Source organism: Micrasema longulum, unplaced genomic scaffold, assembly GCF_059751315.1.
Source record: "Micrasema longulum isolate JH-2025_06_02 unplaced genomic scaffold, ASM5975131v1 h1tg001907l, whole genome shotgun sequence".
NCBI classification, from domain to species: Eukaryota; Metazoa; Arthropoda; class Insecta; order Trichoptera; family Brachycentridae; genus Micrasema; species Micrasema longulum.
Genome location: NW_028279081.1, coordinates 37,546 through 181,724, shown reverse-complemented (window position 1 = coordinate 181,724; position 144,179 = coordinate 37,546). Strand labels below are relative to the sequence as shown.

The window sequence follows — 144,179 nt, the reverse complement described above, 5'->3', positions numbered from 1 at the left end:
CAAGGGTGAAATTTTCCTGAGATAATGCCCGCTAATATACCACGTCAGTTCAAGCACTGCCCGGTAAACTCACTAAACGGAAAACGTTCATTCTCAATTTATAAAAATATTTTTACTGACAGAAGGCACAACCGCACAACCGAAAATTTAGAAAAATACATTATTGTTAACATTGATAAAAATGAAGATTTTTCGTAATAAATAAAGAATTACCGTATTTAAAAAATGTTTCAACTTACAAATTTGCATGCCTCTTTATATTGCATATATGGGGATTATTTTACTTTATTTTATTTTATTTTATTTGGGAAATCAACAGTTCTACATACATATGTATAGTAAACAAACATATATGGTGTATAAACTCAGAACTAATAACAGATTTCCACATAGTATACAAAGTTAGTAAAGAAAATATATTACATATCAAATAAATACATATAAAAATGTTATTTTCATGTACTCAATAATCAGAGAATTTTTTTATACTTATTTTAAGAACATTAAGTTACTGTCAATTGGGCGGGATTAGGACAAGAATGCTTGAAGAGAGGATAAGGAGGGGAAGGGAGATATACATATTTATTATTATAATGTCTACTAAGTTACATAATGCATTTTTGGTGTAAATTTTAAATCTGACAGAGTGATGTTTGTGTAATCTATATTTGTAAATTTTGTATTGTACACTGAAAAAGTCCTACGAAAAAAAGCATTTTTAACATACGATGTTTTACTTATTGGTACATGAAACAGGTAGTACCGTCTACAAATCCTGGCTGGCACATGTGTTGTTATTAAACCAAGCAGCTCTGTACAGTCAACCATTCCTGTCATAATTTTGTAAAGCATTAGTTGGTCCGCACACACTCTGCGGTATTGTAGATAAATGATTCCATGGAAGGTGGAGGCAGTGAGAGTAGATACATAAGAAATACCGGTTTTGTATTTAAGGTACTTTATAAATTTGTTTTGAAATTTTTTTTTCTACTTATACATATGGTATACTGGGGATTCCATATCTGAGATTCCAAATGGCTTCTGACAAATGTACAATATAATGAAATTAGGGCCTTTGGATAATAATCCAACAACAACAACAACAACAAACCATCACACCGTTTCCCCGTAAGGGTAGGCAGAGAGGATAGAACGCCACATCACTCTATCTTTGCATAGAGATCTCATGCACGCGCGCCGATTATTCCGACTTTTGACATGTCCATCTTCAAGTATTCGTTGGATTTGGTCATGCCATGTCTTTCTCGGTCTACCTCTATTTCTGCATCCATCAACATTCGCATTGTAAATATTCTTAGCCGTTCTTTCGCTGTCCATATGTTCTGCATGTCCAAACCAGCGCAGAGCTCCTTTCTTGATTTTGTCGATAATGCTTGTCTCAGCCTTACATAAGGTACGGATCTCAACATTTGTGCATCTATCGATCTAATCCGATAAAATCCAATCTCTAATAATCACAAAACATGAGAATCGTTAAATCAATACGTGTCTTTCAGCTATCCAGAATTTATTTATGATATCTGACGTAATGCCAGATATGTTGACGAACCTTTTAAAAAAATAAATATATATATATATATTTATTTTATTTATTTATTAATTACATTATTCATACATTTGTTAAGGACAGAGACACAGTTTATAGCGACACAATCAGGAACGACCCATGTCTGTGAACTTGCTCCGACTCGCTAGAAAATCCGTGTTGAGTCGGGGCACTCGTAATGCATTCATAACCATACATTCACACATATACATACATATATATATTTATTAATTTATTTATATACGGCATTTCTGTCATTTACATATATGTGGTATAAATAGTGCTTAAAAATAAAAATATTTAAAAAATTGAGTATGGAATATTAATACACTCGTACTGTACACATTATTAATTACTTGAAATACATATATATTTTAAAGAAATTATACAATAACAAAATACATTAATCAATCAAATTATAACTATTCCAACCCAATCTTCTGAAGATGATTTGCTCTTTTTGATAATAATATGTTGGTCACTTTATTCTTTAAGTTAGGCAGAGATAAACTAAATATATCAAAATGTGATGCATATTCGTTCCCGGTATTCTGTAATCTAACAATAGGTGAGTTATATTGAGCTACCGTTCGAGAATTTTGACAATAAAATATTGTAGATGTTCTGCCTTACCTAGGTGATACATAGAATGAAATCAGTTTCAGTAGATCAGGGGTATCAAACATTGATTTAATTATTTTATATAAAGCGCACATACATATTTATATTATATTTTATACATACAAATACATACATATTAATTTTATACACATCATTGATACTTTATACATTATTACATTTTACATTTATAAATACATATTAATCATTTACCAGTTAGTCCACATTTGATCGCAGAAATCCATTCCCTAAGCTATAGTAACACAAAAACATTAGTCTTTAAATTTATTTGTACATTGATGCATATCACAAATATTTTTAATGTTAATTTCACTGACACAGAACAGTGGGATAGGCATTTCTACCATTCATAAATGAGAACATAACAGAAATTCTTCTTGTCTATAAATTAACTTTTAAACAATGAATCCTATATTTTCCCATAGAAACGGCTATCCTCATTCCCGAGCTATCTCTATTCAGTATCTTCTTCTGTCGGATGAAGACATAACTCCTCCGAGTCCTGCATTAGTCATATTATTTGTTTTTTGTTATCCTAATATGTATCCATAGCGGCGATCTCAAGGCACCAGCGACGGCGCGGGAGGCCGCTTCTCGGAAAATCATTTTTATACGTAAATAAATTAGACGAATGACCTGTGTTACGGAGCATGCCATGAATTTTTAGTGTTCTTCCAAAACACCGTAAGCATTTTTAATAACTATTTCAGCTAAGAAATAACGCGTAATACACGAAGTAAAAATATTGTAATCCAATAATTTTTCATAATTTACAATTTAAATGAATAACAGATGTAAAAATGTGTATTATTTTTTTTTTAAAAACCACCGTGTCTAATATATTTTATTCATAAATCAGTATGAAGCACAGTAAAATAGTAAATATATAAAAAAACATCCATAACCAGAAAAAACAATTGCTAATAATTAGGAGAAAATTAGTCACGAAATTCAATTTATAAAGATTCTGAATAATGTATTTATTTATTTTGTTCTTTAACGCTCAAAAAACATTTACAAAAAATAAAAATAAAATACTTGCTAACATACTAAATAATAAACACAGTATATACAGAAAAAATATGTGAAATGAGTTATGAGTTATGCAATGAAATTTAAAAAATAGAATGCTTATTAATCCTCAAAATGTGTTTTTGATAAAAGGAAAATAAGTAGAAAGGTGGTTTTATGTGATATATCCTTTTCGCTCCTGAGATATTTTTCAAAATTTTCTTTACTTTCCTTTTTTTGGACCTCGGATACTGGAGCTAACATATAAACATATTTTATGTTCTAAGTGGCCAGTAACACGAACAATTGTTGTGGCCAGGATCTAACAAAATATGAAAGGCAATTTGAATTTTTGTTTGTACCCACACAAACGTGTTAGCCAGGACTGAAAGGGAGGTGTTATTTATAATAGAAATATAAAAAGGGTCATAATTAAATGCAGAAATTTGGAACAGCCAGTCACCGGTTTAACATTTTTGTGGCATCTTCAAGACTGGATTGTGCATTAAAGGATTGTTCGTCCTTTATTTATGTTCTTAAATTATTTTTTATTAAACGAAATATTTGGGTTCTTATGATTTACATAAATATTGAAATTTGGTCGCCATTTTCAACAAGATGAATAACTTACTCTTTGAAAATGGGAATTAAGTTGAGAAAGAGTTGGGTTCGATCCTCAGACCTCCGCCACAACCCAAATCAATTCGAATTATGTTATCTAATAATTACAATTAACATTCATCAAGTATTTAAACTAACAAAAATAATATAATTAATTATAATTGTTTGTTTAATGTACTTGGTTGTTTTATTGGTGATCATTACGCGTAAACTCATAAAGTATATAATATGTAGGTTTCTGTTTAAATATGATATTTCATTATTGTTTTATACGGACTCTTTTAATAACATGTTATGTAAGTAGCAGAAATGCCAATAAATAATATTATTCATGTATGTTTGGATGCTCAACCAAATACATATCTACCTGCTTGTTCTTCTTCTCCACGCGCACTCCACGTAACAATAATTTTACGTGTGAGTGCCGGAAACAACATTTTCTTTACATTTATTTTTTTGCACCACAACAGGCCAGGAGGCCTAATTACAGTGGTGAATTACATCACAGAGCACCCAGGCTTGAGAAAAATCACTTTTTAATTTTTGTGTTCTCACCGGGAATCGAACCCGGAACCTCCCGCGCGTGAGTCAAGCGTCTTTACCACTACACCACGGAGGCCTTTAAATAAATCATTAAATCTTTAGTACTGATCTAACATCAGACAAATAAAGTTCTTCCAACAAATTATTCAACAAGTGAGCTGTGCTAGCGTCCAGCTTGACCGCCATCTCCATATAAGCTGTGCCAGCGTCTCACGACCGCCAGCTTCACCAGCAAGGTTCCATCACACGTCACGCCTCATAATCAACACGTCAGTGGAGTGGCGTAACCTTTCTTTCCCAACAATACAGTCCGCTATCTAAATTATTCTCCTCCTAGGACGAGGTACTCTTCACACCTCGTCCACTCCTCAACAATGTGACTAAGTAAACTGAATATCCTTAAGCTTCTCATAAGCTAACTTGATAAAACATGATCCCTTAATTACGAGTGAACGATTAACAAATTACAACAGGGATGAAGAATAGTTAAAGAGCTTAAACCTTTATTGCTGTGAAGAGATTCACATACTAGGCAACAATAATTTCACATACTAGGCAACGCCTGAAAACAATTATCCAATTTTTAAACTTCTTCTTGGACCAGTTGGTTTTATTACAATATTTGAGTTTGGCTAAATGTTTGTAGACAAAAGACTGGATTTCACCCCCTCGGGAGTCATTAAGATTAACAAATTACCACAGGGATGCAGAATACCTTAGAAAAGGGAATATGGAAGTCTAGGAATTTACAGGGCTTATGACCTGTCATTGGCTGGTTTAAGTGGACACTTTACACATTGTGTAACATTCACCATTTTGCCTATGTTTGAACATCCATATTTCTTCATTTCTTCCATTTGAGTTGTCCGTACGAGTTGAATTGTTATTAATTATTTTGTTGGTGAGACATTTAAGGTAATTTTAGTTTGGAGCTTACGGTACTTTGGTGGGGCGGTGTTATACTATGAGTAAAGTATGAGTAAAGTTGATACTCGGCCTCGTGAGCTGCTTCAGCCGCAGCCGGCCTATCCTAAAGTAAATATGTCAAAGTCCTAATGGATAGTTAGGACAACATTTACGTCAGCGGTCGCTTATTAATAATAATGATTAATTTCATATTTGTTTAGTTCTGTTGGGATTTATGGACTATTTTAGGATCATCGATGCCCCCATATAGTAAAGGGTTACTCATTATTACGTGTTGATGTTCAATTTATTATACTTGTAAGTTATATGTATATAAATCGTCACTTAACCATTTCTTACCTGCGAGATTAATCGTCCACGATTCTATGAAAATAACCATTCCATCACTTTATTTTATCACAACGATAGGTACTAATAAAAACGATTGATCTACTTCTTAAATTCTCCTTTGATGGTGCAAAACGCAATTCATTAATAGGAACAAGGAATGCAGAATTACTTTACACTTTGTATCCCGGAGCCGTGTAAACACGTGATTATATAACCATGCGTTGTTTTCCGGTCCCGTGTTTTATCAGCTGACTAAAACAGTGCATTTTATTGACATCCAGTGACTTTTATTAGTACTTTTTCGCTGCTTGTAAACCACTTGAAAACACGGGACCGGGACACAACGCATGGTTATTATAATCAGGTGTTTGCACGGCTCCGAGATACAAAGCACAAAAAAAGGAGTAAGGCCCTGTATATGTGCGAACATTGCAATGCGCAGTGTGGCTCTCCATAAAGGCCAACGTTGGCACAATTATCATACAAAAAATACTTATTTAATTATTTCAAATAAATATGCGAAGTTTTAATTTATTTAACCCAGCATTTTTATAATTATGACACTTTTAAGAAACCCTTCACAAAGCATGAAATTTCACAAAAATGGGCCGGGCACAGGGTAAATTCAATGTGTATTCGGCTGGTATTCAAAGTGTTAAGATCGTTAATTATATGAGAGGTAACTTAATTTTAGCAAAGATTTGCCTTTGATCTAATAAAACTCAGCCGAAATCAAGAGAGGGTTATCACTAAAGATAGGGCACTGCAGATAAAACAAACGCCTTGCTAGAATGAACCTTTCCGAAACTTCTAGATATAGGTTCTGCAGTGCAGATTAGGAAGCACCTATACACACTCTATGTGAATGTGATGCTTGACATCATAAAAAGAGCCTCATCCTCGAGACACAACTGGTTAAACCTGAGGATTTTTAATAGCTCACCCCCTACCTAATAACCCGATACTTTACGGATCTGGGTTTGGAGGGGGAGATTTAGCGAAATGTAAACTCTTGCCTTTCAGGCAGTAGCCAGTAGACCTGAGGTCTATAAAAAGCCTTGAGGGGAAGATTTAGCTAGAGCTAGATTTAGTTAGAGCTTGGAGGGGAAGATTTAGCAAAATGTAAAATCTAGCCAGGCTCTTTTTAGACCTGGGCTTGGAGGGCGAGAACTATTCACGGCGACCCGTCACAAAAGATCTTCACAGGTCGCAGTGTTGTCAACATTTTAAATTGCACTGACCTCCACCTCTAAAAATAAGAATAAGAACTTAATTTTAGGTTATTTATTCTATTGTAATGAATATTTTTTTTATTTTATGGTAAATATAAGATTTTTTGGACCCTTACAAAAAAGGTCTTAATACAGCGTCATATTTCGGGGTACTTCCGGAAAGGCAATTAGTTCCTTAAACATTGTTTTAATTAAAAATAAAGTACTTTGAAAATAAATAAAAAAATATTATTTTTTTATTTGAGTTCGGTTAATAATTTCCGATGTTTTTTATTTATGTCAGAAACACGGAATTAGACTTTTTATTTATTACTAGTTTGGCGCGATGTAGGTTTTGTTTACTTTTGTATATAAATTGTATGGGTTCGATCCCAACAAATCAAACAAACAAACAAACCATCCCGCCGTTTCCCCGTAGGGGTAAGCAGAGAGGATAGAACGCCATAACACTATATCTTAGCATACAGACCTCGCTTCCTCTACATTCATACATCTTCTCATGCACGCACGCCGATTATTCCTACTTTTGACATGTCCATCTTCAAGTATTTGATGGACTTGATTGTGCCATGTCTTTCTCGGTCTTTCTCGTTTTCTGCATCCATCAACATTTGCATCGTAGATCCTTTTAGCCGTTCTTTCGATGTCCATTCGCTCTATATGTCCAAACCAACGCAGCACCCCTTTCTTGATTCTGTCGATAATGCACGCCACAGCCTTACACACTTCACGGATCTCGACATTTGTGCACCTACCATACATCGTTTTACCACATATTCGCCTGAGGGATCGCATTTTGACAGCATTTAACCTACTTTCATCATCATTTTTCAAATGTGTATTTTCTCAATCCTGGGTTTTCTGTGCTGTACTTCATCACGTAATTGGGCCTCCTGGCCTCCTGGCCTGTTGTGGTGCAATTTTTAAACATACACACAAAGCACCCTAACACCCCGGCTAGGGTAATATTGAATTAATTTACACTTCAGAAATGTATTGCTAATCTTCCATCGTATTTTTTTTTTTTTAAATGATTATACGCGGCTTTCTTACGGCGTTTTCTAGAACAAAGTACAAAGTAACACAAAATGAAATATTAATACTAACTCAACGTAAATATTACCATATTACAATTGAGATGAAGAATATTTTAGAGGAATCTAGGCATTTATGGGGCTTATTTCTTGCCGTTTTCTGGTTTAAGTGGCCACATTACACACTGTGTAACATTCCGAATTCTATCTATATTTGAACATTTATATTTCTTTAATTAAACTGTTGACTTTTGTGACGTTAAAGAGCTGAAACCTTTATTTATGCGGGTGAGATTTATCTGGCGGAATTATTTCACCTACATATTATGCAACGCCTGAAAATATTTTTTATACTTTTTAGTATTACGTATTTAGACCATAGGTTTCTAAACTTATTTCACCCATGGCCCCTCTTTCAGACACAAAATTTACCTTTTTAAAATGAAATAGAACAGAAAAATGTTGTGAATTATACTTATAGTGTTATAAATAAGATACGCCGATACTTAAATTGTTGAGTAATTAATTGATGTACTGTCAATTACAAACCTGATGTAAAAATATCAAAAAATATATTCAACTACCAGAGTATTTTTTTATTTTCAAAAGGGTATTTTGAAAATAGAACAATTTGAAAAAATTAATTATAAAGGTAATTATTATTAGTGAACAAAATCAGAAAAAATGTAAAATTAAATAAATTTCTAAAGAAAAAGGCAAGCCTGGTGTTTTTCAGTTATTTTTTCCAAATTTGGCTCTATTTTTGCCAGTAGCATCCGCAAATTAATAAAATATTAATTGCCAATTATTTTGTTTCGGGTTTCGTATGCAACTGTGCGTTTAAATACTTGTTTACCTCGGTCAAGCGTCACTTATTTTTCGACTCCTATCAAAACAGACGTAAACCTTATAAATTTTCACTCAGTCATTTGAGAACATTATACAGCTTAATGTCTTACAATTTATTTTAAAACTGTGAAAAAAAATTAACGAACTTTAATTATTTTATCAAATGTCAAATTTTGTATTTCATAATATGAAGTTCACAAAGGAGAATGCACAAGATCGGACGATAAATATTTATTTATAATAAACAAGTTAGGATTGAGTCCACCACAAAGGCGCTGTGGATGTGTGGGTACCTGTATATTGTATACGTGTAAGGTATAACACAAGTGTTCCATCCTATCTATTGTGCCCCAAAGTGCCGCTTTGTTCCCTTTTGTGATCCGAATAAAGCTCGAGCACAACTTGTTGAGACCACTTGACTTGTAATTTATGAGGTGGGTGCAAAAAACAACATCGAGCCTTTTACTATTAAGGGCACTTTGCGATGTTTCCTTTCGGTAGGTAGTGAATAAAGACTTTAAACATAACATTTGTTTTATAATTTTAATATAAATAAATAAAAATTTGAAGAACTCATTTCTTAAAACGTATCTAAAATTGGTCTACAAAGGTTTAACAATGAGTAATTTACATAAATCAACTGGTATTTAAAGAAGTACCCTAACAATGTTTTTATTTTTTTTAATCAACAGTCATAGTAATAAACAATACATTCAGAATAACAACAAATAACAAGACCAATTGCGGGTTTCATATAGGGATAAAAATATAAAAAACAAAACGTAAGTTCGCTAGGGGTGAAAGGAAGTAGGGCGGGAAAATAGGGAAGGAAGATAAATAAGAAGAAGAAGTCGTAAGTAAATATATAACAATTAAAAATAAATAAAAATGAATATAAATGTACACACACATACATATCAGAGGCGGTTCCTTAGTATGTGCATAAGTGCAGTGCAATGCCAAGTAAAAATATGTGGAAATAAATTAGTAATTTTATTGATAGTAAAAATATGTTACAAATATGTTACAAATATGTTATATAGGTACAAAGAAACAGGGATTCGTTGCAATATTATACTCGTAAACATCATTATATTTAATACTAGCGCCATAAGATTTAGCGAGATCGACTCTAGCGGACGATTTTCTCATCTTGTCTACGCATGCGCAATCGTCCCTGTGCATGTTCTGTTTTGCACAATTCTTTACCCTGAATTTGTATGAAATATGTGATTTCTCCGGAGATCGTCATTTTAGCGAGATAGACAACGCTTTATACCGGTGAATCGTGCGTTAGAAGGAGAAGATAATATACATACTCCGGGCATTGCCAACGCATGCGCAGATTTGAAGTTTGAAGTTCGTTTGCAATGTCACTTTGAACATGCGTAATGACATGATATTATTACTAATTTAGTTGATTTAGTATCCTATAACGTGCGTATAATGTTAAGCGAATTTATCGTTCCTGGTTCCGATGCGCGGGCTGTCATCTGTCATACAATTGCCCGTTTATCACGTCAGACCTGTCATATTGTATAATATTATTGAACTTAATATACAAATTGACAAAATGTAAATAAATGCACTGCCTATGTTTTCGGTCAAACATCCATATACGAGTATATATATATACGAGTATACACATATACATACATAATACATATTATGCACTATACATACATGAACGTGTATATATTATATACACATACACACATGAACATATATGCATACAAAAATGTACATACATACGCGCACATACATATCATTGAAAATAAAAGAATGAAAACTAATAAATAAAACGAAAAAAAATAGAAACTACAAATTTGAATCTTGTTACGTCGTAGTGTGAGAAATAATTTGAGTGAATACACTTGCATAGTAAATAAAGACATCAGCCCCATTATTTATCATAATCAGTGGCACTACAGCTTGCTGTGAGCCCTGGCCTCCTCCAGAATCTGTCTCCATTCCTCCCTGCACCCTGCGGCTCTTCTTCAGTTCATCAGGCCAATTGCTCTAATGTCACTTTCCACATTATTCATTATTACCTATTCAAATTAAACAAAAAGTGCTTATAAATTTCAACAACAGTGCTTATTGGATTGGGAAATGCTTGTAGAAAGTTCAGACATGGGCAGAATTATACATAGATATTATAACGCTACGCATTTTTCAAAATTATCTCTCGATAACGGGTCTGTAAATGCTTAAATTTTTATTAAACAATTTTAAGAAATTTATTTGTCTTTGTTGGAATATATTTCTATCAAATCTAAAATATTTTAAACAGTTTTTATGTCACGGCTGTGTACATTTCATCATCATTCCATACCCGTTCTCCAGTTAGAGCATGTGGTGTCCACAAGCAGCCCCCAGGCCACTCTTTCGGGTGCCAACTTCTGCGCATTCTGTCAGGTCAGGTTCTCACATGAACTGTCTACAAACTGTAAGTGGTGAATCTCTTCGAGGTCGAGAGCTTGATGTTTCATAATCTGTAAAGTAACCGAGCGTGGTTAAGGTAATAACCTATTTTATTTCAATTTAACAAAACTCGAAGTTGCAAATGCGATTTTACAATACTCGTATAACGAACTGGCCAAACTAGTCTCGAGCAAATATGATAAATGAAGAATACCTAAGGCAGCGTAAAAGTGACTAGATTGGCAACAAAATATTCAGAGTACTATGTACTCAATAGTGTAGTATGGAGTCAAGTGTGAACAGTTTCCCATGGGAAGGTTTCCGAGGAATTTAAATGCTAACATTGGATAAATAAGTGTCAAACTTCCAAGTGTCCACCTCAGGAGCGACACGTGAACAACTAACGTTTGTACTTAAATATTGAAAAAAAAATCAATCTTAATCTAATCACAACATCATCATTCTCCTTTTTCGCACCTAATGGTGCATCGGGCACTACATTTGTACACCAATCGTAGCTTATCTTGATATTTTTGTTACATGAAGGAAAGATGATCAGTCTTATGCTTCAGGAGCCAGTCCAGGTACTCTAAAATGTACTATTGTAAACAGTGGCGGATTTTCCTAATATCCATTGGGTCAATGAACCCCCAAAATTTGCCACTAATTAAAAAAAAATACTTAAAATACATTAGAAAGATAGTATATATATAATGCAATTAGTGGATCATAAAGATAAATCTTCATGTTTTTATAGATCTTATCTAGAATACTATTAAGCACGTGCGCCACCAAATTAATATTCCTGTTATGTCATTTCTGTAACTGTCCCAAAGCTAATGTCTTTTCTCTAGATTTTCTTATGAGAAAGAAAGATATGAAATGTCTCGTGCGTATATGAACATCGTAACATTTCTCCCAAAATTAGTCCGATCGCGGGCATTGTCCCGGGAGATAATAATATGAAACAAGGAAGATAAGAAAAAGATTGATAATAATAATATGATATTGGCATCGGTCTAGATTGGAAGAGATACGATGATAAATGAATTCCTATGTATTTTACATACCTTCACTTAAAGAACGAATTCTTAATGGAAAGGATAAACATAAGCTTGTACTTTCTGGTCCTTTTTTACAAGATTGAAATGAGCTTTGTGAATTGATAATAGTATAATATATTGTTTCTTGCACGTGTTAAAGTACTTAGTGTTTGTTAGGGTCCCGTTTCGTATGCACTTAACTCATATTGACTGGTAAAATTTAAATCTTGTATATTTTTAGTAATTTGTTTGTGTTTTCAAAGTTAAATGTACTAGTAATTTTTATTTGTGAAATTACGATGACGGCAGTTGAGAGTGAAGGATGTTTTTCGACGCTAAAGCGAATTAAGACCCTTTCAAGAAACTCTATGAGCCAAGATAAAGTGCACTCGCTATGTTAGGTATTTTGTTAATTTGTGTATCATATTGGAAAAATCTATTAAAACATAGATATATTAATATATTTTTACAAAAAAAAATGAGTGAAAATTATTGTAAAATATACATGTACCTATTTTGTAAAAGAAATGACTCTTCCATTTTTAACCCCTTCAGCCGCCACTGATTGATTTCGAGTGACTCGAAACAATATATATATATTTTTAATGATTGGAATTCTGATAACAAATGTGATAATTCACAACTGTAATTGGGCCTCCTGGCCTGTAGTGGTGCAAAAAAAAAAAAGAAAAATGAAATTAAAAAATAATTGTGTAATTCTTTTTTATTTATGATTTATTTATTTATGACAGAATAAAAGGTTTATAAAGTTAACGTATATCATTACATTACATGACATATTTAATTTGTACGAAATATTTCCTATCAGCAAAAGTGCTGGTATGAGGGGATATTGTATGTAATAACACAATAGTTTAAATAAAAAGTCGATGAAATAACATCACATATCACTTGTCACACGGGCTGTTAGAACTGTTTTCTTTAGGTATTTTTTAAGTACGTATATGTTTTGTATATTTTTTAGGTCATTAGAAAGTGAATTGTAAAAATTTATTGGTGTATACAAAAAACTGTTATTGTTTCTTTTCTTTTTTAGTTGGTCCTAAGTTCGCAAGTTAAATAATTTTTTGCTCTTGTATTTATTTCATGTATACTGTAGTTAAAATTAAATTTAATATTTGTCTTTATTTCATGCTTTTTCATCTTAAATATATTTTTTTGTGTAGATTAATTCCTCTACATTGAGCATTTTCGTTATTCTATATAAATAACTGGTTCTAGTATATTTATTAAAATTAAATGTTACTTTAAGTGCTTTATTCATTGCTTTTTATATTGAATCTAACATTTGTTTACTACATTGCGACCATATTATTAATCTATATACAAAGTGTGAAAGTATAAAAGCGTTGTATATCATTAATCTTTTATTGTGAAGTTACTACCATTTTCTAAACACGAACAAATATTTATCTGTTTGTGTAGATGCTCGTGGATCATACAATAATACTCATGATATTATTGTCATTCCTAGATAAAATGGAGTTAATATTATTAAGGTGGTGGTCAAGGCTTCGTAAGAATCTCCCCACGTCACTTACCTGTGCATCAGAGATATTGTGACAAATTTACTTTAAGTAAGCGCCCTCGATTTATTTATGAACTATTGTGGTATCTTACAATCCGAATAAAAAGTTGTCATGTACATATTATTTTATTAACATGGACCGTCACTGCAAAGCGGTCAGTAGCAATGTCAGAAGTTCGGAAGGCAAATATTTGCCGCCCATTCGCTTTGGCCGCACCAAACACCACCTGTGTTTATTTACAAACATCACCATTCATGCCTCGAGAGGTGAACATTACCACGAAACCGTTGAGCGTGCTTATATAACTTATGTTTGATTTATTTTTGTAACAATAACAAATTCACAAAGACACATAAAACAAAATGAAATTGGGTCCACAGCACACGAGTTACAAAAATCATAAAGAACTTTAAAAAATGAAGCAAAAAGTCAAATAAAATTCAAATATTAAGAAATAAACATAAATATACAAACAAAAAAGCAAATAGCAAATATTTATTTATTTAAATACTTTATATTCATTTCCAGTTTACATAATATGCATAAGAGCGAGCATATTACCTTAGGGCAATTTCTTCCTACCTACCCAAACCGTTCAATTCGAGAAAATCAGTGGAATATGAATATTTTGTTGGTAGGTATATTATAATATTTGCTTTATAAAACAAAACATTGAAATGCATGATTATTTTTTAAGAAATAAAAATCAATTAAATTTCTACATGAAGAGTGGGGGAGTAGCGAGGGAAGGAAAGAGGGGGAGAAAGTAAAAACTTGAATATTCAGGAAGTGTAATTTCATACGTGTTTTGAATGTAAATAAAGAAGGGGCGTCATTGACATTAATGGGTTCCATAATCGAGCAGCTACTGCCGTAAAGAGGAGGCAAATTAGAGTGAATGAGTATTGAAAATTGAAAGGGTTATTTTATTATTAGAATGAAGAGATGTATAACAAAATATTTATTTATTTTGCAGCAATAATTGGAAAACCCTTCTCTTGAAAACGCCTGACGAATCTCAAAATATCAATGTTTATCGCAGCGTCTTTGTTTGTCTTGTTATTCAACACATGCGAGTTATAGGATTCTAATATCCTGTAGTAAAAGAAAAATGTATAATTCTGAATGTATCTTGACCTCTATTACAATGAAAAGTTGACAGAATTATCTACAATAGTTGTCAATAAGGTAAAATCGAGATTTATGTACGTAAATGCGTGTATTTGTTTAAAAAATTAAGTATCTTCGCCGGTAACCTGCAACTAAATATGTTTTTAAATACATTTTTTTTATAAAGTTTATATTTGAAGCACTAACTTTGTGGTTATTCATTATAATAAAATAAATAAAACAACTTTGTTTTTAACCACTAATTAGTGGTTATAAACAAAGTTGTTTTATTAGTGGTTAAAAACAAAGTTGTTTTATTTATTTTATTATAATGAATAACCACAAAGTTAGTGCTTCAAATATAAACTTTATATTAGATGCGAGTACGGCCAATTAGTGGTTAAAAACAAAGTTGTTTTATTTACATTTTTTTTATTCCAGTAAAATGGCTAAATTTCCGCCAGTTGTGGAAAAATTCTATAAAGGTTTTTTCTCAATTGGTCTAGGTGTTGTGGTGTATTATTCATAACTTTATTTTATATTTTTCTTTCCTACCTGCCGACAAACCTCTAAAATAGAGACTTAACGGGTCATTCCTTTTAACACAAACAAACTAACAAGCATATAATATCTTATCTAATTTAAACTTACACACAAATAATTTCTGATACCCTTAGTAGGTACTGGTGAATTTTTATAAGCTGGCGCGTGCTTTATTACACATACGCATTGCGTAGTATCCGTGAATAAGCCTATGGTATGACATCACACGGCATACGCATTATGAAAATAATCTCTGTCTCTCTCGCGCTCAGACGCGCTTATGAGCGTGACATAGACAACTATTGCTTTATTAGCTGCTAATGATATGGTAATACAATATACACAGGATGTTTCTGGGTTCGTCTGAATTTCGCTGCAATTCTTAATAGTAAAAATATGTTAATATGTACGAGTATAAAGTTATAGATTAAAAACACTGGTTTATAAATATGTAGGTATTTTCATTTAATTAAACCATGAATAGGTTGATTGTGTAGTGATGGCGCTTTTATAAAACTTACACAAAAACATTTTTAATGAACTAAATACTGATCTTGAATTTTGATATTATATATTGTTTTATTAAATATTTTTGAAAATCCCCTTTTGGACAAGAGCGAAAAAAGACAATTACTTAAGAAAATGTCATATATTTACGAGTGTTCATTTTTAAACAAGCATGTTTTTTATTTAATATTTTGTGTTCACCATAATGATAATTAATAGAGTGTTATTAAAATGCACAGTACAAATTATATCGGAAAAAATATGTAAACACACTTATTGATAAACAATAAATCTTTTTATTTATATACTTTAAACAATCTACACAACTTCTAGTTTTTAGAGTCATTGACTATAAAAAATTACATTTATCAAATTTAAATTGTCCCTTGTTCTTGGAAGAACTATAATTAGTATAATGCAACATTTAAAAAAAATATTTGAAAAATATAAAATAGTGAAACAAAGTATTTTAGTAAATCAATATTACATTTTCTTAACACATTGTATTTTTTTTTATTTACACAACCTTCTAATCCAACACAAAATTTTTAAAAAAGATAGCACATTCGATTAAAATTTAATACAACGTTTTTTTAAAATCAACATCCTGTAGAATTTAAATGTGTTAGTGTGAGTTTTCTGAACGCGCCGGCTTAAATTAAACTACCAGTACATGTAATATATGAATCTCAGTGATGCAAAATCAGGAAAATGCATTCTGGTTGAGGAAAACCGCCAGCTTTATAAGAACTGATTAATAACTACTTACTGGAATCGATACAACGGAGAATGACTCACGATAAGGTCGTTCAAAGTTGATGACCCTTTTCTGATTCAGAATACAGGTATTCACTTAATGTTTGGTATGTGATAACACCACATTTTATACTGGAAATGTAAATTAAAGCCTGTTTTTTACTATTGTAGCAGATTTCACAATATATTGTCAGTTATAAAAATAATAATAAATAAGGAGAAATCCGTTTATCTGAACGCCAGCCATCCGGATTGCCAAAAAAGAGATGTTTTGATAACAAATGACAATTTTTTCTACAAAGCAATTAACTTTTAGGACATGTCTGTAAGTTTTTAATGTGATTCCAATAGGGAAATTGCACTTTTTTTTAGTTTTGAATAAATAAGGGTCCATGAAATACTGCCGAGTAAAAAAATCTTTTTTTGTACTTATTAGTAGCATACAATAAATTTTTAGATTCATTTATTATTTGTCAATAAAAAAAAAATATATTTCATTTATCAAATTTGTTTTGTTGCACTCCATCCTCGCGTCTAAACGTGAATTTTCAGGATTTCCAAGTAAGGTTTTATTTCCGATAATTCAATTCCGATTCCAGAAATATACCGAGAAGAGAACGATTTATAGAGCAATAATTATCCACTTACCGGTAAAGGAGGATTCAGCTTTAGATTTGAGATGAGATTAAATCGATTTACTCAGAATTTATTCAATGGAGGCGTATAATAAATTGGAGATAAAAACCAATTCTCAACCCTTAAATCTCGCGGAATATAAAAAACTATACCAAACCGTATATATGCGGTGCTAAAAAATCTACACTCTAATAAAAAGTTATAAGCTTGCCCAGACTATCGATTTGCTCCTGTCCAACAGAAGGTTCTATGTCGCCCTCCAAGGCATAAACATCAGATGGAGAATAAAAAAAAATGGACTCTCTCAGGCGCGTGTTATTGCATATATTCTTTAAAATATTTATACACACCACTACCCTTAAAAATCAAACAATTCATTAATGCCACAGCCGTGACTGCTAAGTTTCTGATTAACCCACTATAGAATATCTCTCCTGATCTCAACACTAAAAGAAAAATTAGAAGCTTCTTAAAAGCAGAAAAAACCTACTTAAAAAAATATAAACCTTTTAAATAATAAGCAAGTTACATAATAAATGCAACATCTAAAAAAAATAAAAAAAGAAGATTTGGCTGCCCAGGACACATTCCAGATAAAAATTGTCCGAGTCCCTTCCGGCAGATGCTAGGAGACTACTATATGGAAAATAGCCTACAATTAAACCTAGAAAAACGGAAATTTCTGTATTTCATTTAAAAAATAAGGAAACTGGCAGATAGCTGAATGTAGAATGGATGGGAGAAAAGATAGAACACTGCAAAACATCGAAATACCTTGGAGTGGTATTAAGCAAAAGGTATATGCGAGAAAAAATATAATACGGTAACAGGGACCACATGGGAGGCAACGCCATCCCCTGGCTCAAAACTTTGGCGCAAGGCTTGTGTATATCTGCAGCAGAGAATGTGTTAAACATAGCATTTAACGAAATGGCGCGAATAGAAGCAGGACGCCTTAAACCGACACCGACTGATAAACTATACCAAATCATCTAAATCGCGCCATCACACATTCGATGAAGGACAGCCGCAGAAGCAGAGAGGTACACACAAACCCGCGATCTTAGACATCCCTTGTACCATCACTAACCAACGACCTCGTATCTGAGATCTAAAACAGTTTTATCAAAGCAACTTTCCCAATTGAATTTTCAGCAACGGAGAGAAGAACTGTTGCAACAGGATATTAGAGTAAACCGCGGGTGGATCCACACAAGAGTACCCAAATAAGTGAACATCTACCTTTCTCTCTATGGATTGCCAAACTAAGGATGGGTGTAAGACGATCTAAAAATAATATCCAAACCTCTCTGATGATGATGGCCTGTGTGACTGCAGCGCAACTTAAGACGACAGCTACTTACTGATGAAAGAAGGCTGGAGATATATATATATATAGTTGGATAATTTATATAGCGCCATTTTTGTGAAAATCGCCTCAAGGGCGCTGTACAATTAAAAAATATCCCAGTACGTCTTGCAGCTACAGAGCGCATGGACGGTTGGGATTCTAGTTCCTCGTTTTCAATTAAGATCAATCAAAAATTATAACAGATAGGAGCTAGATTACAGGACAACCTGCAGCTACAGAGCGCATAGATAGTTAGAAATTTAGCCCCCATTTACACATTTTAAAAATTGACAAATAAATTTAGTGTATTAATGATACTAAAAAAATAATAATATGAAAAATAAAAAGGAATAAGATCACAACACGTCTTGCAGCTACTAAACGCATGGACGATTGGAATTCCAGACCCCATTTACAAAATTTAGGTATTTTAAAGTTGATATGTGAAAGCTAGATAACCAATCATCGTGCAGCTACAAAGCGCATGAACGAGTAGAATTCTAGCAAAGTTAAAATGATATCAATAAATTTACAAAAAATAGAGCATAGTAGTAAGTTTGTCAAGTGTTCATGCCAAGAAGTAAGCAATAAAAAACTAAATAAATAAATCACTGTATCAACTTCATGGTTAACAAAGGGAGATAGATGACGGAAGAAAATCATTTATAGACAGTATGTAGATACCGTCACCATGTGGCCCACTGGCTGCTTGATAATTTCTGGAAACGCACTGGGGGATTATGCCTATTGTTCCAACGACTTGGTGCCCATTTTGGTCCGTATTATTTCATTTTATGAGACGCAACATTCCTGTTCAATTCACTTTTTTACATGAATATTACACAAACGAATGTATGAGCGGTTTGATTTATTATTTTGTATGTTATTAGAAGGCAGATATTTGAAATATTATGTATTTATCAATAAATGTCAGTTCACTTTCTTATTGTGGCAAATGACAAGGCGAGACCTGTCGCCGCATATTAGAGTGGCAGAGTTTAATCTGCCCGAACAAGTATGTAAGTATATGGTATTAAATAAAACATGTTTGTGCCTATGTATCACCAACAATTTTTTATGAGATTCTGTCAAATTCATTTTGCATGTTTGCTATTAAATTCTTAGATAAGTGCTTTTATTAGAAAATAAAGATATGCTTATTATTTCATAATAGTGTTCAGAAATGGAATAGTAAAAACGTGACATTTTAATAAGTTGCCAATTAAAGCAAAAAATTAAAAAATAAGACATTTTAACAATAAATTTACCACAAATCGGATTAGAGAGGGTGAAAGGGCAAGTTTTAAATCCTACTTACATGAAACGCTTCGTAAAAGATGTGATATCTACTAATTTATTTATTTTTTGTTCGATTGTAAACCAAAAACATGTGTGATAATAAATCTACATGTGTTTTTGTTTTATATTTAATTTATTATATGTTGAATATGTATATTATTACAATGAATTCTTAAATTTACTTATGACATTCAAGTTAGCAATGCCTTTCCAAAAAAATGCATTTTTAAAAATATTAATTGTAAAGTATGCTAAAATTTTATTTATTTACTTAACTTTTTGTACAAAATGTTATTTGTACATTGGTGGGCTTATTGCCAAATGGCAATTTCTTCCAACCAACCAAAAAATAAAAGTTTCATTTTTATAATTCAAGTTACAGAACATATTCAATAGAAAATAAAGATTAAAAATCTAAAGATATATAAAAATAGAAATAAACGTATTTGTTCATAAATTACCTTAAATCAAAACTATTACTCAGTGGGAAAAAGGAAAAAAAGGAGAGATTAAGGAAGAGAAAGGAGATGTTCCTTCAGACGTGATTTAAACAGAGATAATGTAGTAACATCTTTGATGGTGGATGGGAGATGATTCCACAGTCGAGCCGCATGGACAGTATATGAGTAAGAGAAAAAAGAGGAATTGTAGATAAATATTAAGAGAGTGCCTTGAGAATTAGAACGAAGAGGTAAACCATGAACTGATAAGCGTTGAAATTTTTCACGCAGGTATATAGGAGCGTTAGGACTATGAAGTACATTGAACAAATTTTACCCAAATATTTAAGGTTTGAGGGCCATTTTTAACAAGTTGTAAATAATTCACTATTAGAAAATGGAAATCAAGTTGGTCACCACAACCCGATTTGATTTTTTTTTAATGATCGGTAAAAAATTCAGAAATGTCTTATATTTTATAATATGTTTGCCTATTTAAATAGTGCATGCAGCGTGGAATTTTACATTTTACAATGATGATGAACCAAAAAATATGTGAACATTCTCATAATATGTTTTTATGGTAGTATGACTGTATCTACCACCGCTAAGAAGTACAAGAAGGTCCTACCTTCCTGGCGGGCGGCCCCCGTAGAAAGAAGATAACTAAAATAAATATAAAAAATTAACTCCCAGGTCTTTGACGGTGGCTAACCTGTCATTTAGGACATCATAAAAATTTCTCAAATTATACATTTACTCTCTGGATGCACCCAGTCTCATCACAACACATTAGCGTTCAATCATCTCGTAAATTGGTTTGTTTCTGTGTTTAGTAAGCGGTCTCTTGTTATTTTTTATTCTAAGTAATGTGACTTGATTATAAGAAACTCATTTATTTAGTAATTAAAGTATAGAATTTATTACCCAATATGGCGATACTCATATACTGATATGGGCCATCATCACAAAAATAATTACTTACAAATATTATGTTTATCGGTTGTGTATGAAAAAATTAACAAATAATCAAATCAAATACAGTACGTTTGATTGTTTAATAACCCGAACCCCATAAATATGTGTCGGTGAATCAAGTAAGGCTATCAATTTGGTTTGTGGCAGTAAGCATGCTAGAATATTTTATTTTAAAACTTCTGTTATTCACACATAAGCAAAGGTTTATTTAACATTTGAATGGACTGTACATATATATATTTTTTTTTATTTTTTATTTATTTCTTAAGTTAGCTTATATTAAAACTAATATAAACTATTACGTACATTTACATCATCTATATATATTTACATTTCCTTACAGTAACTTATACATTTATTTTTAAATTCTTTCAGACACTTTTCATTATTCATACATTCAGGCATCTCATCATACATTTTTAAACCCTTATACATCAAACAATTTTGCGACTCAGCTCTTTTCAATAATGGTAGTCTTATTTTATCCTTTTGTCTAGTAGCATATTCATGACAATTTTTGTTTAAGACAACTTTATCCTTAAAATATTTTGGTAATTTATCGTGAAAAAATTTATGTATAAATATCAACATATTAAATTTAAGTCTCCTTCTTACAGATAACCATTTTAGTTCATCTCTCATTTTTTTTACATTGCTATATTTATTTTTCTTAAGAACTATTCTCATCGCTTTATTTTGTAAAATTTCTAGTTTATTTAAATTTCCTTCGTTTGCTAAAAATAATATTGTTGAGCAGTAATCTATATGTGGAAGAATGATTGTTTTGTAAATTAGTTCTGCAGTATCTTTATTTAATTTATTTCTCAATCTACTAAGGAAAAATATTTTTTTTGATATTTGAAAAAGTGACAGTTTTTTTAGGTGTAAATAATAATTTTCATTGTATTAATATGACATGAAATTTCTAATAAATAACATAAATTTATAAGTTCCAGTCAATGGAAAAGTTAAGCATATCAAATTAGTTATCTCAATTACCGTCCTATTAATTTGAATGTAAAATAAATAAGTAAATAACATGATGATACTTATTACTTATGAAAAAAAGTTATCGATTTTATTTGCTCTTATTCGTAAATAAAAATCTAAAAATAGGTCATGTGTTTTGTTGGTAACTACTTCGTCATGAACGGGTAATGTTTCAACTTGAACAATATGTTCCCGTATCATCAGGCTATTCTCAAATCTACTTCTTAACAAAGAGTTATTATAATTTGCAAATTATTATGTTTTATAAATTTTAAGGGTCAGACTGATCGCCTTAGTTTAATAAGTAGGTACCATGCGCGGTCCTTCCATAGATTAAATGGAACCAATGCTTCCCTAAATGTTTGGCTTCTAAACAATCAGTATTTAAAAAAATTATAATATAATAAAATCAACTATGAGTTTTGTAATATTTAAAGTAACTAAAACAGTCTTTTTTAATTACGAGTAGTTTGTTTATCGTTGCGATCTGAGATGGATTCGATGTTCATTCATTAAAAATTTCTGAAAAATTGTAACAAGCCTGCGCATTTATTCGCTAATGCTGAAATATGGGTCCACGGTAGTATGTTACTTCCGCGCTCACGCAAATTTATTTCTTACGTGCTTTTTGGAAGCAGTTCTAACAAACCAATCCATGTTTATTTTTTAAATATTGTGAATTTTTTAAAACAAATTTAGCACTTAAATTGGTTGACACAATGCTATTATGTTATGAAACTATGAAATATAACTCTTTTGTGCTAAAATTATAGCGTTGCATTGCTTTTTAGTTTATTTCAAAGCACTTAAGTCGAAGTACTGGGTTGGTAGTAGGTACATGTTTTGATCTCAAAAATCTCACTGCGCGCCCCCAGTAGGTACCTACCTAATAAGATAAGATGGCGCACCTCAATATATGCCTTGCTGTAAAAAAGTGAATAAAAAATCTTAGGTGTTTTCTTAAAATCCCTTAGATCTCTCTAAACTAATTAATGGAACACTCTTCACCTTAGAAATGAAGACCAAACACCCGCGCTACTAATTGAGAGAGCTTGTTAATATAGATTAGGTTCGCCTCGATATGTTACATCGGTCTATCTTTAACAAAGAACTTCTCAGAGCCAAATAACGAAGTTTTCCTCGCAGGTTACAAGCGTCGGAGCCTCCCACATCGCAGGATCATTACGTCACACCACATCCGGCCAAGAGCGCAGAACACAGCACGCATAATGTAATTAATCAATCGGTAAAGAGAAGGAAAGCCCGCCAAAAGCTTCGCCGCTGTCAGCCATCTTGACCACCGCGGGAGAATGGGCGGGCGTTGCCAAGATCCTTTTTACTAGAAATGAGCCTTCGAATTTTGCGCAAGGAAACAAACACGAGTCTTACTTGGCACGTATTTCTTTGGTGGTGTGAGTTTTGCTACCATTCCTGTAATTGCAATATGATCACGAGGAAAAAGGACAATATTCGACATAAGCCCTCCATATAATTATCCAAACTCAGTGAATGGGGCAATGAAAGCGGTAGGGTTAAATTCACGATTTATAGTATTTAAATTTTTGTTTTTTTTATGTTCAAAAATATTTTTTAGTATGAGGGAAACCGATGCAGTCTTTAAAATTTAAAATGGTGTCCAGGTATGTGGATGAAGTGCTTTCACTGGTGGTGTGACAATCTGTATTGCAATGCAATACGCAATTCTTTTACATATGTCTTCCTACTAATCTGGTTTCAGAACGCCTTTGTTTGTGAGATATTTCAACAGAAGAAGAAAACTTTTTAAAAATAGGATGAAATATAAGACTCTAGGTATTTACAAGGCTAAGATATAACTAATGACCTTTCATTAGCTAATTTAAGTGTATCGCGTTACATAGTGTGAAACATTTGCTCATTTTTAGAAAGACATTTTTTTCTTTAGTAGGTAACTAAGTTAAGCGAAAACAAAATGATCAATAAATCGCTTCAGGTGCCAGTCCAGAAATTATGAAATATTTTAGTGTAAAAACCCCTTTTTAATACTTAAATATTTCGAATCAGCCATCTCGGAATTGAACCCGAGACCTTTTACATGGTAGGCTAACACTCTGACCATTAGACTACGAGGTGGACAACTAAAACCTACCTAAATAATATTTCAGTAAAAATGACAAACTTATCAATACTATTTAATACAATAGATTTATCTAATTTGTTGTAAATATTCTGTCTGAACAATGAGAAAAATTCAAAATCATTTGTAAACGAGTGGAGGCGTATAAAAAATACTGTTTTTTTGTAACCTTAATACAGAATATTTAGGCAGGTAAGTAGGTATTATATACATTGAAAATTAATTTTACCCGTGAATATTATGACCGCTGCTTATTTTAGGTTTATATGTTTTCTCACGGACACGCCCCCGAGTTTCTTTCTAAGGTTCTAGAACATGAGAGAACAGAGCTGCCAAGCCGGCATAGTTCTGAGAACATATTCGGCAGATAATTAAACGCTAACTATCACTTGTCAAATATTGGGCGCCTCACACAAACACAATGGACGGTGTAATGGAGACCACACAAGCGAGATAATGGGCCAATTATTATTACACAAAGATTCACGACACTTTTATTTGTTATGGCCATGGCGGATCCATCTCGCATCGTATAAGGGGATTATTTCCCATTATCTTCCTGCTGTTTTATGACTGACATGTCAGAATTAACAGCTAACGGGCCGACCGAATTTCAAACTAAAAATATACGTAAGAATATGTTACTTTCAAGCGGGAAATAAGCTAGAATTCGTTTACCTCTACAAAAATCTTTCAAACTTTGGCTTTTTGAAATGAACATTGATGCAAATTGTTTTTTTTTTACCAACAACGCAACAAAAATTGATAATCTCATTGGGTTTTTTTTTATATTTTTAAATCATAATTTGTAAATACGAGGTTACAAAAAGGTTACAAAATCTACTCAGAAACAAAACAATATTAAAGTCAAAAAGTTTTACTAAAATGTAAACTTTTTTGTATTGCTTTTCACTAATCTATTTTCTTGGTAATTTTTTAAGCTTCCAAACAAACTATGGTATTATTTTCTTTCAAAAGCTTGTTTGAAATGACAAATCGAACCGAAAATTATCTTTGCATAACAGCATTAGGTTCTAAATTGTGTTTGCTGAGAAAATCGTATTTGATAAAGTACAATACTAGGAACAAAAGTAAGACATTTCGGTGTTTTCAAAAGACAATGGTTAAATAAATTCTTCTCTGCTCTCCTGGGGTCCTGGTGGCAAAAAATACTCCGGCAGATTCCCTTGTTATCGGCCGCGCCATAAATACCTGAGCTTGAGATAAAATCGCCACCAGAGGGGATGCAGATTACGGAAAAAGTTGCAGTCATTCCGTCACTTGTATTAACAAAATACCTCACTGATGTAGTCAGCCTCACATTATTATTTCGTTTACCCCAATCATAAAAAAATAATAAGTTAACGAATTTAAGTAGAATTCAAGTAGTCTGTCAAAAAAAATTAACGGAAGAAAAACAGATTGTAATGATGATGGGTAATTTAGAATACCTGAAACTAGTAGTGTTATTATATTAACTCGTGTGTGGTAAAAAATTACTACGTTTTTTATTTTTAAAAAACAACAGATTTCAATGCTAGCAACACCAAATTATAAGTGGATTAATGTATGCTAGGTTACTGCAGGGTCATGATATTTATTTTGCTATTGCTATTTGTAAAGAGTTACCATTTGAGGAAAACCGGAAAAACTCCAGCAAGACCAGTGCCCTTAATTATTTACCTAAAAGTCTATTTGGCAAACTTTACGTCTATACTTACTTTAGGTACATCGTTTTTATTTCGACTGATAAATCAAGCTAATTTTCTTCTAAATAACTAAAAAATAAAAACAAATCTTTCGAAAATGCGCTTGATAAATTTTGATATAATTTTTTTTAATTTTTTTTATTCATAAATTTCATAAAAAGTACATGTTTTTGTAAAATTCTAAACATATCTACTTTTACACATCTAGTAAATGTTATTACTGTAACTCTCCAAAACAAAGAGACTTAACTCTTGTGCTTGAAGAGTGACTTATACCCGTATGCCGAGACAAAACTTAAGGTGAGGAAAGTACATTCTAATCTCAAATGCGGAGAATAACCCGAAGGTGAAGACAATAGAATGTACTTTCCTCACCTCAAGTTTTGTCTCTGCATACGGGTATTAGATTCAGTAGTAAAAATAATTATTCACCAAAGCAATTGTAACAAAACTAACTGCGATCTTACATGTTCAGTACTTGATACAACAGATAAAATTGAATATCGTGGTGTATACATAGACCAAAACTTAAAATGGAAAGACCATATCAGTGAAGTAGTTAAACGAATTAGAAAATGTATATACATATTTATTAGATTAAGGAATATTTTTAAAATCAATCATTTAAAAATAGCTTATTACTTAATTGTACAATCTTTGTTACAATATGGTATTGTAGGATGGGGTGGTGCATATGCCAATATATTAAACCCTCTTAATTACAAAGATTAATTATTAAAGTAATTTTAAAGAAACCCTCAAAATTCAATACGGAAAGTCTATATAAAATATTTAAGGTTCATACAGTAGACACTCTTTATAAAATAAATTCTATTATACAAATATATTTTAAAGAAAAAATAAAAGAATTTGAAATGAATAAGTCACTCAGATACCAACATACTCTTAAAATTCCTAAATTCCAAACAAGTCATGGTCAAAATAGCCTTGTATTCAAAGGTGTAAAAAATTATAATAATCTTCCTAATGAACTAAAAACTATTAAAAATAATATATCAATGAATAAATTTAAAGTTAATCTAAAGAAATTTTTCGAACTCGTGTAAAAACAAAATTAAATTTTAATTAGTATGAATGTATTATTGTTTTATGTTTTTTCTTTATATATCCTATGATTTTCTTTTTCTTTTTTTCTACTTTCCTCACATTAAATTTTGTCTCTGCATACGGGTATAAATTTGTTTTGTTAATAAAAAATTGGATGATGTTTGTCATTTCCGTATTATAGATAATATATTTTTGTCAAGCCATAATTTCAATTTATTTATAACGTCATTAGCTACTAAATTTACCGAGTTCCAGTTAACTCCCTCAACTAAAACAACCGTATCATCGGCATATGGGTTGTTTATATTAGTTTTTAAGATCTTATAAACTTACTTAAAATGCTTAAATATTAATAGTGGCTAAAGAGCAGAAGTAACCTAAAATACCTACTTTTGAGGTTTTAGTATCAATATGGTACATAATCCTAATCATTGTCACATAACAATTTTCAATTATCTCTATATGGTTAATTTACTATTTGAGAAACAATTTTTTCAGTTCTTAACCAAATCCTTAATAAAAACATACCTATGTATAAATATTGTTCATATCACCACATACATATTTGCAAGGTAGGCGAGGCGAGGGCTGATGGTATCACTTTATTTTGTGGTTAGGGTAGATCTCTTTTAGTTAAGTCGATTAGTTCTTTTGTTTGTTTGTGCATTGCTCTGTATGGGCTTTATATATTTATACCTGCAGGAAGTATTTAGCTCATAATACTTCACTGTTGTCGCATTCCTGAGTAGTTATTGTTTATACAAATAATGGATTCTCCAACGGAGGTCTGAACAAACGATGACTTGTATTTTAATAGGACCAAATCAATGACGCCCATGGAGCAAATCGAAAAATAAAAGGAATCTAAAGCATTCAATGGAAATCGAAAAGGGTAAAATCAATTTAACAGGATTATGTATAATAATCATCTGACAGATATTCATATAGAGATGGAAAACCTCTTTAGAAGAAATCTTGGAAGTCATGGTAAAAAGAACTAAGTATAAACGTCGAAGTGGACTAAACTTGCTTGTCTATATGAGATTTAAGCATATTTTTCATATCCAGGAGTTGCTTATTTTTTACTTATATATATACATATAAGGGCGGGCATATTGCCTTAAGGCAATTCCTTCCTACCTACCCAAACCGTTCAGTTTGAGAAAATTATAAATACATGGACTTATTGAATCTTACAATTTTATACAAAAATTAAAAGCAAAATTAAAAGATTAACATACATTAAATTAAATTTTAAAAAATCAACACTATACTATGAAGAGAGGAGAGGGGATGGGAAAGAAAGAAGAAGGATAAAGGAACAATTCAAATATTTATATAATGACATTTCAATCTTGACTTAAATGTAAATAAAGAAGGGGCGTCTCTAACATTAGTGGGTAGATTATTCCACAATCGAGCGGCTACAACTGTGAAAGAGGAGTCGAGAAAATTAGAGCGATGACAGGGTATTAAAAGGGTTCTCTCGTTACTAGAACGAAGAGATAGTCCGTGTTGTGAAAGAGGTTGGATGAGCTCTCTCAGATAAACATTATCATGTACAAGGGTTATATTAACTGCAAAAGGTATGTTCCTTCTAATCTGACTATAGTGTGACAATCTGGTGGTGGAAACTCATACAAGAGAAGCTGGACTATTGACAGGCATCAACAGACCTTCCGTTCCAGTTTGAGAGCGTTCGATGTTTTGTGTCCTATTTTTATTTATTTCAGCAATTACCGTTACTAATTTGACCATGGATGATATCACCTCATGCAATAAGTCCTTATGACTTATTACTGTTACGATATCTTCTAGGTCCTCATTAGACTTTTACATCGCGCCTCTAACTGCATTCGCTCTACGCTGAAAATGGGACAATGGATCAACAAATGAGAGACATCTTGAGGTGTCTTGTCACCATATGGACAGCTATTGATTTCTGAGAGCTTAAAACGGTGAGATAGCTCATAAAACCTCCGTGGCCTGTAAGGATTTGAGTCAGTTCGTTGCCAACTTAGGCATATTAAAAATATTAATAATAATTTGTTTATTTACTATTCGTTTTTAAATCCTTAGATTCATCTTTAATCAAGCTGAACACCTACGTTTAATAGATAATGATGATTTTTTTTTATTATTTCTTTGAGATTAAAAGATCAATCGACTAAAACTAAACATCAAATGATTGGTTATATCACTATGGTGTACGTGGACAACGGACTTCGTAAAGATTTTAAGAACACGTGTTTTTTCAACACATTTAGCTTAAAATCTGCAGATTTAGTTCTCATCCATGCAAAAAATGCATCTTTTTTAAGCTAATCGCTCTCCTAGAATGTAGTGTTTGGCACAGGCTGCCTAATGCAGCGCCCGCGGCAAGGAAGTTCCGCAAAGTTATTATAACCTCGTATTCTATGAATTATTTATACAAATTATTAAGCATTAAGGTCCTTTGGTAACTTGTTTCTCAAAAAAAATTTACTGCGGCGGGTACTTGTTTAAATTCCAACTATATAGTTCTAAAATTGCACCCCCAGAAGGACACTGTAGTATGTCAATGGCCATTTTGCAAGAGAACAAAAATGTTTATTTAAATTGGTTTATGCTCGTAACTAAATGTTTATTGCCATTATAATGCCCAGTATTTTTCCAGCACATGCTTATTTAATTATTGAAATATGACATGAATACTGGAGCATCATAATTACTGCATTGTTCTTCTTAATGTTTTACTCAATTGATTCAATAAAATACTAAAGTTTGTCGAGTATCTAGCTTAAAAAAACCATAGAGGTACGTGGGTGCTTTTAATAAATATACAAAAAATGTGGTTAAACTGCATTCATAACTCAAAACAGCCAAATTTAGACTTACAACAGTGTACTTCTAGGGGTGCGAAATGTTTTCGATCATTAAATATATATTATACACGTATATAAAAATATGTAATACAAAGCAAAAGCAATCATATTATGAGTGGATACATCACTCTTCGACAAAAAATGTACGTAATGGAAGTCCGCCTGCTATCGATCGTAAAATTTGATTACCTACCTCGAATAAAAAATTATAATTAACTCGGAATTATGCATTGATGCACTTAAAAAAAAGATTTAAAAATAATGCGCCGGATCCAATGATACAAAATGCATACATTACAGAAAATATAATAATACCCATATTATTTTGAATGCAGTTAATAAAACATAACCAATAGTATCTAATTTTGGTATGAACCCCAATTTACAAAACATTTTTGAACATTCTTTTCATAATAATATTATTTTAAGGCACCTTCTGTCAATTTATCTTTGCATTAATTTCTTCCCAAGTAGAAGCAGTATCATTTTATAGGCAGTTAACATTTCTGAGTAACTATTTAATGGGGACCCTGGATTTTAGAATGATTATATTTTTATTATTAGCAGTATTATCCCTGTATCGCAATATTAATGAATTAAAGGACGGAAGACCCACCCACAAGGATCTGTGAATGGATATCACTTTGTGTGAGGAATCCTAATAGGTATATCTACATTTTCATTTATCGTCAACCATAGCCGTTTATTAAAAAAAAAATATTAATTATTCTACCTTTCTCCTCAATTTATTCTGTAAAATCCACAAAAACATAATAATTTAATTTATTTTCAGATCATTGGCAAAAAAACAATTATTATTTTTTAAAACATTTACTCATGTACAATGTCTTTTTTTAATAAAATACACTTTAGGAGGTTTATCCAAACAATAAATAAAAAAAACTGACATAACTCAAAGTTTTTATTTTCAGTTGAAAGATTATAAGTTATAAAATATACTTCCTTTTACATTTTTTTTTCATCATGTTTTTCTCATTAATTTTATTTATCGTGGTATAACTAACTTTTTGTTTTATTAACTTAGAAATTTAAGTATTTTTTATTGAAATATTTTGAATCTTGAAGCAGGGCACACAAAAACATATTCTTATATTACAATAATAAAAACACGTAGGTACATAGTTTTATTCCAATTCTATTTATAATTTTTATCAGTGCCGGGTTTCGTCGTGAGTTGTGACTGACGATGTCGGTCGCGACGATCCCGGTCACTTGTAAAAATTATAAATTTATTTATTTATTAATTTACATACATAAGGTTATTGTACATTATTTGAGACAATAAGTCCATGGGACTGAAAGTCCTGTGTTGAGATGGGACGAGCAATTATATGACAGACATATGAGTATATCACCACAAATATAGGATTAGAAACTTAAAAAATAATTATAAAAAATATTCTTAAAAACATATATATGGCACATCAACATGGTAAATGGTAAACTCAAGCATTTGGAAAATCATCAAGGAGTTTCCTACTGAAAACCCTCCTACTGAGGTAAATCCAAAATAAAGGTGGAATGAAACTAAATACGTATTTTAATTATTACAGTTAAAATTCAGTTCCACCAAGAAATGTCAGTAGAAAAACTCAATCTTTATTCTTATGTGTGCTCTAATAATTACGATGTAATTATATTTTTTATTTATATCACTACAGAGATGGGTAGAATTTTTGTTTCAAGATTATGGATATTCGAGCGTTTACAGGGCTTATGACCTGTCATAGGTTGGGTTCAAGTGGCCACTTTTATGTAGATACTACAACATTCCCCATTCCGCTTATTAGCGAATATCCATATCGGTGACATTTTTGGTTTTTGTATATATGTCATGAAACAAGGAAAGCTTTCGCTAGCGCGTTTGGAGCGCCATCTATGTATTTGATATTGAGATTAATATCGAATATCGAATATCCATAATCTTGAAACAAAAATTCTACCCATCTCTGTAGTGATATAAATAAAAAATATACCTACTCCCCCTTGGGATAAAACCCAGAATTGTGTGTGTATAAATATGTAAATATATATATACACATACCAAAAATAATATTGTGTAATTATATTTTATTTAAATCTTGTATAACACAAACGAGTATGTCAGTACCTTCAGTTTAAATTAAGGTTTTTTTTTCTTATTTCAAATTATAACTTTTGTTCACATAACATTAAAATGTGTTTTTAAATAGATAAATCAATGTTAATACATCGATAATGGGAGAACTTTTCGGCGAACAATTCGTTATTATTTTTAATGTATTCGCATTGAAACGGATTTTTTATACATTTATCTTTTTTAGTTAAAATTTGTACTAATAGTGTTAACGTTTTTATTTACATTTAATGTAATAAAATAAATAAAATTGCAATTTTTATTAATGTTCAATGTAATAAATAACTAAACGATCTCTCAGGCGAATGTGTGGTAAAACTATGTACGATAGATGCACAAATGTTGAGATCCGTACCTTATGTAAGGCTGAGACAAGCATTATCGACAAAATCAAGAAAGGAGCTCTGCGCTGGTTTAGACATGTAGAACGAATGGACAGTGAAAGAACGGCTAAGAATATTTACAATGCAAATGCTAATGGCTGCAGAAATAGAGGAAGACCGAGAAAGACATGGCATGACCAAATCCAACAAATACTTGAATATGGTCATGCCAAAAGTCGGAATAATCAGCGCGCGTGCATGAAAAGATGTATGAATGTATACAAAGTAAAAACTCTTTGCCTACCTTTACGGGGAAACGGCGTGATGGTTTGTTGTTGTATAAAAGAACTAAAAATGCAATTTTCATTAATTTTTAATGGATAAAAATATTTTTTATTAATTAGAAATACAATTTTTTTCGTTGTTTTTTAATTAAGTCAAATAAATAATTTTTTTCTTAACCAGCTTTTGTATTTTGAGTTCATAAAAATGGTTTGTGATCTCTTCTAAATTGGGCAAATTTCGTTAACCACAATGGTCACTCAGTTTGTCAATTTCCCCCCGAAACAGTCCTCTTCGGCCCAAATTAATGTGTGGCTATCAATCACTTAGGGCTTGACATCGCCACATATCAAAGCAGCAAAAATGTAATTTCCTACGCACCTAATTACAAGGTACCAAGATCATTCCTACTTTGAAGGATTTTTAAGGATTTTAAAGCGTTTTTATTAGTTTTATTGCCGTGGAATTGCGGTGGCCTGCGGCCATACTGCCTAACCTTACCCGAGACGGACGGGAGGGTTATTTCGTTTCAAACTCTGAAACAAATTACGCCAATTATTTTGTGTACAAAAAACCAAATCTATCAATGATACCCGCTGATGAAAGAGAGACATTTTGATAAATAGCTCTATGTTTAGGGGGTTATTTTAGCCAACTCAGTTGGTAAAATAATTACGTAGGTGTTCTCTTATATTCGGTATTAGACTGATTACTAAAATCATAATTTGTAACAATAATGAATAAGGATTCTATTTATGGAATTTATAGAACATTTTTCAAGGTACTCTCCCTTTTTTTTGCGAATAATCCTTTGGAATAAATCTTGGTTAATAAGTACGCACGTCCAGCTATTTTTTCATTGTATTGTATACTGAATAAGAAATAAAAAAATATGTATTTAAAAAAAAACAACAAATGTAATTCTATCTATTTTGCGTAATTCAATAATTGAAGCTATAAGAGTATGTCCGTGTGAAATTGTATCGATGAATACTTTTAAATCGTATGTTTTCTAGTATGCATCTTTGTTGAATCAGATTATAAAATATATACAAATTTTTCAGCACACAATTTTTGGGCGTTACCTAGTACTCGTATGTAGGTGAAATAATTCAATTAGATGAATCTCACCCGCATAAATAAAGGTTTCAGCTCTTTAACTTCACAAACATCAATAAATGAAAGAATCGAAGGAATATAAGATACTAAAATATAGGCAGAATGGTGAATTTTACACAGTGTGTAAAGTGGCCACTTTTTTTTTGCACAACAACAGGCCAGGAGACCTAATTACAGTTGTGAATTACATCACAGATCACCCAGGCTTGAGAAAAATCATATTTATTTTTTTATGTTCTCACTGGGAATCGAACCCGGAACCTTCCGTGTGTGAGTCAAGCGTCTTGACCACTACACCACGGAGGCCGCCAATGTAGATGCCTAGACTTCTATATTACCATCTCTAAAATGTTCTTTATATCTGTTGTAATATATTAATATTAACAGCTCCCAGGGAGTTGAATCCAGTTCTTGTCTACAGGAATTTGGACAAATTTAAAATATTACAGTTATTTACGATGAACAACACTAGCCTTAAAATTTAAACGTTAGGGTAGTTATGAAATAAAAATCACAGTGAAATGCTTTAAAGGTGACATATTCAAAGTTAGATTTTGTCTAAGGGAAGAGACTATTGCAGGAGACTGCTGCGACACATTGCATAATTTGATAAATTATTCATCAGAATATGGTGCTGAAGCACCACCACATAACCACATAACCACATACTACAGGTGACCACATAACTTAAATGTGTAAACGAGAAATGCCTTAAATATTTATTTGGCTTAACATCGAATATTCAGCCACGCTCTCGGCCGAAACTTCGAATGTTCGGCAAAAGATGTTTCATTTACGAGTAGATCATGTCGTGACATGCGTTATTTGTTCTTTATTACATCATATTGGGTTACTTATAGTTCTTATTAGTAAACAGTTTTTATTTGTTTATTGCACATCATGGCACCATTTAATAAAAAAATATATATATTTAAAAAACATTTTGAGATTTGTAGTGAAGATAATAAAATGGCTGTGTGTTTGCTGTGTAACAACAAGATCTTCGAGGCATTATTTTTATGGGGAATAATGCAATCGTTAGCTACCAACAAATGCTGAAAATATTGTATTTTTTAATTACAACTTACCACTTACCACTGGTTGATTTTAAGTATCAAACCAATAATTTGTGGTTAAAATAGATACGTTTTTAAGTGTTTAAAAATATGTGCGTATTTTTTCTTTCATGATTTGGTATTCGGTATTTGGTCGAATGGAATGCAGTATTCAGCCAAATGCCAAATAATAAAAAAAATAGTTGAATACCGAATAGTAGCAGAATATTCGTGGCAAGTTATTTTTGTGATCATTAATTTAATCTACTGTGTCGTGTAATCACATATCGTCTGAACAACTTGCAAAACTCCAATCTCCAAAAATAAAAAAATTACAGGAGGGTGAAAAAACAGCATAATTTCAACAAATTATACTGTTTTTTCACCCTCCTGTAATTTGTTTTTTTTGGGGATTGAATTTTTGCAAGTTAGTCAGACTATATAATAATCTAGAAATCACGTCAAGTGCCCCTCTTTCTTGACTCCAGGATCTCATCAGGCGTCGTGGCGCAGTTGGTTAGAACGCCGACTGTGAAACTGGCGTCGCGGGTTCAATTTTCGCCAGTTGCAAGAAAAAAATTCATGAAAGATTTTTTTTCTCAATTGGTCTGGGTGTTGTGGTGAATTCTTCACTATCTCCTTCCATATCCTCTCTTTCCCACCTGCTGACAAGCCTCTAAAATAGAGGCTAAGCGGTTATTACTTTATTTTAAAGTTTAGAATAAGGTGCCAGAACCCAGTACAAGGTAGGTAATTGCATTCATTGTATTAGGGTTCGGTGGCAAGGTAAATAAAGGTGCGCATTTCGCGAACAAGACCAATTAGAGCGTTCATCTGCCAACTGGCAAGTGGCGCGATCACCAAATATTTTTTTAAAAGTAGTCAAATAGGCCGAATACCGAATAGTAGCCGAATATTCGTGGCATATCTATTATAAACATTAGTGGAAAACAAAAGTTTTCCTTACTTTCCATTATATTGTATCTCAATTCAACTTTCAACTATGTTGGATCCCAACTCAACTTTCCACTATATTATATCCACAGGGCTTCTGATCTCATGGAGTTTAATATACCTACGGTACTATCTTATGAAATATGTGTACCTTTGTAATAAATAAATAAATCGAGCATGACATTGTCATTATTGTAATACCGTCCTCGCTGGTCAGGCAGACATTTTTCTTCTCTCCCATACTAAAATAAATAAGATTCCTTTTGGGCGTTGATGGCACGTGTGTCTAGTTTTACGAGTTTGACAGTAAATAATGTTTCTTTTTACATAGGTACCGTACATTTTTATTTATTCAACTATTTTTCGATGTTTTTTTTTTCAATCTCTTGATTTCTCTGTTATTTAATTTTATTTTATTTTATTACTGGATTTACATAACTTATATCACTGTGGAAAACGTATAATTTTATTTTTAAATCAAGTTTCTATTGTGAATTATTTTCTATGCATAGTATGTGATTTTACGCTCCTAATTTCCTTCATTCACCCTTTACTACTTCTCATCACTTCCTTTCTTGTCCCTTCCCAGTATATCGTTGTTTTGTCCCTATTTCTTTTATTTTAATTTATATCAAGAACATTATTTCAATTACTTATCATAATATTTTTTCTGCTGTTTTAAACACCGCTTTATCTTATTAAAAACATATAATTGGATAACAGACCCTACCATGTATTCTGTACAAACATTATAATCTGTACATCTATCGGTTTGTATTCGAAATAGATTCTTCATTTGTTGCAATAGATAGGGGTAAAATATTGAGAAATAAAAATGGAAGTCTAGGCATTTACAGGGTTTATGACCTGTCATTGGCTGGTTTAGGTGGCCACTTTACACACTGAGTAACATTCACCGCAACAAATTTGGATCCTGATAACTTCCTAGGGAGAAAATCCAGCATGTCTGCAAACATTTGGACAAACTCAAAACATTGTAAAAAAAATCTTCTTTATTTCCCAAATTATTAGATTTTGAAAATAAATATAAATAATAAAATGTTGATCTATTTTACAGAAACCAACAGTCGACAATGATATAACATAAAAAAATACGGTTTAAAGACAGACCAGCGAAGTTTCTAAATAAAAATCATACAATTCATATTAAATTGTGGTACAACAAAAGGGTGTGTTTATGTGCATTTGTATGAGAGTAAGTGTAGAGGCGTGTATGTGTGTATTTGTGTAGGAGTAAGTGTTCAGGTGTGTATAAGTGTAAGCATCATTAAAAAGTAAGTGGGATCGTATCGCAGCCAGAAAGAATGAGTCTTAACTTTTTTTTTATAAATTAGGGGGCGTGTTAAATATATCAATAGATGAAAAAAAAGCATTATAGTTAGAGCAAAAACGAGAGGAAAGAGTGTTATGAATAGTTAGTGCCACAGACTAGCAGATGGAATAAATACTTATTTCTTGTCACGCGAAAGGGGATATTAAGATTAATTTTGGAGAGTAGGTTAAAAGAGTACTTTGTTATTTAATAATTTATACAAATAGCATAATTCAGATTGTTGTATGCGTTATTTTTAAATCTGTAATTTTCTTTAATTGGGTTTTTAGTTTTTGGAATTTGGACTGTTAGTTGCCATAGGTACACATATTAATTTTAATTTAATTTTATATATTTTTTATCAAATATTTTTTATATTTTTTATTTCCTTTTATTTTATTTTAGTTTTAAATTTTTTAATTTTTTCATAAATGTTTTAAGTATTTTATTTTTATTATTTCTATTTTTTTATTACAATCTGGTACTGTTATTGTTATTATATTAAATATTATTATATAGATTATAAATGTAGCTTTAGAACGAGTATTTTTATATCTAGTGGAGCTGCTGAGGTTATTTTCTTGCAATTCAATTCAATATCTAACACTTATTTTGTTTTATTTTGTATTGCATGTATTTACTTTTATTTTTTGCCAGTAAACGCCGTATTTCGGCACTGAACTTAAACCTTAACCTGAAAAATAATTAAATAAATATATTAAATAAACAACCATCTACGTGTTCTTGTACTAACCATATCTATCTCAAAGCAGTAAATCCGTTTACGACGAAATAAAAATACCAATAATAAAGTGTTGAATAATGGGGCGGAAATTACCCCCTAGGTGGGGTCGGGGGCGGATGTTTCTTATTGGTCGGTTCGGCACTCAAGCCACGCCTACTTAGCGCCGCCCACATGGCAACCATGATTTTCTTACGCATGCTACTGCTGTTGGAAAATTTATCATTTTATTGCACTTTCATTTGTTATTTAATGGTGATACGCATACAATATAAGTTTTCGATATATTTTATTCGTTAAACTTACCTGCAAGTTTTAGCAATTAATAATAATATCAATATTATTATTTTATTTAAATTGTTAATATGGTTTTGAAATCGTATTACTTCTGACTGTGGAATCATCTCCCATTCACCATCAAAGATGTTACGCCAGTATCTCTGTTTAAATCACGTCTGAAAAAACATCTCCCATCCCTTCCTTAATCTCTCCTCCTATCCTCTTTCCTCTTTTTTACTTCTTCCCATTGAGTAATAGTATTGATGTAAGGTAATTTATATGCAAATACAGTTATTTATAAGTTTAGCTTTTTTATTTTCTATTGAATATGTTTTGTTACTTGAATTATAAAAATAAAACTCTTATTTTATGGGTTGGTTGGAAAAAAATGCCGTTTGGCAATAGGCCCGCCAATTTACAATTAATATTATGTACATAAAGTTAAATAAATAAGGAACCTTCATCTGTTGACTTTTGATCCAGCCAGTCTGCAAGCATTTGGACATACTCAAACGTTGTTTAATTACTACCTGGTAAAAGAAGAAGTATAAAAATTAGAAAAATTCAGCCAGATGAATCTCACCCACGTGATAAAGGTTTCAGCTCTTTGACGTCACAAAAGTCAACAGATGGAGAGTTGAGAAAATGTGGATGTTCAAACATGGGCAGAATTGTGAATGTTACACAAAGTGTAAAGTGGCCACTTAAACCAGCCAATGACAGGTCATAAGCCCTGTAAATGCCTAGACTCCCACATTCCCTTCTCAAAAATGTTTTTCCTCTCAGTGGAAATAAATTTAAATATGAACTCCCTAGGGAGGAAATCCAGCCAGTCTGCAAGCATTTGGACATACTCAAACATTGTTGAAAGAAACTTCATTTTTATTTTCAAACTATGGCACACGGTCTTACTTTATAAGTACCTAGGGGCTTTTTTGACTTGCAACATGCAACATGCAGTAGATACAAAGATATTTCGACAGTGTTTTGATTACGTCCAAATGTTTGTAGACAGGCTGGATTTCCTCCCAGAGGAGTCATTAAAATCCAAATTTTTCGCAACAGAGGGGAACAGCCATTTTTCATCAAACGGATATTTTTATATCATGTTAAAAAATATTTGATGTTTTTAAGATAATGTCGGTCAAATGTCCACCACAGAGTTGTTTAATTCGAGGTCCAATTTTCATTAGTTCTCTCATTAGATGAGCAAAGTATGGTAAAAAAGTTAACTGCCCTGGCAACACTAACGAAATTTCCATTTTGTTTCTTCGACAATCTGACAGATGGAACAAAAAATCAATTATTAAGTAATTCATTTGCTACTTAAACATTCATTTGCTAATTACACATGAAATGTGATACCATCCTGTTTCTTTAAGATCCTAGCAGTATTTCTACACTTTAAAAGAACACAACACGGCATAGTTGAATTTAAATCAGGAGTTGCGTACTGAGCGACGTCTACAAAGAAACTACTGTGTCAAAACGTAAACCTACTCATTTATAAGTGGTTTAGTCGCTTTCTGTTTGATGTGCGTATGCGGTTTCTGGACTATTCTTAATTCTATGATTTGAGGATATTTTTTTTTTCCGTGCGACTAATTTTTGCTTCATATATGGCCACACTGATGATTAAACGTCGAAACATACTATGCGACTTTAAGCATTACCCAAAACAGTTTATAAGGTTGAATTGACCAAACCGTATTAATTTATTTTCGTTTTTGAAGCAGTTTTATACACCATTTGACGTTTAATCATTAGTGTGGCCGTTCTACGAAGCAAAGTTTCGTCGCATTAAAAAAATTAAAAATCTTCAAATTAATCACCCTCTAGGGCAGTGGTTCTTAACCGGTGCTCCGCGGACCACTTGTGCTCCACGAGCTTGTTGCAAGTGCTCCACGAAATTACGAAAATCAAAATTTAATGTTTACTCATTCACTGAGCGAGTTGCATCTATAATGGCTAGATGGCAGCACCCTTGCAAAGTGAAATTGTGTGCGCTAACCTCACAACAGCGGTCACGAGAACCGTTGCTCGATTATTAGCTTTTCCTCGCAGGGGATTCCCCTTGCGTTATTGCGTTTAAATAGCTTATAAACAGACCCCGTGATTAAATTATCTTTTAAGTGTTTATTTCGATAGTGTTGTGTGTATGCTGATTATAACATAAGTGCATATTTTTTATTTTTTTTAATACACTTTTCAACCTCATGTTTGTGTGAGCTAGGTTTTTCGACATTAACCAATATTAAAACGAAGAAACACGAAAAACTTAGCAATTTGGATGAAGAAATGTGAGTAGTTATATCCAATTTTAGAACTTATATCGCTGAAATTTGTAAAAGCCGGCAAGCTTAGGTGCCACATTAAATCATTTTCGCCACAAAAAGTTTCATTATTGTATTTATGTTTTTACGTATTTTTTAAATTAATGTAATTTTTTTTTTGTCTGTAGTAAAATAATCAATATTATTTTTAATAAAAGTTATCTCTGTGTGTTTTTTTTTTCTTTAGTTTTGGTGTACCGCGAATTTTTCTTATGATCAAAAGTGCTCCCTGACTTCAAAAAAGGTTCAGAACCACTGCTTTAGGGGGTAGAGAAGGTCCAGAATACCACTACTGAAGCGTGCGCCGGATCATCTTACTTTTACTTATTGATTATGATCGAGATAAACTGCATTCAATATGCTTAGGCAGTGAAATATCACCATTTGGTGCGAATGTGGTATGATGATGATAGTGTTCAAATCTTTCAAGACAATTATCTACATAACTCGTACATTTTATGGTTTTATCTAGGTAGGCGCATAATATGTTAGTAAATCAGCAGACACGAATGAATTGTTAAATACTTGGGATTCACCCGGAAACCAATACCCACCGTTACCTGACCGATTGTCATCATAAGGACAGTGAAGATGGCGAATAATTCATTTCCTGCACGTAAACAAAGAAATAATTTAAACATCGACAATACTGATTACCTAGTCTTATAAAGGAAATAAAAGATGATCTATAAAAATAAATATTTGCGTTCTTATTATTAACCCAAATATTTCATTTTGATGGCCATTTTCAACGAGTTGTAAATAACTCACTATTAGAAAATGGGATCAAGTTGGGGTAGAGTGGGATTCGAACCACGGACCTTTGAGCCGAGCGTCCGAGACACTAGCCACGCGGCCACAACCCGATTCTTATTATAGTTGGATAATTTATATAGCGTTTTTTTTAATCGCGTAAAGGGCGCTGTATAATAAAAAAATATTCCAGCACGTCTTGCAGCTACAGAGCGCATCGACGTAAGAAATCTAGCCCCAATTTCCTTTATTTTTTAATTTAACAATGAAGTTCAGTGATTGAATGATATTAAAATAAAAAAACAAGTCATGCAGCTACTGAGCCCATGGGTTGTTGAAATTCTAGACTCCCTTAACACAATTTAAGTATTTTATGGATAACATTTACATATTGAAGAAGATTACAATTTACATGGACGAATGGGATTCCTGTAAATAAAAATATAATTATAAATTTACAAAAAACAAACATTACGTCCATTTAAGACATGGAGTAGATCAAATCATTTCAATTCACTTATCACCGTTACTTTCGCGTTTCATAACCAAATAACGTATTCTATTCAGCATTTAATAAATGCACATCAAATAATAAAGTCGTTTTCTTCTGTCATCTCCAACTAATGAAGGAACTCCCTGCATCAACAAGCATAAATCCTAAAAACTTTTTGTGATATGGGCTCTAGTTTCCTTTATGAGGAGGACTCTTAAATGAATTTTGTAAACATTTTTTTATGGAGAACAATGTTTTTTTTAATCAATAAATTCGATTGTATGTACAATAAACATTTACATTCTTTTGATTTACCCAAATAATTTAATTTTGAATGGCTATTTTCAACACTTTTAAATAACTTACTATTAGAAAATGGGAATCAAGTTGTGGTAGAACGACACTATCTAAAAGACCACAACCCGATCTCTTCCATTTTTCACAGTTACAATGTAATCTAAGCATTTTTTGATCACACATTATGGCATTTTTCTGCGAAGCGTTACGTCTTATCACAATGAAGGTCCGTCAAAGAATGAAAGCAGGGAATAAAATTGCCAAAGAATGAGAAATTCTAGCCCAACTCGGAATTAAATTTTAAAAATGTTTTCGTGTACACGTGAATATTTAAAAATTTTGGATTAGGATGAAATATCTCAAAAACGCACCCAATAATAAATAAAAAATGTTAAAAATAGTATTAATTTTAAAACCGTAAATAATGACGTCACTCCTTATATCTATGTGTAGTATTTCCGGTTTTCGCATTAAAGCCCCCGCAACGTTTTGACCATAGAAAAAAAAGAGTATAATTTGTATAATTTGACATTTCAACCAGAGACATGTCAACTTTCTAGGTTTTTCTAAATCGAAACGTTCGTAAAAACAACCATAACATAAAAATGAGCAAATTACGATCAACTAAATTAAGTAATTTATTTATTTATTTATTATATATATACGGCCTAAGCCAATTACAACAGTTACATGAAGAAACATAAATGCGAGAAACTGAACAAAAATAACATAAAACTATTTAGCAAAGACAAACAAGGGCAAAACAATAATTGTATAAAATATATTCAAAAAAACGAAAGACCAAAAACTTTGAGCTAAACCATGCCAATCCAACTTCATCCCACACTATTTAGTCGCGAAGAGATCTACGAAAAGCCGGAAGATCTATCCCAAAAAATTCCAAGTCGTGTGATGAATTGACTGATCTACACATTCTGGACATTGGGGCATAGAAACCAAAGTTGTTCTTAGAAGATTTAATAATAATCGTAATCAAAGCTATATTCCATAGATTCTTGTCAGGTCAGTGAAAGAAAGAACGCCAACCGTTTCATGACGTCACTACTGAAAAGTGACACACTGATTTGTCATTTACCGCGGTATTTGATAAATGTAACTTTAAAAAATCATATTTTTGTAAATAACGCACAAAAAATATATATACATATTTTTGTTTAGTTAAATGGTACGCTAATAGAAAAAAAAATAATTAAAAAACAGTGGAATTCCTCATTGTAATGTCATGTATTGTGCGATCGTAACTTGTCTATTTAATTATACGTCATTGCAAAACAAACGTTCAAATAAGTCATACATTTGAAAACAATTGGGGTTAATATTATTAATTATTCTATTCAAAACTCAAATAAAAGTAATTAATACATTTCCTGCGTTTTCAAAACTGTATTTCATTCATGTTGGGTACCAGGCTTAAATTTAATATGACGTAGTATATGAGATAACCTTCTGTAACAGAGGGTTGGCAGGCGTTAAAATCCGATATTTCACGGCTTTGTTGCGGCGTCCGATAACTCGACAGTCGCCATTGTGAAGGGAGAATGGGAAACCATAAACAAACATCATCAAACATAAACAAGAATCAAATGCTCCTTCACTTTTGATCGAATTTATAAAAGAGCGATAAAAATCCGGCCAACCGCAGGTGTTGAAAGGTTCATACTGAACAAATATAAATATCTAAACTTGTTGCGACAGAGAGGGAAAACATTTTTGAGAAGGGAATATGGAAGTCTAGGCATTTATAGGGCTTATCACTTGTCATCTTTTATTTATTTATTTCACACATAACTTTTTAATAACCCGTGTAGGTATTTATTTACATTATTCTTACAGTATATTCAGGTTACAGTAGTTGGTATTTATAATAATATATGCGCATACATACATATAGAAATAAATATTAAAACAATTATAATTATAAAATATTTTCAAAAAAGGAGTTGATGACTGGGTTTTCCTTAGTGGGAGGGATTTGAGTAGGAAACTCCTTGATGATTTTCCGAATGCTTGAGCTGTTACCATATTAATGTGCCATATATATGTTTTTAAATATAGTTTTTTATTTTTCTAATCATATATTTGTGGTGATATACTCATGTGTCTGTGTCATATAATTGCTCGTCCCATCTCAACACATGACTTTTAGTCCCATGGAATTGTGACTTATTGTCTTAAATAATGTACAATAAACTTATGTATGTAAATAAATAACGAAAAATCATAAAAGTAGTCATATAAGCACTGCACACAGGTACTGTGCAGATATTGAGCCGAGCATGCCACACGGGCGAATAGTCGAAATAAGCGATTATGCACAGCTTACCATTATTTTTGACTTCCTATAATATTGTTCTATAGTAAATATGTTTATGGGAAAATAAATCAAATAATTGTTAACGATGAAACTGGCCAATTACCTCTGCTTATTTCTCCATACAAATAAGTACAGTATATTTTACATCTCTAACCTAGTCGAGTTTTCTAGTACTAAAACAAGCTTTTACAATTATATAATTACAAATATTATTTGAAGATTCTCTATTTGGAAACTAGTATTTCATACATCATTTTAGAAGGACTATTTTTCTTTGATAGGATACCGTTGACATATTATGTGTCACTTAGGACATGAGGTTTGAACGGGCCGTTTTTGGCATTATTCATTTTTAAAGGAATCGGCCCGTGCTCAGTGTCGACATTTCAATCATAATGGAAATTACTGCTGAATGTCATTGTGATATTTTTTATTAAACTTTTGTAAAAGTGTTGCATTAAAATACTGTCAAAAAAGATATCTACGTATATCGCGAAGTTAATAATCATTGTATGAGTTGATTTTTACAGAAACACAGAAGAAAATAGCTATTTTCATATATTATGTAATTATATGTATGTTGGTACAAAAGAATGAACATTTTTTGTAGGTTACCTTTAAAATAAAGCACTGCTCGCCACCGTCGCGCGCTATTTGGCTCACCTAGACCTTCCAGCTGCCGGTCCTCCAACATTCACACAAATACCTATAAAACAAAGTTTATATGATAATAATAAAAATGGCTCATTTATGTGGCTACTTTATACATTTTGTAACGTTCACCATTCTGCCTATGTTCATTCATAATATTAATATGATCAGCACACGAGTGATTACATGTTTGATGAAGAATATTTCCATTGAAACAAGAAAGTGGACTTCGAAATACTGTGCAGGTAAACTGAATTAAATCACCGATTGAGAATCGTATTTAATTGTGATAAAAATCCTTTAATTCAACCGATCTTTTTTATAGAATAAAAGTGTATTGTTTTTTTATAAAACTTAAATACCTACTGACTCATAAAAAGTGCTCTAAGTCATTCACAGCGCTGTTTCCCCGCCTCCTCACTGAGCGGACCTAGCCGGAATCGACGAGAGGTCCATTGTTCTAAAGGCCGCGATAATTGGTCCTTCGGAGAAGTTAGTACTGTAGATGGCGAGTCATGTCTGCAGGAGGCTTCCAACACACCCTCCGAACTTACGACGGATTACCGAGACACAAATTGGCGTGGGAACGTGTGGTACGAAATATCATTCCTATCACATTTTTTATTAATTTTGTACCAAAAGGTGACGGTGCATTTTACGACGGACTTTTGTGATAATAACTAACAATCCTGGCTAGTTTAATTTATTGTTTTTTTTTCAATATATAAAGTAAGTCCAACGCTCATCTTTTATGAAACACCACACAATACGTTACATGTTCTTTATATAAAGTATTTAAATAATAATTTAGAAGATACAAATTCCACAAAAAATCATAAATGTTTGAGCAATAGTGATTTAAAGATACATTAAACACGAAATTAAAACGTATCAATTTTGAAAAATGAATGTTTGAAAAACCAATAATTAGGAGTATGGATATTTTATAATGTAGGGTTAACCCGGGGCAAACTCACTAAGTACCAAAAACCCGAGAGTAATAACACGCCATTGGCTAATAGAGTCGCCAATACGGAGAAAAACCACATGATTATTAACCACGAAGTTAGCTACAGATTATTTTATTTTTTTTATTTATTTATGAAAACAAAAATCCCGTAGGGCTGAAGTTCTTCATTATAGTGCATAAATATATACAACACTCATACAAACTTATATAGAAATTAATTCATTAACGAATATATAAATTATTGTAGTTGATAAGCAAAAAAGAAAACTTACCATTTTATAAAATTATATTTAACTCTTAAATTGAATTCAGATATTAAATTAAGCCTGATATATTTTTATTTTTATAATACGACAACGTTATAACCCTAAATACGCGTGCTTGGGAATTCGAACATTTGTAATACGGCTTAACTTAAAATGAAGAGTAGTATCTAGATTTCAGTAAATCAGTCACAAATAACTATCGTCATGCTTAAAAACATGCTAAGCATTTGAGCGATCACAATAAACAATAATGAACATGCTTGAGTTATCGCAGCCATAAGTCAACGCGTGTGTAATCTCTAAGTCAACGCTCGTGTCGGTTTGTTTTTTGTTTCCTCGTAAATAAATACATTTCACTGGCGAAAAATTGGCGTTTACTATAAAAAAATATACAATATATTGCATTTGCAAAATAGTAAGGGGTATCTAATACAAAAAACTGAAAATTAAATTACAATTACTATGGCGACAGCTTTTCTTGACATTTGGCTTGCCAACTGCAGGCTAAATACAAAAAAATAGCCCGGTAAATAATAAATAACTAAATAAAAATAGCAGCTTTGGAATTATTTCCATATTTACACCAGTGAAAATAAATATGTGATTGCGCAGCAGGATTATACGTCGAGAAACGTAAATATTTAGATATTTAATATTAGGTGTTCACGGATGTTCCATTGTGATCGCGAATACGATAAACATCCCATGGTGAGAAATTGTTTTCACGTCGCTTTTTAGCACGTCGATAGTTATTTGTGATTGAACCATAGGGTATATAACGAATACTATCAAGGCTAAGCTACCTTGATATTCAGAACATTAATATGGAAAAGAAGTATAATAGCACATAAAAACATATAGTAGGTATGTATACTGAAAATATTCTTTGAATTTGTAAATCACGCGCGCATAAACAGTTTCGCCAATAATTTTGAGAATATTTGCAGATAACTATTTTTACATTTATATTTTTAAAATATATGTTATTATTTTTAAATATTCAAGGAATGCGCCGCATCCACAGTATGTATGGGCGGAACGCGTCTGCTACATACTCGTAAATATATCTTTTTTATTATTTTTATTTATTAAACTTTTTGTACATAATGTTATTTGTACATTGGCGGGCTTATTGCCAAATGGCAATTTCTTCCAACCAACCAATAAAATAAAAGTTTTATTTCTATAATTCAAGTTACAGAACATATTCAATAGAAAATAAAGATTAAAAAGCTAAAGAAATATGAAAATATAAATAAACGTATTTGTTTATAAATTACCTTAAATCAAAACTATTACTCAATGGGAAAAGGGAAAAAAAAAGGAAAGGAGGAGAGATTAAGAAAGAGAAAGGAGATGTTTCTTCAGGCGTGATTTAAACAGAGATAATGTAGTAACATCTTTGATGGTGGATGGAAGATGATTCCACAGTCGAGCCGCATGGACACAATATATCCTAAATGAATAAAATGAATGTATGTTTTCATGTCATTTCAACTATTCACTTTTAGTTCGAACTAGTTTTACAGTTCGGCAGCGGTTTTCTGCGCATCGTCCTAGGTGTGTCCGCGGCCCCTATTTTAGACGTGAACTGTCGACAAATTGTCAATGCCGGATGGCCGGGACCCCGAGAACCTGATGAATTGAGATTAAGTAAAGCAGGTAAGTATTTTTTAAAACAAATGCCTTAGAAACTGACGGTTTTTATCTCATCTCTCAATGGCGCGATTAAAAAAAAAACGGCGTTTTAAAATGGTAAAATCGTAAGATTTCCATACTTCTCAAGCATTAAGGCTCTCGGAAGGCATGTCCGCTCGATGACAGTACGTTGTTTTAAAACGCGACGCAAAATATTTTGACCGATGACACTTGAATTCGTATTAGGATACATAGTTGCACTTCATGTTTCTCAGTTTGAAGGCCAGAGCCATAATTCAATCGAGATGACCTGCAAATTCCTCCCCGGGTCCAGCTATCAGCGATCTGGGAATAAAAGAACAATTAAGTGTGTAAATATTTCGGTGCCCTAAGACAATCGGGGATGGCGGCCGGGGCCGCGGGCCGGCGCGGAGGGGCGGAGGGGCACGGGGTCGGCCCCCCCCCTGGTGCTCACGGGTGGCGCGGCCCGCGGGGGGCGGGAGGAGCGGGAGGGGTTAAAGCAGCCGCCCTGTCTGCCGAAACGGAGTCATTCCGTAAGGTATCTCGCGATATTAAAAATAAAAAAAATTTGGAATGTAAATAATTACGTTCTTATGATTTATACAAATATTTCAATTTTCTGGGGCATTTTTGATCAGTTGTAAATAATACACTATTGGAAATTTGGAATCAAGTTGTGGTAGAGCGGGGATGGAACCTCAGACTTCTGACTCGTGAGTAAAATAAAGTATGTTCATCATTATTTATAAAATAGATATGTAAACTTTAATTATAAGTGTGTACTTTGCCCTGTTTCAATCCACGGCAACTTATGGAATAGCTGGCTGGGGGGGTTGTGCGGCATCTATTTTCAAGCCGCTAATAATTTCACAGAAATTATTGAGAAGAATATTCCGTCGCCCTCCAACATACCTAATTTACACTTACTATTACATAACATATACATTTATATCATCTTTCAGTAAACAAAATATTCTTTTTTTTTTTATTCAAACTCTTTTCGTTCTTTATACATTCAGGCATTTCTTCATAAATTTTTAAACCTTAATAAATAATGCGATTTTGGGATTCTGTTTCTTGTTTAAATTACAACAAAAAAACTTTTTTTTAAAAATAAAGTTTAAAAAACATTGTTTAAAAAAAACAAAATTTTTAAAAAAACGAAGTATTTAAAAAACAATGTTTTTTAAAAACAACCTTATTCTATCCTTATTTTATGGATGAAGTATTAAAGCATTCGATTGTTGAATACAAATACAAGCATATCATATTATATCAGTCTCTTTTTTTGTTAGTATCCAATTGAGTTTTTATCGTATTAATGTAACTTTCTTTAGCAATATTATTATGGCTCATTTTAAAGAATTTCAAAATTATTTAAATTTCCATCATTGGCTAAAAATAAAAGTGTAGTGAAATCTATATAACAAATAATTATTGTTTGATATATTAGTTCTGCAGTATTTCATTTAATTTATTCCTTAATCTACCGTGAAATAGTATTTTTTTAGATAATTTAAATCTTATATTGTACCCAAATACTTTTTATCCACTTTTTCAATAGTTTGATTATATTAGCATCATGGCAACAATTTCGTAATTTCAACCTAAAAATCTATGTGATTTGCGGTTACAAGACGTGTTGTAATTTAAGTCGGAAACAGGTGAATATAATTTAACCATTCGCGTCCGTGCGCTTTGAAGCTGTCTATCTGAACACTGTATCGGAAGTAGGATCGGCCAACAGAGGGCGCTGTCAAACATTATAAAACGATGAACACAAGACAGATCGCACTCTTTCACACGCCCGACAGCTCTAAGCGAATACGTTCCGTATAATCTCTAAAGCTCTTTATTGTTGATTATTCTTACCTTTTTTACATGAATAAAAATAATATATTTGCGTTTTTATGATTTACCCGAAAATTTAATCTTGAGGGCTTTTCTCAACGAGCTGTAAATAACTCACTAAATAAATGGGAATCAAGTTGGGGTAGAGTGGAATTCGAACCACGGACCTTTGATCCGTGAGTCCAAGACACCTAGCTACAGGATCACAACCCGACTCTAAACGAAAAATAATTCTCATGTGCATAAGTAATCCGCATAGCGTATCATTTTAATACCTAACTGTAATTAACTATTGTCAAATCGAAATAAATTTCTAACGGATATTACCCTGACAGTGAGCAAAATGTGTTAGGATATTGGTTGCACAGTGCCCTTGAGGTTATTTTCACAAAAATTGTTCAATGTCACTTATCCACAATAAGTAATAAAGGTATTTTAATAGACTCCAATAAAAAAGTATTAAATGAATTAACTGAACTTAATATCAGAATAAGATATTTTTATAGATAACGGAAGTACCATAAAACAGCACTAACACAAGTCTCTTCCCAGCATTAAGTGTGCGTGACGTTTTAAAATTCGAATACCAGAGAAGTCGAAGGAAGGTAGATTGTGATGTAGGTAGTAGGTAGGTTCCACCATCGTGAGGTAGGTACTTCAGATGATCACCATTAATAAACCCAGGCCCATCGGCTCGGGAGACCTTTCGGCATTTCCAAGACGAAAACAAAACAAATAAACCGAATAATAATAAAAATACAAAACAACATGGCCGGAATCCCTGGCTTTGTTTTTCGTTACTAAGTAGACCCTTTGACGAGCAAGAAGCCGATTAGAAGGCACTACATCTCTATCTCATCTCTATTCCTGACATTTACATCGCTATAATATAATATTTAGGATGAATTAAAACGTCTTTTCGGAATTTTATTTATTCGGGATTTGCATTTCATCCAGTCTACCATAAAAACGTCTCGTTTTTCGAAAATGTATTTTCCTTTAATGTAATACCTACAAAAACTGAATTATTATTATCATAGTAAATTTTATTAAATATTTGTATATAGCCGCTAACCGACACACATGTCGTATACAAATATGACATATACAAATATTTCATAACATTTCGTAGAATGTTTGACCACAAAGTTAATGCTTTAAGTATTTATAATTACACAATGTTTTGAATACGACCAAATGCTTGCAGACTGGCTAGATTTCCTCCCTAGGGAGTTATTCAAGTTTAATTTTTTTGCAACAGAGAAGACTTCCATATTCCCTTCTCAAAAATGTTTTCCCTCTTTATTGCTACAAATTAAAAATTAAATTATCTACTGTAATTGTATTTTTTGTTTATTTCAATTAGTTAACATTATATACTTTAATATTTATTTGCATACTCTAATACAATATTTATTTATTTATTTACAACACAATATTTACATATTTAATTATTCTAACATTATTTATCACTATTTTACTATTATTATCCTAATTCATAATACTCGTATTTAAACTGTCATAGAGGTGGCCGGAGTAGTGACGTTCAAAGGTAATATGTAAGTGCCTCATATTGAGGAGTATCCAAATCACCCCCACGTGTGCTCCGCCATTTTGCGTAGTTTTCGAGAACTGATTTTTAAAATTGGTTTTTGAAAATATTCGATCAGATAGGTTTTAAATTTTTTTTTTAATTTCTAGAAGTTTTTTTCATGATTTTTTTGTAACTCATTTAAAAAAAATGTACTTTCACGCATAAAATAATCAGTTTTGTAATATTAATGGAAGCTACAAAAGTTTTGACCTAAAATGCGGAATTGAAATTTCAACTTAAAATTAATAATCTAAAAAGGCAATTCCTTAGTTTCTGTGTAATTTTAAATTGTATTTTGCGTTTTTTTTATGAAACTCCTAAGTTAGAGTGGGGTTTGAACCTCGGACCTCTGATCCGTGAGCCTGCAACAATAGCCACAGGACCACAACCCAATTAAAATAATAAAGTGAAACTTTATAAAATAGATTTTAATGATAATTTTATCAATATCATTATTTAAACTAAGCGAGTACTCTCAGGCAAAAATACTGAAAAAGGAAATCGACTGGAGATTAGTCGGTCTCATGGTGTGCTGGTTATTGCGGTTGCCAGGCATTAAATAAATAAATAATTGTAAAACAATAAATATCGATCCACCGTATTGTATTTTATCATGCCGTGTAGATTTTTGCCGTGGTGTGAAATGGGCCAATCATGCGATATCACCCGGTTGGCTCGTGGTTTGCACGTGCACACCGGTCCAGTCTCCGTGAATGTACGGTAGTCTGCCTAACTAGGTACAACCTGTTTTAAGGCAGACATTTTAATGCAAAATAAACAATAACATGTCTACTACTAATTTATTTACTATACAGATATACAATAATTAATTATACTATTTATTACTAAAGATTTTTTTTAGTAAATTTTCCGATTTTTCTCTACCTCAACCCAGTAACCAATTTTAACAAATTTATTTCATTGAATCAGGGTAATCGTTTTGCAATGTTTGGGTAAAATATTAAATATTTCAGGGCCTAGAAACCTGAAATTTCTTTGTTCGAATTCAAAATTTGTGGTAGACCCCATGACCCGTCCTCTAGTTTGACTTCTGGTAGTGTGGAAGAGTTCCTTTTGGGATTTGGTAGAATGATTTGCTTTCACAAACATTATTATTCTAAAGATAAATAATTGCTTTATAAACAAGATGCCGAATTCTTCAAACAACTTGATGCTGGATTTATTGAAATGTTTGATCACGTTAATGTTTTAAACACTTGACGGGTTGTTGTCCCGTGGGTAGTGTCGTGAACTCCGGATCAGGGGGTCTAAGGTTCGAACCACAACTTGTTTCCCATTTTCTAACACGGTTATTTACGACGAACGGAAATGATCCCAAAATTAAAATACTTGGGCAAATCAAAAAACATAATTGTGAGTAAGTGGATAAACCGTAGTAATATATTTTTAATATCCTGTGAATTTTTACTTTGATATAATATTGTGTCTGTTTTTATTGGAATTATATCTAGATATTTCAAATATTTTTTGAGCATTTGGTAATTTGTGTTCATGTTTAAATTTAATTAGTATTTACGAGTATTTTAATTGTTTTAGCACTATGCGACAAAAATAACACATGTTACAAAAAAGGCCCTACCGAAATTCCTAGCTAGTCGGACCTGAAATAGATAATCTCTGTACATTGTAAAAACAGTAAAATAATTAAATAAATCATCCAACCCAAAACCGCACCTGGTGGAGAATAGGACACTGCATTGGTAAAATTTATTTATTATTTATTTATTCATTTTGTTTATTCATACAAATACATACATATATTACAACAAAAAAAATAGCGCCTCCCTTACTCTACGAGGCAATACAAAATACATGCAATTTATCTCTATCATGTATTACAGGAAGGTAAGGGGGCCAGTCTTACGCTTCAGGTGCCAATCCAGGGAGAGTAAATTTTTGCTGCGTAAAATCAACTTGTACATAACTATTTCGTTTTGACCCTCATAGGAATCGAACCCAGGACATCAAGCAGGCTAGGCGAACATGCCAACCTCTTCACACAAGGCAAATTTATCTTCACTCAATTTTCTTTTTCAGGATTTTTACCTGAGAGTACCCATCGAGTCGAAAACTCTCGTCCAGGATTCCGGTTCTATTTTACATAAAGAACTGTATTTTTCATCCGACCGGACATATACAAAAAAAATGAGTATTATTTTTTTAAATATTAGTCAATAATTTAATTTATAATAGTTGTGTACGTTGTTTTCCAAAGGAAGAGAACTAGAGGACACAAAAAAATAGTCAATAATTCACAGCATCTTTACCGCAACTTGCGCAAATATCGCGAGCTGCTTTGGCAGCTTTATTTCTTCGATTGAACATGAACAGAAGACTGCGCCGAAAATGCTCACTTTCTTCTACTTTCGAAGGCTTGCAATTAAATAAAATAATATTTATAACGTAAGAGAAAATACAATATCTTGTAGAGCAGAAAAAAATATTTCGAAAGACGTTTTCTTTTCTTTATTTATTTAACACTTTACTCGTACATTTACAATTTATATACATATTGGGACGGGCTTATTGCCTTAAGGCAATTTTTTCCTACCTACCCAAACCGTTCAGTTTGAGAAAATTACAAATACATGGACATATTCTGGGTAATTATGCAGAATCTTATAATTAAAAAAAAAAATTAAAACAAAAATCATCTAAAAATTTGCACTATACTATAAAGAGAGGAGAGCAGACAGGATAGAATGAGAAGGGAAGAAGAAGGAGAAAGGAAAAACTTTAGTATTTAGGTAGTGACGTTTCAATCTTGATTTGAATGAAAATAAAGAAGGGGCGTCTCTGACATTAGTGGGTAGATTATTTCACAATCGAGCAGCTACTACTGTGAAAGAGAAGAAAAAAAATTAGAGCAATGAATGGACATCAAAAGGGTTCTATCGTTACTACAACGAAGAGATGGTCCATGGCACCGATTACAATGGGAATTTAATAGAGTTATCTTCGACTATTTATAAATAAAAATCGGTATTTGTGTACGAAAAAGTATTTTCGGCTATAATTGAACATATTGAAAAGAAAAAAAATTATGCATAATCTGCAGAAAACTTAACTTTGCTTTGTAGATAAAATTGAATATTAATGTTATATTCCCATTGTCATCGGGGCCCATGTTGTGATAGAGATTGGAAAAGCTCTCTTAGATAAACAGGCGAAGTAAGATTATTCCATATATTGTAAAGAAGTGATAGAATGTGAATGTTTCTTGTATGCCTGATACTGAGGCAGTGTAGTTGCGTGCGGTATTTGGTTATGTGGTCCAATTTGCGAAGATTGAAGATATAACGTAATATTATAATTCTGCAATCGTTAACCGTTAACCTTTACCATTTTGTTTTACTTTTGGTTAACACAACTTATGTTAATACCTAATATGTCTACTGGTTTCGAGATGTACCCTTCTCATCATCAGGACCCTCACCATAGAAGTAGTTGCACGAAAATATAAAACCAACGTGCTGATAGGACACACGATGTTAATATATTATACTAATGTTCACTTATTATGATTAGAGTAGGTAATTAGTGTCCTGCTTCGACACCGGTAACCACAAAGTTGATGCTTTAAATATTAATAATGCAAGTTATTTAGTTAATAAAATGTTATGAATTAAATCCAAAATGAAAGCCATTTTCAGAAAGAGTGTACAAGTCTAGATTTTGTCTAAGGGGAGAGACCATTGCAGGAGACTGCTGTGAGATATTGCATAGATTTATATACTATTAAACGTTATGTCCAGATGCCCTTTAAAATACAAATATATGTATGTTTGTGTAATAATATTTCATTTTTATTTTTGCTATTATTTAATTATGTCCGTGTTTCCACTTTTTATTATGTTGTATCCCAACTTAACACAGTGCCCTTGGCCTCATAAAGTTTGGGGTGCGTTTTTATTATATTATTTTGTAATATGTTTGTATTTGTATCAATAAATTTAAAAAATCAAAAATTATATGTAAAAAAACATATCAAATTTTAGCTTATATTCATGAATTGATTTTTCGAAAGGAATTTGGAGTATTTATTAATTTGGGTTTCATTTAATACGATATAATTATGAGTCTTCCGTTATGTTATGACTAAGTAATGAATTCACCTTTCAATGGTTTAGTTGACTACCTCTGCCTCAGGTATATTGATTTTGTATACTGTTTAAATTATCTTCAAAGACGTTCTCGGGTCCTGCATTTTTTGTTTCAACGATATTATTTGTTATAGGTTAGTAAATCTGTAAACGTGTATTCTACGGTATAATGTGAGCTCGTTGTGTGGGTGCTTGTGTGATGATCATGTATTAGAAAAATATTTTAAGTGGCATAGTGACACGATCGAATATTTTTTATTTATTTTTTAATCATTTATTTATTTATACATACAAATATATATACAAATTCCAAAAAAATAATAACGTATTCCTAACTCAATGAGACCAAGAGCGAAGAGGATACATCGTAATGGAAAGTGCTAAAATACTAAAAATTAAAATTATTACATAAACGTACATTATAATAAATATATCTAAACTACAATTAAAAATTGGATGCAAAAATTGTTTACTTAAGCGCGGTAAAAATTAGAACAATTAATTGTATGGCAAAGTTTTTTCAACATGTACGAGTATGTAAACAAAAATAAAAAACGTTTTAATAAAAACGAACTACTTTGAACGATTTCACTAGTTCAAATAAATCAACGAATGATAAGAGAGTTGTGAAAGGTTTCCAGTAAGTCAACGGATCAATCGGCAGATTCCGCGGAAGAAAACTTGGGACGTCACACGCGGAGTAATTTCAGAAACACAAAACTTTGAAAAATCATTGCGCGGATAACACATTTTTTTATTTACATTTTTTTTTATTTGGCTTAGTTTAATAGTCTATTAAAAAATAAAAAAAGCACTAAACTTCTTCCATTTGTACTCATTACTACTATTTCAGGCGTATCTAGTGAGTAAAAGCAAGATATATCTAGCCTCCATTAATAAAGACTCAGGTCTTTTAATTTACAGAGTTAAACCGATGAAAGAGTTACGGAAATGTGCATATAGATGGATGATTAAACGTTACGTGAATTAGTGAATGTTACGTAGTTTGTAAAGTAGCCATTTAAATCAGCCCATGACAGGTTATAAGCACTGTAAATGCATAGACTTCCATATTCCATTAACAAAAATGTTTCATATCGCTATCCTAAAGCAACAGTGAAATAAACCCGAAATTTCTAATGTTGATATACACATGTAGATATGTTAATAAATTAATATTTTCAAATAACAAGTAAGATAATTAACCTATGTGAAAATATAGTATTTATAATGTACTTCAAATAATGTTATTCAGTCAGACTCTTTGCACACCTCAAAGTACGATTATCTCAGAATATGTTCTTTCACAACTATCATCTGCAAAATTTCTGCTTTTAGATTCTGCAACCACTTAAGTCATAGTTTTGAAACTACGTATGTACGAGTATAAGTCCAACATTGCTGTGCGTCGTGGAAAACAAGATTATTATACATAACCCTAAGTTTCAAGCACTAAAAGGGGCTCGTTCTCATATGGCAATCATAAAAAACTTAGTTTGCTTTATTATACCTATGTACGAGTAACTTTGTTTATTTTGAAACAATTCTAAAACTGTGTAGGTAAGACAGGTGTTGTGTAAAACGATTATTATTTATTTTATTTTATTTTTAACCAGTCGTCAGGTTAATTAAATTGACCCTTATGGATTGGTATATAAATAGATATCAATTCATTAATAAGCTATACAAAATTCGTTCAAAAGAATATTAGAGCTATCTAGGATAAAAACCAAAAACAAATTTGAATGTGAATCTCAAGGATAATTCGTTAAAATAAGTCCTTTTTTTAAAGATATACATTCGTTTATTTTATGAATGTCATACCGGAGTGTTTTTGATGTGAACGCAAAAATTATCTCCTATATCCATGGGTGTCTATTCATACGACACAGCTTAAAATTTTGAGAAAAGTGGCAATATTTTATGATTTTTCAGTAATAGTGGCGCATCAGTCATTTAACCTTTTTACCGTCGATATAATGGTTAATTAATACGTTTTTGAAGATTGATACGAAGAGCAAGATACCAATTAAATTACTACGTGCGAAAACAAAGCTCAATATATTATATTATCCACCCCGGATAGTATTGGTTCGTGGTGAAATTTCTTTTGGCATAAGTGGATAATAGTTTTTTTAATTGGGATCATGTTTAAAAGCTGATAATTTATTAGAAAACCAGAGCTAAGAATCTTTATACCGCTATACAAGGAGTCGTAAAATATTGAAAGCTGATAATAATTGAAATATGAGTGATAATTGGGTAAAGTAACAAGGTGCACGACAGGCTAATCAGTAATCGGCCAGAACTAGGTCCTAATCAGATCGTAGCCCAACCTGTGTCGGCTTGTAAACAGGTCCCAGGGTTCTTAGTCAATTAGAAGTGCCGAAAACAAATAGAGGGGTGATTACAGAGCCGGGGGCTGTAATTGGGAATAACAAGGGGGCGGGGCTGCCCACTGCCCACCCAGGCAGGTCCCGAGTGCTGGGGGAATGTGAGCCCACCGTACTCTGCCCAGGGATAACGCGAGCTCCGTATTTGATTGCTTCATTACTTGGATGGTTGGAAATCGAACACGATTTTTCTATGCTCAATTCATGTAGAATTTTAGAGAAAGCTGTTTCGTCAGCCCCTTAAGTGCAATGGTCTTCACATCATGAGGTCCCCGGTTTGATTTCTAGCTGTAAGCTGTAAATATGTAATCTTTACGAAAATATGAGAATCGTTAGCACTACTTCACTATAGAAAACATGCTATTTTAAAATGTCTGTTCGACCGGCAAAAATAAAATAGCATTATTTTTTTTTTAAATTGATTTTGCTACCTAAAAATGCAGGAAAATATCCCCTTCTACAGCCTATAGTGGAGAGGTAGGTTGAGGGTAAACGGGATATGGGACATAAAGGAACATCATGGTTCAGTAATCTTCGACAGTGGTTTGGAATACCAGATGCTGCAATGCTCATTAAAGTGGCTCAGAATCAAGAGGAGTTTCAAGCGAAGGCTGCCAATCTTCGGTAGGAGTGACACGGGAAAAGAAGAAAAATGGGGTTGCATAATACGTCATAGTAATAATTCACTAGAGAAGCTTTTTAGCTCTTTTACATAAAACAAAGGCGTTCCAAATCGATGGTTTGGTTTATAGTTTAACAACAAACGTATAGCGAGCGGTTTCGCGTTTTGCTTGTAATTCTCGGCCTGAGTACATAGTACCCGTTGTATCGCTGTAAACTGTAGCTAACTTCGTTCTTAATAACCATAGAATGGTTTTTGTCCGTATGGGCGACTCTATTAGCTAGGGGCGTATTACTCTAAGCATAATTAAATAAATACATAATAAACGAGTGGCTCTCCACGCCTAGTTTGTTGCAAGCAGAAAATACTTACGCTGACATTATGTATAAATTACTGGGCGAAGGTAATATTGCTTTGTTTAGGGCGAAAACGATTTTCCGCGTCGCTGTACATTTTTAAAAATCGTAAATAAACATACTTAAGATTTTTAATTCAATGACTGCCGTCCGATCTCAATATTTCATTCAAGCGTAAGGATCATTGACAATTTAATATGGTTCACGATTTCAAAGGGTACCTTCGTGGTTATGTAGCCATTAAAATGTGTACAACGGAATGACGTTGAGTTGCAGTTGCAGCGTTGTTGAGTTGCAGCGTTGTTAAGTTGCAGTTGTCGAGTTGCAGTTGAGTTGCCGATCATTGCCTAGTAGGTACTAATACAAATAAATTAATATTCCAGAGCGAGATATAATAAGGAAGTTCAGTGGTTTTTTTTTGTTTTTTTATTTGTCAATAGACTATTAAACAAAGCCAACTTTTTTTTTTCAATTTTTATATATCGTATTATAAGCACTACGATTTTTCAACGTTTTGCATTTCTGAAATAACTCCTCGTGTGACGTCAGAGGTTTATTTCCGCTTATCCTCATACAATTCATCCCATTGGTCCATCCATGGCAAGCTAACCGGAAATCTTCCATGTCTCTCAAATGATAGGTTAATTCATATGAACCAGTGACATCATTCAAAGTAGTACGTTTTTATTTAAATGTTTCTTTTTTTTTTCGGGAAACTTTGCCTTACAATTTAATGCTCCAATTTTTACCTCGCGCAAGAAAATATTTATTGTATCCTATTTCCAGTAGGGCTGAAGTTCCTCATTTAGAAGCATGACTCGGGACACTCTTAACCTTGATAAACTTGGGTCCGTTCTTTTGTAGTTTACAATATAAAAATTTCATCCCATTTCGTCACTCTGCTACATCTAATAAGTTTATAAAAAATCGTATAAACGTGAGCCACGTAATGGAATAAGACATATGTCCAATTATCGCCGGAAAAAATATAGTACCTAGGCACTGCGGTACCCGTCGTAACTAATAAATATAATTAGCAATAGTTTTATAATATTGACGAATATGTGGTTCAAATACCCTGCGTGAAGCCCAAGCCTGGGTTCAAATCCCAAACTAATTATTTTAAACTGTGCACATTTTTCCACTAGTTACTTTGTGAATAAAAAATGTTAAATTCCATTCCTAGTTTCGAACTGTGAATCAGAAGCTCAAAGTTTTTCTCCATTTTACGGTTCTCATTTCCTAGCACGAATATTGATCTGTTTTGTACTTTCCGCTACATGATACGTAATTTTTTTTAAAAGGAAAAGCCCGCTAAGCCTCTATTTAGAGGTTTGTCAACAGGCAGGAAGGAGGGTATATGGAATGAGGTAATTAAATATACACCACAATGGTGCAAAGGCACATTGATTACAAAAAAACCCTAATAATGAAAGCATAAAAATGCTTTTAATTACTACAACAAACTTGTGTATGTGCTGTTATACTATTAGATAAATAAATATACTCAAATTGACACTTTGATGAATCCAATGCTTCAGTGGTTCTAGATTAGGGGTTTACTGGTGCCCGAAAGACGTTCCAGCACTGGTTTTAGGAAAATACAAATAATTTTTTTTATAATTTTTTTTTTTCTTAAGGTTGAAAAATGACTTCAGAAGCATTTTAACTGATTGGCATTCATTCTTTTAATTTAATCCATTTGTTAAAGTTTTGTAAACGTATTATAAAGTGAGCAATATTAGTTTGTTCCTAGTGTTTTATTTCATAGTAAAGGTTTAAACTTATTTGTATAAAACAAAAATGGTTTAAAACACTTGTCGATTACAATTTTGCGAAACTATTTGAGTAGTTAATATTACAAAATTACCTTATCACTGATTTGTACAATTTAAATGTTCGTTCTTGGTTCTAAACCCTCACATCAGCCAGAAAAGGGCGATTTCAGCCATAACTAATAATGTTACTGTTAAAAAAAGAAAGAAACTTAAGTAATTACACACCTAGGCCGGCCGGCCAAACCTCAATATTTTTCCATAGTAAGTATAAAAAAAAGCGAGCGCACCCCTGGAGATATACCAAAAATACTATAGTCTTATGTAACTTTTGTTTCCGATATCGGTTTCATCCTTAAGTTGTAAATTTTATTGTTTCATAGACCAGGAGGCACCTTTTATTATTTATATCTTTAAGTGTACCAACATAAAGTAAATGATAGCGTTCAAAGCATCTCTGCATTCCCATCCTATCAAATAAATAATAAAACTTTTCAGATTTTAACACATTACTTGTTAATGGAAAATTTATTTGTCGCGAAAGGACTGTGCATCTACATAGGCACTTTCAGGATTGTTAAAAAAAAAGAAAACTATTATTACATGAGTAATATTTCGGTTAACTCTGAAAAGACCCTGCTAAAAAATACCTTTACAAACGGTGCTGAAACGTCGTTTTACATGAACTTTTTGCCCCTAACGGTAAAAATGTAAAAAAACTCATATATCTCTTATATGATAATGCATTTCATGTTAATAATCACTGTCGGTACATATTAAATTTGGACAGATTAGATTAGTTTCGGCTATTTTGAATAATTTATTTTAAAAAAATACTCCTGGGGATCAATTTTGTGTAGAGCTGTCATCTATTTGTGTAATGTGTAATGTATTTATTTAGATAGTTTTACAAAAAAACTTTAATACCTAGTTATACCTTAACTAATAAACAAAATATATATGTATAAAAATAATTTCATAAATAGAACATTGTTATAAAATCCAGACGCTTTCCGATGAAACTTTATCTACTTATATGGATGTTTGTTTTTAACAAAAATCGTCGCCATCCCACGAAACAATGCGATAGACCCAGCATCACTAATATCTTTTGGCAACTCATTAAATATCCTAAGTTCTTTACGATACAGATTGTTTTGAGTTGCCTGGATTCTTGTTTTGGGGAGTCTGAAACCTTCACCTCCCCTCGTCGGATAGCGATGAATTTCGTTATTACGCTGAACAACACAAAACATGTATTCGGGCAATAATTTATTATTTATTTTATATATTAACACTTAAGTATTTCAAATTACTCTTTGCTTTACCGAAAGCATGTTCATGTTTGGTTGTGTGAAATTACTACTCCTTTACAAACCTCAGTAGTATAATTATTATGATAGTGAATATTTTTGCGGTTTGATTATTATGCGAGTTTTTTAAAATTTATATTAGTAAATATATTGTATTGGAAAAATTATCACTTTTTATTTTACAATTTTCTAACGGTACAAATTTGTACCATTTTTTTTTATATAAAGAGAGAAAAAACAAGAAAACTTGTTTTTCAAATATAAATAATATGATTCAAAATGTACGTTTTGGGAACAAAAAGCTAAGCAAAAGACAAAAAAATTTGAAACGTGGGTATTTAAAAACTAAAATTCAATACCATATTTTCCATAATTTATAAAAATAATCAAATAATTCAGGCCTGTTATAGCAAAATACAATAATAAATAAGAACGCCTTTCTCGAAAACCGCAATGAAAGTTTCATTATAAAAAAAATAACTTAAATATGGGTGTTAACGTGGTGTTAACATAAGTTTTGTCTGCTTTATTTTTTCAAATTAAGATAACAAAAGGACAAATTAGTAAATAATGTATTCTTCTTATGTGTTTTATTTATACCTTCGATTTTACTTTTTTTTATTTCAGTTCAAATATAAATAAAAATTGATAATTTATATTATTTCAGTGAGTAATCTTGGGAAGGTACGTTAGGTCTTGTTGGATAAACTGTATTTGAGCGGATGGGTAGTTGGTGTGGGTCGGTAACTACGTCATTATCGAATCCAATCCATGATGGATAAACCAAACAGCAGTAATAATAAAGGTTTCGTGCACGAAGGGCGGGAGGGCCGGGTAGGGTCGAGGTGGGCGGGGGCGGGGGGAGCCACCTGTGAGCCCTGAGAACGCGCATACTAATGACCGCCATTATTTATATAAACATTTCAATAAAACTCGAGGAATGCAGCCAAAATTGTAGGAGAGTCCACCGTCCACCGGCCACCAGCGAACCCGCATCATCACTGAATCATTTTTTTAAATATACTACCTACTTTTTTTAGCCGTAGGACCCCCTTTATAGTTTAAAAATAGAACGATGATTTATTCGATTCCAATTTTGTCTGCCAGGGTACGACTATTTCGAATTTAAATTATTTTACAGTTAATACTCATTAGTTCAAGAGGTGTTACCTATTACGGCTATCGATAATCGATATTAGTATAAAGTATCGGATTATCATAGCTGTTTCGAAATTCTATTCAAAATTGCATAATGGGGAAATATCCGATACTACGAATACCGGTAAAAATATGTGAAATAGATTTAGAATATTTTTATTTTTTTAAATCATAATGGATATTGTAGAGAAATGTTTTCATACATAAAATTAATAAAGAACTTTAAAAAATACGTCGCTAGAAAAACGCAACATGTTTGGTCTTGACAGTTGTGACGTCAAGATTCATGATAATGTTCTAAACATGTTTGAATGGCCAAGAACAAATAAACATGAATCGTGACGTATTAGGGGCGTGGCCAATGGAATGACCGTTTTTGCGGGAATTCAATTTTTTTTTTAAATATATATATAATACTAATAATTAGGCGGATTTTTTTTTACTCAACAGTATTTCATAGACCTTTTTTACTTTAAAAATGACGAAAAAACCTGGTATTTCCCTATTCCGGTTTTAATGTATTTTTTAAATCTCTATTTAACATTGATATTTAAAAAATATATTTCAAATTTATTGGTAGGTACTACAAATTATGAAAAATCTTTTAAACCTTTAAACCCTTTCAGACCATGCGGAAGTTCAGTGGTTTAAAAAAAATGTTAATAGACTCGAATTAAGCCAAAAAAAGTTTTTTTTTATTTTTTATGTATCGTATTATAATCGCTATGATTTTTTAAAGTTGTGTGATTTTAAAATTATACCACCCACGAGTTTTCCTGACGTCTAAAAGTAGAACCACGTACCCGTCAAAACACGTTAAACGTCGAAAAACATGGCTACCCGGAAACCGGAAATCTATCATAGTCTTATTTTTCATTACGATTTCATAAAAAAGAATGAGCATTGCGACTGAATAAAACAAATAGATGGTCAAGGGAATTTCATAATAATTTTAAAGTAGCTTGACTTGTGGCATTTAGTGAATGACTTTTTGAATAAGTTTTCTGAAAATTCCAATTCATATACTAAAATAATTATTTGTTTTTAAAAATGTATTTTTTAATATTTCTTATCTGTCATATTTAAGAAATTATTTTTAATTCGTTTTTAATAAACATCTCATAATAAATCGATAAAGTTTATGAAACAAGTATTTCTAGCATAATCATAATAATAAAAATACTTTTATGGTTTTATTCCACTTATATTTATAATTTGTACCAGTGACTGGGTTTCATCATGATCGACATCGTCAGACTGGTGTTTTCGTCAAACCAGAATGACGATGCTGGTCACGACGAAACCCGGTTACTGCTGAAAATTGGAATAATCCTGTATACGTATTTTAATAGTTATAATAATTAAAATGCGGTTCCAACAATAAATGTCGGTAAAAAAAACTCTATCCATTGTCATTTTAGGATATATTATTTTGTTTGGATCAAATTAGTTTAAATTTAGTGAAATAATTAAAATCTTGCCTTAAATTTAGAAGGACGAAAGGAACTCCGAAACAAACAAAACAGCCAGAAGACAGCTGTCAAACTAAAAACTTTTTTGTATAATGCCGACTACCAACATAAGCAGAAAAAAATTACGTATTTAGGAATACCAGTAACTAAAAAAAAATACCAGTAACGTAAAAGTTCGCCTATCGGCCATGTAATCCCAACGTATTCTGCAGTTCTTCGAACACATAGCTAGACGTGACCCAGAAAGTCTGGAGAAAATAATAATCACAGGCAGTGAGCCAGGATGAAGAAGCAGAGGCAGAGCTGCAGCTTGATAGATCAACCAGGAGAAAACAACGTCACGGGCGACCCTATATGGAGCTGTGGAGAGGGCGCAGAGCCGTGAAGGGTGGAGACGCTTTGTCAATGGAATGGCTGGTGAGAGTACCAATTATACACGACCTTCAGAACTGAGGAACGACAGAGAAGAAGAACTAAAAATAGTTCGCCGATTTTAAATTTAATTTTAATCTTAATATGGTGTTACATTTGAACGAACACCCGGGCTGAAAAGGTTAAAAATAAGAATATATACGTTTTAAGAATATACTCGTATGCATGTGTACCATGGGTTAATTATTACATAAAATTAAAATAAAATCACTTTGTTTTCATGTGCCACATATATTTTTATAACTTGACAACCAAGTTTGTAACTAACCCTGAAGAAGGCATAGTGTTGCTGAAACTAGTTGGTAGTCAAATTATAAAAATATAAGTGGTGCATAAAAACAAAGTGATTTTATTTTAATATATTAAATAATAATGTTCCACAAAGTAAGTGCTTCAAACATCAAAAATATTTTTTCTGTCAGCGCTCCAGAAAAAATAAATGAACAAATTATTCTGGCTAGCATAAACCCGAAAAATTCCGTTCTCCTCTATCTCGGAATGTATTCTTGGTAATATTTAAATTTAAATACATGATGGGTGGCAAATCATTTATATTTGAAAAAAAATCTGAGTAAAATCCTACTTCCATACCACCCACATTGGAAAAAATGTTCGATTATATTCAAAATTAAGCCACGCCGACGTTTGTCCCGATGCGATGGGGTGGTTCTGATTTTGTCAAAACAAACTAATAACGCCATTTTGAAAGAAATCAGTGTTTTATTCGATTTATTTTCGATACAGGCAAATCAAAGGTAATGGTTAAAACACGATTTAAAATATATGCCCAAAGACTAAAAATAATGTTATTTTCAAAGTTTGAAAACGTTCTTCTGAATATTTTACAAATTGTGACTGTCGCCCTTCTCTCCCTGTACACTTCAATTAGTTTTAATTGAGAGTAAAGACTTATACTTATAAATATATGCATATGAATAAAAAAATAAAAATACACATGTTTTACATATTTATGAAATACGGCGTAGTTACGAGTATTTATATTTTACGAAAAATTGTACATTACGTTTATTACGTTTACATTTATGAAAATTTATTACTAGAATTAAATTAATTTGAAAATCAAAACATTTATTGAAAATCAACACAGTAATTGAGGAATGTTTTTTTTTTCAAAACACGATATTCGCCCCAAATGGCGTTTTGTTATTTTTTTATTTAAAGCCAGTATTGAGACGCATTGATTACCCGATAAAAACTCACCAAAACACGCTAAAAACTAGCGTAAAAAGTATCTAAGTCTTACACGATAAGTTTTCGTGTTTTAAAAAAAATGTTTTAAATTCGGTGCTAATGAAATACAAAAGAAAATTATAAACTCACCATAAGATTACCTTCAGGTTTGGTTGTAAAGTGTAGTTTTTAAAACAAAGATTGTTCACGCGATTTGACGCGGATCACAAAATACCCTCCTCAGAAAAATTATATTTTTAGCAAATATCATGTTTCGAAAAACGGTCCTCAATTACAGTGTAACTAAAGGTTTTTCAGTAGTATGTAGGTACAAATAATATTGATCCATTCAACGATTCGAAGAGCCTATCGTGTTATAATATACATTATGTACATATTACATATGCTATCCATTGTCTTTTCTGGTTTTGTTGTTTACGCTATCTTATTGAGAGAAAAATTGAATACTATAAAATATTACCCAATTAATATAAAACTACGTATTGATACAAGTAATTAGTACCTACCTATAACACATTCTCATGTTCTTCGATTAGGTTCACTCGTTTCCAAATATGTATTTAATTGCCTATAAAAGTTCCTTCGACAGTCGGTCGTGAGGCGTTGTGATTAAGGCTTCATTTAAGGCTTTGAGGTTCACTTGGAGATAAGAGCTATAGTCCGTTGTTTCCTCGGAGCTTCAGGGCCAATAATTGGACGGATGAATTAACTCAAACGACCCTGTCCTTTTGAGTAGTATAATACGAATCGTACCGGGCACCGCATACCATAAAGTAGAGTGCAAAACCATGCACGGTCCATAAATATATCGTTTCTTTTGTTTCAAGCCGCCATTAGACAAAAAAAAGGTGCGCTCTCTGATGGGTAAATATTTTCTGTATACCTCTGTGACATTTCGTGTCATTGATAATCTCTTTGTATTTAGATGCTTTACAGCTCCGGTATTCATTCAATGGCAGTTATTAGGTGCAAGCCTTATCGCCTTTCGCATCTCAGCGTCCTGTACCTACCTACTGCCGCACGCCGTTTTCTCGTGAACAAACCTTTTGTGTGAAAATTTTCTCTGAACGCATTCCGGCCACTATCTGACATTCCTCGGGGCGTTACATCCTTGAGAAGGATGGAAACCGACGTAGGTGCGACGTGGGACGCATTTACGTCTATGGAATATATTGAGATTCATGGTGGACGGTGAGGCATGATTGCCTCCGGGATAGTTTTCAGTAAAGTAGTGACTGATTAGGATTGAATCACCCTCAAGAAATAGAATGGCGTTTGTCACTTGTTTCAAGTTTAGGAATGTGGATAACTTTACGGCATTCCTTTTTTAAATAAAATACGCTGTTAAGTTTTCTTATCTCTAACACTTCCAAAAATTTAGAACCACTACCTTCCTTTGTAGTTCCCATTTTTTGTTTTGTTCCAACAAATTGGTTATAACATTAAATAAAAGAATGAAAATTCCTCACGAATCTTTTGTCTAATGTAGCATGTATTAAAGATTATTTTATTTATTTTAATTTCAAGGAAACTCGTAAAATTATTTTATGAAATCATACACATGGAGATTTTGCAATCACTGTTTTAATGCTGCGAAAAATTGGATATAAAAATGTGTTCTTATACGCGGTAAAATTTAGAGCATTTAATTGTACGACGGAGAATGTAAAATAGATTTTTTTAAATAATAAAAATTAATTATTTTGAACTGCATCGCAAGCTCTTCTGAATCAACTAATGATAGCATGTTATAATAGATTTCTGGTTTTCGGGAAGCCAACTTGCTAATCAGCAGTCACCGACTAAAACTTATACCGTCACATTGACATTAAAAAATCATTGCGCTGATAATACGATACGTATTTTTTTCAAATTTTGGCTTAGTTTGATAGTACATTAACAGATAAAAAAATATACTCAGTTTCAGTGCTGCAGAGCTGCGTTTATTTAATTATTCAAAACACATATAACAATTTGCTACCCACTAAGTCTAAAGACTTTTCGGCGGGACACATTTTTTTTAATGATAGGGTTATTTTACATTATTTATTTATTAACAAGCACTATAAAACATTAAGAAGATATTTCTTCAGTTCTTTTTTTTCCATTTGAAGATTTTTCATGTTAATGGTGGTTTGTGGGAGATCATTGAACAACCTTGGAATAACGCGATTTAATGTTCGCTCTCCGAAGTAATTTGTAATTCGGGGAACGATCGGGGAGCCCTTAGATTTTAATCTAGTGTTGTGATTGTGGGAAACTCTTTTTTTATATTCTGGATCAAAAAGTGATCTACAATCAATTTGTAGACACAAAGTTGTTTTACCGGCAGGACATTACAGAATTTAAAATATACACCTTCGCCCATATGTTTCCCCTCACGGATTATGCTATCCGGTATAATCTCCTTTAACAGTCTCATCTGAATATTATAAATTTTACGCAGATGAGGCTGAAAGGTGAGACCCTGGGGTCTGGACACGCACTCCGTAAGATATTATCGATTTATTTTTCCATCATTTTTTTAAATACTTACATTTCATGTCGACCTTGCTGGGAACCGAATTATAGGGATAGTAGACAAAGCTTTAACCGACCCCGAGGTGTAATTTTTATCTAAGAGTAGCCACCATGTCAAAAATATAAGTCCCGAGGGTTCTAGTTATATTTCACAAACAGAACTGTATTCTTCATTGCGTCTGAACACGGGAAGAATAAAAGATTAATTGAATTAAATTTTAATGAAACATAAAAATCTTTACAATTTGTTGTGTAAATATTTTTAAAGTTTGTTTTTTAAAACTTTACTAATCGAATCAAGATACAAAATATTGATTATCGATATAATTTTTAGAACACAGTCGTATCGTCGGCCTCGCAGTGTAGTGGTCAATGTGTTGGCCTATCATGCAAGAGGTCTCGAGTTCGATTCCCGACATAGTTGACATAAAACATTTATTTAAAAAGGTGTTTTCACAAAAGAATATTTTATAGTCCCTGGACTGGCACCTGAAGCGTAAGACAGATCATCTTACCTTCATGTTAGAAAAAAAATGAAGACACACTACGATTGGTGTACCAATGCAGTGTACTATCCACCATTAGGCGTGGAAAGGGAATGAATTACTCGTATGCACTAATCCTTGTGCTTTGATACACAAAATATTACACAAGGCCTTAATAATGGTAAAAAGCTTATTGTAGTTTTTTTATCTCTTCTCATATTTGATTTACCATGTAATTTTTTTATGTTTTTGTTATACAAGCATGCAGTAAATATAGTAATATTGATTTAAAAGTTTTATACATATATTCGTCCCAACTCAACACAGGACTTTGGTTCCGTGGAATTGGGAGTTGTATCTCAATAAATGTTTAAATGAATATATTGTAACTAAATGAAAAAATATATTAAAATACAAAGTAATTAAAATTTATCATGTAATTTAAATATAAACATCGCGCTCAAAGTGCCATAAACTAAAATAATATTGTGCATTTTTTTAATGTTGCCATTATATAGCCGTCTTGAAGTTTTCTATTTTCGATCGAAATTTATTAGCCATAATCAGCTGTTATTTAAAAAAGCATTTTCAAATTTTGGTATTGCGCTTTGTAGAGATGTCATTTTTGTAAGAATTTAACCTGACGTGACTTTAAATGGATGATTTACATCGCTAAGCAAAGCTCAAGTTTTTATCTAGTTACATATTCTTTGGTTATGTATGTTAATCTCAAACGATGGTAAGTTTTCAATTCATAACCTTAACTAATAATCGTACAATCTATCAAACGTAATGAATATTTGTTTGACGTAGTTATTTTTTAGGGTCGGGTGTGCGTTCCATCGACATCTCAGCACCGCGGAAGTTTCGACGGCCTTGAGACCTTTCTACTTTTCGGTACACCCAGATTTGTTTGGAAGATTTCCAGAACAAAGAGTTCGTATGACATCAATAATGTTTTTCCTTCAGAATTTATCCACATTATTTCATCTGGTATAATTTTCTTTAGGCTGTCAACGAAAATTCTCTCAAGCAACTGAGTGCTGTTTTAGAGGCTCAACAGGCCAAAACACGATGGCCTGCAACATCTCTATCATTCTATGTTCGCGGAAAAGAACAAAACAAAGGTATAAAGGAAATATGTATGTATTATTTTTTTTAATTAAACTACAATGCCTAGGAACTAAGACGAACTCATTTGAAATAGTGTGCCTATGACATACTTTGCGGGAGAGAGTTTAAAAGATTTTTTCATCATACATTTTTTTTTATTAATTAACCCTTGTATCTGAATTGAATACGTCTTTAAGTAATATGTATTTTTATATGTATTTTGTTTTTTTTGTTTAAAGATAAAGATCGCACATAATAATGCGGTTAGCGTACGTTACATAGAGCATGTCGATTTGCACTTGATTATTCATTTGACATAAATATGTAATATTTTTTCTAGTAAATCTACATTTAGTTAGTATAACACTCTCTGGAAACGATGTTAGGAATTCGGTACTCAAAATTTTGACTGCTTGTAAATTATCTACTGAATATGTTGATAAAATATCTCGAAAAGCTTCAAAGGGAGATTTCAACGAAAGGTGAGTAAAATTCTTTTCGTAATACCTTTACCTTCTCTATAATCAAAGTATCGACTCACATGAGTTTAAAGGGTAGATTTTATCGATATATACGTAACCAACTTTTAAATTAAGTTGTCGTACTATAATTATTATTATTTAATTATAAAATATTTGTTATATTTTCATTTTAGAAAATTTCAATATGCCAATCCGTTTGATGAAAATGACGCAATGTACACATCGTTTATTATGAGAGAACAAGTCAATACTGCCAAACTGCTGGATTCTTTAAAGTGAGTAGGTATGTATATAATATTTGAAGTACTAACTTAGTGCTTTTTAATATTCTTTTTTTTAAAATTTAATTCTGTGGTTCTTAAACTTACTATGCCCTTGGACCCCTTCGTAACACTTTCCCCGCATTCAATTTACGTATTTTATTTATTAGTATAAAAATTATTTTGCATACACATAATAATTATTGATAAAATTAAATTTGTTAATAAAATCTTTTGGTACCCCCCCACCTGGTCCACGAAGAAGTATAGAAATTGATAAAAAAAATCAGGCATTGCCTAGTATGTAAGTGAAATAATTCAATTAGACACATCTCACCCGCATAAATAGGTTTCAGCTCTTTAACTTCACAAACATCAACAGAAGAAAGAATTGAAGGAATATAGATGTTCAAATATGGGCAGAATGGTGAATGTTACTCAGTGTGTAAAGTGGCCACTTAAAATAGCCAATGACAGCTCATAAGCCCTGTAGATGCTTAGACTTCTATATTACCTTCTCTAAAATATTCTTCATCTCTGTTGTAATATATTAATTTACGTAGTTTATTTATTAGTTTGAACACTTATTTTCTTATTGACCATGAATATATAGACTCTATACTTGATGAATACATGAGCTACGAGCCTTTTTCAATAATAAATTACTCTCATACGCTGTGAGCATCGCGTAGTAGTGCTGTCATAGGCGCTCGGAGACATATGTGTGCACCGCAGTAAATGAGTTAAGGCATATACCTGATTATGAACCTCCAAGCAAAATTATTGCACATAACTGCATATTAAAAAAAATATATATTCAATTTTGATGTCATGAATGGTGATGTAAAAATATAATAAATGTTTTTGATTTTTAAAATGGTTTTAAAATTATAATGTTTATTTTAAAGTACTAAAACCCTTTTTTTTTAAACCGAGTGGGATAATGTTTATGATATTATTTATGTTCAGTTCTATGTTTGTGAGTATATTTTGTAAGTCTCCACGAGCGCTTATTAGGTACGTAACTGCACTGTACACAAATATGTTTTATATTGAACCTTTGTGAACCCCTCTACGTATCCAAACACACGAAAGTATTTTTAATTTGCCACAGACCCCTTCAGCAGTCACAAGGACCCCTTGGAGTCTGTAATAACCACTTTGGGAACCACAGATTTAATTAAAATATATTAATTACAGAACATAGTATGTTATTTAAAACATTACAAATTACATTGTTTAACTAAATCAGCTAATCAAAACAAAGTTAAAGTACAATGAATTTGTTGGTATGATTATAATTTATTTATTTTTCACATACCTACACATAGTCTGATTTTACTTAATTTTTTCTTCTTTTTTTTTAAATGGCTTTTTCACCTCCCTACTGGGGTGTTCTAGCCAGTCTTTGAACTGTATATTTTTATTTATATATTTACACATTTGTTAGATATATAAATTAGTGTGTCAGTATTTCACCTTTTTTATAACATAATATATATTATACATAACATATTTACAGCTTAACATAATTAATTAAAAGATATTTACATAAAATTTTATATGCATATAGTTTATTAAGTTGGGACAGGAACGTCAGAATATGGGTAGGGATCAGTTATGTAATCAATGAAATGTACTTACTTTACTAATTTCACTACCAACCTTTTTTTAGATATAGACAGAATTTTAATTTTATATTTTCATGGAAATGAACAAAGTATGTAAAATTTGAATTTCAGAACATGGGTTTTAAATAACTATTCTATTGCCAAGGAGAAGCATGAAGGTACAATCGCAACTAGACATCACATTAGTGAACTTAGCAAAAAACTTTGCCTCGAGTATAACCTGAAAGAGGTACCTACAAAATTACAAGCTTATTTCAATGTACTTCATTCTAATAAATTTTAAATGTTTACTTTGTTTACGGTGTATTAAAAATGACAAGCTTTCAAATATTTTCTATCTAGTCGTGATAAATAATAATGATTTTCACTTTCATTCTGAGATGAATAAATAAAATAGTTATAAAAATATAATAATGTCCCAAACATTTGTGGTTTATGGAGAGAAAAAACTTTGCCTTTCATAATTATTTATAATCGCATTTTCATTAGTATTCACAGTCTTCATTATTTTTAGATAAAATGGGAATCTGGTTGGAATGTAAGTCATGTTAGAGGAGGACTCCAGAGTTTCAAGGCCTTGGCATCACAACATCCAATTGAAATGAAAACACTTAAAGGTACACAAACACACATACTAGGCGGAAGAAAAAACTCATACTAAAGAAAAAATGTATGCATGATCCTCTCATTCTAATGACCTTTCTGTGGGACACAAAATTTTCCTAGGTTATTTTAGCAATGCCGTAAGCATTCCAAATGTCCTACTAATAAAGCAGACATATTGGCAATGTATGCGATTATCCAACATCGCTTGAATGAGGAAGTTTCAAGAAGAAAAAAAATTCTAACACGCGGTAAAAATCTGAGCATTAAATTGTATGGCGAAGTTTCTTGAGTTTGTACAAAATTTAAAAAAAAAAGTTTTTTTTAATAAAAATGAACTACTTTAAACGTCACTAGTTCTTCGAATCAACAATTGATAGTGTTGTAATAGATTTCCAATTTCCGGGAAGCCAACTCACCAATCAGCAGACTCACCGAAGAGAACTTAATATAATACGAGACATAAACATGTATTCTTTTTTTGGCTTAGTTTAATAGTTTATTAAAAAACAAAAATTGGAAACCACTGAACTTCCTTGCAAAATGTCAAATTATGCCCAAAAACTTCTACAGAATTATATGGTAATATTGCTTTGGTTATTTTTTTACTATTTTTATAGGAATAACAACAGTTGTTATATAAAAATATAAAATATGAAAAATAGGTAATGCATCCAGTTAAAGTTTTTCACAAATATAATGAGAGAACATGTTGCACAGTAAAGAGAAAAAAGGAGCATGAATGTAAAGAGATGAGGAAATAGAGTGGAGGAGAGAGATTTTCATAATATAGTGTAGTTGATCGATTCCAAATTTCGATATGATAATAACATGAGCATAATTAAAGGTACATAAACTTATTACACGCTGAAAATGTTTCATTTTAGAGTGTTTCAAAAATTTTTTTTTTGATGTCACAAAATTTTGTATTCAAAAAATATTTCACAAACATTCCAAATGTCCCACTAATAAAGCAGACATTGCCAATGTATGCAATCATCCAACATCGGTTGAATTGTAATTTGATTTTTGGAAACCATTAAAATAGTTTTCTTTTCATTATCTCTCTAACGTTTTTGGATTATTGATATGTATGAAAATCAAGACCTTTGTAATTTTATTTTAGGGCGTACAATAGTTTTAGGACAGTTTACTGGTGTTAGTTTGGATGGTGATGTATTCCTAGGGAACACCGAAGTACGTCATAACTGGCTGGATGTGAGTAATAAGCATTATTTTTCACATAAAAATGTTTATTTGAATATTATTTATATACCTTTGAACTTGCTTATTCCATTATTCCACTTTCCATTGGCCTTAAAGAGTTAGGGATATATTTTTTTGTAATACGTATCTTTGCATGAATAAATAAATATATTAAAATTAAATAAATACCTATTTATTTTAAAATACATAATATGTTGTACTTAGCATGTTTAGCTACCAAACGGTGGGCGGGGAGGGGGGTTAATTATCATCCCGAAAAAGATGGATTCAATATTACGTATATTTATTTTAAAAGCCATTTTTTCCATTGCAATATTTTATAATTTCTGGGCAGGATTTTGAAGCATTAGTGGACTATCTTGCCTTCTGGGTTTACTAACTCAGTGTTCAGGAATATATGAATGATGATGATGATTATTGTGCTAACCAAAAAAATGTACACATAACTTAAATGGTTTTAATTATATTTTTAAAAAACATTATTTTAAGTCCATTATGTCCAAAAATACTAATACAAAATCTTTGCATTTACAAAGCTTATGACTCGCCATTGGCTGGTTTAAGTGGCCACTCTACACACTGTAACATTCACCCGAAAATCAACAGATGGAAGAATTGAAGAAATATGGATATTCGAAAATAGGAAAGGTGAATGTTACAGTGTGTAAAGTGGCAACTTAAACCAGCCAATCACAGATCAAAAGTTCTATAAATGCCTAGACTTCTATATTCCCTTCTCTAAAATTTTCTTCATCTCTCTTGTAATATATTAATATTAATAACTCCCCAGGGGATTGAATCCAGTCCTTGTCTGCAAAAATTTCGACAAACTCAAAATATTTTAGAATTATATGGTAGGTAAAAATACTCCTGCAAAATGTTTAGCCTTATGATTCTTATTTTTATCAGTGAACAAAAAAACTGTGCACACTATCTGTCATCACGAGTATTTCACTAATTGCATAAAAATATAATCCCTCTTTCTTCAAAGTCAAATAGTAAATGTTATGAATATTTTTCAGTTTTTATTTTTGAAAAAAATATTTTTATGTATTAATAATAATTAAGGATTGATTTTATATCTCTTTTAAACTACATATATTCTAAAATTTTATGAAATCACCGTGTTTTTCAGCTCATAAAAAATGTAAATACTCATGATGAAGCATTAGCTAAAATACCAAACTATGAAAAAACTCTGTCAACTGTACTACGGAATATCAATATTAAACGCAGGTTAGTCAATAAGGCCCAATTCACACTTCGTTTAGTTAAGTGCCAGATTTGCGAGTTAATTAGAAAACTTCGTTTGGGCAACTGAATGGTCAATATTGTAATTTTTTGGTGTTACAGATGTGAAAAAGTGTGACAAAGAAATAAGATGTAAAATAGAAATCATAATCACATTATTTGCATGATTCAGGCACATGCAGAAAGACCTCAGTTGAATGATCTCAGACCCTAATGGATTCTATATCTTAGTACTCAATAAACACCATAACCAAACATTAAAATCATTGAAAAGAAAAACTTACTGTTCTGAAACTCATGGGTCGTGCAGATACCGATTAATATTTGTACAAAATTTGAAATAGTTAAAAAAATCAATTTGCATTTGATTTGAGAAAATTGTATGTCAACTTAAAAGTAAATTTCTTATTATTTTGAGTAAAAAAATTGCTAATAAAAAGTTACTATTCGTGTATTGGATTTGTTTACTAAGAAAGTTAAATAAAAATGGCAAGTTAACTCGCTACTCAACTAAGCGAAGTGAAATTAATGTATAAATGTACTTACAGCAATAATTGAATAATCATTCAAATGTTTAAGTCATGAACCATTTTGAAGTAAAATTTGTGTATATTTTGATCATTTAGCGAATGAACACTACAAACGTCGAATTATTTGGATGCATATTTAGTCTAGATTTTTTTTTTTCATTTCATTCATTAATATTCAAACTATTTTTTTTCAGGTTATATCACATATCTGGTTATATATCATAGTTAAACAGGATAAAATGCATTGTGAAAAATATTAATTTCATATTCTACCTAGCAAATTTAGTAGTTAATTTTATTTTATTCTTGTAATTATAATTTTACAAGCATTAAATAATACACTGTCCCATAAAAATGATTAATTCCCATTTAAAGGGCTACACTTTACAATAATGGAACTCCATATCCAACCATCCAGTGCCAAAATGTTTGTTTGCTAGTTTATTTTAAGAAATTTGATTTCACAGCATTACGTTGCAATTCTGCAATTTGATTGGTTTTTTTTTTCATGAAAGACCTTACAAATTAAAAGTACCCCCCCACAAAAAAAGTTGTCTAAGACTCCAATACTTAACACGTTGATCGCCGTGTCAGCCACCGATGGCCGACACCGAGGTATTCCAATTGGGCCGTGTCGGCCACCGGTGGCTGACACCCTCATCTCCTCAAAAACACCTCAAAACAAATTAAATAATTATTTTTTGATCTAATATTAAATTAAAAACGTAAAAACATTTTTTGGACATTTTATGAAAATCCGAAAAAAAATAAAATAGAATATTAAATTTACAGAAAATTTATGCCTAAAGTGCTGGCAGCTGAGTATTGCAACCAGCTTCGTAGACTGACAACTTCCTTGGGAGATGTTCATACTCGGGGAGGCAGATTCCCCCCATCTGTTCCTGAATCTCTCAGGAATTATAAAATTGTTGTTGAGCCGTATGTAATTTTTTATTTTAGTTACGATTTCCATATTTCAAACTGTATTGTCGTAATAGTATATGACAGTATTGTTCTAGATATGTAAAACATTAACATCTACGAAAATATTTTATTTGTAGAGAAGCTGGTCCACTAATGATTTCACCAACTGGACAGATTATTACCCCCTCATCATGTCCTGGAGACCATTTGATGAGCTTTATTGCTAAGAATCTAGATGAAGCAACAGAAGGATTAACAAGATACGAAATGTAAGGATATTTTTAATTACTCAAATATTATGTATTTGTTTTCTTGTACTAAAAATCTTTTGCAAAATCATATTAGTAACTCTTATTTATATTTTACCCTTTGATATTTATTTTATTTCTTAATAATTTATTTAATCGTTTACTAAGGAAGGGTAATGATTGTCTTGCGAGTGAGGCTATCAGTTAATTTATAATTTCTTAAATAGGAAAATTATGCTCTATTTCTTTTTATATAAATATTATATTTTATAATATTAATATTATGAACATTTTATCACAAACAATGCTGTTTTAGATTTGTGTATGTTTATAATAACTAATTTGATACAAAAAAAATCTCCACATTTGGATTATTCCATTGTTTTTTCTTTGCAGAAATAAACACACAGAACGCTCATTACACTCGGAATGCTTATCACGATTAAAGTTACTGGAACTCATAAAGGATGATTGTGTAACTCCAGACCGTATGATACAATGTTGTCAACAACTGCTACAGCATGCAGAAGAACTACAACAAGTAAAAAAACATTCAAAAATACTTAACCGTATATTACAGTAGTAATCTTTATTTACAAAAATATTTACTTGGTTTTAAAATTCTTATTTTCAGTATTTAAAAATTAACTCTTGTATTTATTTTTCAGTTATCTGGAGTTATCCTTTGTATAACAAGCTACTACTCTGTTTTATCAGATGGTGTTATGTGTATTCCCTGGGATTGGAAATGGTAATAATACACAATTGTGATTAGAATTCCTAGTTTTGGTAAAGTTTAGCAAAATAACTAGGGTTCTGCAAATCTAAAGCTCTTTAACTGATTAAATAAACATCTAGTCTGTGACATTATATTATTATGCTGCTGTACACTGTTTATATGCCAGTGTTGACAACCCCAATATGCTGCACTTGTAATATGTTTAATTTATTACATAACTTATTGTGACAATGTTGTAAAATTAGGATCATATAAATATTCACATTCACTTTCATTTGACACTCATTACACCTAAGAAAAAATAATTTCTGTGTCTGTATAAGAATAATAATACTTTTTCGTACTACTGAAAAACTCGCATAGGTATTGTGTAATCGGAATTTGTTACTTTTATTTTATTGATATGAATTGCCATTAAAACTTATTTATTTGGAATGCAGCTTTATTATATGTTGTAAATATTTTTTTACTTTATTAATTTATGCCTTAATAATGTAGGGTCCATCACTAAGCTTAGCCGATTTTTATTGAGAAGAACTTATCTGTTCATGTTCTCTAACTAGAGGAGTATAGAGCAATATTTGCTAATGGATTGCGATAATTACTATGACAACCCATGTTAGTTTTATACCCTATTTATATAAAGTTCATAAATAGATATTGAGAATCGGAACTCTGTAATATACTCCATAAATCAACTGGATGCATTTTTAGAGCCTCACAGCTATTATTTGTTAACAACCAATCCATAGCTAAGGAATTAAGATATTAATTGAAGTTGGTGCTCTTGCAGCAAATTCACTCATTTACCTATAATTAATCAGCTTTATTTCTTATGAACTAGGCTGTTTTTAATTAATAAAGGCAATTACTAATTAAATGTTTAGATGAAATCAAATATTTTTTATAAAGTTTTTACTATTTGTTTAAGCTAAATAAATATTTAACTATATGTATATAAATTACTACTTACCAGTAATTTATCAGAACCATAAAACAATATATTTTTAATTCAGTATAAATGATCAGAAATATATATGAGATTCCATTATGAATGTAGCATTCATTGTTTATAAAATCAGCTACCAATTCGTAAAAAAACTTTTTTAAAATTAATAATTAACAGTTAATCATCATTTTATTCTATTTGTTTATAAATATGTCATACCACAAAGCGAAACATGTATTAAAAAAAAAAACATCATTTTATTGTCTTCTTTGCTATTTGTTTTATATTTTATGAATTCCAATAATAATCTTGTTCATCATATGTTTGAAATAATTTTTTTGTAGTAGTAAAAAAAAAGTACTTTTTTTCAATGATAAATAAATAAATTAGTAAAAAAATCATTTTCTTCCGTCAAAAAAATTACTTCCTTTAAATTTCACATATTTTGTACCTAATCATATTCATTCCATAATGACAGCCAAATTAGCTTTGTAATTTCTTTACAAGGGAATCCAAAATTTTTTTTTTGCTATAATAAAAAACACGATATTTTATTTTTTTAAATTTATTATACTTACAATAAAAATATTTTTTATATAATTGAATTGGAATAAATATGAATTTCACGCATTTCAGTATGAAACTCCCGTAGGATGGAAATTGAATATTTTTGCATGAATATACTGTGGTGATATGTTTCTTTAGGCTAAAATATTAAAAAATAAATTGAATATACATAATATGTCTATTTTTAAAATACATTTTATAGTAATATCTGTTTTATTTTATTCACACTTGCACTAAGTCAAATGCAAAGTTGCATATATATAAGAAACATTTCATTATAAAATTGTGACAATACGTAAAATTAAGTGTACAAATATTTTTTAGAACATGCTTGATTGAAATATTTACATATTATATATTAAAAAAATACTGTTCGTATTTCATTACAATACCTTTAAAAGAAGTATGGTATACTCAGATTGCAAACATATTTACATTCATATAGTTTGAGAACATTTAAATTGAAATAATATTTAAATAATAAATTTTTGTTCCAGCTCGATTGGGCGGGTATATAACATTACAAACTATAGAAAAATCATGAAAAAAGGATAAAGAATAACATAATTCATATGAAAATCAAACAGATATAAAAAATATAAAAACAAATACAACATTTGAAAGAAAAACAAAAATTATTTAAAGATAATAAAACTAAAAAAAAATATTTTCTAAATATAAAAATGAGTAGAATAGGTAAGTAGTTATGATAGATATTTTTCAAAAACATAGTATGTGTTTTGAAAAATAACACAATACAACCAGTCGCCTATATTTGTTGGAATCTGACACAAAAAAAAAATGTTAATACATTTTAACGTAGTTAGGTAGTCCACAATTTTTTTTAAAATGAGATATTGGTGTAATCGGATGCAGTAAGGTTAATTCTATGTTCTGCTTAAAACAGCCAAGCCGCTTTCATACAAAAAACTGTAATAATCACCTTCCAAAAAAAATGTTGATCTCAAAAATGGCATTTCTCAATTTGCAGAAAACACCCACAGCTCTAGAAAAATAATACAGTACTTTAAAACTACTTCTAAAACTGGTCAAATACGTAATAAGATACTTGTTTGAAATATAAAAAAACTAATTTATTAATTGTTTATCATTTGTCAAAGTCAAAAATAGTCGCATAAAGGTGCTATTATCTCAGTTTCACTTTTCTGTAGCTGCTGCTTTCTGCATAACTACGTTAATTTATTATGCGTATATTTAAAGAAAAAACATTTCAATTTCTTAAAAAAATATTGTATAATCAGTTTGGCGATTTTTATTTACAAATTACAAATATAATCTCGTATTACATGGATCAGATCAGATCTTGTGCAGTTTCTTGTACAATAATTCTTGTGCAAAATCTAGAGCCATTTTATTTTGAATCTTGAAGTAGGGCACACATAAACATTTTCTTATGTGTGATCCAATAAAACGTTAATTTGCTATTTGACACGCAGTTTCCGGAGTTAAAAATTGCGCGTAAGCATGCACAGTACTTAGATGTTTTTGGCGCCAGGACAGATAACGGGCAGTTTCACAATTGACAAAATAAGCTATCTTGTAAAAACTAGCAATATATTCTTCTACAATCAACATCAGGGTTGCTATTCTGAATCACTCTCGCAGTACGAAAAAACAGTTTTTCTCGAGTATTTAGTACGTAAATACGCGAGATAATACGGCCGCGAGAGCGTTTGAGATACCAGCCTTGGTTTCTGAAATAATATGGATCATGAACCTAATAGGAAATCAGTATTTCCAAAAAAGAAAGGCAAGTGAAAAAGTGCAGTGCGCAAGCGTGGAATGCGCGCGCAGATCTTAGTTCAAATATTTGTTGAAAAATAGAATGTGTTATATTCTTTCTAAATTTAACCACAGATTTCATCCAATGAGGATGGTCAGTGCTACGGAGATTTTTATATAAAAAGTTTTCTTACATGCTGTAAAAATTAGAGCGTTTAATTGTACAGCGTAGTTTTTAAAAAATGAAAAAAAATTGTTTTGATAGCAATTAACTACAATTCTGGTCAACAACTGTTTAGAATGTACGGGGTTCTTTTTTAAATGCCAGCTCAACTCACCGACAACAACTCGTGACATCATGGGCAGAGTAATTTATACATTAAAAAAACATACCAATGATAATACGATACATTAAAATATAAATATATTTTAAAAGCCACTGAACTTCCTCATTTGACCCAATGTTCACTGGGTCAAATCTTGAACAAGGTCTTGTATTATTTTCTAACACATGTAATACGAGCTTTAGTACACTATTCAAAAAAATTATATAACTTCTTAAAGAGACTAGATTAAATAATTAAGTAACTATATCTACTTAACCTTTAGAATTTCAAAAACTATTCACTATAAAAGTTAATTATTAGGCTCAATACATTAAATGATACACAGCATTTACTAAAATTAATTGTACTAATATAAAAAAAAAACCTATACATTATTGTATTCTAAAAGAGATCAAATATCTTTTTTGAATTGGATAAAAAACTACCATAAGATTGAAATTCCATTTTTTATTTACAACCTACTCACGATAAATTTGTCTTACTTATTTGTAAGAGTGGGCTAAATAACAAGTTCAATTGTAAATTGCGAACATTATTTAGAATATTATTAAATAAAGTAGGTAGAAAAGAGGCGGTACATATTAAATTACAAATATCAGGCTGAGGAAGAATTAATTTAAAAGCCATATTAGACTAAGAATGTTTATTAGTAAGGATCATCATCAGTAATTAAAAAGTAGATTTATTAGTTAATATTATGAGAATCATTTTTCATACAAAAGCAGATTATTTTTTGATGACATTATTACCAATGATCAAACGACCGGGCCAAACATTTTATCTGGGGAGCTATTCTAAATCTTCTTGTGGTGACATGTAAAATTTTAAAGAATTTCTAAGTGCCCAGAATAATTTCCACTACAGCATGGCTACACTGATGTCAAATAAATACAAACACTAGAAAACAAACATAATGATTTTCATTTAGAACTATAAATATCGATATTAGTTTATACCGTCTCAGTATATACTGATGAAGATAGCCGTTCATAATCGCGGCCCTGGAGTGATGTATACGTATATGCAAAAATTTAACTGATACAGCACTGTCAACACCAGTGTTTCCAACGGTGGGGCATAACGCCTCAGAGGTGGGGCACCGCGCTTCAGAGATGAATCACGTCGGCATTCCACATATAAAGGGGAATACTCATCGGTCATACAAAAAATGCCTGAGATCTACAAAATTGAAATATACGCCAAATTGTACTTAAAATAGAATGAAACCTGTTACAATTCCAATAATTATCTAAAAACAAAGAAACTGTGCAGGATGTAGGAATAATCGCATGGATTTGCAAAGAAACTAACACAAAATATCATAATATTACTTTGCATGCCAGAAAATTATTATTACCATTTCCCACATCTTATTTGGTGGAATGTAGTTTTAAGGCCGTAAGTGATTTACTAATTAAAAAACAAAATCGATTGGATATAACTTATAGAGGGGACCTAAGACTGAAATTAACTAAGTTAGATCCGGACATCAAATTTCTTTGTAGCAAGCGTAACTGAATTAAATCATGAATTAGGAGTCAAGATATGTGTGTTTGTATTAAATTTCAATTGTGACTTTTGTTTTATTATTGTTTTCATTTTTATTTTATTCTACTTAATTACATTTTCAATTTGTGTCTTGTAATCATTTCAGTTATAATATATGTATTAGAAATAGGTTTTATTTAATTCCATTAGGGGTTCATATGTTTACAAACATATTACAATATGATTTGAAAATTTACCTGCTGTTTAATTAAAAAAGATCCGGTGGGGCATCTGACTTTTGAAAAGACTACGGTGGGGCATGGCATAAAGAAGGCTGGGAAACACTAGTAGACTCTACACAGACCAATCTTCTCACTTTAAAAGCCATATATGAACATTGTATCTAAATATTTTAACTAGAGAGAAATGAATGCCAGGATGCCATGTACTCAAAGACCACTAATAATATAATATAAGAAAAGGAGTATTGGATGACATAATTATGCCACTTGGTGCAGGATAGAAGTAATTATACAAGAAAGGGAAAGACTCTGATCTTGATTTAGAACCAATACAGGAATGAAGTCAACTTGTGATGATGAAGTAATTAGGCTTCTAAACAATGAAAAAGCAGTTTCCTCTGGTAAGGCAAAATTCAACAATGAATATGTCCAAATACCCCAGCCTCTCCAAAAACCTATTAACATAAGTAATTTATTTATATTCATTTAATGAAAGTTACATGTGTTTATTGAGGAATTATCCCTGAGATTTATTTATTTATTTTATAGAAGCATACAGTTAACAATGATTAAATTATATAATAAAGATAAGATTGAAAGGCAGATGAAAAAAAAAATTTTTGAACAAGAAGGATAGAGGAAAGAGTGTTGTGCATAATTAGTGCCGCTGATTGAATAATTATTTATTTTGTGTCATGCGAAAGGGGTCATTAAAATGAATTTTGAAGAGTAGGTTTAAAAAGTCTACTTTATTATTTAATAATTGATATGAATAGCATAATAAATTTTGTTTAGTAGATTGGCTATAGATGCAGAATGTTTTATTGGTTTTATAATCTAGGTATTTTTTAAATTTCCTTTGAACATTTTCAATCTTTTCAATGGTAGGTTGTGTATTGTGGGCTCCACACAACTGATGCAAACTCCAAATTACTGAGATGTTTACTATGCAATAAATGCATATAACAAAATTACTGAACATCATCAGTCTTAATCTAGTCTAACAAAGTGAGAACAATGTTAAATAATATGACATTCAAATCATTGTATCCCTAATGTATTGCAAAATATGAGATGATTTTAGATTTCCACTTCAAATGTTAATTGAAATAAATTACAGAGTTTGACCTCAGCTGCCTAAATTACAAATATTAATAAAAAACCGTTTTTTGATATCTGCTTTACATACTGAGCTACTTTTCAGTATTCTAAACTTATTTTTTATGCGATGCCAGACAATTTTGATGAATAGGTATTTGAACATTGTTTTTCTGTCACTCTCTTGCGAATGCCTCCCCGATACTGGACGAAAAAGATAACTGCACGTTGGACTAATATTTCCTGACTAAAATTGACAAAGTCGACTGTTTTCAGCACCCAAAACTGAACCGATTTGGTTATTTTTTTAAAGAAAGAGTATCAGTGTGAAATTTTCCATGTCGGTCGGTACCTTTTCTATTTTTCAAAATTATTTATCATATTTGTATACCATATGTCCGAAGACGGCAGATGAAACTGGGGTTTTTTTGGGTTTTTGGATGTTCCTCGCGTCCATTAGAAACAATTTATCAAAAAAGCAAAACAATAGATATGCCACGCCAATGGTAAATATTTATAGTGTGTTCAAAATAATCGCTCTAGTACCATAATCCAGGGAGAAAATATGGGTATACAAAGAAATACAGAAGTATGAAGAAAAATGAGACCGTATAAGACAGTATATATTATACATATATATTATACATATATATTTGACTATTTATAAAAAGAGAATACAATTTTCATAATTTCACAACCTTTTTTAAATGCAGAGTTCTATATTCTACCTAGATATGATAAGATTTTATTTTTACTAATTATTGAAATACGTAACAATTTTACGAATTGTAATTACAATGATACATTTTATAAAATTATAGTCACGGTGACATATATATATATATATATTTTCTTTTAAATCATACGTATACATGATAATAATGTAATAGGTTTGATTGTGTTGTTTATATTTTATCATTAAAATTATAAAAAAATTCATCATACATATTTACATGTATATTTTAAATTTTTATTTGAATGATTTACATAGCACAAACATTATTACACTCAAATACTCATATTAATTTACTTCAAGCATTCTGATCGTAAAACATAAAATAATTTTTAGAAGACAAGAAAATACTAAACCACTTAATGTGTAGACAGTTGTGCGTTTGCACAATATTGTGCCCGAATTCACATATTTGGTTTGTCCTCTTGAACAATGACAAGTTTGTTCTTTTGTCTGGTCACTCTTGTAGCTGGAGCGTAGCTGGTTGGTTGCAGCTGCTTTAAATTTTGACTAGGAATGGCAGTCTAAAAATAAACATAATCATCATAAATATTGCTTATTATATTTGGCACATTGAATAATGTAGATAAGCACAAATATTGTATAAGGAGGTAACAATTAAATCACAAGGATAAACCCAGATAGTGTCTGTGATACTGCATAACTTGTTTTTTTTTACAAAAATGTTTTACTGCAATCAATTCAATATAGGGACTAAGAAGCGTTAGTTTTAATTGTTTTTTTTATTCTAAATACAAATATTTCTTTATCTTTGCAGACAAATTTATTAAGCCATGGAAATAAAATTGATTAAAAAAATTGGAAGTAACACCACTAACCATGAAATTACATTATAAAATATAGATGATAAAATACAAAGGTAAAAAAATCATAATGCATTTTGTGTACATATTTTTTTAACTTTTAATAAATCAGTTTTGAAATTATCTGCACATTTACAGCATATACTTTGAAGTGGTGCATAAAATATAAATACCTGATGGTATCTTGCAAGGCGTTGAATTCCATCCAGGAACCTGGCATTGCCCTCAGCAGAATGGTCCTGCTTTGTAAGTTTAATCTTTGCCGTGGTGGCTGCTATTCTCCTGTGCTGGGTAAGGACATTATCCACTTCTGAATCTGTGTTGCCGTAGTCACAACCAGAGGGAAACTCCAGGGAGAGGGGTACTTGACCACAAATGTTATTCCCATAAACACTGCTGTCACTTTCTGTTTCACCGGTCATTTCTCGCATCAGTTGATTCATTGTATGATAATGTCTTGAATAGAATTGTAAATTTTATTAGAAATTAAAAATAACATTTACCATTCATATTTGTCTAAATTTAAAAAACTTTAATACTACAAAATAATATCTGTAGGGTCCATAGCCCATAGTCGATGACACACACGTGTTAAATTAGTTCACCTAAAAGAGTCTAATGACCGACGATGCAATGTCATCATTTTCAATCGAATCCTATACATTCGTAAAATGCAACTCTGAGTATTTCACATGAAATCGGAGGGCATCACCCTGCAGTACATTCACATCATCCCTACCATGAAGAAATGAACTACAAAGGAATATGGTCTATAAAGAGACCACAGGACGCAGCCAACCTAAGTCAGTCAGTTCAGTTCAGGTCAGACCAGCTCGACGACATCACACAGTTCCAGCATGTAGTTCAAGTGCAGTCTCTTCAACTCATCATCTCCATTACTCACGCGCTCCTCAACAAAGTGCCGTATCTTATTCGCCATGTAATAAATACGCATTAAGCACCAACCTCGTGTCTTCTCTGTCAATCTCTAACTGGGGTAGGAACTCCAACCAAACCCTCAGCAACCTTTATCCTACCTATCATTGGCAAACAATGAATGTGTGGAATAATCTACTTCGAAATATATTTTAAGCGCCGTATCTGAATGTAAATGCATTAATAATAAATTGGACTTAAATTAACACATTTTATGAAGGCTTCGCTACAATGTAACAAAAATCACCAAAAAATTAAATAATTACTACTTTTGTAAAAATCAGTATCTCTTAAAATACCAGTTATTTTTTTATAAAATGTTGAATGCACACCATATACAGCTTATGATAATTTAATAAAAGGTAAGAGTAGTCAATATTTATAACAGAACAATAAAATATATAGGTATTTGTCTATATTTGGATTCAGAGAACGACGAACAAATACCAATCCATATTATAAAAAATACAACCCGAAAAAGTCACCATTCTGCTGACCAATCTTATAATAAAGATGTGTGAAAAAAAACGGAGATAATTTATCAACTCATTGATTAAACAAATCATCTTACGCACAAGGTCTCATGTTTCTCATAAGAGCTGTTCAAGAGTATGTGAGTATGGAGATGAAATGACAGCTTATCTTACTTTTTATGGATCTGTCGGCCTCGTGGTGTAATGGTCAGCGCGTTTACCTACTATGCAAGAGGTCTCGGGTTCAATTCTCAACATGGTTGATATGAAATATTTTAAAGGGTGTTTTTACACTAGAATATTTCATAGCCCCTGAACTGATACCTGAAGCGTAAGGCTGATCATCTTACCTTCATGTAACAAAAATGATAAAGATACGCTGCAATTGGTGTTCCGATGCAGTGCCCTATGCACCATTATGTGCGGGAAGGGAATGATGATGATATGTGTGTAATTTAGAGCATTGACGTGAAATACTCGGAAGAAATAATCGAGTAGATTTACCTTTCCCACATAAAGTGTGTTAAAATTATGTGATTATCTGGATAAGCAAAAAAGAGGCACATTAGCTAATAGCTGATTCGTTTAGTAATGATATTGGTAAAAGCTTATAAACTGACATAAAACATTATTTCACATAAATACATGCTACTTGTAATACAGCAATTTAATATTTTTGTTTAAACAAATAACCCGCTAAGCCTCTATTGTACAGCAGGTGGAAAAGAGAGGATATAGAAGGAAGTTATGAAAAATACACTACAACACTCAGACCAGTTGAGAAAAAATCCTTCTAGAATTTATCTGCAACTAGTGGGAATTGAACCCACGATGCCAGTTTCACAGTTAGCCATCTAACCAAAGGCGCCACGGCGCCCGTCAGTTTAATAATCAATATTATAATTTTTTTGTGCAAACAAAAATCAGAACATAAACACAACTGTGAAATAGTAGTGAAGCAACAGCTTGAAACAAACTGTACTGTATCTATTATTTAGCAAAGCGAGTTCTCAGAAAACTACGAATTCGAAGATATAGAAACAGAAATGTTTATGACTAACTAACTAACTAACCATCACGCCATTTCCCCAGAGGGGTAGGCAGAGAGGATAGAACGCCACACCACTCTGTCCTGGCACACTTCCTTTGCTTCCTTCACATTCATACATCTTCTCATGCACGCACGTCGATTATTCCGACTTTTCACATGACCACTTTCAAGAATTTGTTGTACTTGATCATGCCATGTCTTTCTCGGCCTTCCTCGACTTCTACAACCAGACACATTCGCATCATAAATCTTTTTAGCCGTTCTTTCATCATTCATTCGCTCCACATGACCGAACCATCGCAAAAGACCTTTCTTAATTTTGTCGATAATGCTTAACTCAGCCTTGCATTCTGCTCTAATTTCGACATTAGGGCACCTATCATACATTGTTTTTCCGCACATTCGCCTGAGGGATCGCATTTCAACAGCATTCAGTCTACTTTCGTCCCTTTTTTTCCAACTCCATGCTTCGCTTCCATACATTAGGGTTGGTACCAGAACTCCATTATGAACTGCTAATTTAGCCTCTTGCGATAGACACTTATTTGCTACGACAGACTTTAAGGCACCATTAACTCTGTTACCGGCACTAACCCTCCTTTCAATATCCTTGTCCATATTTCCATCTCTAGATACACAAAAATTAATTGTAGACATTGAATCAGCTAGAGTAAAAAAAAGGGTTCGAATTCTGGAATTTTGGCCTATTTTAGTGCAGAAAATGACAAATATACCTAGCAGTGAGTGTCGTAGTCCGTCGGGCATGCATCAGCCTAGCGTGATGCAAGGCTGCCCATGCGTCTGCACATCTCCTCCTCCACCCGCCCGCCTCGCGCTGAGCGGCCCCGGCTTGTGCCTCCAGAGACACACAAGTCCCCCGCAAATCTATCACCTACAAGCCATAATAATCTAATGAAACAATCAACAATATTTTTAGTATGTCTGAATGTTTGTAGACATGGCTGGATTTCACTCCCTTCGAAAATAGGGAAAATATTTTTGAGAAGGGAATGTGGAAGTCTAGGCTGTCACGGCTTTTGACCTGTCTTTGGCTGATTTATATTGTTCTGCCTATGTATAAACATCCACATTTCCTCATTTATGGAAAAATTGAAGAAATTTGGATGTTCAAACATAGGCAAAATGGTGAATATTACACAGTGTGTAAAGTGGCCACTTAAACCAGCCAATGACAGGTCATAAGACCTGTAAATGCCTAGACTTCCATATTCCCTTATTTAAGGTGTTCTCCATCCCTGTTGTAATTTGTTAATCTTAATGACTCCCGGGGGGGTGAAATCCAGTCTTTTGTCTACGAACATTTGGACAAACTCAAATATTGTAACTAGTTATAACTTACATTATACTGTACAAAAATAATTTCAGTTACTTTATTATTACAAGTTATTAAATTCAGACGCATTACGTTTCCTAATTTCTTTCTCGTATTTTCCATTCTTCATTTGATTGAATTCTTTGAGCAGCTTTGTATGCGTCATCTCCCTGTTTCTGAAGTTTACGCAAGTGTTGTTTTATTGGTTGGTTTTCTTAAATATAATTTTTTTAGTAGGAAGGTGACAGATTTTTAGTGGGTTTTTTTATAACAGGTCATAAGCCCTATATATACCTAGACTTCCATATTACCTTCTCAAAAATGTTTTTCCTCTCTATTGCAATTAATTTCAATAGTAAAACAATGCTTGCAAAACGAAGAAGTAAAATTAAATTATGTACCTTATAATAAAATATTATAATTTGAAGAAATTGTAGAATCCACTGCATCATTTTAATTATAAATTAGATGAATTAATAAAATAACATGAAAAATAAAAATGTCTCATTTCATAGTACATTTTTAATGCTATTAACATACCTTTTGAAAATATTTATAAAGCAGGGTTCTCATTTCATTATCTGAGAGTTTACTCAGTCTCGCCATCAACATCTCTTCTCCTCTTTCTCTCTTTTGTCCAACTGATGTTAAATCTTTGACTTGACCCCTTCCACATATTAATTCATTCTTATATTCTATTGCTGTATCTATTGCCTCTATTGCTTCTTCACATTCTAGTATTTTCCTTTCCTGTAAATTAAAATTAAATCAGATCAAAATACTTGAAGACTCAGATCAAAATTAAGCAAAATAATATTTTTGATCATTCAAAGAAAATATTTTATTTTAATTCTAATCGGGTTGTGGCCCTGTGCCTAGTGTCGCAGACTCACGGACTACTACAGCTTTCAAAATTGAAATATTTAGGTGAATTATCAGAACGCAAATATTTATTTTAAAAAATCTAAATAGTGTAATTATATCTACTATATTTAATTTCTTTTATAATTACCTCTGTATCGGATAAAGATTTGTGAGTTTTTCGTTTCTGGCCCAAAATACATCGCTGATCTATTAAACATTCTCTCGTTCTACGAAGATTTCTGATTTCTCGGCGTAACATGGATTCTTTATCATCAGAGAGTTCACATTTTTGCAAATCCGAAGATTTCTCTTTCAGAATATGATCCAGATGTGTTATTCTTGCACTTACTTGTTTTAATGTTGGCTGTTTTTTTTCTTTACTCTTGATTTCTATATCTTGGTACGATAAGTCTTTTTCGTACATTTCATCCAGCTTACTCTTGTCCTTTACCAGCTCTAGTTCAAGTGTATTACTTCGCTTTTCATCTCGTTTAATTTGTTTTTTTACTTGTTCAATCTGTTTTCTATATGCTTTCAATTTATTTTCATGTTTTTTAATTTCCTTACTACTGTCACAGTCAACACGCTTGTTAGTATCCATGTCATGAACTCTCCTTTCATAATGATCCACAATAGATTTACATTTACGAACTTGTTGACTGAGTTTTGGGTTACCATTTCCGACTATATACTTAGCTTGAGCCGTTACCAAGTCAGCTTTGGCTTTCTCATACTCATCTTTTAAGGTGGATTGCTTTTCAGTGCATTTCTTAGCATTATTCTGCCGCTTGACGATTTTTGATAAATCTTGGATCAATTGTTCTTTGGCGAGACATAAACTCAACAGTTCTTTTAATTGATTTTCACCATCGCTTATTTCTTTAGATATCTTAGCTACTAAACTTTGCTTAAGAGTATACTTATGCAGGAGGGTTTTATATTTTTTACAATTATCTGTAGGAAGTGGAGAATCAATCATCTTAAGAAGTTCTCTTTGGACGAGCTTTGGCTCAGGATCAGCGTAAGTTTTATGTGATTCCAGAATAATTTTTTGAGATTCAGGGGAAATGGCTTTAGCAGCCGCCCGTCGCAAGAGTTCTAATTCGCTTCCAGTAAGACTTTCACCAGGTTGAATAGTTTTCCTTCTCCCACCGTGTGCCGAACTTTCAGATAAACAAGTATCGGAGTTGAGGTTCTCATCTGATTCACCACAGTGCAGATACTCTTCGCATCTGTCAGCAGCCAATTCGTCAGTTTTCTCCCTAAATAGCTCCATATATTTACATAATTTATCGGTAAATAAAAAATCATCGTGTTGCACGCTTGTGTCCGTATCTGAATCCCCATCGAAGTCGCTCAATTCACTGGGCTCCGTATCTTCAGCGATACGAGGTAATGGTTGCTTGTTGGCTCCAGCATCTTCCTGTTCTACATCTGCATCAGATCCTACCATTCCAACAGCTGGAGTCAAACATTCGTCACATTCTGCTTTCAGAAACAACCACTCGTTAATTTGAGCAGCTTCAGTCTCTCCAACCATATTAGACTGCAAAAGCTTTTGAAAGAGTCCTTCGGCATTAGAAACAAGCTTGATCCATTGTTGCGCAGCAAACTGAAGTCCAAAAAGCTGTTCCGGAGCTCTGTTCAAATTCTTTTCAGGTACGACGGGTGTATTATTGTCCGCAAATCCATTCACAGTTACAAAATTAGGAACGCCTCGACAACACCAGCATAGCTCCAAGTTCTTTACAGACTCCTCGGAGTGTCTTAAATCTGAACTTAAACAACAAATTATCCACGTGAATGCTCTCCCGCCGAATGAATCTCTCAGCATGGCTGTCAATAGAGACTGTTCATAGTTGATAGTTTTCTCTTCAGTGGGTTGAAGCAAATTTTTAATTATGTCTTCTAGAGAATGCAGACTAGGTTCCGGGTAGGCAGAAAGTTCGCAGAAGCTCGCAGTAGATAGTCTATGATGCAAGATTCCTCCTGCTCCAATCCATTTCTGTTCTATACTTATGGTAAATACCGTGTGGCACGGGTCTGAACATTCATTAGTGGAACCTTTGTTCAGATATTGGAATGCCTCCGCTACGCTGCTGCACCGAACCAACCCACAACCGAGGAGATCTACCACATTCCCATTTACAACCCTCATCCAAGTGAGGTGAATGATGAAGCTTCTCTCCGATGCCTGATGGAGTCTCTGGAAAACATCCTGGATAAATCTTGGAATGATACCTCGGTCCTGGTCTCCATAGATGGAATCAGCTCCTAGATGTTTAAAATTACAGTAAATATTGGCAAATTTAACACAACATAAAACACATCATATCGGCGATATTCTAAAAAATTGTCAGAAAGTGATATGAGATTAGTTCATGTGTTGTGATGTGGTGTAATGGCGTCAGTGTGCTGCGGTTTCATAACAAGTGATTTATCTGTAGAAGAATTACAAATGTTCACATAGGAAAACAAAATAATTTTATCTAGTTATAAAAGTCAACGGAGTAATTTAATTATTTTTTATGCAATTTGGTAAGTACTAATTTTTGATTTTGATTTTAAAAATGACATGTTTTCATTGTACAGTAGAACTTCGTTTATCCGAACTCCAGTCATATAGATTGCGAAATATCCGGATCGTTATTAGGAAATAAAATATAAAGGAAATGAAAAAAATTAAGAAAATGAGTTTCTTCTTTAAAGCAATTAAATTTGTTGGGCATGTTTAAGTAAATTTTGAATGTAGTTGCAATTCGCTATTTTTTTTTTAAAAGCAATAAAAAAGTAATCTTATTTTGCATTTTCTTTTAAAACATTGCCTAAATTTAATGGTTAATCGAATTATCTGGATTTATGCATATTCTGATGTTTGGCACTCATTAATATGGATAATTGGAGTTTTACTGTATAAACAAATGTCACCATTGTAACTTTAGTTATTTACCTGGTCCCAGTAGGGAATATGTCTTCCCAGTTTTGGATTGTCCAAACATAACAATAGATGTATCACACCCATCGAGGAAACAATTCACTTGGGTGGAAACAATGGAGGAATATAGGTACGTCTGAGTACTCTCTATAGGAAGAGCATTATCCACTCGAAACACTTGACCACTGCCGGTCATAACTGATTGTGATATAGGGTCTGTTACCAGCCATGGAGCGGAATCTGGTATGTCAGGAGGTCTCAAACGAACCGCCACTTGTATCGGTACTTCCATTTTTAGAACTTGTGACTAATTTATATCAAAGAATTTTATAGAAAATCGACATTTTTGTTGCAGTGGATTTTTAAAACCATCAAATACCCTTAAAGTGAGAAGATTATTCACGAAATGCAAAAAAAAATGATATCTGCGTGAAACGTGAAACAAAAACGATTGTCGACATTATTAGTTGTAGCAGAGCGAGAAACCGCACAATCGAGAAATGTCAAATTGACCATAGATTATTGCAAACATAGAAGGGAAATCAGTCGTGAATCTGAAATATCAACACCGATCTATATATATATCGGTGTTGGAAATATCCGCACTTTTTTTTACCTAATTAAAAAAAAGAGTATTACGTACTCTTCTGACATTTCCAGTATAATCCTCAATTCACCGTTTTAAAGCAGTACAGTGGTTTGTATTTTATCCATGTATGTTTGAATCGTGCATAGTATCCTATGCACCACTGGGTGCGAATAAGAAAATAATATTTTATTGGTTACAGGCAGTGTTGAATATTCGAAATATGCACATATTCACACCTGAAAATGAGCCCACAAAGTCTCTCCAGACCTTTCTGTCAAAAGTCAACTTTTTTGTGCCTCCTTTTCAAGAATATCGGCGTTAGGCGTTAATTGCCGTACATGTTATAATATAAGATAATGGCGTGTATTTTTGGTTAGACAAATGAGATATATTGATAAAGCAGAGTAGGGTGTAGATAGTGAAACGTTTACGTTATAAAGACTGACAGAAACTCAAGAAAATAATCATTAATTTAAAATATATATAATGATAACTTCTGCCTCGAGTTGACATTCATTGAATATTTTTTTATGCAAAAAACGCAAACCACAACCCACAAAATGTCGATAGAATATAAAGGTCAAATCGTACTACAGTGACGCTGAATTTCAGGTAGGCATGGGTAATTCAAGATTATTTTTTGAGCTGCAGGTCAGCTTGTACCTCAAATAATTGAGCTGGAGTTCTAAACCGGCTCACACAATGGTTCACCAAATCACCGCTAACGCGCTGACTCAGCTGACCTAAAGTTTTTTGAACAGGTTTAAAATTAAGATACTAGTGCCTAATTTCAGGGGCGCTGCGCGAAAAAAAATTGTAAGAAGTGCCACGCAATGTAGTACAGTTTTAGTATGGTTTATTTAATCCAAAACAGTAAAAATGTTGTTTTAAATTTCGTGTTGACGCGACGCGTAGCGCAGTGCCGCTCTTGTGCTGTTATATAATATTATATTGGTCAGAACACCTGAGTTGGGAGGTGAAAAGGAAGAATCATATATTTAGTCTATGGTGTAAGGTTAATATTTCATGTCTTTGTATGATCTGTGGTCAGTATCTGGTCAGTATTAATCTGTGGTCAGTATTTTAAACGTCAGAATTCTGAATTATGACGTTACCTTATTATTTGTTCGTGGTTTGTTTAAATAAGTATGATTATTTTTACGTATTGGCAGATCTTACTTACTTTTTATCTATATAAAAAAGAAACTGTTACAACATAATGATATTTAAGTTATTTTCATAAACAGTTTCGTAAAAATTCAAGCACTTGTATCACTCTACAATGGATTCATCGACTAATAAAGATTCTTCTAAATATGATCAAAAATCATTTGTCATCGGTCTAACTCTCGCTGTACTCTCTAGCGTTTTTATAGGGTCTAGTTTTATAATAAAAAAGAGTGGTTTAAAACGATTGGGCAATCTGGGATATTTAAGAGCTGGTTCAGGTGGATTTAGATACTTGAAAGACTGGGTCTGGTGGCTGGGCCTAATCACAAGTAAGTTTTTGTATTAAATATTGTATGAAAGCGTGTATTTTTTATTGGTCTATTTATTAAAGTACATTTTTTTATTATTATTTGTGAAAGGGATGCTACTTTGAGACATTAAGTCTTATTATTTTTAAAAATTACTTCTGGTTATCAGATTTCAATTTTTTTCTCCCGAAATATAAACTTTTCTTTTTTTTCTCCTTTGATCAGCTAAACTATTTCAATATATTATTATGTTTCATCAGTAAAAGCGTATTTATTTAATTTTACAATACACCCAAGGGGTATTTACAAAAATTATATAGTTAAGTACTAACATAGTAAATAATAATTTTAAAATAAACAACACTTTTTTTGTATACATGTAGAAACAGATAAAGCATGCTGCAATGCAAAATCAAAAGTGAAAAAAGAGAAAAATATGTTTAAAATAAAAATTTTAGAATTCAAAAGCAAATTGTAAATAACTTATTAAAAGTTTAAACAAAAAAAATAAAAAATTGTATTAACATGTTTAATGTTTGCATTTTGCAGTGGGAGCTGGAGAGGCTTTAAATTTCATAGCATATGCTTTCGCACCCGCGTCACTTGTCACTCCGCTGGGTGCATTGAGTGTTCTTGTGGCAGCTGTGCTATCATCCAAATTTCTCAAAGAACGGCTGAATTTTATTGGGAAAGTAAGTCAGCTCCTCAAATTGATAATCCAGTTCCATAAAGAGGACCTGCAATTCTCAGTGACAAAAGTCTACGGTGTATGGAAAGGGAACGATTTGCTGATGAATGTTGATGAATCGAATTTGATGGTTTTTGAAAGAGATGAAAGTATAATTATATGTGAAATCACTGTGAATGGGGTTATACTGAAACAGGTAGAGAAATTTGTGTACCTGGGAAGTATGTTTACTAGGGATGGCAAGACTGAGAAAGATATTGAAATGAAGGTGCGTGCCGGGAACAGAGTGAACGGTGCACTTAAATCAACCTTGGCAAATAAATGTTTGTCGCAAGAGGCAAAATTAGCAGTTCACAACGGAGTCCTGGTAGTAACCCTTAGGTATGGGAGTGAGGTATGGAATTGAAAAAACAAGGATGAAAGTGTACTGAATGCTGTCAAAATACGATCTCTCGGGCGAATGTGTGGTAAAACTATATATGATAGGTGTACAAATGCCGAGATTCGTACATAATGTGAGGCTGAGACAAGCATTGTCAACGAAATCAAGAAAGGAGTACTGCGTTTTTTTGGATGTAAGAGCGAAAGAATGGCTAAAAGGATTTATGATGCGAATATTGGTGGATGAAGATCGAGCAAATACAACAAATACTTGAAGATGGACATGTCGAAAGTCGGAAAAATCTGCACGCATGCATGAGAAGATGTATAAATGTAGAGAAAGCGAGGTCTGTGTGTAAAGACAGAGTGATATGGCTATACATCCCCTCTGCTTACCTCTACAGGAAAACGGGTTAATGGTTTGTTTGTTTGTTTCAGTTGTGTACTAAATGCCTAGAGATGGACAAAATTGGTTCATGCTTATGGGTTTATTTGCTGATGGCTTAACTTAAAAGAAATAATTATTATCTCTGAATTTGTTATTTTCTTAAATAAATTAGTTTAGACTAGTATAAAATAAGTTTTATGGCCTGCATGTAATAAATTAGCATGATAGTGGTTGATATACATACATACACCCCAGTTATATATGTGACGGAATGTGGTAACTTCTTTAACATACCTACATTAATTATAGTAGTAATATGTATAATTTTTATAAATAAAAATAAGTATTTGCATTCTTATGATTTACCCAAATATTTCAATTGTGGGGGCATTTTATTTAGTAGTAAATAACAGTTTTAAAAAATGGGAAACAAGTTGTGGTAGGACGGGATTCAAACCAAGTCTTCCTGATCCGGAGTCCGCCTCACTACCCACGGAATTAAAATTTGTCTGGAATTAATATAATACTACTGCACTAAATCACTATTTATTAAATGAGGTAATTGTCACAAATTATGATATTCTTTTTTATTTTTACATATATAGTATGTATACATAGTATCGCAAAGGCCGAACATGTCAATATCAGTCAACAAAACAAAAAGTCTTACAGTATTCAGGCAACCAGTTCATGAGGTCATGAGTTTCAGATACCTTGGAGTAGAAATCTCAAGTCATAACGATTTGTACACTTAAGTCCGAGAACAGGTCAACAAAGCATCAACTGTGACAGGGTGTCCGAGGAATGTAATATGGAAAAATGAGGATATGTGTATTTATAGCAAGGTCAGAATATACAAGACATATGTGAGACCCATCATGATGTATGCTGTGGAAGCGCGGGCCGACCCTGTTCGTACCGAAGGGCTTCTGAGATCTGCTGAAATGAAGGTCTTAAGGTCCATTACTGGGAAAACGCTCCAAGACCGAATCCGTAATACTATAATTAGAGGTGCATGTGAAATAGAAGATATCGTTGGTGGATCAGATCCAGACGAAGATACCGGAGAGAACATATGACAGAATGAACAGCGACAGACTTGTGTACACGGCAGCCATTGAAATCTCATCTGGACAATGTCCACCTGGAAGACCACCCAAGGGACGGAGGATCAATCGGACCTCATCATCTGAGAAGAACAACTAGTTTTCTGTAACACATACCTTAGGATCTTAGAAGAGAAAAGATGAAGGATAATTTATTTTAAATTTCTGCAAAATTCAAGTTAACAGCATTCTGTCACTTTTATTGCTAGTGTATAAATTGGCTTTCCATTTCTCAATTAGAATAACTCATTCTATGTATGATTAGTTGAGGATTGTGAGAATTCTTAACCCATGGTTTCAATAAAATAAAATACATTCATTCAAACAATTACAGTACACGTAATTAAAATAATGTTTTTTTTGTTACAGCTCGGATGTTTTCTGTGTGTAATTGGATCTACTGTCATTGTTATTCACTCTCCGAAATCAGAACAGATTTATTCGTTGGAAGAATTGGAAGAAAAATTAAAGGAGCCATTATTCTTAGTTTACTTATCTATAATTTTATTAGTATCTTTTGCTATTCATTGTTACTTCGGACCTAAGTATGGAAAACAGAATATTTTAGTTTATTTATTATTATGCTCAGCAGTAGGTAGCTTAACTGTAGTATTCTGTAAGGGAATTGGTATATCCATAAGAGAAACGTTCGAAAGTGATAAGAATGAATTGTACAATTGGGTTTTGTGGGGGCTCATAATAGCTACTGTGATATGCATAATGATGCAAATGAATTATTTAAACAAGTCTTTAGATATATTTAATACTAGTTTGGTGACCCCAGTATACTATGTCATGTTTACGACTTTGGTTCTGGTCGCTTCTTCTATTATGTTTAAAGAATGGGAGCACATGTCTTCAATCGATTTCCTTGGAAATGGTTGTGGATTTCTCACAGTTATTATAGGAACAATCTTACTAAATTCATTCAAAGATTTAAATTTAAACTTTATAGATGTTTATTCGTCATCAAGAAGAGAGATAACTAATGATTCCAGATAATTATGGCAGCCGAAAAATTCGCATTAGCTGGGCGATTTGTATTGATTTATTGTTCTATTTATACTTTTTTATTCTTGCCATAAATTTTTAAAGGTATAAACATGTGATTATTAAAATTAGCATTATATATTTTTTTGCTAATTTTTTTATACAACGACATTTAATAAAAAATCATGCATACCAACAGTGGTTAAAGAATGAAAACTTGTCATATTTTACTCAAACTATAGGAATAGAAAACCTTGTCCATATTAACTGTTGATTTTAATTTATTTTTAAAAATCTTAAAATGATTTGTTTTTGTTAGACTGAAATGTTATTTTTTACATTTAAAGCACTATCTTTGTGGTTATTTGTGGTAAAATAAATAAAACCACTTTGTTTTTAACCACTTCAAATACAAAATTTATATTAGGTGTGAGTACGGCAAAAAGAGCACAATTATACAAAAAACTATCAGTGAAAATAAAAATTGTTTCCTTGGAACCTTTATTTTTATCAGTTTTTCCTTAAAGAAGAAATGATACCAAAATATATGCAAGATAATTTCAAAAGTAAAATAAACCACAGTTCTGTGTATAAATCGAAAATAGCCAGGCTTAAGGAGGCTATGATCAATGCATTCAAAACACAAAATCAGATGAAGACTACTGTTTCTTCTACATATTTAACTAGTAAAGGACTTGCATAGTATCGAATGTGATGAGAATATTCTTCGATGGCGGCTTACAAGAAAAAAAATAATTTTAAAAACTCATTGAAAAAACATATACTGCAAATAATAAAGCACAAAAATCCATTCCACAATTTTATAAACCAGTAGTGAATCTTTCGTCACATATATGGCGGCCTTTGTGGTGTAGTGGTCAAGACGCTTGACTCACGCACGGAAGCTTCCGGGTTCGATTCCCGGTGAGAACACAAAAATTAAAATGTGATTTTTCTCAAGCCTGGGTGTTCTGTGATGTAATTCACTACTGTAATTGGGCCTCCTGACCTGTTGTGGTGCAAAAATAAATATAAAAATAAATATAAAAAATATAATATAAAAATATATTCCTTCCTGAGGAAAAGCTTATTCTAGAAAAAGGTCTAATGTTCAATTTACATTACAATAATTAAAATATACAAGCAGCAATAGATAATCACCTAGGGTACCAAAATAGCGCTTTTTAAACATGAAAAAACATTTCTTAACGAACAATATCTTCAGCATAATAAAAGATCCTACGAATAAATACCAAGACCATATATATAAAAAATGCAGTAAGAGACTCAAAAGGTGGTTATTTTTTCCTGTGTTAAAATCAGAGATCAATTCATTTCTCCCAATACAATGGCCCCTAAATTACATGTTTTTTTTAAAAAGTCACAAAGAAAATAATCCAATTTGTCTAGTAGTACCATATAATAATGCCCCTTCAGTCAAACTTGCTTCTTTCATTTCAAATTTAATTAATATTTTTTATGCCAAAGTACTCGCTTCAAAATTCCTTTCAACTCATTGATATACTGAAGGATATAGAAATTCCAAATAATACGAAACTAATCTCATTCGACGACCTTTCCACCAATATTCCGATTGCAGATACAAAAAAAAACTCTCATTAACTTAACAGTTCAGATTTGGATAAAAAAATTGATTTCTGATTTATGTAGATTTTGTAATATTTTTTTAGATGAAAACTTTTTTCAGTATGATAATGTAATTTATAGCCAAACACGGGGTTTGCCGATGGAACAACCAAGTAGCCCATTGTTTGCTGACATATTTACGAATGAACTAGAGTAATTCACTACTTCTCAAACGCATCATATTTTGGCGACGGTATGTGGACGATATTTTTGGTTTGTTTACAGGGACGGACCAAGAACTTTAGACATTCCTTAATTTCCTAAACTTTTTTGACTTTTCTTTAACAATAAAAAATCATTTCAATATATAGTTCAGATATATCTGTATTATTTTTGTGATATTTTATTTTGAAAATCATTTAAATTAAAGCCTATTATTTATTAAATTAATGAAAAATAAAAGCAATGTTTGAAAATATAAAATCAAACCTTTTAGGTTTTTGTTGATTGAACTATGTACAGGTTATGCTATATATTTTGCTCTCATCTTTAATTTCATATTGAAAAAAAACAGTGTTATTTAAATATTTATAGTAGAGTTGCCTTCAATTGCACAGAATAATTCATACACATTTACAAATGTGTGTTACAATGCTGAAAAATTCACTTCCATTCATATAATTTGTATAAGTTTAAATGTATTTAAGCAATGATGTTTCCTAACATTTTTGTTTCACCATTTTTGTGTTTTGTCAGTGTCATGATTTTGATAAGTGATGTCACTTATCAAAATCATGACATAATAATGTTATTATTATATGCAAGCTAACTTGTGAAACATAAACCTAAAAGTAAAAAAAAAAAAACTATCAGAAAGAAAATATAATGAGCATTACTTCCATTATGCTTCTTAAACTCTAGCAATAAGAAATCATGTGCCAAGTAAACCACTATTCTCTCTGATAATGTATCTACTTTTCCATTTAAGTAATAGATTTAGGGCTGGTTTTATAAACATCCGTTAACTGATACCATTTATAACTGATATTTAGTATACCGGCCAATTATTGCATTTTGTTTAGTTTGTAGTGTTACGAGCCATTAAAATAATGGTTACTACCTGATTTCAGCCAGTTATAGAGGCAAATTTAGATTATTTAGAGGTTTTATGAATATTAACTACCTAACACCTTGTTGAACACCTGTTCAAATTTTATTTGTAGAACTATCTAAATAAATACATTACATAAAGCAAAAATAATATTGATAACAAAACCTCGTATAAATTTCTATCACTTTTGGCTGATTTGGTATAATTTATCTCTGGTTTATTTTTAATAAAATACTTTGTTAAAAATTATATTATGCATTAAAAAATATGTAGGTACCGAGTTGGTATATATATATACACATATATTCTTATAAAAAAAACTTATATTTATTATGGAAAACGTATGAATTAAAATAGGTTTGTATTATTTTAACAAATACCCCCTGCTTCATACAGTTTTAAATACATACCTAGATTACTTCTTAGTAGGTATATTCTTTAAATATGCATTGAAATAATGGTCAGTACTTTATTATTTATAAGTACACTCATCATTCTCGAGTAATTTTGTATTGTATAAGCTTTTAAATAAATATTTTGAAATGTCAAGATCTTATCATATTTTGTATGTTATTGCTGTGATATTTATATTTGTTTTTACTTTTCATAGTAATGTAATTCGATACATCTTTTATTACAGATCCTGATTTCATGTATTAATTTCCCTGAATACTTATTGACAGCTCGAATGCCATAGTGTAGATTTCAGCTCTCAATTTTGGTACTCTTTGAGTTTGGTACTCTTCAATATCTTCAAGCGGAATTCGCTCTATTTTCAATGTTATTGTGGACTTCAGGGTTTAAAACTAATTTTTCATACTAAATTTTTAATGAACTAATTTATTAATATCAGTCATCAAACAACGTCGTTGGCAACAGTGCCGAAAATCGCATTCAAAGGATTGCGATTTTAAGGTTTAGTATTTTTCAATTTTGAGAAGTAAAAGTGTTTTTTTTTTCAGAAAGATAAAGTATTTGTTTATTATTGATTGTATTTACGGGTATACTCAAATAATAAAATCCCTTCTATTCTCAGTATTTTTATTCAAATAAAGTGCAGGTTTGCGGAATAAATTAAACGTGGGCTTTTTTCATGTTCAATTTATTATCTTCAAATTATTACAACAAATTTTACTTCAATACATAGTCTTTCTTGATATCCCAGATACCTAAGTTTAGTCTAAATTTGAAATGGCGTAATCTGCCGGTCTAAAAGTAATTATATATTAGTTACATAAACTTTTAATTATATTTTTTTAATAAAAATACCTTTAAAAATTATTGTTTTTATCTAATATATTTATTTTAATTTTTTTTTACTATTGCGCGATTAAAAAAAACATTTGTTTAAAAATGGCAAAATCGTATGATTTCCTAATTTTTGTCGTTTTATTAGACTACAGCCTCATGTTGGAGAGGGTTCAGAAAAAAATTCTGAGGTATCTCTACATGAGGGAGTATGGTAGTTATCCGTGGCTCTATCCCACTGGGTTCCTCTTGGGACCAATAGTTTGCAACTTAGAAGGGGTGGGTCTACACTGACCCATTTTTTCAGACTGTTAAGGGGTTTCATCGATAACTCGGCCATTTTAGAGAGTATCAATTTTTATGTTCCTGATGGCTATCTCCGACAGCATCGGCACAGACTGTTTTACCTCCCGGTTTCCAGAACCAATCTGCCTCTGGTCATCCGATTGGAAAAGCAATCAAGCAGCTGAACATTATCACTTTGGAGATCAACATCTTTTACATTAGTGAAACTATGTTTAAGAGGCAAATACTCTTGCTATTAGAGAGTATTATACCTTAATAATGTCGAACCATTGCTCAAGAGTTCTTGGTTTGATATAGAGTTCCTATTTAACGTCTTAAATCATTTGTTATGTTACTTTGTGAATAAATAATTTGAATTAGAATTAAGAATGCCGTGTTATAATCTTATATAGACGTCAACAATGTTTTGAGTATGCCAAAATGTTTGTAGACACGCTGAATTTTCTCCCTAAGGAGTTATTTCGATCTAAATTGGCTGGTTTAAGTGGCCACTTTACACACTGTAACATTCATCATTTATGTTTAAAAATCCACATTTACTCAAATCTTCCATCTGTTGACTTGTGAAATAAAAGAGCTGAAGCCTAAATTTAGATTTTAATAACTCCCTGGGGATTATTGGTAAAAATAAAATATGTCAGATTTTATAGATGAAATTGTATTCTATTTTATTTATGTAAACATGTAGATACATAGGTACGTATATGTTTTTTAAAATTATAAAATCAATTTGCATATTATGCTATTGTTTTTTAATGAGAAGTTTAAGTGGGGGTTTTTTTTTGTTGTTAAAAGACTATCAAACTAATCTAATTTAAAAACATATATTTGTATGTATCAGCGCTATGATTTATTTAAATGTTGTGATTTTGAAATTACTCCGCCTGTGATGTCACAAGGTCTCTTCGATGAGTTCTGCTGATTGGTGAGTTAGCTTTCCGTAAACTGTAAATCTATCACAACACTCTTATCATTGGTTGATTCGGAAGAACTAGTGACACCGTTCAAAGTAGTTTTTTTTTATTATATATATTTTTTTAGTTTTTTTTTTAAAATACAATTTTGAGATACTTTGCCATTTAAATTATATTTACGCCTGATGATTGGTTATTCAGAATACCTGAAACTAGTTGTGTGATAATATAATAAACTCTTATGTAGTAAAAATTACAAAGTGTTCCATTTTTAAAAAAGGCAATAATTAGACTAAGTCCTATGGGACTCTGTCCTATGTAAAAAAATGCAACTTGAAAATATTATTCTGCACTTTGCCAGCATAAATCAACTAAGATTTTAATGTTAACGAAACTAGATTGTGTATTATAATTTTTTCCTACCTTTGTTATTTATCAATTTTTCTTTTTGTTCTTTACATAAAATGCTATGTATTTCCATGGATTTTAGTCAGTAATAAAAGATAACATAGTGTGAGAAGTCAATTATCACACTTTAATTACAAAAAAAATTTATACATTTTTTGTTCAGTTGTTTGCTGCCATTTTCACTGTTAAAATCTGAAAGTATAAACACAAAATTTAATTCTTTGAAATATGTTTAAGATAAATGAATAAAAACTTGACACTTTTCTATCATATTAAAATAATTTTACATTTTAATATTATTGAGGTGGAAGCCAAAACAACTGTCATATGCCTATTACATATTAAGCATAATTAGTTTTATTTTTTAAAGTACCTATTTTATTTATTTATTTTGTTTATTTTGCCCCCCGAGGGGCATTAAAAAAATAAAAAAAATACATGCTAATTTACTTAAAAATAAAACACTAAAAATACAGAAAAAATATGTGAAATTAGTTAGAAAAGTTAGATATTTAGAAAAAAATAGAAAAGATACAATGAAAAGGTTATACAAAGTAAAAGAAAATTAATAATAATGAAGGTTAACAAGAAAAAACTGTAAGCATATAAACAAAAAATACGAAGATGCGAGTTAACAAAATAAATGCTGAGAAGAAAACAAAGTCAATAAAGACAATAAGCAAGAAAAAAAATGTACCACTGATACATGTTTTCCCATAGTTAAAAATTGTAATTTACTAAATGTATTAATCACATTTCTAAACCTACCTGCTCTGGTATGCATAACTTAATCATTTTCAATACATAGAATATTAAAGGCTTTTTTACGATACTTTTGCAAGTTTATGCTAAAAAATAATAAAGGTCTTACATATTTATAAAACGTACAACTGTACTGCATGAGTCTGTTTAATTTAAATAATAAATTATTTTTTGTGTAAAACTTACCCCTGTATTCTGATTCAGAACGGCATTGATGTTTTTCTGTTGAATTGTGCAAGGTACAAAAATATCTGTAATTTGATTCATTTTGGGAACTTCTACAATAATTCTATCTTCTCCAACATCTAGCTGTAGATCACTTGAAGATATCTGAAAATATAGAAATATCGCATTAATATCATCTTATATGTTTATCGTGTTTATGAATATATTGTATACCATTATTTTATTGCCCTTGTTTGTCTTTGCTACATCTATCGTATAGTCATATTTTTCTTCACATAACTGTTGTAATTGGCTTAGGCCGTATATATAATAAATAAATACAATAGTAAAAGATGAAATTTAAATAAATTATATACTCATCAAATAGTAATATAATTTAGAACCGGGTTGTGGTTCCGTGGCTAGAGTTGCAGAATCAAGAATTGGAGGTCCAAGGTTCTTCCCGCACTACAACTTGATTCCTATGTTCTTTTAGGAAGTTATTTACAACTCATTAAAAATATCTGTTTTTAATTTTGAAAAAATATATATTTCTACATATTGTGGGGTAATTACTACGACTAGGTAACTTCAAAATCAGCATTTTTGAGTTAACCACTAAAAACACAGCTCTGTATCCTCCTCCATGAATGCTACAAATAAACAAATGGTGTATTTGAATCATCATAAAATGATTGATATGCATCACGCCTTGTGACTTGTCTATTTGCACTATTCATGGAGGAGAATACAGAGCTGTGTTTTAAGTGGATACCTCGAAAATTGTGCTTTTGAAGTTAGCTAGTTGTAGTAATTACCGCACAATATAACTTCACAGAAATATCAACAGATAACATACGTAACATGCTCGAAAGTTCAACTATAGGCAGAATGGAGAATGTTACACAGTGCAATCACAATGTTACACAGTTGGCAGAGATAGCTAAGTAGGTATAAGAATGATTTTTTTTTTTAACAAACTTCGGTTTCATTATAAATTTGATACTTACATATTTATTTAACATTCATAATAATATAAGAACAAAGTAAAAAAATACATAATTCAAAAATTAAATTTAGGTGTACAAGAATTGAAATCCCAGATAAAGCCAATTAATAAATTATACATACCCTTTTATCTATGATGAATTCTCCAATAAGGAAAGTAATCTTTCCGTCAATGGTTTCTCTCCTCAGAGTGTATTTAAGTTCAGTGGGTTTATTCTTTTCTACTTTTACAGCACCATTACGAGGAACGTCTTCATTCATAGCTTTTATTTCTTCTATTAAAGGAGTGTAGGTTTTATCTATAATTTTTTCAATATCTCTATTTTGTATTCTGTGCGCTTGTAATGTACCAGTAGATTTTTTATTTTTTAAAATAAAAAAGTTTTCTGTATTTAATTCAAATTGGTATTTATCTTGTAATCCTTCAAAGACCACTCTGAGGAAAAAATTTTGGAAAATTACACTCTTCTGAATCTTTTCGAAGAATCCCGAATTAATAGCAGCATCATACACTGTGGCTGGCTTTTTCGATTTATCGTTTTCTATGTGTGCTTCTCCTAAACTCATAGGGACTCGGTAACATGAAGGAGTATCAGAACTTAATATATTTATTAATTCATCTTCTGTAATGTCATCGGGAGGTGGTATTTCATATGTATGGCAAACGTTGATAAAAACCTTTTGATTTTCATTTTTCATCCATGATTTTACACAGAATCCTACAAACAAGCACACATGTATATATCAATATTATTATAATCTGCAGTGAGAGTCTGTTGTAAGTTTTTAGATAATTAAGTGTTGTAAACATTACCTGGTTTTGGTTTAACTAGACATGAGGTAGGTTTCTCTGGGGCAAAATATTTTTTAATATCTTCTATATTGCTGTCCTGCTGGAAAATCAAAGATTCAATTCTTACATGAATTAAGATTAATTAAACATTGAAGCTTATTTGACTCACAAAAGTAATTAATACACAAACCTTTGTAATCATTATGTTTTTCTCGATAATGCTTGGATCCACATCTAGCAAAACAGAATTCATATTTTGAGACATTTCTGGTCAGCTAATAAGAGTTTTTAAATAGCGTATAAGCTGTATCTAGAAAATAAAGAAAACATGTTGAATTAGGTAATTCAATATTTATATTAGAAGTTTAATTAAATATTTATATAATGGGACTTTCATTATGTTTATATAATTAAAAGACGTTTCTATAAACAGCATGAACACTACTTAAGCGCTTCATCATCATTCCCTTTCTGCATCTAATGGTGATAGGACACTGCAATGGTACACCAATCTCAGTGTACCTTGATCAGTATTGTTACATGAAGGTAAGATGATTACTATTATGCTTCAGGGACTATAAAAAACAATTTAAATAAATATTTCGTGTCGACTATGTTAGGAATCGAACCCGGAACCTCTTGCGTGGCAGGTAAATTCTCTGACCATTACACCTTGAAGCGAACATAGTTAAGTGCTTAAGCGAATTAATTTTGAGAAACGAAAATAATTGGTTTAGGTTCAGTAATTGCCTACATACTCGGTACCAATTTTTAAAAAGAAAAACATAAAACAGTATTTCAATTACCGATGGGAAAATTATGCATTTTAAATATCAACAATACCCAAGTTTTATAAACATGACCAATTATTTTATTATGCCCGAAATAGATAAATTATTAATCAATAAATTAGGAAAAAAAAGTGTGGTAACTATACTGACATAACCAATTTATATTTTGAAATGAGAAAGAAATTATGACTGGTTATCATGATGCTGATTAACATATCACTCAAACTAACATACACTGCAGTCCCATATAACCGAATTTCCGGACCAACCAAATCACCAAAATACTTTTTGTATTACCATATTCTATTCTGCTTTCTTACACTAAGCGTTGTCAAAAAGAAGAAAAGAAAGGGCCAAACCATTTAGAAGTAACTAGGATGTTTGAAGACCCCGTGGTGTACCTCGAACAGCAAGAGGAAATATAAACCACCTTAAAGATTGAGCTGCAAAGAAACGTTCTTCTCATATGAAGCAAAGGAAAATATCACATTTTTACATCCTCGATTTAGTTTTGTATTCATCATGCAGAAATGTTTTTGTGTTTTTAGAAACTTCATTTTTTTGCTCATTCTATGCCGCACATTTTCCGGCTTAACCGAATCTTCATTTCATAAAATTAACAGGACGGTGGTGTAATCATATGTGTATTAATAGGTTGATGAATATACCCTAAAATATCTGGCAATAGCTTTTACTTTTATGTATAAGATACAAAAACACGTAGCCTTTACTTTTGTTATTTTTACTATCAATCAGAATTCCTTAAACCTACTTTGTATTGTTATTTACGCTTCTCTCTTTTGACTGCTGTTTGCTTGTTGCTATGTTGCTTGCTGTAAACAGTTTGTCATAAATATCTGTGAAGTTTTCTGTAGAGAAGTGCAGAACGCAGATTACGTGCAGAACTGCAGAAATTATTTTGATATTTCAAATTTCTATCACAAGTACAAATATTTTTACATTGTTTAGTGCAGAGCACGCTATATCCTTTAATATTTAGCGATCTTTAGTATGTGAAGCAAAGATGACAGCCACGGCATAGAACAGAGATGTCAACAACCAGTGATGATGGTCAATCAGGGTTGCCAGAAAAATAAATCGGTAGATTTTGGTAGATTCAGGGGGCGAGGAGGAGGGGAGGATATTTCTATTTCAACAATACTGTGTTTTGTGTAACCATATAAACTTTTTAAGGGTTAAAGGCATACATATTAATGAAATCACACTAAGTCACCTATGAATGCATTTTTTTATGTACAAAGATACATCTTATTAAATGTTTTTCCATAAAATATATTCAATGATGTATGATAATACCCGTTCTGTAGAAATTCAAGTATTCTGTTTTGTAAGCCTGATCGGTATAAATAGTTTTTTTTGCAGGTAGAAGCGTCTTGCAGCATAGACCCTGACATTGATGGGTATTCTCTATTTCTCTATGTCTTGGTCATTTTTACAATCATCGGTCAATCTTTGTTGTCAAACGAAATTGCCAAACAAAGAAATAATTAATATTTTAAAGTTCTTTAAATGTAAAAGCTGTAAACTGCTAAAGTACTGAAAACATTGCTTAAAAGAATGATTCAACTAAATTTAAATAGATAATTGACTGAAGAAAAACCATTTCTATAATTTTTAAAGAAAAGGTGATCCCCTTTCTTTTCTCTTCATAAGATAAACGAAGATATATATGAATTTTTCAATAATGTCATGAAATTCTATGCTCATAATTTATCATACCACAATATTATATATTTGAAAATAACGGGGAATCCCCATTCAATAATACTAACCAATTCATTTCATTAATTTATAATTCGATATATACTTATGTACAATATATAAGGAGTTTTTTTTTAACAATCAACAGATGACAACCTAAGTGAGCAAACAAACAATTAATTATCATAACATGTTTTCGTTTTATTTGTATTGAAATTTTGTTCTATGAAAAAAAACGAGGAAATGTATATAAATCGGTATAATTTCAACAGAATTCGGTAGATTGCTCCTAAAATCGGTAGATCTACCGAAAAATCGGTAGTAATGAAAACGCTGTGGTCAACAACCAGAGATTATATCAAATATCAACAATAACTGTCAAACTTAGTGTTGCCAACCTCTATCAATAGTTCATTAGTTGATCAGTGACTCGAGAACGTAAAAAAACTTTCCCCCAAACCTTTATTTTTTTAGATTCTTCAAGCTTGAATGTAGTACCTTTAGAGTATATAGATGTAAATACTCTAAGGTAGCACCTATGTTTTTGACTATCTTTGAGTCATCCAAAAGGTTTTTTTCCCAAAAGTCATTAGCGAACTGTTTCTAATAAGGTTTTAACAATTTTATCACTAGATTTTGAGTCAAATTGAGTATTTATTTTTTTAAATCTTTGGTGAACTTTTGAAAAATCAGTACGGTTGGCAACTACAGGAAAAAAAATCGACTGGGTTTGATACGAGCCATACATAGCTGTCTAAAATATTCAGGCATTAAAATCTTTTGTCTCCGTAAAATAAGCAGGTACCATCCTTCATCTCTCCACATAAGTGAAACCACCATTGTGTTAGAATTAAGATATTAATGAAGATTGACTATCACAAATTGCATTAGTTAAGGACTTAGATCTGTAAGTATTTTTTCTTTGTCTCATGTTTGTAACTAGTTCTAAGATTATTCCCATGATCTAGTTAAATAAACATAGGTACATAAAATATTCAAGTTTTTTAAATTATCTTCCAATTTACTCGTTTTCAGAATAGATTTAAGTTTTCTTTACTTTCTTTTGGGCTTTAAATTCATTTAGTTGTAATCTTAATTGAGTTATCATGACGGGGAATAAAAATGGGAAACATATGGCAAAATAACTTTCTAAACTACATATCCAAAAAAGGCACACCAGGAAGACGCGATCTTCTAATTTATCTCAAGTTTCCGTTCAGCGGATGTTCCCGCTTTCTCTCAGTTAGCGGAGAGACGGACAGCTTCCGTCTATTCATACGTGCGAACGTGGAACTCGATTTTTACACCTTCCGAGATGATCAAATCTCGTCCATAATTTTTCTCTCAACTTCGCCACTCTATCAAAACCAAAACTCCTCCAATAAATACAAATTATTTTCCATTCCAATTTTACCCCCCCGTGATAGGTTTAGTTTTACATCCGTAGGTACTTGATTTACAAACTGCCATGCATCTAAGTATTAAAACAAGAAAAAGAAGAAATCGACCAATTCGAAGTTTCTAGAACTATCTCGTGCGGGCAGGTTGTCATATTTATTATTTTGTTATTCGCCTTCGCTGGAATCCGGAATTCACATTTCGATTTCACGTTTGCAAGTGTCTCAACTACAACGCCCGTTATTATTATTCGGACTTTTGTGAAGTGAACGGAATTATTTGATTTTAAATGGAGCAAGTAAATATCAGTTATTTAAATACATTTTTAGTTGTAGAATGCTAAAATATGTGACCGGTGTTTCGATTGTGTAATTTTTTTTTGTTTCTTTTAGGTTACTGTTTTGAAGGACAAGGGTAACGCGGCCCTGTCATCCGGAAACTTCGAAGAAGCCGTTGAATTCTACACTCAAGCCATTAAGTTAGACAGTGCTAATCATGTGTTGTATAGCAATAGGTCGGCAGCTCATGCAAAAGCCGGCAATTACGAAGCCTCCCTAGAAGATGCCGAAAAAACCGTGGCGCTTAATTCCAAATGGAGCAAAGGGTTTTCTAGAAAGGGGTCTGCTCTTTCGTTCTTAGGACGATACGACGAGGCCATCGCCGCATATGAAAAGGGTTTGGAAATGGACCCTTCCAATGAACAACTTCTAAGTGGTCTGAGAGAAGTACAAAGTCAAGCTCGTCCTAAAACTAGCCCATTTGGAGGACCAGAAATGTATATTAAACTAAGAAATAACCCTAAAACAAGAGAATGGATGAATGATCCCGAATATATGAAATTACTTCAAGTATGTACAAGTATTTTTGATATATTTTCATATGATTAACTCCATTGTCAAATTGTTTTATAAAGTATTGTTTTTTTTTACAGAACTTGCAAACCAATCCCCAAAACACATTTGGTCTCGGTGCACAGGATGAGCGTTTGATGACCACCATCAGCGTCTTGCTGGGATTGGATGCCGGAGAACCCATGGAAACGGACTCTCCCCCAACCTACAAGAGAAGCCCCCCTCCTCAGCCACCCAAACCCTCTGCCCCGAAACCTGAAGATAACATTCCAGAAAACAAGAAACTAGCGAGCGCAGAGAAGGTTAAAGGAAATGATTTTTACAAAAAGAAAGAGTTTGAACAAGCTTTAGAACATTACAATGCAGCTGTAGAACACGACCCAACTGATTTAACCTACTATTGCAATATCGCTGCTGTGTATTTTGAGCAGAAGGAATTCAAAAAGTGTATTGAACAATGTGAAAAGGCCATTGAAATAGGTAGAGAAAACAGAGCTGATTTTAAATTGATTGCCAAAGCTTTCATGCGCATCGGTAAGTTCTTTTTTTATATTTTTCTAAATTGTATTTCTACTGTTCAGTGTCTACCTCCTTGTAGATTCATAACTAGATGGATTTTATGGCGAGAGAAGTTTAAAATTTATGGCCTGTATTTTATTCCAAAAATACTTAATAAATTTATGCTTAAATGTGAATTTGTATTGTAACTATTTTACAGGGAATGCGTATAAAAAAACGGAGCAGTGGAAATTAGCCAAAACATACTATGAAAAATCTATGTCTGAGCATAGAACACCGGAAATTAAAACTTTGTTAAGTGATATTGAAAAAATAATTAAAGATTATGAACGTAGACAATACATTGACCCTGAAAAAGCAGAGCAAGAAAAGGAATTGGGAAATGATTTTTTTAAAAAAGGTTTGTTCTAATTTTTTTTGAAATACTGTTTTTTCCGTAGAAAATTTTGACGTATTGTTTTGAAACAAAATAAAGTGTATCAAAAATTAGTTACCTATGAGAGTTGTTTGATACGCTCTACCCGTAAATTATTTCAAAGTTGGTGAGAAAAAAAATTGCAACATATTTTTCAGCATAGTTCCCCTGGATTTGTATGCACTTCGAGTGATGCTCCAACATTTCTGTAGCAGAAAAGAACATTTGAACGTAGTTATACAGAAAGCAGCTAGCCATAAAAAAAATAAACTGAGATAACAGCACTTTTTTGAAAAGGGTGAATAATCTAATCTACACAACAGTTAGAATGTTTTTTACTTTGACAAATAATAAATAATGCGTGCATTTGTTTTTTATAATACATTTATTTAAACAAATTATAAATATATGTATATATTTTTTTTCTGCACCTCAACAGTCCAGGAGGCCCAATTACAGTGGTAAATTACAACACAGAACACATTCCGTGCGTGAGTCAAGTGTCTTAACCATTGCACCACGCAGGCTGCCAAATTACAAGATTATTTGTTGATTTATATTAGAAAATCTATTTTTGTTGTTTTTTTTTGTTGTGGCAGTTACGCATGGCATATTTGCTATATTGCCTTTATGCAAATCAAGAATGTCTCATCCGCTGTATTGAATTTAGGGAATTACGCGGTATTGCTTGCTTCTTTAGTGGAGATGATTCATTTGCGGTACTGAATTTAATACAATGCAAGCAGTTTATTGACAGACTTCAAAATTAAAATAAACCAATGGCTTCTTAATAAACTGAAAATGCCAAAAAAACATATTTAGATTTTTTTGGCGATAAGTTGTTGCCTAATTATCAGAAACAATTTCAATTTGTAAATAAAACATATTATTTTAACAGAGATAGAGAACCACCTTGTAGGAATATCGAATTCTAGGCATTTACGAAGCTTAGTATCGAACATTGGCTAGTATAACTAATAAACTGATTTGGTTGGCAATAAATTTGTTTAGGACGGGATTAGCGTGTTATGACACTTTGTATTTAATATTTCCAGGCGATTATGGTTCAGCAGTAAAGCATTATTCTGAGGCCATTAAGAGGAACCCGGAAGACCCGAAGCTCTACAGTAACAGAGCGGCGTGCTACACTAAATTAGCGGCGTTTGATCTCGGTCTCAAGGATTGTGAAATGTGTTGCAAACTCGATAGCAAGTTTATAAAGGGCTGGATCCGGAAAGGAAAAATCTTACAGGTAAATTTGTTCTGCCGTTTTCTTATTTCATAATTTTGCAATTACTGCAAGTACACATTTACAATTCACTTGCATTTCACTTGAAAATATAACTTTGTAATAAATTGCCAAATCAACCTTAAATATTGAATAATAAATTTAAAAAAATTATTATGTATAAATACTTTTTAGAACAATTGCGGCTTTGAGCTGATGCATGAACATTGTACATCTAATAATACACATAGTTTTAAATACATGAAAACACGGAAAAAATAGTATAATAAAGCACACAACTTAAAATAAGAAACATTCAGTTTATTAATGGTTTCGTTTGTCTGGTTGTTTTGTTAACTTGTTTTCAATTTGGAATAATCACGATGACCTGTGGTAGAGTTGCGGACTCACGAATCAGAGATTCAAACCCTGCTCTACCACAATTTGAAATAATAATAGTCTTCTTTGCCACTTTTTGTCTACACATCGACCTCTTATAAACACTTACACAATGTTTTTTTTAACAGTTAACAACTTATTTCAAATTTTAAGCTACGATTGGAGAGAGGAACTACAATTCACGCCTGGCCGTTACGGTGGCTGAGCGCGAACTTGATATTCACAGACAAATTTTTTACTATTCATTTTATAGATTAAATTGTGGAATTCTGTATTTCAGGGCATGCAACAATATTCCAAGGCATCTACAGCATACCAACAAGCCATAGAACTTGATTCTAGCAACGCAGAAGCTTTAGAAGGCTATCGTTCCTGTACGATGCAGCTAAACTCTAATCCGGAAGAAGTTCGCAAGAAGGCCATGGGAGACCCCGAGGTTCAAGCCATTCTACGTGACCCTGCCATGAGACTTATTCTCGACCAAATGCAGCAGGATCCTCAGGCCTTGCACGATCACCTCAAAAACCCAGACATCGCTGCCAAGATACAAAAACTACTAGAGTCTGGCCTTATTGCTATACATTAAACATTCGGTACCGACTATTGTGGAAGAAAGGCGCATTATTGAAGCAACAATGTCAATCTTCAATAAATTATTAAGTACATAGTCACCACAATCATTCATATATAATAATTAATTGAACAATTCCATTATTGACAACTTTTGTCAGTTGGACATACTTATTTTGAACTAAAATATGATGCGAGTCGGACTATACTGAATCTGAATCAACTTTGTAATTTTCAAATTCTTACTTATAATTGTAACATCTCTCTCTTATCCTCAACTGATGGTGAAAAGGGCACTGCATTGGTATACCAATTGCCATGTATCTCTCATTCTGTATCACAAGTAGGTATGATGATGATCGGGCTTAAGCAGAAGTATTGCAGTGTAAAAACACTATTTTAAATCAATGTTTTATATCAGCCATGTCGGGAATCAAACCGGATGCGCTGACTACTGGACCACGAGGCGGACTCCAGCAATAATATTCTCTTTTTATCTCATGAAAAATTGCGGTGTTCAAAATAACTGTCCCGCCTAGAAATGATTTGAAAGTAATTCATTCGTGTTGTCATAATAACTTCTATATAGGTCTTAATTTTTTTTTGCTATTTTTTTGATCAGCAGAAAATATAAGAAAACTGATACGATTTAGTTTTCTGGGGTTAGTACTTTTATGTCTGAATGAGTATGTATATCTAGAAACCTGAAAGTTGCGAGAAGTAAATGTTATGTGTTCACGGTTTATGTATTAATTTTTTTTATATTGAATCTGTGTTTGAAATTAATATTACACAGCAGAAAATATTTTTTTATTAGATTATTTTATTGGTTGAATGTATTTTTTTGCATCTTTTTTTTCACAAACTAGTAAGGGAAAGTCAATATTTTTGCGTACAAATAATATCAATCACGCATAAATCTCCCCACTAAATAATACATACAATATTGGATAAGAATGAACTGAAAAAAATTTAAAATGAAATGAATTTGTAAAAACGATTATCTAGTAATCCTTCTTTGTTGTGATTTCTAATCGAAGAGTATTCTTTTTATGTTGTGATTTTATTTTTTCAGTTAAAAAGTTAAGAATTTGACGTTATGAATTTTTTTTTTTTACTTTAATGCTAAAATTATAAACATTAAAGTAAAATTAATGCTATTAAATGTTATACTCCACGAATGTCATAAAAAAACAAATTTAAGTGTTTTATACATAAAAATCATTTCGATGAGAATTCATTTTACTGAAAAAAGTGATGAACTTAAACATGTATGAAGATTTATTATACAATATTTTGTACTAGGAGCTCATTATTTTTGTTTTTCATCCAATAGCACCTTTTTTGTACAATGTACAATAATAAAGTTATTAAATATAACATGTCGCAGGGTAATTACTACAACTAGGTAACTTCAAAATCAGCATTTGTACGTTAACCACTAAAAACAGATTTTTTCATCCTCCATGAACGCTAGAAAGAGATAATAAGTCATATATTCAAATCATAGTAATATGATATTAATGAATCACGACTTGCTTTTTGTAACATTCGTGGAGGAAGATAAAAAAAGGTGTTTTTAGCAGGTAACAGATGCTGATTTTGAAGTTACCTAGTTGTAGTAATTACCCCACAATATGTAGTTGCCTTTTTCATTGCTGTTCTTAATACATTGTGGTTAAACATTTGTGATCTCAATGTCGTCGGCCTAACTTGTGCAACTCTTAAGTCCCAAACTAACTTTTGTTCAGGGCTGGTATTCTGAATGCGATTATAGCACTATATTGCGCGTTTTTACATACTAAATACGCATTATAGCGCACTGTAAGTGCGTTTGGAATACCAGCCATGGGGACTTCAGTACTTGGTAGCAAAGTTTTTTTTTTACAAAAAATGGATACAAATATACAAGTTTTGCACACACATATTATTTGAAGTCTTAACAGAAAACTCTAAAACATCATTTTAGACCATTTGTTAACTTATGAAATTTCACAAGTTAGGGTGATGAAATGTTTCCTTCACAATATTCAGAAAGTATATCTAATATTTATAATAATCGATGCTTTTATTGCCGTAGTATTTTTTGCTGTGCTATTTATATGTATTTCTTGTAATTTGACTTGACAATGATAATGTATGAAGATAATATGTATTCCACCAATAAAATTAAGTAATAAAAAAAATTTGTTTTATTCCTTTGTTCCATTATCGTTTTTAAAAAAATATCCTGAGTTGGATTATGTGCAAAGTTCAAAATTGTTATTTAAGAAATGTTAATTTCCTTAGTAAAGTTATAAGAAAGAAAACGTGAGTATCAATAAATTATCAAACATGCTCTGTGGTAGTTTCATAGTCTTACGGCTCAGAGATTTAAACCCTGTCTTACCACTTGACTCCCACTTCCCTTAATAACACCGCCACTAAGAAATATTAAAGTAAAGCATTAAATTGTATTTAGATAAAAAAAAACATTGTTCAGTGATGCCTATATTTATTATGACTTTTAAAATATAAAATAAAACATGGGACTTTTTCGAAAAAAATACATGTTTCCATTTTTATAATTTACCCAAATATTTAAATTTTGGAGACCGTTTTCAACAAGTTGTAAATAACAATGTCCATTCTGGTGGAATTAATTGGGAGTGAGAATATTTGAATTGTATGTCAGCAAATATCTCGACACAGATTGAATTATTTTTTAATTCGAAAAGAAATATTTTTTATAAAAAAATTATTCCGTGAGTTTCTCACATACCTCTTTCAAAATACATCCACTAGCCTACTTAATCAGTAAGAGTAAGATTCCACAACGTAATTGCTCTGCAAATATTTGTTCTTCAAAACATCGTAAAATGTATAAATCTGTGGTTCAGATATTTCTTATAAAATAAAAAAAACAGCCCCTTTCTCTCCATAAGATATAGAATAATACAAATTCAAGGCATAGACTTTTTACATTATATGTGCTTTTTCAATTCTAATCGATATATTTTGGTGAATTATTAGAAACATATTGATTTCGCTTTTTTAAAAAGCTGCGATGGAAAATATTACGTGAGTACTCCAAAAACCAGTACACATTAAAAAAATGTTATTCGATCTCTCTTGAACAAAATGTACACTTTGTCCCTAATAGCATTTCAAATTTCTGCCAACTGCGGCAATATTAATTTCTTAGTATATAAACGCACCGGTATACGTCATAATAATATGATAAATATAATATTTGGTCGTTACCTACCTATTTATTTGTTGGTAATATTGCATAAATATTTCGAATATGATGATCGTTCTAAAGTACGTTGTCGAACGCAATCCGTGTAAATATATTTTTTATGTTGCAGTTGGCAGCAGTAAATATTTTGCAAATGGCAGCATTGTGACGTGACAGAGATGGACAGATTTCGTAAAAAGGGCATCAACTGATAAACATATTCTGACAAATATTTATAATTAAGACTGATTGGTATGTACTTATTTATTTATTTGATATATTGAATAGTAAACTTTCCCTAGTCAATATTTGGTGTTTTGTAGCCATGTGCCGGTATAAATAAATCGAGTGTTTTATTTTTCAGACATTCTGTCGCCAAATGTCCTCTCTTTCCGTTTAGACGCTAATGTAACTCAACAGTTTTCAAACACATTTCCCTAACCGTTTCACATTTCCTGGTTTTTCGCAGGTTGCGGAACCCTTCGAATTAATAATGTGGATCGATAAAATATTTCTCGGAAGTGTTAAGTCCGCACCAGCGCCGTGTGTACCCCCGTAAATGAGTCACCAGACTTACCGCGTTCGATCAAACGTCCCCGATGATTAACAATTGTTCGTTTTCAGTTAAAGATCTTCGCAATACCCGTTCGCGATGGAGACCGATGATGTCGAATCCTCTAGCAGCGGGCCCATGTCGAGCCTTAATAGTTTATTTTCATTCACGAGTCCCGCTGTGAAGAAGTTGTTGGGCTGGAAACAGGTTAGTTTTTCAACTATCGACATCACATCCCTTAGTCTCCGGAAACCCTAATTAACATGACTTCAAATGTATTCTTGGATGAAACTGGTTAGTTTTACCAATTATCGACATCACACCTCTTAGTCCCCGGGAACCTTAACTTGCACGACTTCAAGTGTATTCTTATATTATGTCATGTGTTGCAGGGTGACGAGGAGGAGAAGTGGGCAGAAAAGGCTGTGGATAGCCTCGTGAAGAAGCTAAAGAAAAGAAAAGGAGCGATAGAAGAGTTGGAACGAGCTCTGTCTTGCCCCGGAACCCCCTCCAAATGTGTAACTATTCCTCGCTCTTTAGATGGGAGATTGCAGGTATATATTCGTTTTTTCATTAGTACATAATATATTGTTATTGTAATTTTATTAAGATGCTGGATAGCCCGAATCTAACGCTAACATATATGCTTATAGGTTTCACATCGCAAAGGACTACCTCATGTCATATACTGCCGCGTATGGCGCTGGCCAGACCTGCAGAGTCATCACGAGTTGAAACCGCTCGAACTATGTCAGTACCCCTTCAGCGCCAAGCAGAAGGAAGTCTGCATCAACCCGTACCACTACAAGCGCGTGGAAAGTCCCGTGTTACCGCCGGTACTGGTGCCGCGCCATTCGGAGTTTGCCCCCGGGCACTCTTTACTGCCCTTCCAGCAAGTTTCCGAGCCCCCCATGCCGCACAACGTGAGCTATTCAGGCTCCGGTTTTAATTTGCCCTCTCCCCCCACCTCCCTGTCTGGGGGGGCTTCTCCCGGAAGTTCTGGCCCTGTGAGTCCCTTCGGGACCCTGGCGGAGACTCCGCCTCCCGCCTACAGCCCCGCCAGCCCTGCGTCCGACGAAGCGCCCGGCGAAGTGGCCCCCGTGAGCTACCAAGAGCCCCCGTACTGGGCCTCCATCGCCTACTACGAACTCAACTGTCGTGTAGGGGAGGTGTTCCACTGTACCTCGCACTCCGTCATAGTTGACGGCTTTACTAATCCCTCCAATAATAGCGATCGCTTTTGCCTCGGCCAGCTGAGCAATGTAAACCGTAATAGTACTATCGAGAATACGAGACGGCACATCGGTAAGGGAGTTCACCTCTACTATGTGGGTGGAGAGGTGTACGCCGAGTGCCTTTCGGATTCCGCTATTTTTGTTCAAAGCCGCAATTGTAATCATCACCACGGCTTCCACCCATCAACCGTGTGTAAGATTCCTCCTTCGTGTTCCCTTAAGATCTTTAACAACCAGGAGTTTGCGCAGCTCCTGAGCCAGAGCGTGAACCACGGGTTTGAGGCGGTGTACGAGCTCACCAAGATGTGCACTATCCGCATGTCCTTCGTCAAGGGGTGGGGAGCGGAGTACCACCGCCAGGACGTGACATCCACCCCCTGTTGGATAGAGATCCACTTACACGGGCCCCTGCAGTGGTTGGATAAAGTCCTCACGCAGATGGGCTCCCCTCACAATGCCATTAGCTCTGTGTCGTGAGTCGTTATTGTATGTCGCCTTATATTTAGGTTTAAATGTCCTGTATTTTTGTATGTGACTGCCTGCGAGAAAACATTATCGGCCAAACTGGTGCGATAGGATTCTGGTGCGTCTGATGGCGGCGAAAGGAAATAATAATATGTTGTTGATAATACATAATATTACGCCACGGAATTGTGCGCGACACTGGCCTTATAGTAGTAGTTTAAATGAATTTATTGCGCAAATCTTGATGTTGACTATGAACACGGGCTCGTATTTTAAGTGTAAAATAATTGATGGAGCCATTAAAACCATGCCATGATATTTCTTATTATTGTGATTTTTTATAAAAGCTGATATGTTTTAAAATAAGAGACTTTAAAAAAAAATGTTTTATTTTAACAATAATTTTTATATCCCCAAATTCATATATTTTTTATGTGTTAAAAACCCAATTTATTAATTGATTTATAAATTCTACTGTATAGACTCTTGTTTGCAAGAAAAAATATTGTTCAACTTAAGTTGCTGTCTATAATTATAATTTTGGTATTAAATAGTATAATCAATGTACCGCAATTAAATAAACCAAGTATGCATAATGTGCAATATCAACTTTATCTATAATCCAAGTCACTCCAAAAACATGTTTTCAAAGATTGTTCACTAATACAATAATTGTCTAGAATCGAACAGTGCCTTTTTGGTCCACTAAAATTAGGTAGATACGTATACTTGTGAAAAATGAAAATGCCGTAATCAATGAATGATGAAAAATGTTTAGAAAAATATGATTTTGCATTAAACAAGATTCAAGATAAAATCAACATTTTGAAGGAACTTGCTGTAATTTTATTTCAAAACTAAGCATTTAAAATAATGATTATACTAATGCTGACCTCTCACTGCAACATACATAATATTGTTTTATTATGTCGCAACTATTACTTGGTACATTTGTGTACATCTCCCTGTATTTATTTTTTCTCATAAATAACAAAATGGAACAACAATTGTGGAGCATTCTTTCGTTAAATTCATTACTTAAATGTGTAACTTGTTGACTGCATTGACACTCACTTATAATTGCTGTCGACTATATTGGATTGGATGTACCTAATGACTTAATTTCAGTTTGGTTCGTTTTTTTATGCTATTTCTTCCTTAAAAACATTTAGAATATCTTTAGGAACACAATGAAAATATTGCAAACACCTCAGTAAAAAGTATATTATAAAAGTAAGCACTCGTTCAGTTAGCTTATATAAGTCAATGATTAGCTTCATGGTAAAGTGGTTAACGCATTTGCCTACAATGTATGAAGGTGTGAAGTGAATATATTTTTAAAAAGTTTTTTATCTTTAAGAATAATTGTTGCAATAAGTGCGATTATGAAGGCTGGAGCAGTTATAAGTTAAATATTTATTCTCGGGTTGTGGTCCTCGTGGTCAGTGTTGCCGTCTGAGGTTCGATCTTCACTCTACCCTAATCCGATTCCCATTTTCCAGAAAGGAATTATTTACAACTCGTTGAAAATGGCCCCAAAATTGATATTTTTGTATAAATCATGAGAACGCTATTATTTATTTAAAAAAAAAACAAAAAAAATATTCTAACTATTCATATGTGAGCATATATAGTAAAGTAGAAACAATTTTTATAAACTTCATTGCTGTATAAACAATGTTAATTGGAAATGCAACAATTATAAATGTTGGCCTGGTTGGTTTCAATAAGTTATTAAAAACATGTATATAAATTAGATGGGTATTTTAAACTTCCATCACCTTATTTCATAATTTTTGTACTACCGCCAAAAGTATAAGATAGATGTTGTCTTCGTGTAACAAATGAGATATGCTGCTACTGGACTATCAGTGCAATGCTTTATGCACCATTATGTGCCGATAAGGGAATGATTGTGATGAAATAACACTTAAATGTTCATTAAGTGTCTTGAAATTTACACTAGGCGAAAAACCTATTTTATTAATAACATTGAAGCCCGAGAGCAGATGCAGTAGCCTCCTATAATGGTCGTCTTAAAGATGCGGCAGTGGACCTGGCTTTGTCAAGTGCTGCGGATGCCTCAGGAGAGCCTTGACCCAAGTTGCCTCTCTTTCACACTTGTACCTTCCCCCTTAGGACAAAAGAAGAATAGAAAGAAAGCTATTCAATCTGATAAAGACCCAAGAGTAATAGCGCTCTACCGCTTATTGAGCGGATGTGTCCATACGAACAAAACCCTTCTAGGATTATCCATCACGAAGTTAGCTACAGTTTGCAGCAAAACAATTTGCTTCTGCAGTTTGGCGGGAATTAAGTAATTGTTCAAAAGAATGCTTATGTAAAAATTTTCAATTATAAAAATTGGCCGTAGATAGTAGTGGGTCGAGAATTGGGTTGAATCGGGTTGTGGTCCTGTGGCTAGTGTCTCGGACTCACGGCTCAAAGGTCCGTGGTTCGAATCCCACTCTACTCCAACTTGATTCCCATTTTCTAATAGTGAGTTATTTACAAATCGTTGAAAATAGCCCCTTAAAATGAAATATTTGGGATCATAAGAACACAAATATTTCTTTTTCTATTTAAAAAAAAGAAAACAGCGATAAAATCGCCTGTTGAAACTGCAACCAAATAAAAAATTAGCAATGCTTTTGTTCTATGCAATAGAGCAAAGTGCTATCTTAATAAGTGGGTCGTGTATTATTACTCCGAGGATAAACACAACTTATTTAAAACTGAAAATTGACTTGTTTTTAAGTTATTTTTAGATTAGATAAACCTTATGTCCATATTTCTATAATAAATTACAATGATCTTCCATCAAGAATTTTCACTTACAAACTTAAATGTTTTAGATAACGCCAACACAGCAACTATGTCTATATTTTATGAGTTAATCCATTTCGGGATATCAGTATTGCCTGAAGAAATGTTTACTTTTCACACCTTTTATCAAGATAGGAGTGTACATTAATCTGATATAGACATGTGATATTTGCAGGAACAGGTAGGGAGTACTTATTTATGATTACGCATCTCATTAGCTACCTATGTATGAGGAAGGGACATGTAAGAAAGCCTCTATTATATTATGTAATGCAGTATAACAGTTACTATTACAAATTCCCAATGTTTAAAATTTTTGTGATTTGACAAACCTAGAACTTGTACTCTTAACTTTTTTTCATGCTTTTTATCCAGAATTTGAAATCCACAAAAAATCAGACTTACGAAAAAAAAACATATTTACACTTTTACTTTTGATGATTGTGTACAAAAACAAAATAAAAATTATGATTAATTGAAAAAATAATCATAACTTATTTTTAAAATTCAAAGAAAAAATGTACTGAAAATTACATAATTCTCTGGATCAACTGAAGCAATATTATTTATTCAAAGTACCTGCTTATAAAAAAAATAGTTTTTTAAATTACACAACTGTCCTTATATTTTGAGATTGGTACTCTTAAATCCAAGTGGCAATTGATTTAACTGTTTGAATGCTATGTGTCATAAGGATCTAGTATCAACCTTAGTTGACTTAGTACATACAAAACGTACATTATTTTCAATCAGAACAATATTATAATAATCTTAGAGTAATAATCTAATAGAGTCGCCCATTCAGAGAAAAACCGTTCTATGATTATTGACCATGAACTTAGCTGCAGATTACAGCAATACAATGGACCGTAGGTACTTAACGTAGGCGTTGTGAATAATTGTGAGCGCAAACCGAAACCATCCATTACACGTTTGTTGTTAAACTAAAAACCAAACTAAAAACCAAACTAAAAATTTGGAACGCTTTTATTCTACGCAAAAGAGCTTAAGGGCTTCTCTAGAGAATTATTACTCTGAGATAATAATAAATCAATACAAATAAATATTAAAACTGACCTAGGTACATTTATTAAAAGTGTATATTTTCAAATTGTATGCATATTTAATCAAAAGACACATTTATTTAGACCACATTTAATACAATATAATTTTTCTGTCAACAACTGTAACTAATTTGAGTAAGTAGGTTAAAAATGTCCAAAGGATAAAAAACACAAACATTATTTTGTCAGAACTATTTCACGGCCAATGTCAATATACTGCGCCTGCCGCCATTAATTCCGCAATCAGCAGCACACATGTGCTAAAAATGTAACAATAAAAATAAATTAATACCTATGGCGCCCATACATACTAACTAGACTACTAGACTGTTGGATATTTTCTATATTTCTAACATCAAAACTAATCATCGGAAACATTCTAACATCCTTCGTATATGTGAAATATTTAACAAGAATTTTAATAGTCTAGATATCAAGGCCACATGGAGACGTTATCTGCCTACTGTCTACAAAAGCTTCTCTTCGGACATTTATCTCCTTTTGTTAACCTTAAAGTTGAAACAGTGCTTTATTTATTTAGTAATTTATTGATTACCTATTGGCATGAACACTTGACAAATTTACTACTATGTTCTATGTTTACGATTATTTTTTGTAAATTTATTGATATCATTAATTTTATCTTGCTAGAATTCCACTCGTCCATGCGCTTTGTAGCTGTACGTTGATTGGTTATTTGGCTTCTATATATTTATTTATTTACATACATAAGTGTTTTGTACATTATTTGAGACATAAGTCCCAACTCCATGGGACTAAAAGTCCTGTGTTGAGATGGGACTTGCAATTAGTTGACACAGACAAATGAGTATATCACCACAAATATAGTATCAGAAACATAAAAAATATTTAAAAACAAAAAAATTGGCACATTAAAATAATTATTTTGAAGGAACAAAATAAAAAATAAAAAAAACAAAAAAAGCAAATGGATGTTTACTTCTGTAGGGTTGAAACGAGGAGGGAGAAGTGGGGATTCTAATACTGCGCCGCGCTCCCCTCAATTTTCCCCTGCAGAAGTAAGCAACTATTTGTTTTTTTAAATATTTTATTCAAAAAAAAATTCTTTCCAAAATATTGTTTTAAATATGCTTATATGTCTTCTTGTCCATACTGATCATCATGGTTTCGGATGTAACAGGGTTTAAAGAACACCTGTATATCAATTATAAAATACCTAAATTTTGTAAATGGGGATCTAGAATTCCAATCGTCAATGCGCTTAGTAGCTTTTTTTTTTTTTTTTTTATATATGAAGTTGCATTATTCAATACCTTGCTTGCAATGTACAAGGTTAATATACACTTCAAAGCGACAGCCATTAACTTGTTTACTTAAAAATATTTACTTTACTGAAAAACTTTATTTCGTCACTTTATAAAAGGATCAGTAAGATGTCTCGGCTGTGACCTGTTTCAAGAGGTAAGGACAGAAAACTCGTCAGAAGAAGGCGGACCGTTGCCATTCGTCAACAGATCCTCCGATCCACCTGAACAGTGTTCGGCATTTGGTGTCCTGCTATCATTGATACCTTTTATTGCCTTCACTATATCTGTCATGTATAATGATACCTCTCTTGACAAGTCCCTGTGACTAATCACTACATGCACGTCGTGTAAATCCTCATTTAGACTTCTGCATCGCGCCTCCTGCGCTTAGTAGCTGCAAGACGTGTAATAATCTTACTCCTTTTTACTATTCATATTGTTGTTGAATTATTTTTAAATATCATTAAAACAAAAAGGTTAGATTTCTTACCGTTCATGCGCTCTGTAGCTGCAAGATGTGCTGGGATATTTATCTACTGTACAGCGCCCTTGAGGTGATTTTCACAAAAATGGCACTATATAAATTATCCAATTATACATACATACTCCAAATAATAGGTACAGAAGAGAACTAACAAACTTGATTCAGAATAACAGAGAATAGACGTTTTGTCTTTTTTGCTCTTTATTTCTCGTCATCAAATCAAATGCAATTTTCTACTACTTTTCTTCATTCATCCTCAACCACTCCTTATCAATTTCCTTCGCATTTCTCCTTGTTGTGTCCCTATTTATTTTATTAAATTTATCTGAAAACATTGTTTTAATTACTTATCATTTTATTTTTATATACTCTTAGTTTAAACCATCGCAGCTTTATTTTAGTACAATCAAGTGAATACATGTTATTGGATGGCAGTCCCTACTATTTTTATACATATGTTTTTGTTATAGTGTCTATTTATAATCGTTCAACCTGTAAACCTGTGTGTATTCTAAATTGATAAAATAAAAATAAAAATTTGTTTTCAATTTGTTTTTAACACCTAATATAAAAATTTAAAAAAACATTTACTTATTATATTTCATATTAACGACATCTGCTCTTTTTCAAACAAATATATGGCCCGGCTCTCCTGACTGCAAAACCTGAAAAAGTGTAAAATCTAAGATGTATTTCGACGCAGACACGATTATTTTTATTCAAAGCACTCTGATTCGAAATTAAAATGTAAATAAAAAATAACGATGGTTCATTTATAAAACAATTCGACTAAATAGAAATTTAGGTATTTAGTTTCAATATAAAAAATATAAATACCTAGGTACACATACACAAATGTTAGATTCTTGATATGGTTGACACAAAATATTACTTTGAAAGGTTGTTTTTTGGCAGCAATATTTTATTGTTCCTGCACCTTAAGCGTTAGACCTTTTGCCTTTATGTAACAAATTTTTGATATACCAATGCAGTGCCCTATGCACTATTAGAAATATATAATGGGATGATTAAACAACGAGCTTAAAGTGAATTCTTAAGTACGTTTTTTTTTTGCACCACAACAGGCCTGAAGGCCCAATAGCAGTGGTGAATTACATCACGGAACACCCAGGCTTGAGAAAAATCCCATTTAATTTATGTGTCCTCACCGGGAATCGAACCCGGAACCTTCCGTGTGTGAGTCAAGCGTCTTTACTACACCACGGTGGCCGCCCAATAATCGTAATTCATTGGTTAATGTGAGCTTCCTAATTATTTTGTATTTTAACATTATCATCTTTCCTATATTTACTACACCTTTCATTTTTACACCGGCAAAACAATAAAAGCGGTATATTTTTTTTCCACTAAGACAGTCCGGGAGTTGTAAAATATTGCAGTGAAAAAACAACTTTGAAATGAATATTTAGTTCTAAATTTGTTGCAACAGAGAGGAAAAACATTTTGAGAAGGTTATGTGGGAGTCTAGGCATTTACAGGACTTATGGAATTGGCTGGTTTAAGTGGCCACTTTACACACTGTGTAACATTAACCATTCTGCCTATATTTAAACATTCACATTTCCTTAACTCTTCCATCCGTTGACTTTTGTGAAGTAAAATAGCTGTTTGGAACATTTGGACTTACTCAAATCATTGTCAAATATTTAGTGTTTATTTTGCTGGAAACTGAATCTCGAACGTCATGCGTCGTAGCCAAACACACCTACCGCACACATGATATAACCTATTGGTCGATAGATATGGAGAATCCTTTTTAGGGATAAAAAGCCCAGCCATTTACAGGGATTATGACCTGTCATTTGCTGGTTGAATTGATCATTTTACACACTGTATAACATTAACTATTTTGCAAATGTTTGAACATACGTATCAATTTTTTTAACGCTTCTATCTGCTGATTTTCGCGAAGCAAAAATAACAAGAATTTGCAGATTAAAATAAATATTGAAAGCACGCAAATTGTCATTTTTGATAGCAGATTGTTTAGGTGCGTTTTTGTACTAATCTAATAATTTTAACAATAATTTTATTTTAATCACTTGCAACATTAATCTGTTTATTCAAAACACGTTTCATTATTTTTTCACAAAAAAAAATGTTTTTAAAAATGTGTATTTTATGAAAAGCATGTAAAGAGAGTAAGTAAGTTTTATGTAAAATAAATAAATAATGTCTTTTATATAATAATATTTATGCCTTTTGATATGATTTTTTTGTAAAGCAAATAAGTAAATATTTATTTGTTTGTTTACAAAACAGTTCACAAAAAAAAATCCAGATAATCATACATAAATACAGGTAAAGAGTGCATACATAAATTATACCCATATATTTTTAAATAATTAAAAGAGTTGAGTCGTTTATTGATGCGGGTAAAATTTTGTACTACGGATGAGTTTCTCCAACGGGGTAGGTATATTACATGGGTACTTAACAATATTTTAATTGCTTTGTTATATCTGATACTGTTTTTTATTGAAGATAATTTGAAGAAGAAATGATAATTTTATGAATGGGTTTATGCGCTGAGTTTTCAAACGGTGAACATTATTTGAGAACGAGGCCTTTGGCTCGCTCAGTCGAAGTCTACAGTCTACAGTTCCCCGATTCCAGTCCGCGGAGTAGGACGGATTGGGAACAGATGAGGAAGGAAAAACTGTGTCGACATATTCATAATAATAATATTCCGTAATAGTGCGACGGAAAAGCGCAGCACATCGGTCGGCGCGGTGAAGCCGTCCGGCGTCCGTCCGTCCGCCGTCCGCTGGCGTTGGTCGCATATTACGTTTCGCTTCAGCCATGCGCAATGGGAATTATTTTACCATATCCAGCAGTATTGATTTGGCGCGCGCGCTGCGTGTTGTGTCGTGTGTCGGGATGTCTCGCCACTCTCTCATGGCAGTAAAACAATAATGAAAGCGAACGAACTCGATTAAAATAATATAACAGTCTCCACCGGCATGGGCATCGTCCGCAGCGAGGTGCCCCGCTGAAGCCCGCGAGTGCCGCGAGTTTAAAATATCGATATTTTGCGGTTTTTAAATGGTTTCCTTTGCTGCAGGTTGTTTTTGGCAGCTAGTCAGTCGGGAAATGGAATTGCATACAAACCCAGATTTCTCTCGCCGCATGTTATATGTATAATGTAATAATTAAATACCATAATTACCTAGTATTATCTTCCAAAATAAAAAAAACATAACTGATGTTGAATTATAACATAAAACTGAAAAAATACCGGGCAAATGTGCAGCTTAAGTGCTTAAGTTAGTGGATTATGTGTTGTCCCTTTATATTGTCATATTATTTATCAGTGAAACTATAGTATCATCATAAGACTACTCAGAATAACGAAGAAATAACCTTATTGTTCTACATACACATACTTGCAACATATTTGTTTAGAACAATTATAGCACTATAAGTAATGTTTCTAAATAATTTTGAGTGTACAAAGTTGGTATTTTACCCATATTTTATTGTCACACGAAGTAGTATTTCCTCTTACTATTCTTTAACATAATATTATTCTGCTTCTAGTATATATAAATAATATATATTGATTCCGAACGCATAAAAGGCAAATGACAATCCATAAATTATTTTTGTTAAACTTTGACTTTAAATAAACTGCTAAAGTCGAATAAATTATTCAAATCGCCTTATTTTTATACACGAATGGAAATGTTTTGATGGAAATCTGGGTATGTTATTCGACGGTTCGTGTGTTTATAAATCCTCATTTTGTTTTTGTGCAGTTTCTCAGCGAACAGTAAAAAGTGAATAACATAATAAATAATTAACAGTCGATGGATAGTGAGCCAGGATTACATCTCATGGATTTTGAAGACACTTTTCAAGGTCGATTGAGGTGTTCTCGTGATCTCTGAAGAAAACAATTCGCAATATGGCTAAGGTAAAACTAAGACAAACTCTTTCACTAGTTGCGAATGTTGAAATAAGTAGATATTATATAAATACACACAGTCGGGTCATATATACTCTCAGGTGCGGGTCTCTCCTGAGCAGTAATGATAGATGATATTTGTTCATACTCTTGTTTATCTTTCCGTTCTATGTACCTACAAACAAGGTTGCCATTTTCCATATTTTATTTACAAACACAATATTCTTATCACCCATAAAACTTAATCTCCACACAAATACATGACCTGTATAAGTAGCTAATATTTTTATTCCGGAAATGTCAGAAAGCTGGCCTTCTATTAATTTTTAAAGTACTTACATAAAGTTAACTCTTGATCTACATACTTGATTACATATGTATCTGTACCTTAAAGGATAAACCATGGGAGTCACGCTGAGCGAAATGTTAAAGAAACAAGATTTTACGATTGTGCGATTTCCAAAACGCCCTAATTTTTTAAAATAATGATTATTTTGATAATTATAGTAATAATTTATTACATTAAAACAAAGTGGACTTCAGATTATTATTTCAACTTAAAAAAACATTTTTATTAAGAAAGTGGACTTCGGTGTTTTATTCACATTTAAAAAAGCTTGTTGCGATAATTTCTGCATTTTTAACTTCAAAACGGCAAAAAATGGACTCCCGAAATTTATCCTCTAATGTACAGATATATTTTTATTAAATATGCATGTGTAATATTCTCATGAAAAAACCGAAAACATTTTTTTCATCAGCAAACCATTATTTTTATTTAATCCTCGTTAAACTTTGTTACCAGTATTTTAACATTTATGTTGTGTTCGAATATTTGTATAAATGACACGATAAATAATAAAGCTAAAAAAATAGCCTAAAATGAACAAAATTAGATTCTAAGTTTGCAACATGTATTATTGTATGTTTATTATTTGTTTGAGCGAAATGTCCACAACCTAATACAAAAAGTTGTGTGGGTATTTTGTGAATTTACGAGTCTCTAATTTACCTTAATTTATAAAATATTCGACTGAATTGAAAGATAATCAATGGAATAATAATGTTACAACTGACGTTATTAATACAACCATTACTGATAATCAAATTGATTTATTAAAAAAAAAAAAAAAAACAACCGCAAATGCGTATTTATTAATTAATTTCAACAATATTCCAACAATTGAATTATGCCCATGCAGAAAGGTATGCGTGATGTTGTTTTTTTAGAGTAATTCAACAAAAACTTTTGGGTCAAGCTCAATTTGGTATTTAAAAAAAAAAAAAACAATGCTTACTTAACAAAATTAAATGATTGTCAATGGGTACCTTATTACCATTATATACCATTTTTTGTTGAAATAAAACAGTTTTTTGTTTTTTTTTTCGTTTGTATGGTATACAGACAATCTTCCTTTTGGTATTATTATTGTTTTTGTAGAAATGTTAATTGAGATTGCGAATGTATTTACTTAGCTACACAGAACAAAAGGAAATGTCTAAACTGCCATTTCCTGTTCACTATTGATTCTAATACAACACCAGAATAACTCATTCCACTTGTTTGCAATATGATATCGTAACTCAAATATCGACAGCGACAATCTTTTGTAAAGATACATACATTTTGAATGTATAAAATTAAAGTTCGATAAATTACTGATTGATACTTAAATACACTTTTTTAAACAGTACCCGGTTACCTCGGTCACGATACTTTTATTTATAATTGAAGTACCAACTGTACTGTTTGGTTATTCATTATATAATTATATTGAAAATATTATTTTTGTTACCACAAGTTAGTTATTTAATTACCAACAGGTTTCGAAAACCGGGTTAAAGGTTCCACGTGTCAAAAATAAAACATTAAAATTAGACAGCTTAAAAATCTTAGAAATAAGAAAAGCGACAAATAATAAAAAAATAAAAATAAGTAATCAATTAAACCATATTCTCTAAAGTCCTCTCCTGCCTAATTTTAGAACAAGTGAAAATGATCAAATTTCAACCCCCCTTACCCACGCTCCATACACCACAAACACAAAATACCACTTGACATAAAGAGTAAATTTATTACCTCCAAATGTTTTAACTCTAGTATTTTGTAGACACTGTTACAATTATAAAATAGGATAATATTTTTGTCTAAATTATACCTTGACAAAGAAGCTTGTGTAGCTTTGAAACCGGTCGGTAATCAAATAAATAATAAGTGGCTAAAAACGAAATCATTTAATTTTAATGGTAACCATAGTTTAATTATTTATAAGCTATGCTTTTAAGTGTTGTATCAAACGTCGTTAAAAAAATGTATCAAATGTATAACAATGAACCAACGTCGAGAAATTTTGCTAGTTTTAAGAATAGTTTTCGTAATCACTGTACATCCCTGCTCTGCTTTTACATACGCTCGCACCAACACTATAATTTGGAGCAAAACTAATTTAAAAGTTAATCAAATCATCCCAAAGTAATCAATTTAATTTGATAACCGAATATAAAACGTATTTTAGTGGAATAAATAATGAACGTTACCTAAAGTAACTGTGTTTATGAACATCGTTTAAATAGATGAGTTGTTTCTCGGTTCATATTTTTATGAACTTACTGTTGTGAGAGTGATTCGGTGGTAATACTTCTACGAAAGAACGTTTTTAATAGTTATGACCAATGCCGTATAATTAAATATACATTTTACTAGGGCGATTATAATGGCATTTTAATTCGTAGGTAGCCTTTCGTGCTTGCATTCTTTAACGAACATTCGTCGTGGTCAGACGTAATGCAACGCAGAAATATGCCGTCGTGTGTGATGAAAAAATGCTTTAATTGCAATGCAAACTGACACACCACTTACCATATTTAACTCCAGCAGTAAGAGTATAAAAAAAGACGAAGCAATTGAATTGAACTTTACCAATTAGAGACGCCCAAACAATAATATTGAATGAACTACAAACACAGAATTAAATATGACAAAAAACAGTAATAGACCTTCACATAGTACAAGATCAGATGAAATGTACTATACAGAGTGTTCTTTAAACCCTGTCACATCCGAAACCACGATGATCAGTATGGGCAAGAAGACATATTAGCATATTAAAAAAAATATTTAGAACAAAGAATTAAAAAAAAAATATATATTTAATAAAACAATTAGTTGCTTACTTCTGCAGGGGAGAAGCGAGAGGGGCCTGGCCGCACGGTCGGTGGTGTACCAGACTCCCCTCTCCCCCTTCTCGTTTCCCCCCTGCAGAAGTAAGCAACCATTTCCTTTAAAAATTTATTTTAATGTACCAATATGTCTTCTTGATCATACTGATCATCGTGGTTTCGGATGTGACAGGGTTTAATTACTACCCTGTATATTATACAAATGGCATGAACAAACAATATTCATAATTCAGTGACTTAAACTGCACAAAGCTTTTAGATGAAATAAAAAACGAAAAGGTAAACTTTTGCGCTTGGAGTTAAACTGTATTCAATTAGTATAAGAAATTGATGTGTGATACAAGTAATGATGTAATGAACTAATTGAACGATGTTATAGTAATCCGTAAGGGTTTTGTTATATCATTTATTCAACAGATATATCAAATTAATTACCAAATTAAAGATTTCGGTATTATTTTTTAAGTGAATTTCACTTTTAACTCGCACATTACCGGTGTTGTAGATAAACCTAGTAAAATGCTTGGATTTGTACTGCGAAATTCTAGATATTTCAGTAATACTACCGCAATTCCGAATATTGTTCCGTAATTTGGGATCCTTCTGAATCAAACCACATCCTCAAAATAGAGAAGGTTCGAAAGCGATTTTTGCGGTGCTTATATCTTTAAAAAAATAATAATTATCCATTTTTGTACCTATCATTATTTCTAGCAGGGATGCTGGATTACAAAACCCTCGAATCTCGTCGTCATTTTTTTCTTGAAAAACTTTTCTATAAGCTGTTTTCTGGAAGTATATATAATCCAAATATACTGAAAGAGATCAGTTTGCATGTTCCCAATAATATTTCATTTAAATTAATTATTGACAATTCTTGATGGAATTCCATTGTAATGATGTAATAACTTATATTTCCATATAAGTTATTAATCCAAAGCGGCAGAGCTATTAAATACAGAGTGAAAGAACATTTAGCTTCACATAGATTAAATAACGACTTATCAAACTATGCATCACATTTAAATGAATTTAAACATACTTTTGATAAAACAAAAAACATAAAAAATTTACATGTAGGACATAAAGGTCCAAAGTTGGATAGATTAGAAATTTTAGAAATAAATAGGATAAAAAATAATAGTGATAGAATTTTAATAAATCAGCAGATAGAATTTAAAAACTCACCCTTATTAGCCCCCTTAGTTAGACCCTGTACATTGTGATAAAACAATAAATATATTTCAAATAATATAATATTTTCTTAAAGTACACCGCCGCCAACACATGTTTCAATAATTTGTCTCACTCTGTTCCATTGCAATATTGCGTATTGTATCTTTTTCAACTTATTTTTAAATGTACCTACACTTAAGATAATATTTAGTTTTATATAAATTACCCTTACACTGTATGATATTCACCAGTCTGAAGATGCCCATTAGAGGGTGAAAGCGCTAATTGGTCAAAATAAATAAGTGGAAGTGTACCAAGTATTTTTAAAATTAATAACTTATATGGAAATATAAGTTATTACATCATTCCCAATAATATACTAGAGCGACACCTCATGCACTGTTTTACACACCCAGAAGCCGTACAGATGCACGTCAGAATTCACCCATTAATAGGGCAATTCGCTTGCTGAATACGTCTTCTGCGGATAATATGGATCCATTTTTCTGTACAACTTAGCAGCTATCTGCTTTATATTCATTAACTTCTGACTTATATTTACAGTCTGCATTACGAAATGGGTTAAACAGCCCGTAAAATAATGCAGACTACAATTTGTCAAATAAATATCGTTTTATTCGTAAATACAATCCAATTTGTAGTTTCATATTTAATTACAAAAGAACTCATTTATCCAAACTACAGTCATCCGGATTGCCAAATATCCACATCGTAACCAGAAAATAAAGAATTTATTTTTTATAAAATAAAATAAATAAAACAACTTGGTTTTTAAGCACTAATTTTTTTTTTCAGAAGAAGCTTGTTTGCTTTGTAACCGGTCGGTGGAAAAAAAAAAATTGTGGTTAAAAACAAAGTTGTTTTATTTATTTTATTATAATGAATAACCACAAAGATTGTGCTTCAAATATGAACTTTATATAAGTTATTTTTTATTTCAATTTTATTGTGCCATTGACATTGTTAGACATGTTTTAGTAAGTTCATGGTGTGATTCCAATTCGCAGTATTATTTCAAAAGCAATTAAATCTGGCACTCCCTGATCCGGATAATTAGAGTTTTACTGTACATGGCAACGAGTAACACTAAGCTAATATGAACTAAAGAAACATGTACCTACATATATCTCTTTCTTACATGACTGATTGCATGCGTAACGTGATACGCTATCTTTTTTTAAATGTTGATGGCAACGCAATATTTGCTTTATTTTAGGTGTAGCTGGTATGGAGTAACGAGTCTATGTATGAGGTACCTATTCGTCGTTTTTTCCCCTTTATTAAGGCCTTCTACCAAAACATGATAACATCGGCCAAAAATAAGTTACATTAATTTACAATAAACATAAGAACAACACGAATAACAATATATACGCAAACAATAGACAACAAAAATATAAGTACAAGATCAACATTAGGTATACGTCGGTGGTTATATAAAATGAATTTGTTATGATAAAAATAAGTTCGTATTTCTATTGACCGTGACGTAAAACAATAACACAATGCAACTGACAAACCCCCTTATAAAATTAACGTTCGTTCCGATGAGTTCTCTCGTTCCGTGGGTGATTCTGATCCCAATTAACTCACATATTTTGTATTTAAGTATAATGCAATTTTTGTTCATAAATTAATTTACAAACTAATCACTTAGTCTCGAGTTATTCATCGACCGGTTTTAAGTTTAGGTACACCTGATTATAAGGCTTTTTGAGGAACCTAGTTATATTGAAACCGTTCAACCTTTAACTTCAAACAAATGTCGTGAAATATAAATCAATAAACAAAAAAGGTACAAAATTTAAAAATACTTGAAATGCATGTACTTTAATTTATTTATGGTCCCGCGTAAAAGAGTGCCTTAAAATACTCTATTTCACATGCAGAACTATATTATTTATCCTCCTGTAGCTCAATCACAAATAACTATCGACGTGCTTACAAACGTGCTAAGCATTTGAGCGATCACAATGAACCATAATGAACACGCTTAAGTTTCACAGTCGTAAGTCAACGCGTGTGTAATCTCTAAGTCAACGCTCGTGTCGGTTTGTTTTTTGTTTTCCTCGTAAATAAATACAGTTCATTGGCAAAAATCGGCGTTTACTAAAAAAAGAATACAATATATTGCATTTGCAAAATAGTAAAGGGTACCTAACACAAACAGTGCAAATTAAATTACAATTACTATGACGACTGCCTTTCTTAACATTTGGCTTGCCAACCGTCGGCTAAATGCAATAAATAGCATGATAAAAAATAAATAATAATAGCAGTTTTGGAACATTTTCCATATTTACACCGGTGAAGTTCAAATATGTGATTGCGCAGCAGGATTATTCGTCGCGAAACATTAATAATTTGACATTTAATATTAGGTGTTCACGGTTGTTCCATTGTGATCGCGAATACGATAAATAACCATGGTGAGAAATTGTTATCATGTCGCTTATTAGCACATCGATAGTTATTTGTGATTGAGCAACTAGACATTGAATACCTATATTAATCAAATGTTAACACATCAAATAACTCGCGCTACGTATATTTTGATTGCTCTATTAGGTAGGTTAGATACCTACAACCTAGAACCAATTAATATCTCCCTTGGGTATATTAAATTTCTATTCATACTCTGAGTACGTAGATTCTACATTAAAATACTCGTGTAAACAGTTATTCTCGTCTGTTGTTAAGAGTATATTTACTATCATTGATACAATTTATCGAACGATCCTGTTGATAGTATTTGAAGCACGTCTATATTGATTTGATATCTCAATGGTTCAGACCAGATTCTGATCTCTTTCGAGCGGTTTCATTTTGTCGATAGCCCAGAAGATAAAACATCACACAGCTGGTCCAACTAACCGATACATGGAGGTGCTTTTACGAAATGTGTTTACAGAAAAGAAAGTTGTTTAGATTTTGGTGAATAACGCCGCATGGCTACCAAATGTCAGGTTTTTACATTAGAGCTGTGTTATTTGTACATTTTTTTGAAATCGGAAAGCGCGCATATTTACTTACAAACGAAGGTACCCGGAAATACTATTAAATATCTATAAAATACTCAATTTTATTGAAATATTTCAATAAAGTCCACAGTGTCTGCCTTGATGTGTAGCGATTGACGCGTTTGACTATTGTGCCGGGTACCCGAGTTCGATGATTACCGAAAATGTTGACATGAAAAGTAGAAATATTTACTCGAAAGTTTCAAAAGTTTCTTGTAAGAGATATAAATAAATAAATAATATTTTGAACTACAGTTTCGAAACTTTATTTATTATTTAAAAAATAAAGTATTTTCCTTGATTTTTAAAATTGTTGTATAAATAAAAGACGAGTGATATTTTAATCCACAATAAATAAAGATACCAGTAATAATAAAGATACCAGGCTCAAAGATGTCGCGAAAGCGATGAAACCGGTCACTGGATATTCCAAATTTGTGGATTAAAGTATCACTCGTCTTTTGTTTATATAATAAATTACAATGAACTTCCACCAAGAATTTTCACGTGCAAACTTAAATGTTTTAAAATTGTGTTTTTGTTTCTACATAGGCAATTATTCTTCCCAATTTATTGTCTTCCCGCCTTTGAGATAATGATGTTTTGATAAAATAAATAGACATGACATCACTGGTGGGTTCCAGGTTTGATTTCTGATGAGAAAATTATGAAAAACATTATGTTCTTATTGAACGATCCTGTTGCAATGAAATACATATTATAGAGCTTGAAATATGATAACTTATAAAAATAATAAGTATGAAATCAAAAAGGAATAAAAAATACCAAATTCAATCTAGAAAGGAAAGTTATAGAAAAGATTTCATTTATGGGAAGATTAAGAAATTTGATAGATATAAGGAGTGTTTTTATCTATATTTTTAAAAAATTATTATGTCCACTTATAAATTACCATTTTTTTGCTCTTTTTTTACGTAATGAAGGGGAAATTAAAGAAATGCAAATTTTTCCAAATAGGGCAATGAGGATTAGACTAAAAAAGAATATAAATTTGAATGTAGAAATAATGCACAAACAAATTGGCTTACTGTAAACAAATTGAAAGCCTTAAATACAAAAAAAACATTTAAAGAAATATGTTCTTGAGAAATTTTAATAAAAAAATGTAATATATTTGAAAGTTTAAATTAGTTTTTAAGATGTTATGAACTAAATTAATTAAGCATACATAAAATTAATTGAGTACTTTATACATTTTATGCGGAGAGAAAAGTACGAAATATGTAGTGTTTATCACGTTTCAAGAAAATTCAAGAAGAAAACTCAAAAAGGAAAACGGAATGAAAGGAGTATCTCTTGGTTTTTGAAAAAAAAGCTTGCGTTTTAAAAAAACTCATTCAAATGTAGAGCACAGAAAACACGTCCGCCCGCGACCACCGAAGGGCCGGTATAAAAGTAATAAAAACCTTAATAAGATATTGTTAGAAATTAAATATTATAACTCAAATTATCGTAAATAAAAAAAAATACAATTCTATAAAAAAGGTTTTAACTAAAATATTTCAATAACTATTTTTTTAAGTATTACCGAAGGCATAATTTTAAGTAGAAATAAAGGAAAATGTCACAAAAATTTATGTAATTTAAAATGCCTGTATTTCTTTTCAAAAATAAATAATTAAGATTTTGCTGCGGTCACATTCACGTTTAATTTATTATCTTCAAATCGTTGCAAAAATATCTAGTTCAATACTTAGTCTTTATATGAGAATCACGATACTTAAGTTTAGTCTAAATTTAAAATGGCGTAATCTGCCAGTCGAAGAGTATTTATATTTTAGTTATATAAAACTTTTAAGTATATTTTTTAATAGAAATACCTTTAAAAATTGTTCTTATCTAACTAGAGTTTGTTTAGTTTTTATTTTGCGCGATTTTAAAAAAACATTAGTTTAAAAATGGCAAAATCGTATGATTTTCTAATTTTTCGTGCGTTTTACCGGACTACAGCTTTAAAAAGGTAGTTTTACTGTATCTGTGTTTCAAATCATTATTCAGAGCAGCTGTGGTCTAAATAAAAATTCCCACGATGATATAAACTCACCACCACACCACCTCAAAAAGAAAAATAATTAAAAAAAATAACATAATATAATATATACATATTTTACAGGGGAGAACATTAATAACTTACATTGATAAACCGATAGAAATGTCTGTTAAAACCAGAGGTAGGAACCAGATTCTGCGTGCACAGAAATGTTAATAATATGTTTTCCATTTCCTAGTTCAAGTTAATTACTGAGAGTAAAGTGTTCCTAAATGTATTGAGATCACTTGGATTCAAATACTTGAACATGTGGAACACGTATATGTGTTACTGCAAAACGCGTTCTTAAACTCACATGCTACATACTTTCAATTATTTTATTATCAAGAGTACCACACGTCAAGTTATGATATAACGAACCAATGCGTATCTTACGGAATCAGTAACCTCAATAATATTTATACAGCTTTGATAAGGGTGCTGAATGCGATTAATTATCTTTATTGAATCATTTTTTTACGGAGTTAATTACCGTGTAGATTATTTTTTTCTGTAAAGTAACCTAAAGAACGCTAAAGTGCGTAAATTAATATTTTAAACATAATTATTGTTATCAAAAACATTTTTCACTTTGTGGTATGACATTTTATAAATTTGATTTTAAATTACACTTCGACCGGTTTCGAGGTTACTACCTCATCGTCAGGAATTTTACTAACTTATAATTACACGCGTTGCTATTTATATAATAAAATATTGTATAAGAGAGACAGTAAATTGAAAGAAAGAGAGAGAAAGAAGATAAAATAAATCATAACGGGAATAGTTTTAAAAGAGGACTCGAAGTTAAATTTAATTGATTATTTATTATTTGAAGTTTTTGATTAATGGATTTACTAATTTCTAATCGTTCTAAATTATCATACAATATTAAATATGAGCAGAATGGTGAATGTTACGCAGTGTGTAGAGTGGCCACTCAAACCAACCAATGACAGGTCATAAGCCCTGTTGATACCTAGACTACTATATTACTTTATCCAAAATGTTCTTCATCTCTGTTGTAATATGTTAATATTCACAGATTCCCAGGGAGTTGAATCCAGTCCTTGTCTACAAAAATTTACACAAACTCAAAATATTGTTGATAAATTAAAACACTTATACATTAAGTAAAAGGTAAATTATAATTTTGATATAATCGATTTTTAAAACACAAACTTTTTAAACTTTGCTAAAATATTACACTTTAAAGTGAGTTTATGTAACGCAAAAGTAAATAAATTCAATAAAAACAGAGATATTAGTAAAAATATATAATGGTCCTCTGGTTAATTTCAATGGTCAGATACCTTTACAGGAATGAGTAATTGTTTCCCAAGTAAAACTCACAACTCAGTTTAGTCATAAGGTTACAAAAAATAAAATACGGACAAATCATTTGTCTAACGACCGTTGACGCCATTTTGTCACTCTGCAAGACTCGCGCAGTTCCTACCCATAACGTGAGTAATGCTCATCGTGACTCGATTTGAAGATTTACAGAACATCCTATTTAAAGATTTCTCCACGTGTGTGGAGGGACTATGGTTGAGAGATTCGCGAAGAAAGAAAAGAAAATTAATATGAGTTTTAGATTTATGATTCAGAGACGTACAGCTATTTGGAAATGATTCATCTTTCTATGTTGTACGGCATGACATGAAAATTTAATTTTCAAGTTACGAGTATCTCAAAGAAGTACGTTCAAATATTATTTGTTGGTCTAATTTTGAAGTTACAATTCATTGCAGTACGTTGTTTAGTAAATACAGTATCAGTGTTGTTTGTTGACAGATTTTTGTCGAATTCTTCATTTGCTTATTTTAATAATCAACATGTTTCATCAGGTTTTTATTATTATTATTATTTTTGTTTCAAAAATATTTACACAATAGTCTTAACATTAAAGTCCTGCTGAATTGTAAGCTTTTATATGTGGCTTCGATTTTTCTACTTAAACTCCATTAATCATAATCTTATTTAAAAAACATTACATACTGTACCATACACCAATTAAAGTCATTACTTTTTAATCACTTCTTTTCTAAATTATAAAAATCTACTAAGTGTTATACTTGTTTTACTGTTTATGCTATGATACATCGCCTCCATTACTTCAATATTTTTTTTATTTAAACCCTTTATTTATTGTTAATTTGCTGCATACCTATGTTATAATTTCTATTTATTTTTTATCTATTATTTCCTTATTTTCTGCTGATTTTATTTCATGTATCTATATTTTTATACTGTGTTCAGGTGTTTCGAATTTTTATAATTGTTTTTCTATATTTTTTTATACTTTGTCAAAGGCGTAAGCCGTCGAAATAAATAAATATTTTTTATTTTACCATCTTATTAAAAATAAAAAAACTATCATTAATACAAAAATCTTTTTTCCATAAGCCGTAATTTGAGCATACGTCTAACTCCTGTATTTAACTCAGTATTTTTAATATTGTTTGTTAACATATGAAATATTTTAGGTTAATTGTATTGCAGTGTTTTTTTGCCATATTTATCACAATATCTAGGAACAGCTATTATACAATATCTAAGAACGCCCTTCCATACTAATAAACCAGGCGTTGTAATCATGTAACAATTTGTGTTTATACTCGGAGTGCGACGCATGCTGACAAATTAAGTTGTACCAATTTAGAGCCCTAACTGATAATTTCTTTACAGATATATACATTAATAATATTGATGTATATATTAGTGTCTCTGGCGGCATACATTTTTATGTAGTAGCAATTTGATCATAGAATTTTACAAAGTTTGAATAAAATTAATATTACTTTCGCTTGATAACCCCCAAGAAGTTATAGCGTATCGTATAATTGATTCTGAGAGAGAAAAATAAATAATTCGGAAAGTTATCACAGAGACATAATATTTTAATATAAACGAGTACATTCTATTACTTATTGCTCTTAATCGCTTGCACAATTTTGTTATAAGTACATTCCATTTAAAATTACAATCTATTGTTAAACCTAAATACACATATTACTCAATATTTTCACACGTTCTAGGTTTAATTGAAAATAAAAAAAAATATCAGGAGAAAAGATGAATTCAGTATTTTGAGTATTTAAAAACCTTTGTAGACGCGTTCTGGATTTTATTTCGATTGCCACGTATTTAAATAGAAGTTTTCGTTGATGTAAATAAGATGTACACAAAACGCAAATGTAAACATAGGCGAAATTGTTATTTAAACTAGCCAATAACTATTAAATTATATTTTTATTTACTTCTGATGAAATTTCTGGCTGTTCTAATATAGTAACTCATAATAGAGAATTCTCTGTTCTGAGAGTAGAATTTTCTGGGATGACGTAATCCGTGACGTAACTCCTCCCCCGGTGAGTAATGCCACCCTCTACACAGAATCTCCTTGGAAACGAGATGACTAAGTACACCCCCTCTTTTCCTCTTCTCACAATATGGGGAGCAAATTAATATTATACCTTGTAGAATTTCAGAATGGAGCCAGTCAAGCAAATTGGTTTTATGTATTTAGGATTAAAAAGTTTGACCTTTTACAGCTGTATTAATAAAATAAAGAAGTCTGATATAAAACAAGACTCTTACTTAGTTCTTGGGCGTATCTATCATTATGTATAGGAAAAAATATAGCTGGGTTGCTAAGGAAGAAACATTTTTCATTTTAATTATTTTAAAAATAAAAAACTTTCCTTTCAATAATTATTTTTTAATGTTTTTATTAAACATATAGAAAATATTGTTTTATGAACTTGACGACGATAAAGTTTTCATTCATATAAATCTGAAATTAGTTTTTTTAGTGGGATTTGTGAATATTTA

General features: G+C 31.7%; 6 protein-coding genes across 18 annotated transcripts; 4 read left to right on the top strand and 2 right to left on the bottom strand.

The window, feature by feature from the left end:
- The first annotated feature begins 69,886 nt into the window (after window positions 1-69,886).
- On the top strand, window positions 69,887-86,446 carry LOC148273576 (T-cell activation inhibitor, mitochondrial). 9 transcript variants are annotated; one of them, XM_088238508.1, is made up of 14 exons: window positions 69,887-70,164; window positions 70,250-70,361; window positions 70,435-70,552; window positions 70,879-71,020; window positions 71,194-71,295; window positions 73,023-73,140; window positions 73,426-73,528; window positions 74,641-74,732; window positions 75,877-75,977; window positions 77,315-77,461; window positions 77,584-77,715; window positions 78,091-78,235; window positions 78,363-78,445; window positions 86,379-86,446. In XM_088238508.1, coding segments are annotated over exons 1-14 (1,476 nt in total). In that variant the 5' UTR covers window positions 69,887-70,084; the 3' UTR covers window positions 86,380-86,446. The 9 variants fall into 9 exon arrangements, 7 of the variants coding, with proteins under 7 accessions (XP_088094634.1, XP_088094632.1, XP_088094631.1 ...); XM_088238506.1 differs by having other exon boundaries at window positions 70,435-70,567; XM_088238505.1 differs by lacking the exon at window positions 86,379-86,446 and adding an exon at window positions 80,447-83,716.
- On the bottom strand, window positions 85,812-94,548 carry cos (kinesin-like protein costa). Its single transcript, XM_088238502.1, has 6 exons — window positions 94,032-94,548; window positions 91,230-93,355; window positions 90,758-90,967; window positions 89,619-89,776; window positions 86,598-86,880; window positions 85,812-86,124 (listed from the first exon to the last, which is right to left on the bottom strand). The coding sequence occupies exons 1-6, from the start codon at window positions 94,306-94,308 to the stop codon at window positions 86,005-86,007; spliced, it is 3,174 nt and encodes a 1,057-aa protein (XP_088094628.1). The 5' UTR covers window positions 94,309-94,548; the 3' UTR covers window positions 85,812-86,004.
- Window positions 94,549-95,738: 1,190 nt separating this feature from the next.
- spict (magnesium transporter spict) lies at window positions 95,739-100,134 on the top strand. Its single transcript, XM_088238495.1, has 3 exons — window positions 95,739-96,104; window positions 96,633-96,775; window positions 99,016-100,134. The coding sequence occupies exons 1-3, from the start codon at window positions 95,888-95,890 to the stop codon at window positions 99,646-99,648; spliced, it is 993 nt and encodes a 330-aa protein (XP_088094621.1). The 5' UTR covers window positions 95,739-95,887; the 3' UTR covers window positions 99,649-100,134.
- Window positions 100,135-105,241: 5,107 nt separating this feature from the next.
- Window positions 105,242-109,817, bottom strand: LOC148273573 (PIH1 domain-containing protein 1-like). 5 transcript variants are annotated; one of them, XM_088238499.1, is made up of 6 exons: window positions 109,502-109,817; window positions 108,129-108,248; window positions 107,960-108,035; window positions 107,269-107,864; window positions 106,159-106,302; window positions 105,242-105,402 (listed from the first exon to the last, which is right to left on the bottom strand). In XM_088238499.1, the coding sequence occupies exons 2-6, from the start codon at window positions 108,201-108,203 to the stop codon at window positions 105,370-105,372; spliced, it is 924 nt and encodes a 307-aa protein (XP_088094625.1). In that variant the 5' UTR covers window positions 108,204-108,248; window positions 109,502-109,817; the 3' UTR covers window positions 105,242-105,369. The 5 variants fall into 5 exon arrangements, with proteins under 5 accessions (XP_088094625.1, XP_088094622.1, XP_088094624.1 ...); XM_088238496.1 differs by having other exon boundaries at window positions 107,960-108,038; window positions 109,502-109,803; XM_088238498.1 differs by having other exon boundaries at window positions 107,960-108,038; window positions 109,690-109,790.
- A 1,890-nt stretch (window positions 109,818-111,707) lies between these two features.
- Window positions 111,708-115,938, top strand: Stip1 (Stress-induced phosphoprotein 1). The gene is made up of 6 exons (XM_088238511.1): window positions 111,708-112,147; window positions 112,242-112,697; window positions 112,781-113,234; window positions 113,419-113,619; window positions 114,690-114,886; window positions 115,542-115,938. Exons 1-6 carry the CDS (start codon window positions 112,139-112,141, stop codon window positions 115,845-115,847), a joined length of 1,623 nt encoding a protein of 540 aa, XP_088094637.1. The 5' UTR covers window positions 111,708-112,138; the 3' UTR covers window positions 115,848-115,938.
- Window positions 115,939-119,213: 3,275 nt separating this feature from the next.
- Window positions 119,214-122,138, top strand: Mad (mothers against decapentaplegic homolog 1). Its single transcript, XM_088238501.1, has 4 exons — window positions 119,214-119,303; window positions 119,676-119,811; window positions 119,997-120,158; window positions 120,258-122,138. Exons 2-4 carry the CDS (start codon window positions 119,704-119,706, stop codon window positions 121,314-121,316), a joined length of 1,329 nt encoding a protein of 442 aa, XP_088094627.1. The 5' UTR covers window positions 119,214-119,303; window positions 119,676-119,703; the 3' UTR covers window positions 121,317-122,138.
- Window positions 122,139-144,179: the final 22,041 nt, after the last annotated feature.

Bases quoted from the DNA above. Each gene is read 5' to 3' on its own strand.
- LOC148273576 (XM_088238503.1), top strand. From the start codon at position 70,085: ATGATTTACATCGCTAAGCAAAGCTCAAGTTTTTATCTAGTTACATAT. The intron at 70,568-70,878 runs GTATGTATTATT...TATTTTTTCTAG, and splicing joins CAAAGGTATAAAGGAAATAT to TAAATCTACATTTAGTTAGT. The intron at 71,021-71,193 runs GTGAGTAAAATT...TTTTCATTTTAG, and splicing joins AAGGGAGATTTCAACGAAAG to AAAATTTCAATATGCCAATC.
- cos (XM_088238502.1), bottom strand. From the start codon at position 94,308: ATGGAAGTACCGATACAAGTGGCGGTTCGTTTGAGACCTCCTGACATA. The intron at 89,777-90,757 runs GTATGTTAATAG...TATGGCTTGTAG, and splicing joins TTTATAAATATTTTCAAAAG to GTGATAGATTTGCGGGGGAC. The intron at 86,125-86,597 runs GTATTTATATTT...GTTTATTTTTAG, and splicing joins GCCTTGCAAGATACCATCAG to ACTGCCATTCCTAGTCAAAA.
- spict (XM_088238495.1), top strand. From the start codon at position 95,888: ATGGATTCATCGACTAATAAAGATTCTTCTAAATATGATCAAAAATCA. The intron at 96,105-96,632 runs GTAAGTTTTTGT...TGCATTTTGCAG, and splicing joins GTGGCTGGGCCTAATCACAA to TGGGAGCTGGAGAGGCTTTA. The intron at 96,776-99,015 runs GTAAGTCAGCTC...TTTTTGTTACAG, and splicing joins GGCTGAATTTTATTGGGAAA to CTCGGATGTTTTCTGTGTGT.
- LOC148273573 (XM_088238496.1), bottom strand. From the start codon at position 108,203: ATGTCTCAAAATATGAATTCTGTTTTGCTAGATGTGGATCCAAGCATT. The intron at 107,865-107,959 runs GTAATGTTTACA...GCTTGTTTGTAG, and splicing joins TCTAGTTAAACCAAAACCAG to GATTCTGTGTAAAATCATGG. The intron at 105,403-106,158 runs GTAAGTTTTACA...TTATACTTTCAG, and splicing joins TTCTGAATCAGAATACAGGG to ATTTTAACAGTGAAAATGGC.
- Stip1 (XM_088238511.1), top strand. The intron at 113,235-113,418 runs GTAAGTTCTTTT...ACTATTTTACAG, and splicing joins CAAAGCTTTCATGCGCATCG to GGAATGCGTATAAAAAAACG. The intron at 114,887-115,541 runs GTAAATTTGTTC...TCTGTATTTCAG, and splicing joins GGAAAGGAAAAATCTTACAG to GGCATGCAACAATATTCCAA.
- Mad (XM_088238501.1), top strand. From the start codon at position 119,704: ATGGAGACCGATGATGTCGAATCCTCTAGCAGCGGGCCCATGTCGAGC. The intron at 119,812-119,996 runs GTTAGTTTTTCA...CATGTGTTGCAG, and splicing joins AGTTGTTGGGCTGGAAACAG to GGTGACGAGGAGGAGAAGTG. The intron at 120,159-120,257 runs GTATATATTCGT...ATATGCTTATAG, and splicing joins CTTTAGATGGGAGATTGCAG to GTTTCACATCGCAAAGGACT.